This window comes from Callospermophilus lateralis, chromosome 3 (genome assembly GCF_048772815.1).
Source record: "Callospermophilus lateralis isolate mCalLat2 chromosome 3, mCalLat2.hap1, whole genome shotgun sequence".
NCBI lineage: Eukaryota > Metazoa > Chordata > Mammalia > Rodentia > Sciuridae > Callospermophilus > Callospermophilus lateralis.
The window spans coordinates 95112388-95256566 of record NC_135307.1 but is presented as its reverse complement, the minus strand read 5'-3'; the positions used below and the strand labels follow the sequence as shown (position 1 = coordinate 95256566).

The 144179-nt window shown below is 33.2% G+C and overlaps 2 protein-coding genes across 2 annotated transcripts in view; one reads left to right on the top strand and one right to left on the bottom strand.

The window, feature by feature from the left end:
* Positions 1–48846, top strand: part of Fam227b (family with sequence similarity 227 member B) — a 58642-nt gene extending 9796 nt beyond the window's left edge. The window contains exons 4-11 of the mRNA XM_076849399.2: positions 1170–1234; positions 4660–4695; positions 5171–5275; positions 6894–6992; positions 20853–20954; positions 24200–24326; positions 48135–48272; positions 48833–48846. Of these exons, the coding sequence (XP_076705514.2) occupies positions 1170–1234; positions 4660–4695; positions 5171–5275; positions 6894–6992; positions 20853–20954; positions 24200–24326; positions 48135–48272; positions 48833–48846 (686 nt within the window). The remainder of the gene's footprint in view (positions 1–1169; positions 1235–4659; positions 4696–5170; positions 5276–6893; positions 6993–20852; positions 20955–24199; positions 24327–48134; positions 48273–48832) is intronic.
* A 25872-nt stretch (positions 48847–74718) lies between these two features.
* Positions 74719–130034, bottom strand: Fgf7 (fibroblast growth factor 7). Its single transcript, XM_076848557.1, has 3 exons — positions 129749–130034; positions 76098–76201; positions 74719–75030 (listed from the first exon to the last, which is right to left on the bottom strand). The coding sequence occupies exons 1-3, from the start codon at positions 130032–130034 to the stop codon at positions 74836–74838; spliced, it is 585 nt and encodes a 194-aa protein (XP_076704672.1). The 3' UTR covers positions 74719–74835.
* Positions 130035–144179: the final 14145 nt, after the last annotated feature.

Below are 144179 nucleotides of genomic sequence, written 5' to 3'. Positions count from 1 at the left end.
TCTAAAGCTGAATAGTAAAAAAGGGTAAGAGTTGATTACATGGGCTAGGTGAGGTTTTATAGAAGTATTCAGAATATGGTGAGGAATAAATGAAGGAGTAAAAAGTATTCTGCAAGTAATGATAATGATAATTTTTCCTTTTCAGGATTTGTGTACTTTTCTTAATTAATTATGTTGATTAATACTTCCAGAATAATTTTAAGTATTAATGGTGGTTCTTATTCTTGATTTAATGAAACTTTGTCATATAGAAGTCTTGAAAACAATGATACTGGTTATCTTCTATTTTAATTAATAGTTATAATGTTTAGATATTTAGTATTCTTCTTTGACTAGGTTTTTCAAATTCTGAGAACATTTAAATATACTATTAAATTCACTATTTTAAGTTTTCATGTTGTTTTAAATTGTAAAATTTTATCATTTTTGAATTCATACAAATTATATATATATACACACCTTATATGTATATGGTATGCAGATTATGTGTGGGATATATATATACACACATATATGAATATACATATATACAATATCTATACACAGTATATATACAGACATATATATGAAGCTTATGTGTGTGTGTATATATATATATATATATATATATATATATATATATTCATAAATTCTTTTCTAAAATAAAATATCTACAAGTAAAAGAAAAATAGGAACATATCTCTCCAAATATTCCTCCTGGTTTAAAAATAATAATTATAAATATATACCTATATATTCATTGTTCTCAGTATGTAAATATCAGAGTTTATATTTAAGTCTAAGTATCTGACTTCAAAGCCATAACCTTTCTATCGGCCATACACCATTGTGCATAGTGCTTTATTTAAGGTAATCACGAAATAACCAAATCTAAGTCACTGAGCTGTTTGAAAAACATGGACTTGTTCAGTAGAGATTGATTGAGATAAAAATTTAGATAAAGAAGTAAGAGCCATAGACATGTTAGGTGGAATATGATATTTCAGAAAAACTAAAGAAAACAGAAGATATGTAATAGTTCTAGTTATTCACTAAGAGTATAACTAGTATTATGTTTATGAAAATCATTAGTTGATCTCAGTGAATAGTTTCACATAATTTCTTTAAACTATTGAAATTTTTCATTTCTAAAGGATATATTTACATATGTTTTGAATTCTGTTTTTAAGGTTATGAAAAATTGGAAAGATATAAGGCATTTCTAGAGAAGTACCATACACACAAAAAGATAATGGTAGGATATTTATGTTTTTATCATTTTTCAAAAATTGTATTTTCACAGAAAATATAAACATTGTAATTTCACAGATAAGCAGTAATAATATTTAAAAATTATTCTTTTTAGTCTTTGGTTATCTAACAATGATGTCTGTGTTTTAAGTAACTAGCTGGACTCTTCTTTTCACATTCAATTAATTAGTGTTGGCCTCTTCACATTACAAATTATTTGAAGATTCATTTAATGTATAAATATTCCATCCTTTGGTTATTTAGCAATTTGTAATATACTTACTAGTATATCAGCCCTCTTCCTTTAGAAAAAAATAAAAATTTTTATGACCATTATATTTGTCAAATTTAAAAGTCTCCTTGAGATTTTGATTAAAATTATAATATACTTTTGAATTACTTATAGATAGTCCATAGTCCTTTTCAAAACTATGGTTTAAAAGCTGGATGTGGTGACATGTGCATCGAATCCCAGCAACTCTGGAGGCTGAGGCAGGAGGATAGCAAATTCAAGGCCAGTCTCAGCAACTAAATGAGTCCCTAAGCAACTTAGTGAGACCTTGTCTGAAAATAGAACATAAAAAGGGCTGGGGATGTGGCTCTGTGGTTAAATGCCCCTGGGTTCAATCCCTGGTACAAAACAAAATAAAAGTTCTGAGATTACATAATGTTAAAGCAATAAAAAGACTTTGTCTCTCACAACCACACACCTCATTTCATGTTATTTTAAAAATTTCAAATAAGTTTTCATCTTACGCTTCATTATAAATTACTAAAGCAGTAACTTAAGAAAATTTATATTTTGACAATTGAATTTGTGATTGATACGTGACCCATTCCCTTTCTAATATTAAATATTTTTTTTTGTATTTGGTACCCAGGATTGAACTCAGGAGTGCTTAACCACTGAGTCACATACCCAGCCCTTTTTTCTTTTTATTTTGATCAGGGTCTCCGTAAATTGCTTTGGGCCTCACTACATTGCTGAAGCTGGCCTTGAATTTGCAATCCTCCTGCTTCAACTTCCTTAGTCAGCGGGATTATAGACATTTCCACTATGCTCAGTTAAATATTTTATTTTTTTAATGTTTATAAACCTGATAGGCAAAATTTTTGATCATTTATGTATATGCCATAAATTGCATGTCTTTTACTAATAGTTTTTATTAGCTTTGTGTTTCTATTATTGTGAATTGCCTGTTTATGAACTTTGATTTTTTTTGAGCTTATTTTTATTTCTAAGAGCTGTTTATGCTTTAAAAATATTAGCTCTTTTCAATAATATGTTACTTTTATCTTACCTTCTCTTAACCCAAAAGTGTTTTTTACTATATTAAATTTTATATTTTTAATTATATGTAATTTTTACAAAATTCCTTCAGGGTTATTATATTTTAGAAATCTTCCTTTATCACAGAGTCACAGACAAAGTCACATGTGTTCTTTTGTATTATTCTAGTAGTTTTTTAAGACTTTAATTCTTTAATCTATCTGTTATTTATTCTAGCAAGGGCATAAATTGTAATCATGTTATTTTAAGTCCATCAAGAAATTTGTGTGATTTTTCTCCATAACAGTTCTACGCATTCTTTGTTTTTATTTCCCTCCTAGGTATTTTCAATTTTCATCAATAATAGCAGTGTTTTTTAATCTGTTATTAACTGTGTTGTTCTATTGAAAATTATCATTGCTACATAGATATTATTCAATTGAAGGAGATATTACTCAGTTTACGTGTTTATCATGCTGTCTCTGACATTTGTGATAAGGGTATTTGTACTTTGCTATTAAGTATAACTTTTAATATTTAGATACTTAATTTTCACATTAATAACATTTATTTTTATTTCTAGTTTATTAAAGTATATATGTATGGGAGTAGATGTAGATTAAATGTAAATATCACTGGGCTCAAAAACTTGAAGAAATCTCAATGGTTTGAAATTAGAGGGAATGAGTCCACTGTAGTGAAAGCAGAAGTTATTTTCATCCTTTAATATGTGAATATAGCAGATTATATTGTCAACTTTTCAGAAGTTGAATCACCCTCACATTGTTAGGTTATACTTTTTAAATGCATTACTGGTTTTATTTTGTTTTATTTAGGTTTTTGCATGTATGCTTGATACATTATTATTTTTCCTGTTATCTGTAGTTAGTTTCAGTATCAAAATGATAATAACCTCAGAAAATAATGTTCTTAGTTTTAGCTCTCTTTCTAATTTAAAATAGTTTGTAGAATATAAAGATATTATTTTTCCCTTTGGATGTTTTATACATAATGCTGAGTGAAGATAGCCAACCCCAAAAACCCAAATGCCTAATGTTTTCTCTGATATAAGGAGATTGATTTGTAGTGGGGTTGGGAGGGGGAGCATAGGAAGATTAGAAAAACTCTAGTTACAGCAAATAGGTGGGAGAGGAAGGGAGGGAGCATGGGGGTAGAAATGAGGATGGAATGAGATGGACATTATTACCCTATACATGTATGAAGACACAAATGGTGTGAATATACTCTGTATACAACCAGAGATATGAAAAATTGTGCTTTATATGTATAATATGAATTATAATACATTCTGCTGTCATATACAACAAATTAGAATACAAAACATTTTTTAAAGTAGCTTGCAAAAGTTATTAGCTAATTTATAATTTATGTTGCTCAGTGGAGTTAGGTTGCTGGAAAACTTTGTGGAAATTAACTAATTATCTAAATAGCAACTCTAGTAAATTGTCCTAACTAATATTAAGTGGGAAAAAAGCAAGTTACCAAGTAATATGTGCAATTTATATCTTTTTAAAATTTCAAAACACAAAAGAAGTTTTGGGGCGTGTGTGGGGTATGGGTGTGTGTGTGTGTGTGTGTGCGCGTGCGTGTGTGTGTGTGTGTGTGTGTGTGTGTGAGAGAGAGAGAGAGAGAGAGAGAGAGAGAGAGAGAGAGAAAGAGAGAGAGAGAGGTAGAGAAAGTATTTTTAAGTGAATGGAAGGTATATAAGCCAAAAAGGAAAAAAAAAGGGGAGTGGATTTTAGTGACTATCTCAAAGAAATGGGAACAAAAGAGTAGGACTAGAAATCAAGGTCAAAGAGAATCTAAACTTTTATTATGTAAACTATTTTTAAATCTGTAGTCTTACAGCAAATTCTGAATGTCAATAATAACCTATTATAGGTTGTGGGAACATTGGAACACTGGTAGTTATATTATTCATTAAATTTTATGCAAGTTTTAAAAATTCTGACCCTTGAATTTTATTAGATGACTTTCAAAGTCTCTTGAAATTACTCTTAGATCAATTAAAATCAACAAAAGCATTAATAATCATTGTAATTAAATATACATGTTTTATTGGACTTCTTAATTGGAATTTTAACATGTAAAAATTCTTTTACTTAGAGTTTTAAGTTTTTATTTTAAATATTTTCCAGCTTGCAGATGAAATGGGGACACAGAAGAATATAGAGGTATTCAAAATTTCTGTTTTTCTAGATTGTATGTAGAAGTATTACATGGGGCTAAAAGAATGCTTACATTATAGATGTAACTATAAATACAGATAGAGGTACCAGAAAAGAGAATTGAGAGCAGGTATAGAATCTTTCTCTTTCTATCTATTTCATATTTATGTGTAGTGTAGTTAAAACTTTTGATCATTTTTATACAGGCCAAAGTTAGTTCTGAATTGTGGAGTATTTATTTATTGATTTATTTTTTGCTTTTGAATCTGTCATATGAATATGAAAGGGCTCTTAATTTTTCAGAAGCAAAAATATGAAAATTTTTCTTAGGAGGAATATATTTTATTCTTAATAGATTAACATGAAACAAAATAATTATGTTAGAATGAGTTAAACGTATCTGTCTTATATAGTCATATGAAACTACTATACTAAGAAGAGTGAAATAATTACTATTCTATAATATTTCCCATTTTTCTAGGGTTGCAACTTCTCAGGATTCAAAGCAAATGAGCTTACTCAATTACCCAGACATTTGGATGCTAAACGAATTTATCTTTTTATTTTAAAAGCCCATGACTTTGATGTATGTAAATATTATTTTTATTGTATAATAAACTTTAAGAATATGATTTAATGAATCACACCTTTACTTAAAGCTATGATAAATTAGGTGTTAAGCAAGATACATTTACCAAAAGAGAATGTATTAGACACCATATTAGTGCCTCAGGAGTCTGAAGATGCTAATGTACAGTGGATTGACATGTGACCATAACAGGTACTTTTTCCTCTGTTTCTGCTCCATCAGCTTAGGATAGTTTAGCCTGCTACTTTGACCTTGAAATAATTTAATAGAGCCCTTCTCCATAGGCCTTTTGTATGTTTAAGCCTAAAAATATTCTGGGGCATTTTTTGTAGTATCCCTACAGAGTAACCAACCAAATGATGAAAAGATACTGGTATAGAAAGGTAACTAGGTTGTCAACTAGTGATTATCAGGGATGGGTTGAGGTTGGGATGTTTACAGATAAAACTGATCATTTTTTCCACTGCATTTAAATTTTCTACTTTTTATGTCTCAATACATTACATGTATTATTTTTCATTAAAAAATACTAAATATAAGTTAAAACTCTACTGGTTACGTCCATACTATACTTAGTGGCCTATTTAAAAGAAGTGCTTCACAAAATACATGATAAATAATTTTCTTGCTACAAAAGTTTGCATGATGTCATTTTTGTTGACTTTTATTTGAGGAACATGAATTGATATTTGTGAATTTTATTAAAATAGATGTTGAATTCTACTGAATGTATTATTTATAACCTTTTGTGAAGAACAAAAATGATCTTTGAATCTACAATTTTAAACCAAAATTGGTACATAGATTTAACCTTGTGAACCAATTTTGATGAATTGTCTACTTAAAGGGAACACTATATTTAGACATATTGATGAAGACAGCTTATTGAAATAGATATTTTTGATTAATTGTTGACATTTGTCTTCAGTGAAAAATAGGAAAAATTATGGCATTTTTGCTATTCTTGGTCTATCCTAAATCATCTTTTTCATAGTTACTAGCCAAATATAGTTATTGAGCATATGAAATATAGATGATGTCACTGAGAACCTGAATTTTTAATATATTTCTTTTAATAAATTTATATACAAATCTGAAAAATAGCATATGACTCAATTATTTAATAATGCTCAATTGTGCAACAAAATTATAAATATGTATTTTATGAAGTCTACAGATTTAATATTTCTGATGAAAATAGTATTTAAATTGAGATATGCTATGAGTAAAAATATATATTATAATTCAAAGATCTAATACTAAAAAGAATGTAAAATTATTTACTAATAATTGTATATAAATTATTAATTATTAATCATTACGTTAATCATTATTATAATCAAATTATTAATCATTAATAATTGTATATGTTATATACAATTAGATATTATTTTAAATATATTCAGTTTAATAAATAAAATGTGCAATTAAAATTTTACCTTTTACTTTGTAAATAACTATTAGAAAGTTTAATATGTACATGGCTCATGTAAATATCTATTTGGCTGTGATAGTCTATGAACATTGAAAACATACTCTTTATAAGGCATATTTACACTAACATGTTTCTTTAATATATTTTAATTTGGTTTCTATGTGTCTTTTTTCCCCATAGGAAAGAATATTTAAAATCTGGAAGAGTCATTTTCTCTCAGAATCTTCCATTGCTCTTTTGCATGACTCCTTTTGGTGGTGGTTTCTCCATAAATTTAAGGCAAATAAGACTTTTAAAGTTTTTTAATAAGTTGATTTGTAGCATATAATTAATTTGTAGGTAGAGAGAACACTGGTAAAAATGTTTCTCTATCTTTTCATAGAAATTAGTTTTTGAACGTAATTATCATGTATGTAATATTTGTAGACTTTAAAAATCCTGTTTAAAGTCTCCTTTTTCAGAGGAGTAAGACTTTCATATGATTTCAAAGATCCTAAATCTTTTTTAATCAGGAAAAATTAGTGAAATCAAACACTGTAGTGAGCAATAAAATTGAGGATTTATTTAAAATTGTAATGTGCTGATAAACACTAAACAGAAAGTCCACTGTAAATCACTGATATTGAAGAAGTTCAGTTTGAAAATATAAGTATGCAGTTATAGAGAGTCTTTATTTGATTCAGAAGCATTAGAACTTCTGATTAGGATTAAAAGGATAAAGAGGGGATATTTGGGAAATAATAAGAATGGAAATAAGTAGCATATAGTGTTTGACTAGAAGTAAGTATATTCTAATATTCTTAATATTTTAAAAAATTGTCCATGGTACCTTGGTTCCCCCCAAAAGGTGCAAATGAGTGAAAGTATGTCACTTCCACACAACTCCATACATTAACAAAAAGCCATATGACCTACAAAAGTCACAATATTTTTTAATCTATCATACAAAGTAGATTCCAAAGCACTTAATATTACCAGGGATAGAGGGAATAAATACATAATGATAAAATGGTCAATTCATCAGTATGATATAAGAATACTAAATATTTATGCATCTAATAAAGTTCTTCAGAACACATTTAATAAAAACTTTTAACACTTCAAGGAGAAATAGACAAACTCATAAGTATAGTTCAAGATTTCATCATCTCACTCTCAGTAATTGGTAAAATATACAGAAAATCAGAAATTACGTAGAAGACTTGAGCAACACTGACAAACAACCTGACAATTATAAAACACTCTTCTAATCTTGCTCACTTTGTGTTGCTATAACAGAACACCACAGAATAGGTGATTTGTAATGACCAGAAGTTTATTGGCTAACAGCTGTGGAGGTGGGAAAGTCCAAAATATAGGGGTCTAGGAGCCAGTATTTGGCAAGGTTCTCCTTGCTATGTCATCCCATGGCAGAGAGCCATGAGGAGATATTATGGTTTGGAGGTGAGGTGTCCCAGAAAAGCTCACATGTGAGAAAATATAACAAGGTTCACAGGAGAAATGATTGGGTTGTGAGAGTCTTAACCCAATCAGTGAATTAATCCCTGGTAGGGATTAACTGAGTGGTAACTGAAATTCGAGGGTGTGGCTGAAGGAGGTGGGAATTGGGACATGGGTTTGGGATATATATTTATATCTGGCAAGTGGAGACCTCTCTCTGCTTCCTGATCACCATATAAGCTGATTTCCTCGGCCACCACACTTCTGCCATCATGTCTTGCCTCACCTCAAGCCCTGAGGAATGGAGCCAGCCTTCTATGAACTAAAACCTCTGAAACTGTGAGCCCTTATATAAACTTTTCCTACTGTACAGTAGTTCTGGTCAGATATTTTAGTCACAGCAGCAAAAAAACTGAGCAAAACAGAAATTGGTACCGAGAAGTGGGGTCCTTGTTGTAACTAACCTGACCCTGTGGTTCAAAAGCTTTTTGAGGTTTTTGGATTTGGTGGGAGAAATTTTGAAATGTGTAGCAGTGTAAGCTGGAAAAGCTTTAGTTTGTTGTAATCGGAGATTAATGGTCAATTCTGGTGGGAGTGCAGAAGACCAGAATGGTGATAGGACCATGGCCAATGAAGTCTGGGCTCAAGAGGGTTTAGAGGAAAAGGAGGAGACTATTGGTAATTGGAATAGAGTCCATTTGGGTTCTGTTCTGGCTGAGAAGTTGTCTGCATTTTGCCTATGTCCTGAGATTCTCTGTGAGGCCAATTTTAAAAGCAAAGGACTTCTTAATCTGGTGGAGGAAATTTCTAGACAGCATAGCATTCAGGTGGTGGCACAGATATTGCTGGCAACTTTTAGCCAAGTTTATTGTGATATTCAAGAGCAGAAAGAAAACAGGAGTGGGGATATTTGAAAAAACTTGGACTTGAAAAGTGAAAGTAAAATTAAGGCTAAGGAAATTGCAGTTGTTAAAGACATTACTGCCACTAAAGAAATGTTAAAGACTTTGCTCAGAGACAATAAGAAGATGGCTTGAGGGCATCTCAGGAGCTGGCAAGACCACACCCATCTCAGGCTCAAAGAAGTAAGGTGAAAATTCTTTTGAGAAGAGATCAGTGGGGCACCCTTCTTGCACAAAGGGACCTAGGAAGTTTTTTCAACATACTCAGCTACCCAGACACTCCAAGGCTGCTGCAGCCATGGTCCCTGGAGGCTCAAGATGATGGCAGACCTTGGTGTCAACCATGTGGTGCTGGTTCTGCAGGAATTCAGGATGCTGGAGTTAGGGGGTCATGGAAGTTTCCAACAAAATTCCTGGAAAGGCAGGCAGGTGCAGCAAGGTTGGAGTCCCTGAGGGCATCCCTTGAGAAGACAGAGTATGGAGATGTGAGGAGGAAGCTTAAGTAGCAATGGAGATCCCTAAGATTAAGAAATGCCAGTAACATGGGACATTGTCCTAGGAAAGCTGCAGGAATCAAGCAGGGACAAGCCAACAGAAAGGCCACTTGGGCTGCAACAAGACCACAGGGGCAGAGCTACACCAGCCCTTTAGAGAGGACATCATGCCATGTGCTCCAGATGCTGGACACAGACCTATGGGACCTGCTTGCCCAGCTGGATTTTGGTCTTGCTTTGGTCCTATCCCTTCTTTCTATGCTTCTCTTTTTGAGAATGGAAATGTTTGTTGTATACCCATTATATATTAGATACTTGTAGATTGCATTTAATTTTACAGGAGCTCACAATGTAAGATTGCCTTGACCCTCAGGGAAAACTTTGGACTTGAACTTTGAGCAATCTCAGAACTGTTGAGACTATGGGAACTCTTGGGAGTGGACTAAATGTATCTTGCATTGACAGATGAATGTGAGCTTTTGGGGACCAGGGGTAGAATGTTATGATTTGGATGTGAGATGTCCCCGCAAAGCTCCCGTGTGAGAAAATACGAGAAGGTTCAGAGGAGAAATTATTGGGTTGTGAGAGTCTTAATCTAATCAGCAAATTAATCCCCTGATAAGGATTGAGTGATAACTAAAGTGGTAAGGTATAGCTGGAAGAGATGGGAATTGGGGCATGGCTTTGGGATATATATGTATATCTGACAAGTGGAGACCTGCTTTCTGATAGCCATTTAAGCTGCTTCCCTCTGCCACGATGTCCTGCCTCATCTTGAGGTCCGAGGAATGGAATCAGCTGCCCATGGACTTAGACCTCTGAAAGTGAGCCCCCAAATAAATAAACCTTTCCTTCTCTATAGTTGTGCAGGCTAAAACAGGAGGAGCTGAACCACTTCCATAATAGCATGCTCCCATGACACAAATGCCTGCTATTAGGTCTCACCTCCAATGCCACAAAATCAGGGATCAGGTTTCTAACATATTTACTTGGGGAGACACATTAAAACCATAGTACCTATCAACAACAGAAGAGTACACATTTATCTTGAGTGCACACTAAATATTTACAAAGATATACAATCTTCTGAAATAAGAAAACATCCTAATAAATTTATAATAATTCAAACCATACAAAATGTTTTCATGCAAAATTGTATTATAAAATGAATAACAGTAAAGTATCTGGAAAAATCTCCAAATATTTGGAAACTAAAGAGCATACTTCTCAATAACCACAGGTCACACCAGGAATCAATATGAAAATCAGAAATTATTTTGAACAGATTAAAATTTGTAGAATATAGCTGAAGCTGTATTTAGGGAGAAACTACATTATAATGTATGTCTGTATTTGAAAAAAAAAGGAGAACATTCTCAAAAACTGTGATCTCAGCTTCTTTTTTTAGTTTTCAATGGACCTTTGTTTTATTCATTTATATGTGGTTCTAAGAATCAATCACACATGCTAGGCAAACAATCTGTCACTGAGCTACAACCCTAGCCCTCAGCTTCTATCTTAACAAGCTAAAAAAGGAAATATGAGTGAAACTTAAAGTAAGTGTAAGAAAAAAAAATAATGATCAGAGTGGAAGCCAACACAATTTAAAAAAAAGAAATTAAAGAAAAATCATCAACATTTAAAAAAGAATGAACATAAAACTTCAGACTCTTCCAAAAAATTGAATCTCATCCTAAAAGTTAGGAAGCATTACCAAGGTAGCAAATCCAGACAAGATACTACAAGAAAAACAAACCAAAAATTACAGATCAATATTTCTTATGATGAGTATGGATGCAAAAATCATCAAAATATACTAGCAAACCAAATCCAGTAGCATATTAAAAGGGTTATACACCATGACCAATAGGAATTATTCCTGAAATGCAAGGATAATTTAACATATGTTAAATAACTTGATCTAATGGATACTTTGGTAACCCAAATGTCCAACAGCTGCAAGATACATTTTCTTATCAAGCATACACGAAACATTTACAAAACAATGATTCTACCATTTTGCTATTTAGTTTCTTAAGATACACACACTAGGGAGAAGTGGTGAGGAAGAAGATGGCTGCGAAAGGAGTGCAGCACTCCCGTGTACTGCGTCACTGAGCAGGAAAAAGACAAGGTAGAATGGATAAAAGCTAGCTTGTTAGGAATTTCCAGCAAAATTGGAGTGCTCCGAAACCTAGAGGAAGGATTTCCATTGCATAAGGACCTGCTACTGGAGCTCAAACGCGAGAGATTTGTCCGCACGGAGGGTCACACTGCGTATGCAGCAAATCGCCCTGCGGCCAGAGTCTGCGGCGCTCGCTGGGAAACGACGGTAAGATAACAATGCAAAGATACAGTGCTACGGATTCTGCAGGCTCCCGCCAGCTGTGCAAATACTGTACTCAGAGCTGAATTCTGGGCTTGAGACGGGGAAGGAAGCCATCCAATTCGGTTCTCCACATCGGTCAGACCACAGAGGAAGCCAGCGGCCACCATCTTGGAGAGCTGACGTCATCATCTCTGTTTTTTTTTTTTTTTTTTTGACTGATCACAGCTCTTTCAGCTATAGATCAGCGGGGAAAACTTAAGGGCCCCTCCCAGCTCTCCTGTGAGCGCAATAGCCAGACCGAGGGCGGCACGGAGCCGGCGGGAGACGTGGCTTCGGCGAGGGAGCCGGCGGCTGCGGCGAGGGAGACAGCGGCAGCGGCGGCTGCGGCGAGGGAGCCGGCGGGAGCTGGGGCTGCGGCGAGGGAGCCGGCGGCAGCCGGGGCAGCGGCACGGGAGCCGGCCGGAACCGGCGGGAGCCGCAGCAGCGGCGCGGGAGCCGGTGGGAGCCACGGCGGTGCTGGCACAGGAGCCGGCGGGAACCGCGCAGCGCGGGACTCCCAGCTACCGCTCCCACCAGTGCTGACAACTGAGGTCTCTTGCACCGACTCGCCTTGGCATGGGACTCACGGCTACAGCTCCCACCGGTGCTGACAACTGAGGTCTCTTGCATCAGATACGGGGGCGTGGCTACCAGAAGGTAAGCAAGTTTGCTGGGGGTGCTCAGCCCCAAGCTCTACAAACTAAGGGCCTGAGGGAGGCAAACAAGGAGAGTGTGCCCAGGCACTAATGAAACAGCTGCTCCACGTGTGTGCAAGGTAGGCAGAACTGTGACCACCGACAAAACAGGTCCAGTGGACTGCCAGACACATCGCTCAGATTGGGGGAGGGGCAGAGCCGCCAGGCGCCTGCAAGTTACGCAGACCTGCGAATCACCAGCTGATCAGACCCAGCAACCGCGGAGCGGCAGAGCCACCCCGGGCCTGCAAGGTAGGGGCACTTGCCACCCACTGGCAGGTCAGGCCCAACAAATTGTGGAGGGGCACAGCTGCCCCACGAGCCTGCTAGGTAGGCAGAACCCTGACTACCAACAGAACAGGCCCAGAGGCCGGCCAGACACATCGCCCCGCCCCAGTTGGGGGAGGGGCAGAGCCGCCGGGCGCCTGCAAGTTACACAGACCTGCGACTCACCAACAGATCAGGCCCAGCAACCGCGGAGCGGCAGAGCCACCCCCGGGCCTGCAAGGAAGGCGCACTTGCCACACACCAGCAGGTCAGGCCCAACAAACTGCGGAGGGGCACAGCTGCCCCACGAGCCTGCTAGGTAGGCAGTACCCTGACCACCAACAGAACAGGCTCAGAGGACGGCCAGACACATCGCCCCGCCCCGGTTGGGGGAGGGGCAGAGCCGCCAGGCGCCTGCAAGGTAGGCAAACCTGCGTCTCACCAGCATATCAGGCCCAGCAACCCGCGGAGCGGCAGAGCTACCCCCGGGCCTGCAAGGTAGGTGCACTTGACACCCATTGGCAGGTTAGGCCCAGCAACTCTCGGAGGGACACAGCTGCTCCACGCACGTGCAAGGTAGGCGGAACCGTGACCACTGACAAAACAGGCCCAGTGGCCCGCCAGATACATCGCCCCAGTTGGGGGAGGGGCAGAGCCGCCACCAGCGCCTTTTAGGTAGACAGACCTGCAACCAACAGACAGAACGGGCCTAGTGGCCAGCGGAGGGGCAAAGCCACTGCTCACGCCTGCAAGGTAGACGGACCTGTGACCACCGAAAGAACAGGCCCATCGAAAGTACAGGCACAGCGGCCTCCCGGCGTGGTAGGCACATTGCCTCAATTGGAGGAGGGGAAGAACCACCGCCAAAGCCTGCGAGGGAGACTTTGCAGCTATACAAGAGCAATATAAATATATAGGGGGAAAAATCAATAACACAACAGTTTCACCAAGCAGAAAGAAACGCGATCAATATGAAAAGACAAGGAAAGAAAGGACCACAAGCAATGCAGGTCAACTCAACTTTAGAAGAGGTAATTTCTGCAGCAGATGGAATGTCAGATAAAGAATTCAGGATATACATGCTTCAGATGATCTGGAGTCTCAAGGAAGACATTAGACAGCAAAATCAGTCAATGAAAGACCACTTCGACCACTTTGACAATCAATTACATAAACAAATCCAAGAAGTAAAAGATCAATTATACAGGGAGATAGAGGTTATAAAAAACAAACAAACAGAAATCCTGGAAATGCAGGAAACAATAAACCAACTTAAAAACTCAATTGAGAATACTACCAGCAGAGTAGAACACTTAGAAGATAGAACATCAGACAATGAAGACAAAGTATTTCAACTGGAGAAGAACATAGACAGCTCAGCAAAGCTGTTAAGAAACCATGAGCAGAACATTCAAGAAATATGGGATAACATAAAGAGACCAAACTTAAGAGTCATTGGGATACAGGAAGGTACTGAGGTCCATACCAAAGGAATGAGCAATCTATTCAACGAAATAATACGAGAAAACTTCCCAGACTTGAAGAATGAGACAGAATCCCAAATCCTAGAAGCCTACAGGACGCCGAATGTGCAAAATCATAAGAGATCCACACCTAGACACATTATAATGAAGATGCCCAACATACAGAATAAGGAGAGAATTTTAAAAGCTACAAGAGAAAGGAAGCAGATTACATTTAGGGGTAAACCAATCAGGATAACAGCTGATCTTTCAACACAGACTCTCAAAGCTAGAAGATCCTGGAATAACATATTTCAAACACTGAAAGAAAAGGGGTTCCAACCAAGAATTGTGTATCCCGCGAAATTAAGCTTCAGGATGGAAGATGAAATTAAAACCTTCCATGATAAACAAAAGTTAAAAGAATTTGCAGCTAGAAAACCATCTCTTCAAAACATCCTTGGCAAAATATTACAGGAAGAGGAAATGGAAAATATCAATGAAAACCAACAGCGGGAGGTAGTACAGTAAAGGGGGGGGGAATAATCAAAGAGGAAAACAAACCATGTTTAGTAACATAAATAAACAAATATGGCTGGAAGAACAACCCATATCTCAATAATAACCCTAAATGTTAATGGCTTAAACTCACCAATTAAGAGACACAGGCTAGTAGAATGGATCACAAAACAAGACCCAACAATATGCTGCCTTCAGGAGACGCATTTGATAGGAAAAGACATACATAGACTGAAGGTGAAAGGTTGGGAAAAATCATATCACTCATATGGACTTCGGAAACAAGCAGGAGTGTCCATACTCATATCAAATAAAATAGATTTCAAGCCAAAGTTAATCAAAAGGGATGAAGAGGGACACTACATACTTCTTAAGGGAACCATACACCAACAAGACATAACAATCATAAATATATATGCCCCAAACAATGGTGCAGCTATGTTCATCAAACAAACTCTTCTCAAGTTCAAGAGTCTAATAGACCACCATACAATAATCATGGGAGACTTCAACACACCTCTCTCACCACTGGACAGATCTTCCAAACAAAAGTTGAATAAGGAAACTGTAGAGCTCAATAACACAATTAATAACCTAGACTTAATTGACATATATAGAATATACCACCCAACATCAAGCAGTTACACTTTTTTCTCAGCAGCACATGGATCCTTCTCAAAAATAGATCATATATTATGTCACAGGGCAACTCTTAGACAATATAAAGGAGTAGAGATAATACCATGCATCTTATCTGACCATAATGGAATGAAATTGAAAATTAACGATAAAAGAAGTAAGGAAAAATCATGCATCACCTGGAGAATGAACAATAGGTTACTGAATGATCAATGGGTTATAGAAGACATCAAGGAGGAAATTAAAAAATTCTTAGAGATAAATGAAAACACAGACACAACATATCGGAATCTATGGGACACATTGAAAGCAGTTCTAAGGGAAAAATTTATTGCTTGGAGTTCATTCCTTAGAAAAAGAAAAAACCAACAAATAAATGATCTAATACTTCAACTCAGAATCCTAGAAAAAGAAGAGCAAAACAACAGCAAAAGAAGTAGAAGACAAGAAATAATTAAAATCAGAGCTGAAATTAATGAAATCGAAACGAAAGAAACAATTGAAAAAATTGACAAAACTAAAAGTTGGTTCTTTGAAAAAATAAATAAAATTGACAGACCCTTAGCCACGCTAACGAAGAGAAGAAGAGAGAGAACTCAAATTACCAGCATACGGGATGAAAAAGGCAATATCACAACAGACACTTCAGAAATACAGAAGATTATCAGAAACTATTTTGAATACTTATACTCCAATAAAATAGAAGATAGTGAAGGCATCGATAAATTTCTTAAGTCATATGATTTGCCCAGATTGAGTCAGGAGGATATTGACAACCTAAACAGACCAATATCAATTGAGGAAATAGAAGATACCATCAAAAGACTACCAACTAAGAAAAGCCCAGGACCGGATGGGTATACAGCAGAGTTTTACAAAACCTTTAAAGAGGAACTAATACCAATACTTTTCAAGCTATTTCAGGAAATAGAAAAAGAGGGAGAACTACCAAATTCATTCTATGAGGCCAACATCACCCTGATTCCTAAACCAGACAAAGACACTACAAAGAAAGAAAACTACAGACCAATATCTCTAATGAACCTAGATGCAAAAATCCTCAATAAACTTCTGGCGAACCGGATACAAAAACATATCAAAAAAATTGTGCACCATGATCAGGTAGGATTTATCCCTGGGATGCAAGGCTGGTTCAATATACGGAAATCAATAAATGTTATTCACCACATCAATAGGCTTAAAAATAAGAACCATATGATCATCTCGATAGATGCGGAAAAAGCATTCGACAAAGTACAGCATCCCTTTATGTTCAAAACTCTAGAAAAAATAGGGATAACAGGAACATACCTCAATATTGTAAAAGCAATCTATGCCAAGCCTCAGGCTAGCATCATTCTGAATGGAGAAAAACTGAAGGCATTCCCTCTAAAATCTGGAACAAGACAGGGATGCCCTCTCTCACCACTTCTGTTCAACATAGTTCTCGAATCACTGGCCAGAGCAATTAGACAGACGAAAGAAATTAAAGGCATAAAAATAGGAAAAGAAGAACTCAAATTATCACTATTTGCAGATGACATGATTCTATACCTAGCAGACCCAAAAGGGTCTACAAAGAAACTATTAGAGCTAATAAATGAATTCAGCAAAGTGGCAGGCTATAAAATCAACACGCATAAATCAAAGGCATTCCTGTATATCAGCGACAAATCCTCTGAAATGGAAATGAGGACAACCACCCCATTCACAATATCCTCAAAAAAAATAAAATACTTGGGAATCAACCTAACAAAAGAGGTGAAAGACTTATACAATGAAAACTACAGAACCCTAAAGAGAGAAATAGAAGAAGATCTTAGAAGATGGAAAAATATACCCTGTTCATGGATAGGTAGAAGTAACATCATCAAAATGGCGATATTACCAAAAGTTCTCTATAGGTTTAATGCAATGCCAATCAAAATCCCAACGGCATTTCTTGTAGAAATAGAGAAAGCAATCATGAAATTCATATGGAAAAATAAAAGACCCAGAATAGCAAAAACAATGCTAAGCAGGAAGTGTGAATCAGGCGGTATAGCTATACCAGACTTCAAACTATACTACAGAGCAATAGTAACAAAAACAGCATGGTACTGGTACCAAAACAGGCGGGTGGACCAATGGTACAGAATAGAGGACACAGAAACCAATCCACAAAACTACAACTATCTTATATTTGATAAAGGGGCTAAAAGCATGCAATGGAAGAAGGATAGCATCTTCAACAAATGGTGTTGGGAAAACTGGAAATCCATATGCAACAAAATGAAACTGAATCCCTTTCTCTCGCCATGCACAAAAGTTAACTCAAAGTGGATCAAGGAACTTGATATCAAATCAGAGACATGGCGTCTGATAGAAGAAAAAGTTGGCTATGATCTACATACTGTGGGGTCGGGCTCCAAATTCCTCAATAGGACACCCATAGCACAACAGTTAATAACTAGAATCAACAAATGGGACTTACTCAAACTAAAAAGTTTTTTCTCAGCAAAAGAAACAATAAGAGAGGTAAATAGGGAGCCTACGTCCTGGGAACAAATCTTTACTCCTCACACTTCAGACAGAGCCCTAATATCCAGAATATACAAAGAACTAAAAAAATTAGACAATGAGATAACGAATAACCCAATCAACAAATGGGCCAAGGACCTGAACAGACATTTCTCAGAGGAGGACATACAATCAATCAACAAGTATATGAAAAAATGCTCACCATCTCTAGCAGTCAGAGAAATGCAAATCAAAACCACCCTAAGATACCATCTCACTCCAGTAAGATTGGCAGCCATTAGGAAGTCAAACAGCAACAAGTGCTGGCGAGGATGTGGGGAAAAGGGTACTCTTGTACATTGCTGGTGGGACTGCAAATTGGTGCGGCCAATTTGGAAAGCAGTATGGAGATTTCTTGGAAAGCTCGGAATGGAACCACCATTTGATCCAGCTATTCCCCTACTCGGTCTATTCCCTAAAGACCTAAAAAGAGCACACTATAGGGACACTGCTACATCCATGTTCATAGCAGCACAATTCACAATAGCAAGACTGTGGAACCAACCTAGATGCCCTTCAATAGACGAATGGATAAAAAAAATGTGGCATTTATACACAATGGAGTATTACTCTGCATTAAGAAATGACAAAATCATAGAATTTGGAGGGAAATGGATGGCATTAGAGCAGATTATGCTAAGTGAAGCCAGCCAATCCCTTAAAAACAAATGCCAAATGTCTTCTTTGATATAAGGAGAGTAGCTAAGAACAGAGTAGGGACAAAGAGCATGAGAAGAAGATTAACATTAAACAGGGATGAGAGGTGGGAGGGAAAGGGAGAGAGAAGGGAAATTGCATGTAAATGGAAGGAGACCCTCAGGGGTATACAAAATTACATACAAGAGGAAGTGAGGGGAAAGGAGGAAAAATATAAGGGGGAGAAATGAATTACAGTAGAGGGGGTAGAGAGAGAAGAGGGGAGGGGAGGGGGGAGGGGGGATAGTAGAGGATAGGAAAGGCAGCAGAATACAACAGACACCAGAATGGCAATATGTAAATCAATTGTTGTGCAAATGATGTGATTATGCAATCTGTATATGGGGTAAAAATGGGAGCGCATATCCCACTTGAATCAAAGTGTGAAATATGATATATCAAGAACTATGTAATGTTTTGAACAACCTACAATAAAAATTAATTTAAAAAAAAAAAAAAAAGATACACACACTAGGTTGAATTATATTAATCAAAAACATATCCTGGAAATTTCTGTCTTGTACAAATTTCTTTTCTCCTCTTCACAGGTGTTAACTATAGATTATGTAGTTGAAACATGCTATCTTGAGTAAATTATATTTGTATTGTATATATATATATATATATATATATATGTATATATCACTTCATTTAATTCTCAAATAACTGTGTATGTCAGAACCATTGACATAAGTAATGAAGAATTGCTATTAGTGTTATTATTGCTATGATAACAGCAAAGAAGTTAATAAACAAGTATGCAAATTATATTGGTAGTTAATAGACCTGGATTATAGTCCAATTCTTGAGTATTTAACTGGATAGCTTTATGTGTAGAAGCTAACTCATAATAAGGACGAAATGAAGGGAAGAATAGAAATGCAGTAGATAAGACAATGAGGAATAGAGGGAAGGGACGGGCTATAGACAAAGGAAAGACAGTAGAATGAATCTGGCATCTGACATAATTTTTCTGTGTACATATATGAAAATAATACAGTGAATCCCACCACCATGTACCTCCATAATAATGGGACTCCAACTAGAATAAGATATATCTGTGCTTGTATAATTATATTATAATGGATTCTGCTGTCATAGATGACTGAAAAGAACCAATAAATTTTTAAAAATAATAATTCCCCTTGACATTTCTGAGATCAGAGCAGGCACTGAAGTAGAAGGATTCAAGCTAGGTGATATGTAATTTCATTTTAGGTCTAAGATTTATTAATAAATCTATCTATAAATCCCAGGTTATTTTGTTTGATGATTTCATTACAAACTACCTTAAATTTGAAAATTTGGGGGATTTTGTTACCAAAAATCATTAATGCCAGCTTGCACTTCTACAGTCTATGTCATAAATGAGTTGGAACTGTTTAATTCACCTTTATTGTATAATGACTTTAGATGCTAATTCACCTCTTTGTTGCTTAGTAGTGCAAGAATCAGGGTACTACATTGGCACTTTAATATTGACATTATTTTTATATATAGATGTGTTTCTTCTTAAAATATATTTCTTTTGTTTCCAATTTAGCTCTCTTATCATAATTGTATTAGTTCGGTCTCATTCCTTATTGCTTTAATTTCACTCTGTATTACTGATAATGAATGAATTAGAATTGTAGGGAACTGAAGTTAACTAAGCCATTGATTGCCTTCTACATAATAAATACTGTGCAAGAACCTTCATTAACTCCTTATGTTTGTGTTTTCTGTATACCAGGTATCATGTTTTGTGTACAAAAACGTGTTCTTTGTCCCTATTTAATTTTACTACACTTCTTTAATGCATTGTATATCTGTCCTACACCTGTCAGATAAGAAAACTGGGGCATAATTATCTCACCAAAGGTAATGCAACTAATAAATAACAGAGCCAGTATTCAAATTCAGGTTTGCGTGATGCTAAAACCCATCCTCATTCCCTTATATCAATTGGCTTCCCTTTAAGAATAGAAAAACTACTGATATTATACAAATAAATTCCCAATTGCATTTTCCCCTTATATTTTTGTGCATTATAATTATACATAATAGTGGGATTAACTGTAATATTGATTTTAATTTCATACATATTTTAATTTTCAGCCTAACAAAAAAAATCAAGATTGCTTATTTGATAGAATTTCAGAAAGTTATGTGACACTTTTCATTAGCATACCTTTAAGACGGAAAGATGCATTTTTTCAGGTAATGGTAGAAATGAACAGTTATGTTAATTATTTTTAGAGTGAATTAAATAGAAAAAATAGTTATTTTGTTTAAACATATACAAGAACACATTTTGTTACTTTGAAAGCAAACTTGTCTGATATACAGTAAGTAATGGCAATATTTTAAAAGTTATGCTCTTACTGTCACTCCCCACAAGAATATAGTATTCTCATGCCTCAAAGTCTTACAGAATATTTAGTATAATATTTTGTATGATACTAATAATTTGAAAAATATTAACTTATCCTATATACATTCTTGATTTTGTTCAATTTACCTACAAATTGACTTATTTTTTTCTTTATGATGAATCATTTGATCTATTTAAAATAAATTTTCTATATTATACTTAAGAACCAATCATCTGTTACAATAAAATACAATGCATAAAATTATGACTCAAATGCTTGTTTTGATTTTTTTGCTGTTATACTAATATTGATTAAAATAATATTCTTGAGTAAAGTAAAACGAAGAATGTAGAAATGTTCTTGGAAATGTTTATATTTAATAGCTTGCATTTCAAAACACAAGCCATATTCAAATACTTTGTTGCTTTGGCAATCTGTAAATCAGAAATACATAATTATTTTAGAATTTGTCAATGTTTTCATTGCTAATGCAGATTTAAAATACAAAGTGTCCTTTATAATGAAAATATATATAAACCTATATTCACAAAGTTTTCAAACACTTATGTTCATCCTTTACCTATCTTACAAATGCATATGTAAAATGTGGTAGCGGACTTGGAATAAAGAAATTCAGCTTCATGTCTGTAATCTGATACAAATTACCTACATAATCTGCTCAACCTCTCAGGTTCATAAGTAGGTTTTTGGTTACATTAAATGTTAAATCATTGTCATGTGGAACAATATTGTTCTGAAAGATAAAGTAGGATTTCCTTTGCTAATATTGAAATTGTTTTTTCTTATTTTCAGGAAAAAAGTTAATGATTAAAACTTTGTTGTTAAATTAGCTGAAAATTTAAAAAAATGTTTTTTTCTAACCATATTCTTTCACTAATATGTCCTTTTGTGGATTTTATATTAATGTGCATTTACTAAGTGTGCCTAGCCTATCTACACGGCTTGATAAAATAAAGCAACTTCATCAAATGACTCTTTAATAAAGGATAAGGATGAAGTGGTCCCATTAGATATCCCCCATTCTCTAGTTCTTGGTCCTACTTTTATGATCTAAATGTTCTCCCCCAAGATGTGTGTGTTATTTAATAGAAGATATAATTGTAACATCTCTCAAATCATGACTTGACTTTTTCTGGGTTCCTACTTTAAGTATCTACTTCCAAAGCAAAATTAGAAGTTGTTTAATCAGGATTCAAAGCCATATTTGAGAACAAAATGTACATACCTTAGTAATTAGACTCCTTGACCTATTCTTTCAATAATTCCTCTCCCTGCTTGCATGTTTGAGAACCAGGCCACCTTCCTGTAGGTTGCATATCCCAGGAGGAATATTTAAGTATAGGTGGAGCTTCATCTCTTCTTGTCCATTTTCCATTATTTTACACTCATTCAACTAAGTGAGGGTTTAATTGCTCTTGGTTCATGTAATTTATCTTAAAAAGCCAGAGGAAACTTATTAATGTTTAAGAATGAAAATATTTTCTTCAGTTCCCACTATTAAGTACATTAATATGAACCCAAACACATTTAGTGTGATGTTTACTTCCCTTTCTTCCAGTGTCTCACAACAATATTCCTTCATTCCTTATTCACCTTATTCAATATTTTAACTGTTTACATAATCTTATACACCACAGATATAATATGTGATCATTTCTGGTTGTAAAGATATTTATGGTTCATTCAATAAAATTAAATGCAATACATTACAGAGGTTTTTTTTTTTTTTCTCATATATCCTCCCACCCCACAAAAAGATCTTGGAGGTCTTAAAAGATACACTATTTTACTAGCAAATCTGAGTATTATTGGATTAGGTAACCATATTGTTTCTTATTGCTGCTTTAATAAGTTATTATGAACTTATTAAACGTAGTTGTTTAATACAACAGAAATTCATTTTCTTAGCTATAGAGACCAGAAGCCCACAGTGAATCTTACAGGGTGAAAATCAAGATGTTGGCAAGATTGTTTTCTCTAGAAGCCTCCAGGAAGAATCCATTCTTTGCCTCTTCTAGCTTCTGGTGGTGGCCCATAATCTTTGGTTTATGGTTATATCACTCTAGTCTTTGCCTATACTATTATCACATTACTTTCTTCTTTCTTATCTCATTAAATTTTGCTCAACTTCACTTTTCTAATGACTTTTATGATTACATTTAAGAGCCCACAGGAGAATCCAAGATAAATTTTCAAGATCTTTAATTATACCTATAAAATCCTTTTGTCTTATAAAGTAATCTCTACAAGTTCTAGAGATTAGAACATATGTATCTTTTGCACCATTATTCAGTGTGCCTCAGGGACCTCTAAGGACCCTTCCATTTCTAAAATTTTACAGAATTAAGGGCTTACGTGTTGATTGTTTTATAAACACTTATCTAAATGAAAATACTAAAATAGTGATATAAATCTCTTTAATATAAAAACTTTAACTTTCTGGGTTTAGTCATATCCTGAGAGAAATTTTATGGTTTGGAGATTTGGAAGCTAATTGAATACTAACAGTTCTATATATTTGATGATATATGATCATGGTTTTAATATTTAAACAATACTGGGGCTGGGATTGTGGCTCAGTGGTAGAGTGCTTGCCTAGCATGTGTGAGGCACTGAGTTCAATTCTCAGTACTGCATATAAATAAACAAAGTCCTTGACAAAAAATTATTTTAAAAAATACTGATTATATTATGTTAACGCATTGAAATAAGCTCCAATTATTTAAACTTATACTTTTTATAATGATAACCTATATACATCATTTTCTAAATGTGGATAGCAATAATAAGTTTTATGGCTAATAATCAAACTGTCCTTATTATTAATTTCCTTCTTTATTTATTATTTTGTAAAATGTTAACACTTAAATTAACGTAATTTTTCAACTTTTTTTGGTTCATGCCCCTCAATTAGAGATACAAAGAAGTAATAAAATGGCTAAATACAAGCCATAAGAAAAATATATATATATCTCCCAAGCTAGTAATTTCTCTGATAGTTAAGATATGTTATATAAAACATGTTTGTATGTTATATAAAATTAACATAATATGACTCCATTTTGGTAGGTATATCCTGATTGTCTGGCACAAGCTATATATGCAACATTCCGGGAAGCATTTCCAGAATCTAGTAACCTCTTTAATGATGAATTTAAAGAAGACCTAGGGAATAACATTTTTCTTTGGATGTCAGGTATGAAAATATTATTTAAGTATTGGTTATTATTTTTGTTCCTTTGGGGACTGCAGTGTTTTATTTACTTTTCTCAAAAAAAAAAAAAAAAACAACCTGTTAGTTCTTTGTCTTAGAAGCATCCCATTTTGAAGCCTAGTTTTAAAAATTATTTTCTTCTGAAAATTTTATCAAATTAACTACTTTTTAACTTTAGAAGCCAAATATCTTTATAAATAGTGAAGTCATTATAAAAAACTGGATTGCCACGAAATAAAATAATTTAATGTGTATATAGAAGACAACTATTTTAAGCTGCTCTGAAGAATAGAAAATTTTTCTATAGATTTGTTATAGACTGAATTATGCTTCCTTCCAAATTTATACATTGAAATTCTGTAGTTTTAACCCACATTACACCTTGTAATGTGACTATATTTGGAAATATAAGGATTTGTTAAAGTGAGATCATATATGTGGGTCCTAGTCCAAAATGATGTGTGATCTTATGAGAAGAGGGAGAGAAGAGTGATGGGAGCAAGATGACAGAGTAGGAGATACCAGTCATCATTCTCCAACAACGAGAATAACAACAAAACTATTTATTTTATCCAAGAACAAGAATAGTTCCAAGGAGGGATCAGGAATCCAACTAAGAATCTGCAGCAGGGTACCCATTCTCATGTCAGAGAAAGTGGACTTTAAGCCAGAATTAATCAGAAGAAACAAAGAAGGTCACTTCACACTGGTCAAGGGAATCATCCAACAATAAGATATAATGACTATAACTATTTATGTCCCATACAACGGTGCATCTATGTACATAAAATAAACTATCTTTAATATTATGAATCAAATAGACCACAGATACAATAACACTGGGTGACTTCAACACACCTCTCTTTCCATTTGATAGAGCACCTACACATAAACTGAGTAAAGGCTCTTCAGATATATATATATATCATTAACCAAAGGGATCTAACAGACATCAATAGAATATTTCATCCATTCACAATGAATTCACCTTCTCAGCAGTGCATGGAACATTTTCTAAAATAGATCATATTTTAGGTCACAAAGCAAATCTCAGCAAACTAAAAAATAGAGATGATTCCTTGCATCCTATCATATCATAGTAGAGTGAAATTAGAAATCAATGCCAGTATAAAGGTCTGGAGTGGGGATGCTCAGTGAGTAGAGCACTTGCCCACCATGCTCAAGGCTGTGGTTTCAATCCCCAGCACCACCAAAAAGGAAAGGAAAGGAAGGAAGGAAGGAAGGCAGGGAAGGAGCAAAGGGAGGAAGGAAGGCAAGATGGAAGGAAGGAAGGCCAATATAAAAAACAAAAAACACTCTAACACCTGGATAATAAGTAAATTCACTTTTGAATGATTAATAGATTGCAGAAGAAATTAGAGGAGAAATAAAAAAAATTTACAAACAAATAAGAATACTGATACAACATATCAAAATCTCTGGGACAGTATAAAGGCAATGCTAAGAGAAAAATTTATAGCACTGAGTTCATACATTAAAAATAGATACCAAATAAATAATCTAACATTATACCTCAAAGCCCTAGAAAAATAAGAACAAACCAACATCATTTTAGAAGACAGGAAATAAGACCTGAAATCAGTGAAATAGAGAATTTAAAATAATATAATGGATCAATAAAACAAATAGTTGGTCTTTTGAAAGGATAAACAAGATTGATAATCCCTAGCCAAATTAACCAAAATAAAGAGGGAGAAGAGAAAAATAAATAAAATTAGAGGTGAAAAAAGAAATATCACATACTCCACTGAAATCCAGAGACTCATCAGAAACTATTTTGAAATTTTATACTTTATTAAGCTAGAAAATCTTGAAGATAATAACAAATTCCTAGAGACATGCCCTACCCAAATTGAACCATGAGGATATAGAAAACCTAAACATATCAATATCAAGAAATGAAATTGAAACAGATATCAAAAGCATTCCAACAAAGAAAATTCCAGGACTGAAAAGATTCTCAGCCAAGTTCCATAGGACCTTTAAAGAACCAATTCTCAAATTAAGTAATTAAATAGGAAAGGAGAAATCACTGCTAAATTCATTGTATGAAACCAGTATCACCCTAATACCAAAACCACACTTCCAATACCAAGACACATCAAAGAAAAAACTTCAGACCAATATCCTTGATGAACCTCAATACAAAAATTATTAATAAAATATTGTTAAACTGCATATAAAAACACATTAAAAAGATAGTGCACCATGATAAAGGGAGTTTACTTTCAGGGATCCAAATTTGATTCAACATATGAAAATCAATAAATATAATTCACTGTATAAATAGACTTAAAAACAAGAATTACATGATTATCTCAATGAGTATCGGAAAAGTATTTAACAAAGTGCAACACCAATTCATGTTTAAAACACTAAAGAAACTAGGATAGATAGGATAGAAGGAAATTTTCTTAATGTTGTAAAGGCTATATATGACAAACCCAAAGTCAACATCATATTGAATGGAGAAAAATTGAAAGTATTTCCTCTAAGAATAGGAACAAGACAAGGATGCCCACTCTTACCACTCCTATTCAACATAATCCTCGAAACTCTAGCCAGAGCAGTCAGACAAGAGAAGGAAATTAAAGGGATACAAATAGGAAAAGAAGAGCTCAAATTATCTCTCTTTGCTGATGATATGATCCTATATTTATAAGATCAAAAAAATAAAAACTTTACCAAAAGACCTCTACAACTGACAAACAAATGTAGTTAAACTTCAGGATATGAGATCAACATATATAAATCAATCATTTTCTTATACTTCAATAGTGAGCCTGCTGAAAGAGAAACTATGAAAACTATTCCATTCACAAAAACTTCAAAAAAATAAAATACTTGGAAACTCATCTAACAAATGATGTCAAGGGCTTCTACAGTGAAAACTATAGAACACTGAAGAAATTGAAAAATATTTTGGTATATGGAAAGACCTCTTATGTTCTTGAATAGGCAGAATCAATATTATTAAAGTGGTCATACTATCAAAAACATTACACAGGCTCAATGCAATTCCCATAAAAATACCAAGAACATTCCTCACAGAACTAGGAAAAGCAATTCTAAAATTCATTTGGAAAAATAAGAGACCCAGAATAGCCAAAGCAATCCTGAGCAAAATGAGTAATGCTGAAGGCAACACAATTCCAGACCTCAAAATATACTACAGAGCTATAGTAACAAAAACGACTTGGTACTGGCACCAAAACAGATACAAAGCAATGGAATAGAATAGAAGACACAGAAATAAACCTAAATAAATACAATTATCTGATAGTAAACAGAGGTTCCAAAAACATTTGCTGGAGCAAAGGAAGTCTTTTCAACAAATGGTGCTGGGAAAACTGGAAATCCATATGTAGAAGAATGAAAACTTGACTTCTATCTCTCACCCTGAATAAAAGTAAACTCAGAGTGAATCAAAGACTTCAAAAGCTGTGCAACTTCTAAAAGAAAATGTAGGCCCAATATTACAACATGTTGGCACAGGAACTGACTCCTTAACAATATTTCTAAATTGCAAGAAATAAAACAAAAAATCAATAAGTGGGATGGCATCAAATTAAAAAGCTGCACAATAAACGAAATGAGAGTGAAGAGATAGCTTAGAGAATGGAAGATATTCACCACCTGCTCCTCATATAGGGCATTAATATCCAGAATATATAAAGAACTCAAAAAATTGAGAAAAAGTAAATATATGCATATGTATATATAACCCAATTAATAAATGGACAAAAGAACTAAACAGAAACTTCTCAAAAGAAGAAACGCAAATTGCTGACAGATATATGGGAAAATGTTCAACATCTCTAGCAGTTACAGAAATGCAAATCAAAGCTACATTGAAATTTTATCTCACTCCAGTCAGAATGGCAGTTTTCAAGAATACAAATCATAGTGAGTGTTGGCAAGGATGTGGGGGAAAAGTTTCATTCATGCATTATATTCTGAAAGTAGTATGGAGATTCCACAAAAAAATAGGAATGGAGCCACCATATGTCTCAGCTATCCCACTCCTAGGTATGTACCCCAAAGGATTTAAAATCAGCATACTATATGGATACAGCCACATCAATGTCTATAGCACCATAATTTACAATAGCCAAACTACTGAATCAACCTAGGTGCCCTTCAAGAGAAGAATGGATATAGAAAATGTGGTATATGTACACAATGGAGAATTATTCAGCCATAAAAACAATGAAATTATGGCATTTGCTGGTAAATGCATGGAATTTGAGACCACTATGCTGAGTGAAATAAGCCAAACTCAAAGCCAAAGGTAAATGGTCAAGTGTTTTCACTGATATGTGGAAGCTAGTCCAAAATGAGGGGTGGCAAAAGGGAAAAGGGGATAAATTCCATAAAACTAGGGAAAAAAAGATGAATGGACTAGTTGAAGGGAACTAATAGGGCAGGAGAAGGGACAAGATAAGGAAAGAACAGCAGAATGAATCTGACCTAATTTCCTATGTTCATATGCGAATATATCATAGTGTATCTCAACATAATGTATATTCACAAGACATTAACTAAAAAGTAAAAATTTTAAAAATTGATTAGCACAAAGAGTAGAAGAAAGGGAACAAGGAAAGAGAGTAGGGAGAGAAAGGGGAAATACTGGGGACCAAATTGGAGCAAATTATATTCTATGCTTGTATAATTGTGTCAAAATGAATTCTAATGTTATGTATAACTAAAAGGAACCAATTTTAAAAGCCTACAGGGACACAGAGGAGGAAGAAATAGAATAAGCACCAGGAAATACCACTGAGGAGATCAGCATATGTGAAATGTCTAGAAATGGCTAAGAACAAAGAAGGGTATAGGTTATCAGAATTCAGCATGTGGTAGGTACCAGTGTATTCCCAGAGGTCTGCTCTGCAAAGTATTATGGCAGTCAAGGTCCTTGTTGCCATGGACCTCAAAATCCCCCACAGCAGGCACAGACTCCCTGAAGATTTCACATTGGCTATCCACTTGGTGTTTATCAATACAGATCTTAGTAGCCTGTCATAAAGAACACTGGTAACATTTACCATTGAAATAACCAATATCCATTGCTGTTGTGAACCTCCTGGAGCGGGAGGTGTTGCTGTGCTCTTACTTCAACAAAGACCCATTATAATGCTGCCCAAGACCACCACACCCTCAAATCTATGTATTCCCCAGATGTTGGAACTGCTGCCTCTCTGTGCATACTTGCACTCCAGGCCCAGACTCTATGGCAGCAGTGTGCATGCCCATACCCTGCATATCAAAACTACCACCTTATTGAACTACCATGCATCCTGGACCCCAGAGCCATAGTTACTCTACACATGCTTAAACTCAAAACTCTCACTTTACAGCAATTTCATAAATGTCTATCTTATGGACATCAGAGTCACTGCTATAGCAGGAGTATCTTCAAAGCAGACTCCAAAGCAACAGTAATCTGCCTGTTCCCATGCCCTTCACCCCAGATCTTAAGGCAGATAGCCATACACATTGGATACCAGAGCTAGTCCACAATGGGAGCATTTCAACCCTAGACCTCAGACATACTATAGTTCTACACACATGCACACTCCAGAATTTATATCCTCAGCACTCCAAAAGTGCCTGCACCATCACTAATGCTATAGAAGGGTCATCAGTACCACTATTTACCCTATACTCTGGTGCCATAGTTCCTCCATCTGTGCCCTTACTTCAGGTCCTGGCTCCATGACTGCCTCATTGGCACTGCATATTAAACACTGATGCCATTGCCACAGTAAGGATTCCCACAAGGTAGACCTGACCCCAAGTGAGATTTCCTAAAGCGTAACTTCTGCCATGGGAGAAAAATATTTAAGAATGCCCCAGCAGCCTTTACCACTGAAAACCTTAACAGCCCTCAGAACTGCTGTGAAGACCAATAGGCTTGGCCACTGAAAACCCCTGCAATCTTCACCAATGCTGACCTCAGTTAACATTGCTGCAGAGAAAGTAAGCTGTTGAACCTTCACCTGAACCACAGCCACAATACTTCACCTATCTGGCACTTTCTACTCACTCATAGTTTAAGTTCTTTCATCACTGAAACCAGCTTGTAAAGTCTGAAAGAGATGAATGTTCCATCAAATGCACAGACATCAGTGCAAGGAAACAAGAAATTAAAAAAATATATAATACAAGAGCACATTACACCATCAATGGAAGAAAATATTATCCAATAACCTACTCAAAAGAAACGGAGATATACAATTTGCCTGACAAAGAATTCACATAATTATCTTAAGGAAGCTAATTGATCTAAAAGAGAATATAGATAGATAACTAAGCAATATCAGAAATATAATACTTGAACAAAATTAATTGTTGAATAGATAGCCATTCCAGAGTCTGAGCTTTTAAGGCCCTCAATGTTGAGTCACAGCTAGTTTAGGCCCAAGCTGTTGAGGTACACTGCAGAAACATAGACCCTAGTTTTGTGGTTGAACGGAGGAAAAGATCAAAAGGAAATTTAAAAAAGAAAATTTAAAACAAATAAAAGTGAAAACACAGCATGCCAAAGCCTATGTGATACAACAACATAAAAAGTTCTTTTCTTTTTACTAATGTGTGTTAATTGGGCATATTAATGGGGATCATGTGATATTTCAGTACATTCATACAATGTGCACTGATAAAATTAAGCTTCCCTTTAGACACCTTCTGCTCTCCTTCCAGCATTGTTATTTTGATAGGAGTTGCATTGAATCTATGCAGTTTGAAAATTTTAACAATATAAATTGTTTGAATCCATAATTATGGAATATGTCAACCTATTAAGTCTCCTGTTTTCAATTTGCAAATATTTCAATGAAATTGACACAGGTACATTAGAATAATTGGAAATAATAATTTAGAGATTATATTTATTGTTATATTATACTAATTAGTGCATTATAATAAGTATAATATTATATTTTATATACTATAAGTTTTAATTGATGCTTAACATCTGAGATGCTGGGAAAAAACAGGTTAATCGCTATTACTTTAAAAATGCAGGAGAAATGAACTTTAAAAAGGAAAAGTTTTATTTGGGCTCACACGTTTATATATTTCAGTCTATGGTTGACTTGCCCCTTTGTTTTGGGCCTATGCAACATATGATGGCAGGGGGCACATGATGGAGTAAAGATATTCACCTCATGACTGGTATGCCAAAGAAACATAACAGAAGACATCAGGAGCCCACAGTCCCCTTAGGACGCCTAAGACCTCCCACTAGCCCTGTCTCTTAAATGTTTCCCCATATTCCAGTGGTGCCATGGGCTGGAGATTAAGCCTATAACATATGAGCCTTTAAAGGACATTTACGGGGGCTGGGGATGTGGCTCAAGCAGTAGCGCGCTAGCCTGGCATGCGTGCTGCCCGGGTTCGATCCTCAGCACCACATACAAACAAAGATGTTGTGTCCGCCGAAGACTAAAAAAAAAATGAATGTTGAAATTCTCTCTCCCTCTCTCACTCTCTCTTAAAAAAAAAATAAAATAAAGGACATTTACGATCCAAACTATAGAAGGAGGTCTTTAAAAAAACACCTTTTCAAATGAAGTATTAATAACAGAATTTTTCTTTCACCACTTTGAATATATCAAACACTCTCACTAGCCCTGTCCTACAAAGTTTCTAATGAAAACTTGCTGATGGCCTTATGAACATTTTCTTATATATGGGGAAACCTTTTTTTTTGCTTTCAAAATTTTCTTCATCTTTGACTTTTTCACAGGATAATTGTATTAATTATAGAGAAATCAAGCAAAAGAAAATTAAGAAAGGAAGCAGTCAAATTGTCCCAGCTTTCAGATGATATGATTTGATACTTAGAAGACTCTAAATACTCCACCAAAAAGCTATTAGAACTGATAAATTTAGCAAAGTAACAGTATACAAAATAAAAAGCAAAAACTATTAGCTTTTTCTATACACCAATAATGAAATAGCTGAGAAAGAAATTAGGAAAACAATTCAACTCACTATACCTTAAAAAGGAAAAACAAAGCTAGAAATAATCCTAACCAAGGAGGTAAAAGACCACTATAATAAAAATGATAAAACAGGAGAGAAATCAAAGATGATGCAAAAGTTAGAAAAAAAAATTGGACTCCCAGAACTGGAAGAATTAGCATTGTTAAAATGACCATACTTCCCAAATATATCCGTAGGTATAATGCAATCAACATCAAAATACCAATGTTATTTTTCACAGAACAGGGAAAAAATAAACCCTAAAATTTATTTGGAACCACAAAAAAACCACAAATAGCCCAAATAATTCTGAACAAAAGAACAATTCTGAAAGCACCACAATGCCTTATTCAAAATATACCACAGAGCCATAGTGACAAAAACAGCATGGTTTTAGAAAATAACAGACATGTAGACCCGTGAAATATAATAGAGGACCCAGAAATAAACCCACACATATACATGCATCTGATTCTAAACAAAGGTGCTAAAAGCATATGTTGGAGAAAAGATAGCCTGCTGAACAAAGGGTCCTGGGAAAACTGAATATTCACCTGTAGAAGATCAAAACCGATCTCCATTTCTTCACCTATACAAATATTGACTACAAATGGATCAAAGACCTGAAACTACTTCAAGATATAGGTACACACATCAAAGACCTAAAACTACTTCAATATATAGGTACACACATCAATTTCTGGATCAAAGACCTGAAACATTGAAACTACTTCAAGACATAGGTACACACAACAATTTCCTGAATAGAACCTCCAATATCTCAGAAAATAAAAGCAAGAATTAAAAATGGAATTATAGTTAAAAAGCTTCTGCATGACAAAGTAATCAATCAACATACAACCTACAGAGTGGGAGAAAAGCTTTGCTAGTTATTCATCTGCAAAAAAAATTGTTATCCAGAATATATAAAGAATTCAAAAATTATGCTGTGTACCTATATGTAAATCAAAGCTATCTTGAAATTTCATCTTATTCTAGTTAGAATGCCTGTTATCAGATAACCAAAGGATAACAAATGCTGGTGAAGAGAAAAAGTAACCTTCCTTATACATTATTAGAATAGAAATTAGTACATCCACTATGGAAAAACAGTAGAGTTTTTTCAAAATTTTCAAAAACTAACATGAGATCCAACTATATGCCATTCTTGGGTGTATACCTGAAAGAAAAGAGATACCTGCATACCTTGTCTTTATTGCAGCCCTACTTACAATAGCCAAATAGGGAATCAGTCTAGATACTTGTCAGTGGATGACCAAATGTGGTACCACATTTTCTTTATTTGGTCATCCACTGACAAGTATCTATAATAGAATATTATACATTAAATATAGAATTAAATAATCTCATTTGCCAGGAAATGGATGATGCTACAAGATCAGCATGTTAAGTAAAATAAGCCTGACACAAAGAGACAAATATTTTCTGTGTTCTTTCATATGTGGAAATTAGTACAAAACAAGGCAAAAACAATATCAGAAAGGAGAAGAGAAGGGGACTGTGGGTGGAGAGGATACAGAGACAGGGAGGATACAATTAAAACATGATATATGCATGCATGCAAATATCACAATGAATCTTATTAATTTGAATAATTAATATGAGATAATGTTTATAATAGAAAATAAAGGAAAACATGGAAGGAAGGAAACAATGTAATAACAAAAATAAAGCAATCAAAGCATTGCCAAAGGACTTAGAAATTTTTCCAAAGAGAAATGGTCATCATGTATATGAAAAAGTACTCAATATCAATAATTATCAAGAGAAATGCAAATCAAATGCTCATTGAAAAAGCACCTCAAAGGCAAAAAGACTATTAGCAAAAAGTCAAAATATAATAATAGTCGTTGGGGATATAGAGAAAAGGTAACCATTGTGCATTTTGTTATGCCAGACACTATGGAGGTTACTCAAAAAACTGACAATAGAATATGATCCAGCAGTCCTATTTCTGAGTATATATCCAAAGGCAATAAAAGCACTGCCTCAAAGAGATCTGCACTCCTGTGCTCACCACAGCATTATATATTCCTAAAGTGCAAGAAGTAAAATCAAGAATTTATGGGATGATATCAAGCTAAAAAGCTTCTTCAGAGCAAAGGAAATAATCAAGAACTTGGACAGAGTGCCTACAGAATGGGAGAAAAATCTTTGCCACCTGCAACTCAGATGGAGCATTAATCTCCAGGATATACAAAGAAAAAAAACTTAACACCAAAAACCAAAAATCCAATGAATAAATGGGCAAATAAACTGAACAGGCACTTCACAGAAGAAGAAATATGAATGCTCAATAAATATATGAAAATAATGTTGAACATCTCTAGCAATTACAGAAATGCAAATTAAAACTACACTGAGACTCCATCTCACTCCAGTCAGAACAAGCAACAATAAATATTGGTGATGATGTAGGGATATAGGTACATCCATACATTGCTGGTGGGACTGCAAATTGGTTCGACCACTACGAAAAGTAGTATGGAGATTCCAGAAAACTTGGAATGGAACGCCATTTGACCCATTTATCCCATTCCTCAATATATGCCCAAAGGCTTAAAATCATACTATAGTGATGCAGCCACATCAATGTTTATAGCAGCTCAATTCACAATAGCTAAGCTATGGAACCACCCTAGGTGCCCTTCAACAGATGAATGGATAAAGAAAATGTGGTATATATACACAATGGAAATTATTCAGCCGTAAGTAAGATTGAAATTATGGCATTTGCTGGTAAATGGATAGAACTGTAGAAAATGCTAAGTGAAATAAGCCAATCCCCAAAACCAAAGGCCAAATGTTTTCTCTGTGACATGTGGATGCTGACACACAATAAGGGTGATAGAAGGGAAAATGGGGCAGGGGGTGAAGAAGAAAAGTTCATTTGATAATACAAAGAAGAGTGAAGGGATGGAAGAGGAAGAGAAATAGGAAAGACAGTACAATGAATTGGACATAACTTTCCTATGTTCATATACGAATACATTACCAGTGAAATTCCACATCATATACAACCACAAGAATAGGAATCTTAATTAGAATAAGTTATATTCTGTGTATGTATAATGTCAAAATATACTCTACTGTCATGAATATCTAAAAAGATAAAAAAAATAATCAAACTGGGCAGGGTGACTCATGCCTATAATTCCAGCAGCTTGGGAGGCTGAGGTAGGAAGATCTCAAGTTCAAAGCCAGCTTCAGCAAAAGCAAGGCACTAAGCAACCTAGTGAGACCCTGTCTCTAAATAAAAAATACAAAATAGGACAGGAGATGTGGCTCAGTGGTCGAGCGCCCCTGAATTCAATCCCCATTACCACTTTTTCCTCCCCAAATAGTCAAATGTAGAAATGACAGTTTCTGTCATTGGATAATGGATAAAGAAATTGTCACACACACACATACACACACACACACACACACACACACACACACACACCAAATTTGCTACTTGATCATAGTGAATGATTCTTTTAATGTGCCATTAAATTCAGTTTGATGAAGATTTTTTCCTTCAATATTCTTCTTAAGAGATTCAGCCTGCAGCTAACTTGCTTTGATGTTTTTCTATATTGAGACACACACACACACACACACACACAGAACTATTTTATTCAACCTTCAAAACAAAGGAAGTTCTGCCATCTTCAACAACAACATAGATGGACCTAAAAACATTATTATGCCAAGTAAATTTAGCCTGATACAAAAATACAAATACTACATGAGATCACTAAAGTTGGAGTCAAACTCAATGAAATAGAGAATAGAAGAGTGCTTACCAAAGACCAAGGAATAAGGAGAATGGGGAATGCTTAGTTAAAGAGTTAATTTGCATTTATAAGATAAAAAAGTTCTGGAGACCTAATGTACATGACGACTATGGTTGATGATACCATGTCACATCCTTGAAAGTTTCTAAGAGAAGTATATCTTAAGTATTCTCACACCAAAATAGAAAGGTAATTAGGAGATGATAAATGTTAATTAATTTGATTGTAACAAATATTTCACACTGTATACATATATACAAACACATTGTACACCTTGAATATGGATAACTTTTATTTGTTAATTTTACCTCAATAAAGAAGGAAAGGCAGAATGTATGTATATATAGAAAGGGTCACATGAGGACACGTTAAGAAGGTAACCATCTGCAAGCTAAGGAGAGGCCTTGAGAGAAACCAAACCTGCTAACACTTTGATCTTGGATGCCAACTTCTATAAGTGTGAGGAAATAAATTTCTGTTGTTCAAGTCACCCAGCCCGTGGTATTTTATGCCAATCCTAAAAAACTAGTACAGATTTTTTAATTCAAAAGAAAAAATATTGCTGAAAACTGGTGAAATTTTAAATTAAACAACAAAAAAGGGAACAGAGTAGACAAAAATTATAACCCAAACTTCTAACATTGTTTTCTAAAAATAAAGAAACAATCATAAGTGTGATGGGGAATAGAGTTTGGAAATATAAGAACAATTCATGTATATGCTGTATATAAGAAACTCACTTTAAATATAATGATATGTGTAGTTTAAAAGTAAAAGCATGGTACACTGGTTCAAACCCATGTAATTTTAAATCACAGAGAATGAACGTTAAAATACATGAAAATTTTAAGGAATCAATGAAGAAGACAGGGTAATACTAGATGGAATGCAGAATGTAAGAAAATAATTTAATGCTGGGGCTGTGGCTCAGTGGTAGAGCATGTGTGAGGCACGGGGTTCAATCCTCAGCACCACATTAAAAAATAAATAAAATAAAGGTATTGTGTCCATCTCAACTTTAAAAAGAAATGAATTTAAATGTATAACAAATTTATAATATAACTTTACAAAAAGAATTAGGGTGTAAAGGGAGCTTACTATGTAACTGCAAAATGGTGTTTTGATTAGAAAAACTGAAGACAAAATAAATTATATATGAAAACTGTACTTTAGCTGGTAAATAAGGAAATATGAATTAACAATCTTAAACTGCTTCATACATAAACTAGGGCTCAACAAACAAGTAAATGATGGTGGAGCAGGTTCTTACAATTATAAAGCAAAGTTACAGCTAAGCAGGAAACAAAGGCCAGAATTAAATATGTAAGTACTGAATTAGAGTTGAAAACATCAGTATGATCTTATTTCAGCTTGTTATAAATATGAATAGATAGATTAAAAAGTAATTATGCATATTTATAAAAAAAATCACTGAAATAAAAGAGTATATCTTGAAAAAATGAACTATCTGGCTCCTTGAGTAATTCTTTCTTCATCTTTAATGTCCATTAACTTAACTAATATATTAAAAGATAATATATTTTTTCAATGTTTTGGTACTGAGGATTGAACCCAGGGGCACTTTATCACTGAATTACATCCCAGCACTTTTTATTTTTTTATTTTGAGACAGAGTCTTGCTTAGTTGCTTAGGATCTTACTAAGTTGCTAAGGCTGGCCTTGAACTTGCAATCCTCCTGCCTCAACCTCCTAAGTCCCTGGGATTACAGACATGCCTCACCATGCCTGTCATTAATTTCTGTCTCAGTCTTCTTTCATGTTCATTTGCTGTTCTTTTTTAACTTTTAGAACTGAAAACTTTGTACATTATTTTCATATTTCCCTGTTTACTAATAGAAGCTGATAACGCTATGAATTTACCTATGAATATTTCCTGAGATTTCACTATAAAGTTCTAACTACAGGTATCCTTCATAATCTGAAGCGAATTTATTTCTGAAAATGGACCAAAAATTTTTTTCAAAAATTGGGAGCTGACATTCCAGTTTAACTAAGAAGAATAGCAATGTGCTTCCAAACCACACAAAAATGCTGACCAACTTCCCCAAATATCATTAAAACACATATATCTATATAATAACCCACCAAGAAATTCTTCATAATATCAGTCACTTAATAAACTAAGTACCTGTTTAACCAATAATAAACTAAATACATTTGTGTGCAACATTCAACAATATAATATGGAATTGGCAATAGAGAAGTGATGAAATAAAAAATGAGTAATAAAGTAATATGGTAAAAAATACTGAAGATATTATCTAAATTAGGACAGGGTTGCTTATCTCTTCAGATGCTTGGCAGAAACACTGGGACACTTGGAGGACTAAATTTACAGGCTAAAAGAAGGAAATATGATAGTGATAATGCACACTTTCATACAACATAAGTATGAGACATGATCCTGTATAGAGAACAGCTGACGTACAACTGCAGCATTAACTATATACTCTCACCCAGAGTCCCAAGCAATTTAAAGATTTTCACAATGAATCAGTCATTTTTATGGCTTTTGAAGAAAGAGAATATGGATTTGTAAGTTGTTACAGAGAATATTCAAATAACAAAGAATATATGGGTAATATTTATTTGCTTACTCTTTAAAAATTGTTTTTCACTTTCCATTGTTACTTATTTAAAATTATTCTATTGAAGTCTAATATACATCAAATGCAGAACATAAGTCTCAAGTATTTAACATGATTTCATAATATGTACATATATAAGTGCAAATATATATATAAATGAAATCACCATATACATAAAGACATAGAAATTTTCCTGCATGTACCTGCAATTTTGATTTGTTTTCACCTGAGTTGTATAAAATAGTGTTTTTAATAGCAAAGTCTTTTGTATTTATACTTCAGTTATTAATGTCTACTTTTTGTATTATCTTAAACACCATGGTTTGGATCTTATTTGTATTTGGGGATTTATTGAGTTATTCTTCTTACAGAATAATACATAATAGAATATTATAAAAGATAGCTAGCGACTTGAAAACAAAGATATGCTCTCAATAGAAAATAGAATTTTTTAATGTATAGTATAGTTCTATATAGACTGCTGTATAGGTGTGTGCTTCTATACAATTTTCTTTATATTTCCATGTATATATGTTTCCAGTGTTTCAATATGTGTTTTATCTTTGCTAAATGAAAAATCCCTTTTAAGATGATTTATCATGAGCTTTGTAATGTTTTGAACAACCAATAAAAAAATTTAAAAAATTAAAAAAAATCATATGAGAGTCAGGCATGGTGGCACACATCTACAATCCCAGCTACTGGAGAAGTTGAAGCAAAAGAATCACAAATTCTAGAGTAGACTGGCAATTTAGCAAGACCCTGTCTCAAAATAAAAGTTTAAAAAGGAGTTTGAGACTAGTTCAGTGCTTGAGCCTTTACCAGGAATTCATGAGACCCTGGTTCAATCCCTAGTATTTCAATAGATAAGCAAGTCATGTGAGACAAAAGAGAAATTTTGTCTTTTTTGTCTAACATAAATCTTCATTTGATGCAATTTAGATACACTTTTTTAACAATAAAAAGTTTTAAGTATTTTAGCCACTTATAATTAATACTGGTTAGATTTTTTTTCTACCCTTTAATTATAGCTCTACTGCTGCAGAGACAAATTGATTTAACTTTACCCTTTGGGATGCCAAAGTTGATATTTTTCTTATAATCTTTTTTCCCTCTTGCCATGATAATTTTGGTTTCTTTGTATTACCTTTTCCAGTTGTAGTCTTATAAAACTTCCTGAAGCAAGAAAAGTTTTGTTTACTTTAGTTGAAACAGCTTTTTCTGTTATTTATGAAACATTAGTTTTGTACATTAGTGTTCTTGCTTTGCTCTTGGCAGTCTGCTGAGGAATGAGAAGTATAATTTGAAAACTTATAGGAATGACCTAAAGTAAACATTTCCAACTGTATTTACCAGAGGGTCTCAGAGTCTTTCCTTATGAAATTCCTGGCTACTTGCTTTTGTTTCATCTTAATCTTTTCTGTACCTTCTTCCCTAATTATATAATAGAAACCAATTAAAAGACGAATTGCACAAGAAGTATTAAAATATATTTGTGGATATAATGATATATAGATAGAAAATCCTATCTATATATTGGTGTAACAATTTTGAAATGACAGAAACTAAGAACAGATTAGTAGATATCAAGTGTTCCAGGTGGGGGATAACAGAAAAAAGGAAGGGAAGAGATTAAGAATGGCAATTCAAGGAATCCTTGTGATAGACCTATTCTGTTTTGCTTGTTTGTTTGTTTGTTTTGTCAAGTTTCTTAAGGCCTCACTAAGTTGCAGACGCTGGCTTTGAATTCTTTGCCCTCCTGCCTCAGGCTCGCAAGCATAAATGATAAAGCAAACTGAAACAAAAGGATTCAGTAAAATAGCAGTATTTAAAGTTTACATGAAAAGATCAGTAGTCTTTATATACACAAAGAATAACCAGTTAGCATAATTGTAAAGGAAACTCCACTTATAAGTAAAACACTTGAGAAGATTAAATTCTTGGCAATAAACTTAACACTATTTATGCAAAATCTATATGAACAAAACATTAAAACACTACCGAAGGACACTAAAATAGACATAAGGGTAGGTGATTAAAAAAAAAACGGGTACATCAATACCATGGAATATATACTACTAAGAAATTTTTTTAAAAAATGGACTTTTGACAAATGCAAGAACTTGAGTGAATCTACAGAGAATTATGCTGAGTGAATAAAGTCAATCTTAAAAGGTTACATATCATTTGATTTTATTGATATAACAATTTTGAAGTGACAGAAACTACGAACAGATTAGAAATTAAGAACAGATTAGTAGCTATCAAGTTTTCCAAGTAGGGGATAACAGGAAAAGGAAGGGAAGAGGTTAAGGATGGTAATTGAAGGGATCCTTGTTATATTTATTTATTTGTTTTTATTTATTTATTTATCTTGAAACAAGGTCCCACTAAGTTTCTTAGGGCCTCACTAAGTTGTAGACGTTGGCTTTGAATTCTCTGCTCTCCTGCCTCAGGATCCCAAGTCTCTGGGATTACAGGTGTATGCCACCATGCTCAGTTGTTTTGTATTTTTAGTTTATCAATATCTATTTCCTGGTTGTGATATTACACTATAGTTATGCAAAGTGTTACCATTCTAGGAAGCTACAAAGAATACAGAGCTCTCTCTGTAGTATTTCTTTCAGCTATGTGTTAATCTATAATTATCTCAAATAACTCGTAAAATTTTAAAAAATTTCAAAACAACATTTTCTTAAGAGGCAATGATACCTGTGGGAGCATAAGTCAATACAATGATTTTGATCAACTGCCAGTATCTACTAAAGCTAAATTTATGCATATGTTTGACCCAGCACATTTATGACTTCCAGGTACATGCCCCACAGAAATGTGCGTATGTCTATTCACCAAAGAAAAGTAAAAAATGATCATAGCATACCTATCTATAATAATAATGATAGAAACTATCCAAATTCTCATCAATAATATGAAGTTTAAATGAATTGTGAAATATTTATATAGTGAAATATTATAAACAATAAGAATTAACAAACTATAACTATATGCAACACTGAGTAAATTACACAAACACAGTCTGTGCAAGTCAGACACAATATAGTAAATCCTGTATGACTTTATTTACATAAAGTTTAAAACTTGATAGAACTCATCTATTGTGTAAGAATAACGGATATCCTTGAGAATTGATAACAACTAGAAAGGAGGAATTTTAGGAGCTTGGTTACATAGGCTCCATGCATTAAATTTGTAAAATTTCATTGAGCTGTACATTGTTAATTTGATTTTAATATTCATATGGATCAATAAAAAGATAAATAGCAACTACATTATAGCCTCTATGATTTATTTACTCATGAATATATTTATGTATATTTTTTCTTACATTGCTTTCTCTCACAGTGCAAATCCATCAAGCATTACATGTTTTTTGAGTCTGTTTTCATACATAATCTTTTTAACTTTTACTGTTTTTATCCCTCATTTGTGACTAATTATTTTGGATTGGTTGGAACACTTGTTGGAAAAAAAAATCTATAAACATGTTTTTCTTATTTTTTTATTGAGGAAATGTTTACATTATTGCTCTAAAATACTAAATTCAATGTTCTCCTCTTTAATATATCACACTTCCTTTTTCAGAATGAAGTAATCACTTTCTAAGCCTTTTTACATTATACTGAGTTACATTACTTGCATTATCAATTGACTCTATTTTTTGGATAATTTTTTCACAAGCAAACTTTTCATTACCAAAGTTATTTGTACATAATAAGGAAAAGAAGAGCATCAAAGATTGTATTAGTTTTCTTTTTTTTTTTTTGAAGGATTTTTTTAAATTTTTATTTTTATTTTTTTTAGTCATACATGACAGCAGAATATATTTTGACACATAATACATACATGGAATGTACATACATCAATCATATTGTCTGTTCTATTAAAGATTGTATCAGTTTTCTATTGCTGCTATAGCAAATTACTGTTTAGGGATTTCTTACTTACCCTTGTGGAGTAAGAAGTCCAAAATGAGTCTCAGCAAACTAAAATCAAAATGTTGATAAGATTGTGTTTCTTTTAGAAGTTTTAGGGAAGGGTCTGCTTCTTTGAGGCTTCTTAAAGCTGTCTGCATTCTTTGCCTCATAGCTCTCATCCATCTCAAAGCTAGCAGTCTGATTAAATCTTTTTTTATTTCACATCACTCTGACACTGACTGCTCTGCTTCCCTCTTCTACATGTAAGAGCCCTTCTGACTACACTCTTCCCTTCCACCAAAACAAGAACCAAAACAAAACAAAAAAATCACCCAAAGTTCTCTATAGGTTTAATGCAATGCCAATCAAAATCCCAACGGCATTTCTTGTAGAAATAGATAAAGCAATCATGAAATTCATATGGAAAAACAAAAGACCCAGAATAGCAAAAGCAATTCTAAGCAGGAAGTGTGAATCAGACGGTAAAGCAATACCAGATTTCAAACTATATTACAGAGCAATAGTAACAAAAACAGCATGGTACTGGTACCAAAACAGGTGGGTGAACCAATGGTACAGAATAGAGGACACAGAGACCAATCCACAAAACTACAACTTTCTTATATTTGATAAAGGGGCTAAAAGCATGCAATGGAGGAAGGATAGCATCTTCAACAAATGGTGCTGGGAAAACTGGAAATCCATATGCAACAAAATGAAACTGAATCCCTTTCTCTCACCATGCACAAAAGTTAACTCAAAATGGATCAAAGAGCTTGATATCAAATCAGAGACTCTGCACCTGATACAAGAAAAAGTTGACTCTGATCTACATATTGTGGGGTCGGGCTCCAAATTCCTTAATAGAATGCCAATAGCACAAGAGTTAATAACTAGAATCAACAAATGGGACTTACTCAAACTAAAAAGTTTTTTCTCAGCAAGAGAAACAATAAGAGAGGTAAATAGGGAGCCTACATCCTGGGAACAAATTTTTACTCCTCACATTTCAGATAGAGCCCTAATATCCAGAGTATACAAAGAACTCAAAAAATTAAACAATAAGATAACAAATAACCCAATCAACAAATGGGCCAAGGACCTGAACAGACACTTCTCAGAGGAGGACATACAATCAATCAACAAGTACATGAAACAATGCTCACCATCTCTAGCAGTCAGAGAAATGCAAATCAAAACCACCCTAAGATACCATCTCACTCCAGTAAGATTGGCAGCCATTATGAAGTCAAACAACAACAAGTGCTGGCGAGGATGTGGGGAAAAGGGTACACTTGTACATTGCTGGTGGGACTGCAAATTGGTGAGGCCAATTTGGAAAGCAGTATGGAGAGTCCTGGGAAAGCTGAGAATGGAACCACCATTTGACCCAGCTATTGCCCTTCTCGGACTATTCCCTGAAGACCTTAAAAGAGCGTACTACAGGGATACTGCCACATCGATGTTCACAGAAGCACAATTCACAATAGCTAGACTATGGAACCAACCCAGATGCCCTCAATAGATGAATGGATAAAAAAAATGTGGTATTTATACACAATGGAGTATTATGCATCACTAAAAAATGACAAAATCATGGAATTTGCAGGGAAATGGATGGCATTAGAGCCGATTATACTAAGTGAAGCTAGCCAATCCCTAAAAAACAAATGCCAAATGTCTTCTTTGATATAATGAGAGCAACTAAGAACAGAGCAGGGAGGAAGAGCAAGAGGAAAAGATCAACATTAAACAGAGACATGAGGTGGGAGGGAAAGGGAGAGATAAGGGAAATTGCATGGAAATGGAAGGAGACCCTCATTGTTATACAAAATTACATATAAGAGGTTGTGAGGGGAAAGGGGAAAAAATAAAAAAAAAAAAACAAGGGAGAGAATTAAATTACAGCAAATGGGGTAGAGAGAGAAGATGGGAGGGGAGGGGAGGGGGGATAGTAGAGGATAGGAAAGGTAGCAGAATACAACAGTTACTAATATGGCATTATGTAAAAATGTGTAATCGATGTGATTCTGCAATCTGTATACGGGGTAAAAATGGGAGTTCATAACCCACTTGAATCTAAAGTATGAAATATGTCAAGAGCTTTGTAATGTTTTGAACAACCAATAAAAAAAAGAAATAAAAAAGATCACCACCCTAATCTGCAAATACAAAACTATTCTTAAACCCATCAGGATTTCAGGGCAACCAACCCAAAATCTAAGGATACAAACACAGGTTCCTTTAAGTAGATATGAGATTTAAGTCTTGCTTACCTGAGGGAGATGAAAAAAGACATTTGTAAAAATATGCCTTTAATGCATATTCTTAAAAAATAATAAGGTCTGAAGATCGGTGATCTAAACATCAATCTCAGATGAGAGAAACGGATCCTTCAGCTTTTCCATTTTTAGATCTCAGTTTTCTATATTATTTCCAAAAAATCAGTCAAAGAATTAATCAAAGAAGTATTTAATTATGGTATTTTCTGGTAAATGGATAGAACTGAAGACTATCATGCTAAGTGAAATAAGCCAATTTCCAAAAACCAAAGGCCAAATGTTCTCTCTGATGTATGGATGCTAACACACAATAATGGAGCCGGGGAGTGAAGAAGAGAAGTTCATTGGATTAGACAAAGGGGAATGAAGGGAAGGGAAGAGGTATGGAAATAGGGAAGACAGTAGAATGAATTGTATATAACTTTCCTATGTTCATTTTGAATACACCATCAGTGAAATTCCACATCTTGTTCAACCACAAAAATGGGCTCCAGATTAGAATAAATTATGCTCTGTGTATGTATGTCAAAATACACTCTACTGTTATATATATCTATAAAGAACAAATAATTTTTAAAAATTTCCAAAATTTTTTCATACTGGAAAACACATGAGTTTCAAGTTTGAAAAAGATTAAGAGAATGAATAAAATAGCTGATATCACAGTGTGTAATAGTGAATTCTTACAACCCTGAGCACAAAAAAAGAATAAAGTCAAAAACTTCCAAACAACAGAAAAATTAGGAGACAGATGATATAAACCCTCTCATTAGCACCTCTGAAAACTTAGATGACAATGGAACAATGTCTTAATAATTCTAAGTGAAAATTATTAATAAGTTAGAATCCACCTAACTAAATCTTCAGGATGACCTGAAGACATTTTCAGATGTACATGTCCTTAAATAGTTTCCTTGCATACATCTTTTCTTATGAAGCTTTTGGAGAGACATTCACAATCATACAGAATGAACAAAGAAGGAGAAAAAATGGGATTCAAGAAATGGAGGTCAATGGAGCACAAAATAATGATGATTTGAGTTCCCAATATGGGAGTTGTGTAACAGTCTTTATGAAAAAATTTTTCAGATTGGAATCAACAGAAGGCTTTAGGAGTGTTATGGTTTGGATGTGATGTGTCCCCCAAAATCTCATGGGTGAGACAATGCAAGAAGGTTTAGAGGTAAAATGATTGGGGTATGGGAGCCTTACCCCAATAGGTGAATTAATCTCCTGATAGTAATTAATCCCCTATGGTAACTGAAGGCACATAGCGTGTGGCTGGAGGAGGTAGAAAAGAGTGAGAGAAGTCAATTGATATTAAGAACTTATTGTGTACCAGGCAATGCGTTATATAATTTCACATCTGCCTTGATAGAAAAATGGGGATTAAATAGAATAGAATTTTATATCTCATGTCAAGCACATAGAAAACCTTCAAAAATATTTGAATCAATATGTTATCTCCCTTTTTATATCAGTTCCCAGTAGGCTTTAGCCCAGAAAGGAAAGTGTTGTTCAACATTATATCATATTAACCATGTCTTTTATTTTCTGTATATTGGCATTTTTCATATTATGGAATTTTCTGACCCTTGGTTTTTGCCCTTCTGGGGTTAACCAGTTTCTAGAAATAGTGTCATAGTTTAGATGTGATGTATCCCCCCCAAAAGCTTACATGAGACAATGCAAGAAAGTTTTGAGGAGAAATGATTGGGTTTTAGCCTTAATGAATTAATCCCTGATGGGATTAACTGAATGGGAACTAGAGGTAGCTGGGGTGTGGCTGGAGGAAATGGTTCATTGGGGCGTGGCTATGAGATATATATTTTGGGTTTTTTTTCGCTATTTATTTTATTTTACATTTTAATCAGATGGGGTATAATTTCTCATTTTTCTGAGTGTACAGGTTGCAGAATCACATTGGTCATGCAGTCACGTATATACATACAGCAATAATAATGTCTATTTTATTCTCGCTGGAGGAAGTGGTTCATTGAGGCGTGGCTATGAGGTATATATTTTGTAACTGGAGAGATCATCCTGTGAGCTGGTTTCCTCTGCCACACTCTTCTGCCATGAATGGAGCCAGTCTTCTATGGATTGAGACCTCTAAAACCATGAGCCCTCATATAAACTTTTCCTCCTCTACAATTTTTCTGGTTGGGTCCTTTAGTCACAGTGGCAAAAAGCTGACTAAAACAAATAGTAAACAATTTCCTATGAACATATTTCTCAGATACAAACCAATCAATCCAAAGGCCACCCTACAACCACCTCTTATTGGCTCTCATATCCCAAGCACTATCTGCCCTAATCATCCTAGGACCAGGTACCAGACAATTAGATAACACCAGTCCCTATCCCTAGAGCCTGTTGAAATAATTCAAACTAGCTATCATAACTATCATAAGCCTGGTTACTTGACCTTGCCCATTCCTTCCTAAGGAAAATGATTCTGGCCCATAGTTTCCTTCTCTTCCTCTGTTTCCTAACTGGTCCCAGTGCTTCCCCTGTGGTATACCCCTCTCCTCCTGGGAGTTACATATAATAAACCATCCTTTCAACGGCATCTGTTGACTTTATTATACATCAAAGTTTCTATTAATACCCAATATTTTAAACACAGGAATTCTATCACAAAGCACTCAAGTGAATCAAACTGAAGGCTTTTGTATATTTTATCTAGTAGCAAAATGCTGCTAATAATGCTAAAAATGTGATAACTGTAGCTGAAAACTCTTAGAAAATTCTAAATTGATATTGAATCTGGTAAATAATCCTAAATGAAAAACCACTACTGAGAAAATATTGGCTGTATTTACGAGCATGGTATGGTAATAGTAATAGTGATAATAATAATATTACATCATGTTTGTAGAGTGTTTGTAGAGTGTGTTTCTATTTACTGCACACTTTATTACCATTCAATTAATCCTGAAGTGCCCAAAGGGATTTTATTATTTTCAATTTTAAATACAGATGTTTAGAGTAGTTAAATGGCTTACATAATTCTCCACAGCTTAAAAGTAACAAAAGCAGAAATTTTTGTTGTGAGGATGAAATATGTAAGTCAAAATTCTTTGACAAATTAAGAGGTATTTTTCAAAATCCTAATTTCTTTGGCTAAATATACACTCCATATTAACAGGACTAAAACCACGAAAAGGCTTTTGGGTTCACTGGAAACTAAAAGACCTCTCCACAACAACCATACATGGTAGCAAGAGAGCAACTGAAAAATCAATAAAGGAAAGAACTGCAAGTAGTCAAGAACACATTATATCTAGTAAGTAAAATTTTGGTAACTGCAGAATGGAAGCCAAAATCAAGCATATTAGATTATGTATCAGTCTAGTTTTTCTAATAAGTTATTTTTATGAAGGTCTTTAAATATTTGATGCATAGATTATTTTTATAATAGTAATATATTTCAGTCTTTTTTCTGTTTACCTGTTATGATATTTTTATATTGGTTTTTAGGAACTTTTTTATCTGTAGCTCTATAATTTATCTTGAAGTCAGGCAGTGTACTCCAACTTTACTTTATTTTTACAAAATCATTCTGGATATTATTATTCATTTAATTTTTATAAAAAAATTTTCATCTTTTTGTCAGTTTCTGAAATATATACTATGGAATTTTGATTGCAAACACATTGAATCTATAGATCAATTTGGGGAGACTTGATATCTTAACAAATTTATTTTCTATCCCATGAACATAGAATATATCTACATTTATATAGAATTTCTTTAATTTCTCTCAGCAGTTTTTCTAGTTTTTACTCTAACAACACACCTTTTTCAATAATATTAAACATTATATTTTTAAATTTTTAATTTCAGGTTTTCACTGCTAGCATATAGAAATTATCATTTTTATATTAATCTTATATCCTATAATTTTACTAAACTTGATTATTAGTTCTAATAGTCATTTCATGTTTCTTAGCATTTCCTGCAAGATATGGGCAAGTATGCTCTCTGAGTATAAAGATCATTTTACCTCCTCGTTTGTTATCTCTGTTTTCTTTCCTGTCTCTGTTCTTTAGTAGCCGTATAACACTAAGCATCTTTTTAAATTTTTAAAAATTGACACATAATACTTATACATATATATGGTATTATGTTATGTCTATTTTTCTTGCCAGTGTCTAGAACTTCCAAAAAAAATGCTGACTTAAAAATGGTATCCCTAAGTAATTCTTGATCTTACAGGGAAAATGTTACATCATTTATCTTTAAGTTTGTTTTAGGCTATATAGGTTTCTCTAGATGCCCTTCATAAGATTGTGGTAGTTCTATTCCTAGTTTGCTATATTTTTTAAAAATCATGAATAGATTAGGATTTTTATCAATCCTTTTTTATCACATATTATGATGAACATACGTTTTTATTTTGTAGTCTTTTAACATAATGAATTATGTTGATTTTTAATGTTTAGCCTAACCTTGCAATCCCATTTGTCATGATATATTAACATGATGTATTTTAACAGTATAGTGTATAGTGTATTATTTATATTCAATTTGCTAAAATTTTATTTTCTTTTCCTGTAATATTCTGTTTCATTTAGTAATTTGTGTAATGTCCCCAAACTTCTCATTTCAAAAAGAGTTAGTGTAAAATTGGTGTTATTTCCTCTTTACTATTTTGTAGAATTTACCAGTGAAGCTTCTGGGCCTGGAATTTTCTTTGTGGGAAGGTTTATTACTACAACATCAATTTTTACAATAGATATAAAGTACTCAGGTTATTGATTTCTTTTTGAGCAAACTTTGTAATTTTGGGTGAATATTTTATTCCTTTAAATATGTTTGATTTTTTTTCTGAGAAGTAGTAACTCAGAAACCTAAAAATATTTGTAATCCATTGAGACTTTCTTTTAAGCTTTATTAGGTGAGCTAGAAGTTATTCATCTATGCCTAATTTGCTTCCCCTACTAATGATATCCTTAAGTACTTCAAATTCTATGTATAGGTTTCCCATTCTGGCTCTGGAGCAACAGATTTCTGTGAACCCAAAGTATTGTTTTGCCACTCTTGTCATGTGGCTGTCTGTCAGCTTCAGACAAATGTTTAAGGATAATCTTCTTCTGGTATCCAGAATATCTTTCTTCTCTATAGAATGTTAACCTGTGACCTTAACTTTCCCTGACCTTTCTGAATGTTAAACTTTATTTTCTTAACTCGGTGAGACCACTAGGTTCTATCTGAATTTCCACCCCTTGTACTATACACTGAAAAGTCATTTTAGATACATTGAGTCTACAGATCAATTTGGGGACACTTGATATCAAATTTATTTTCCATCCTGTGAGCTTAGAATATATCTACATTTATTTACAATTTCTTTAATTTCTCACATCAATGTTTTCAAGTTTTTACTCTAACAACACACCTTTGTCAAATAATAATATTAAACAACTATAACAACTGAAGGTTCCCTTACTTGTTTCTCTTTTCTTGAGAGTCGCTGTTGTTGTCTAACACATGGTAACCACTGTGTCATATTTTGTCCAATTTTTTCAGTTAAGATAAAACAGAAAATTCAGTCCTGTTACTCTGTCATAGCTAGATGTGGAAGTGACGATATGTGTTCTTAAAAAAAAAGAAGAGAAATTTTTTTTCAATAATCTACATTTATTCACATATTTATCATTCCTGGCTTTCCATTCCTAACCATAAATCTGAGTTTCCATCTAGTGTCATTTTTCTTAAAACTGAATAGATTGCCTTTTGACAGTTCTTATAGTTCAGGTCTGCTAGAAATGAGTATTCTCAAGTCTATTTATCTAAAAATATCTACATTTCCCCTTGTTTTTGAAGGTTATTTTCACTGGATGTAGAACTCTAGATTTCCTTTTTATTTTATTTTCTTTGTTTAATTTCCAGTAAATTATTGGTCCATTATCTTTTGTATTATTTCTAATGAGAAGTCAAGACATTATTTGTATCATTGTTTCCACTATGCTTGGGGTCAGCAAACTTTACATGTAAAAAGTCAGATTGGTTTCTGTCACAGAATATTATTTTCAACTCTCAAAAAATATGAAAACTATTCTTAGCTTGCAAACTACATGAAAAATAAAGACTGGATTGGACCTGCAAGCTATAATTTGCTGATCCCCTATTCTATGTAATATATCTTTTTATCCCTGTCGTTACTATTAAGATTTTTTTCTTTATCTTGGTCTTACTTGAGTTTATTGATTTTCTTAAATCTGTGATTTGATGGTTTTCATTAGTCGTGAAAAAAATCTCCTATTATTCTGTTCTATTTCTCTTCTCTGGGAATCCAATTTAACCTGCATTATATTGCTTAATATTGTCACAACTTACTAGGTCTTTTTTTCACTCTTTTTTTCCCTCTGTTTCACAGATTTGATACTATATTTCTTGTTAAGTGATCGTTTTCATTTAAAAACAATAAATTCAATATGCTTCAAACTACCTGAATTTCATATTAGTGAGAAATCCTGTAAATGTATTGTACATTTTATTTACCCCTAAATATACAGAAAAATACTTTATACATTTGACCCTAAACCATGACAAGATTTTTGTGTTTCTGGATGAGATCATCTAAATCTGTGGGAATGGGAAATGAGCAGAGAGGGGAAAGGGATTAGAGGTTTGAGGGGTGCTTCTTTTTATATTGCTCAAAATTAAAATATAATAGTTTATGTTCAACCTGGAAAAATCTTTCACTTGAGGTATGTACTTGATAATGTGTATTAATTTAGTAGAGACTTATTAATAATCTTATTTGGCAGGTGGCTTTTATTATCATCCTTGTAAATGAGAAAACTTAAACATAAGGAGATTAAACAACTTGCTCAAGGTCACATAACTGATAAATGCTAGAATGTGAATTTCAACCCAAGAAATTTTGGCCTTTGGAGTTTGAATCAATGACTTCACATACTGCCTCTTAGTCATTTATATTATATTAAGATTTAAAATCATCATCATAAGAGATAACTTTTGATTTACTATATAGACTTAATCTCTCATTTGTGAAAAATGTGAATGAGGTTTTAGATCCCTTCCTGGATTAAATTTTAATAGGTGAGAAGGAAGAAGAACATATGTTGATAGAAGGACCAGAAAAGGGGCAGAAGAGTGGATGTAGGGGAGAAAGGTACTTGTTTCCTAATTATATTTGCAGATTCCTTTAGAAATAGTAAGTAATAGTTTGGTGTCAATGTGGTGCAGAGGCTAAATTATGACAGCTAAATTATGATCTCAAAGTTCTAAACCTCTAAAAAGAATAGCACTTTCATTTGCAAAGCACATAACTGCTACATAACCACTGTTTTTGATAGGGGAACTAAAAGCAAAACTGTACCAACTTAAAAACATAAGGATTAAAGAGATTTTTAAAATTTTTTTGCTGTTGTTTTCTGCAAACTTCTGCTTAGGTTGTGACTTCTAGGAAATCTGTTTAAGGAAGAAGTATGTTAAAATCTGTGTGTTTCATGATATGAACTTTGATGATTTCTTCAGAGTTCTATCTGATTTTAATTCTGCTTTCTGAGTTTTTATATTAGTTAGTGTAGGTGAATACCCCTTCTCACACAATGATTTAGGATTCTAGGTTAATTTTGTCTTCTGGATTCACCATACTATTGAATTCAGTAGTTATTGTAATTTATCTGTGTCAGAAAGTAAAAAGGAGTAGGTTAAAATTCTTGGTTCAGAAGTGGCCCACATCACTTTCAATCCATGCCATTAGTGCCAACAAGTTATGGTTATACATAGATGTAAGGTTGTCTAGAAATAGAAACCCTGGCTGGTAAACTGTTACATAGAGATTATACTATGGAAAGGTGAGAATAATTTTGGAGGACAGCTGATTGTCTCTGCCACAAGCATTCAGTTAAAAGAATAGTGAATAATCCTTACTTAATACCATGCTTTTGCTATGGCCAGTAATAAAATTTTAACTAACTATAATGCAAAAATTTTGAGAAGTTGTATCCACCACCATGGGGTCTTAATAATTTCCAATATTAAAAGATTTTTTATGGGTATAGGCTGATATTAATGAATGTGAATCTTTGATGTTATATAAAGAAATGAATAACGTTAAACTAGTATTTTCTAAAAGACCAATACATGAGTTTTAAACAAAATCACACATGGATTTCTTTTAAAGTGCTAGACCAACAGGCTTGTAACAGAGTTCACATAGCATGGAATTAAGGTTTCAGAGTACACACTGCAACTCACAATTAAGAAGCTACATCTTCTTGGGCTGGGGTTGTGGCTCAGTGGTAGAGCACTTGCCTAGCAGTGTAAGGCACTGGGTTTGATTCTCAGTACCACATATAAATAAATTAACAAATAACAAATAATAAAATAAAGGTCCATCAACAATTTTTAAAATATATTTTTTTAAAGAAGAAGCTACACCTTCTTAAGTTTTGGTGTAGAATAAAAGAATCAGTAATAAAGAAAAGGTCTTAAAATATTTCTATTTCTAAATAATTCTGGTGTTCTATGACACAGCCAAGTGAATATAATTAACAATAATGCATTACTGTATCTCAAAATAATTTTTGGGGGGGAACTTGTTGTTTTGTTTCTCTTTTTCTTTTTGGGGGGGATTGAATTCAGGGGTACTCAGCCCTATTTTGTATTTTATTTAGAAAGAAAGGTCTCACTGAGTTGGACAGTACCTCACTGTTATTGAGGCTGGCTTTGATCTCATGTCCCTCCTGCCTCAGCCTCCTGGACCACTGGGATTACAAGTGTGGGCCACTGCACCTGGTTTGTTTCATTTTTTGGTATCAGGAATTGAACCCAGGTGTGCTAAAACACTGAACCACATCTCCAGTCCTTTTTATGTTGTGTTTTTGTTTTTGTTTGTTTGTTGCTTACTCTTGAGACAGGGTATAGCTAAATTGCTTAGCCTCATTAAATTGCTGAGGCTAGATTTGAACTTAAAATCCTCCTGCCTCAGCCACCTAAACCTGTATGATTACAGGTGTGCGCTCCTGTATCTGGCCCTTACAATAATTTGAAGAGAGAAATTTGAATATAGTCACCATAAAGAAATGATAAAATTTTAAAGGGACACATGTGCTAATGAGTTGATCACTATCCAATGTATATGTACATAAATCAAAATATCACACCACATAAATATGTACAAATGTGTCAATTATATTTTTTATTTTTAAAATAAAAAATTCCTTCTTCTAACTTATCTATATAAAGCTATATTTCTGTTATATACTTTAATGTGTCAATTATATTTTTTATTTTTAAAATAAAAAATTCCTTCTTCTAACTTATCTATATAAAGCTATATTTCTGTTATATACTTTAATACATAAATATCTATTTCATAAAAATCACAACAGACGAGATCCAACATGGCGGCAGGCGCGGAGAGATCAAGTCTCTGACCTCTTCAGCTGCACGGGCATAGGGAGTCGTAAACCGTCTAAATGCTGTTTGCTCAGGATCACTAGGCAATGCTGAGCTGACGTGGATCTGGGGCGAACAGTCTGGGCCTCTCAGAACACACACCGAGCCTGGATCGGCTGAATTCAAGCTCCCGTTCGCTTGCGTCTCGCAGGCAAACCGCTATGACTCAGCACAAAAACAACTGGTCGGAGGTTAATGCCAACCAAGCCTTCTTAGGCACTGGCCACAGGATTGAAACGGGGCTTGGGAGAGCCAGTCAGGACCCACCCGTTGCATTGGTCACCTGGCAAAGAGAACGAACTGTCGCCATTTGCATGGGATACCACCATGGCAGAGATCTGACGTCACCAGAATGCGGCGGAGGAGATAACTTCATTGAAACCAGCAGCCACATGTGTGTAACCCCCTAGACCTCCCTTTCCACACAGCGGGAAACCTTAAGGGCCCCTCCCAGCTCTCCCATGAGCGCGATAGCCAGACCAAGGGAATCAGGAGTGGTGCAGGACCTGAGGCACGGAACTCCTGGCTACCGCTCCCACCAGTGCTGACAACTGAGGTCTCTTGCACCAGCTGCCAGGGGCATGGCTACCGGAGGGCAAGCAAAATTTGCTGAGGGTTCTCAGCCCCAAGCTCCACAAACTTAGGGTCTGAAGGAATGGCAAACAGAGAGAGTGTGCCCAGTCATTCATGAAAATAGGGTTACCGGGAGCAGCAGACCTGGCGTGTACCCAGTATTGTGGTGAGTGGGGCCTGGCTTGAGGAAAAGTGGGGAATTGACTAAACACAAGAGAAGGCCCTAGGCACTCAGGATTGGAGACCCGCCCAGTCTGGGAGGAGGAGCTGCTGCACAGTGATTGGTTCCCGCCTATTAAGAGGAGAAGCTTGGCCCGGTAGGCACAGCTCCACCTACTGGAAGAGAAGTTAATCAAACTCTAAGACTGCATTTATTATTTTTTTTGGGGGGGGGGGTCATTTTCATTTGTTTGGTTGTTTTTTAATTTTTTTTAAATTTTTTAAATTATTTTTTAATTAATTTTAATTTTAATTTTTTTATAATTTTTTAAATTTTTTTCTTTTTTTCTTTTTCATTCTTTTTCTTTTGTCTTTTCATTTCTTTTCAATTTCCTTATTCCCCCTTCCTTGAATTCTAACTGCTTACTCTCATTCTCTTTAGTGACTTCTTCCCTACTCTTCTAATACCTTTCCTCCCAAGCATCAAATAAATTTATAGGAGTAAACAGTAACTCAGCAGTCAAACAGAACAAGAAGTAACATGAGCAACATGAAAAAGCAAGGAAGAAAAGGAATACAAACAATGCAGGACAGCCTAAATATTCAGGAGGACCTAGAGGCATCAGAAAAATGGTCAAATAAAGAACTCAAGAAATACCTTAGACAGATGGAATGGAACATTCAAGAGGATATGAGACAGCAAATTCAAACAGTGAAAGAACACATTGAAAGTGAATTACATAAACAGATAAAAGAAGCAAATAAGCATCTTTATCAGGAGATAGAGATTATTAAAAAAATCAATCAATAATTCTAAAAATGAAGGAAACTATAAACCAAATTAAAAACTCAAATGAGAGTATCACTAACAGAGTGGAGCAACTAGAAGCCAGAACGTCAGATAATGAAGACAAATATAGCATCTTGAAAAGAGTCTAGCCAACTCAGAAAGGCTGGTAAAAAATCACGAGAAAAACATCCAAGAGATATGGGATAACATAAAAAAACCAAACCTAAGAGTCATCGGGATAGAGGAAGGTATAGAGGTTCAAACCAAGGGAATGAGCAACCTGCTGAATGAAATAATTATAGAAAACTTTCCAGAAATAAAAAAGGAAATGGGTATACAAATTGTAGATGCATACAGGACACTGAGCATACAAAATCACAGTAGACCAACGCCAAGACACATTGTTAAGAAGATATCCAATATACAGAACAAAGACAAAATATTAAAAGCTGCAAGAGAAAGGAGGCAGATTACATTCAGGGGTAAACCAATAAGGTTAACAACGGATTTTTTATCACGGACACTGAAAGCGAGAAGATCCTGGAACAACGTATTTCAAACACTGAAGGACAATGGATGCCAACCAAGAATTTTGTATCCAGCAAAATTAAGCTTCAGGTACGACAACGAAATAAAAATCTGTCATGATAAACAAAAGTTAAAAGAATATGCAGCCAGAAAACCAGCATTGCAAAGCATCTTGAGCAAAACACTACACGAGGAAGAAATGAAAAACAATAACCAAAACCATCAGTGGGAAGTGCCTCAGTAAAGACAGAGGGTGGGGAGAAATCAAATCATGGAGAAACAAACTAAATTAAAAAAAAAGATAAATAATTAAACATGGCTGGAAGTACAAACCATATATCAATAGTAACTCTAAATGTTAATGGCTTAAACTCTCCAATAAAGTGACATAGGCTGGTAACATGGATTAAAGAAACAAATCTAACAATATGCTGCCTCCAGGAGACATATGATTGGAAAAGACATACACAGGCTGAAGGTGATAGGTTGGGAAAAAATATACCATGCACACAGTCCTCATAAGCAAGCAGGGGTGGCCATCCTCATATCGAATAAAATCGACTTCAAGACTATGTTAATCAAAAGGGATGAGGAAGGCCATTATATACTGTTAAAAGGAACCATTCACAAACAAGACATAACAATTATCAATATTTACGCACCAAATAATGGTGCTGCGACGTTCATAAAACAAATTCTCCTCAAGTGCAAGAATCAAATAGACCACAACACAATAATTATGGGTGACTTCAACACACCTCTCTCACCATTGAACAGATCCTCCAAACAAAATTGAATAAAGAAACTATAGAACTCAATATCACAATCAATAACCTAGACTTAACTGACATATATAGAATATATCAACCATCATCAAGTGGATATACTTTTTTCTCAGCAGCACATGGATCCTTCTCAAAAATAGACCATATATTATGCCTTGGGGCAACCCTCAGTAAATATAAAGGGGTGGAGATAATACCATGCATTTTATCTGATCATAATGCTATAAAATTGGAAATCAATGATAAAAGAAGGAAGGAAAAATCCTACACCACATGGAAAATGAACAATATGTTACTGAATGATCAATGGGTTACAGAAGACATAAAGGAAGAAATCAAAAAATTCTTAGAGATAAATGAAAACACAGACACAACATATCGGAATCTATGGGACACAATGAAAGCAGTTTTAAGAGGGAAATTCATCGCCTGGAAGTCATTCCTCAAAAAAGGAAAAACCAACAAATAAATGAGCTCACACTTCATCTCAAAGCCTTAGAAAAGGAAGAGCAAAACAACAGCAAATGTAGCAGAAGGCAAGAAATAATTAAAATCAGAGCAGAAATCAACGAAATTTGAAACAAAAGAAACTATTGAAAAAATTGACAAAACTAAAAGTTGGTTCTTTGAAAAAATAAATAAGATCAACAGACCCTTAGCCATGCTAATGAAGAGAAGAAGAGAGAGAACTCAAATTACTAACATACGGGATGAAAAAGGCAACATCACAACAGATACTACAGAAATACAGAAGATAATTAGGAATTATTTTGAAAACCTATATTCCAATAAAATAGAAGATAGTGAAGAGATTGATAAATTTCTTAAGTCATATGATTTGCCCAGACTGAATCAGGAGGATACACACAATTTGAACAGACCAATATCAATGGATGAAATAGAAGAAGCAATCAAAAGACTACCAACCAAGAAAAGCCCAGGACTGGATGGGTATACAGCAGAGTTTTACAAAACCTTTAAAGAAGAATTAATACCAATACTTTTCAAGTTATTTCAGGAAATAGAAAAAGAGGGAGCTCTTCCAAATTCATTCTATGAGGCCAACATCACCCTGATTCTGAAACCAGACAAAGACACCTCAAAGAAAGAAAACTACAGACCAATATCTCTAATGAACCTAGATGCAAAAATCCTCAATAAAATTCTGGCAAATCGGATACAAAAACACATCAAAAAAATTGTGCACCATGATCAAGTAGGAATGATCCCTGGGATGCAAGGATGGTTCAATATACGGAAATCAATAAATGCTATTCACCACATCAATAGACTTAAAGATAAGAACCATATGATCATCTCGATAGATGCAGAAAAAGCATTTGACAAAGTACAGCATTCCTTTATGTTCAAAACTCTAGAAAAACTAGGGATAACAGGAACTTACCTCAACTTTGTAAAAGCTATCTATGATAAGCCTCAGGCTAGCATCATTCTGAATGGAGAAAAATTGAAGGCATTCCCTCTAAAATCTGGAACAAGACAGGGATGCCCTCTATCACCACTTCTATTCAATATAGTTCTCGAAACACTGGCCAGAGCAATTAGACAGACGAAAGAAATTAAAGGCATAAAAATAGAAAAGGAAGAACTTAAATTATCACTATTTGCAGATGACATGATTCTATACCTAGAAGACCCAAAAGGGTCTACAAAAAAACTACTAGAACTAATAAATGAATTCAGCAAAGTGGTAGGATATAAAATCAACACCCATAAATCAAAGGCATTTCTGTATATCAGCAACAAAACTTCTGAAACGGAAATGAGGAAAAACACCCCATTCACAATATCCTCAAAAAAATAAAATACTTGGGAATCAACCTAACAAAAGAGGTGAAAAATTTATACAATGAAAACTACAAAACCCTAAAGAGAGAAATAGAAGAAGATCTTAGAAGATGGAAAAATATACCCTGTTCATGGATAGGCAGAACTAACATTATCAAAATGGCGATATTACCAAAAGTTCTCTATAGGTTTAATGCAATGCCAATCAAAATCCCAACGGCATTTCTTATAGAAATAGAGAAAGCAATCATGAAATTCATATGGAAAAATAAAAGACCCAGAATAGCAAAAGAAACTCTAAGCAGGAAGTGTGAATCAGGCGGTATAGCGATACCAGATTTCAAACTATATTACAGAGCAATAGTAACAAAAACAGCATGGTACTGGTACCAAAACAGGCAGGTGGACCAATGGTACAGAATAGAGGACACAGAGACTAATCTACAAAGTTACAACTATCTTATATTTGATAAAGGGGCTAAAAGCATGCAATGGAGGAAGGATAGCATCTTCAACAAATGGTGCTGGGAAAACTAGAAATCCATATGCAATAAAACGAAACTGAATCCCCTCCTCTTGCCATGCACAAAGGTTAACTCAAAATGGATCAAGGAGCTTGATATCAAATCAGAGACTCTGCACCTAATAGAAGAAAGAGTTGGTTCCAATCTACATATTGTGGGGTCGGGCTCCAAATTCCTTAATAGGACACCCATAGAACAAGAGTTAATAACAAGAACCAACAAATATGACTTATTCAAACTAAAAAGTTTTTTCTCAGCAAGAAAAACAATAAGAGAGGTAAATAGGGAGCCTACATCCTGGGAACAAATCTTTACTCCTCACACTTCAGATAGAGCCCTAATATCCAGAATATACAAAGAACTCAAAAAATTAAACAATAAGATAACAAATAACCCAATCAACAAATGGGCCAAGGACCTGAACAGACACTTCTCAGAGGAGAATCAATCAACAAGTACATGAAAAAAATGCTCACCATCTCTAGCAGTCAGAGAAATGCAAATCAAAACCACCCTAAGATACCATCTCACTCCAGTAAGATTGGCAGCCATTATGCAGTCAAACAACAACAAGTGCTGGCGAGGATGTGGGGAAAAGGGTACACTTGTACATTGCTGGTGGGACTGCAAATTGGTGAGGCCAATTTGGAAAGCAGTATGGAGATTCCTGGGAAAGCTGGGAATGGAACCACCATTTGACCCAGCTATTGCCCTTCTCGGACTATTCCCTGAAGACCTTAAAAGAGCGTACTACAGGGATACTGCCACATCGATGTTCATAGCAGCACAATTCACAATAGCTAGACTGTGGAACCAACCTAGATGCCCTTCAATAAATGAATGGATAAAAAAATGTGGCATTTATACACAATGGAGTATTATGCATCACTAAAAAATGACAAAATCATGGAATTTGCAGGGAAATGGATGGCATTAGAGCCGATTATGCTAAGTGAAGCTAGCCAATCCCTAAAAAACAAATGCCAAATGTCTTCTTTGATATAATGAGAGCAACTAAGAACAGAGCAGGGAGGAAGAGCAGGAGGAAAAGATTAACATTAAACAGAGATATGAGGTGGGAGGGAAAGGGAGAGAAAAGGGAAATTGCATGGAAATGGAAGGAGGCCCTCATTGTTATACAAAATTACATATAAGAGGTTGTGAGGGGAATGGGAAAAAAACAAGAAGAGAAATGAATTACAGTAGATGGGATAGAGAGAGAAGATGGGAGGAGAGGGGAGGGGGGATAGTAGAGGATAGGAAAGGTAGCAGAATACAACAGTTACTAATATGGCATTATGTAAAAATGTGGATGTGTAACCAATGTGATTCTGCAATCTGTATTTGGGGTAAAAATGGGAGTTCATAACCCACGTGAATCTAATGTATGAAATATGATATGTCAAGAGCTTTGTAATGTTTTGAACAACCAATAAAAAAAATTTAAAAAAGAAAAATAAAATAAAAAATTTTAAAAAAAGAAAAAATATATAAAAATATCCTGGTGAAACCAGACTTAATGGTGAAATTTTGAATGCTTCCTCCTAAAATTGAGCACAAATAGATATCTACTTTCAGCACTCTTTTTCAAGATAGTACTGGAACTTCTTGCCAGTGCAAAAAGCCAGTAAAAGCAAATTGACGGCATAAAATTGGAAAGAAATAAAACTTCCCTATGTGCAGATGGCACGATTGTCTACATAAAAGAAAAAAAAATCACAACAGAATCAATTGTGACATAAATACGTGTTTTAGTCAGCTTCTTTGCTACTGTGATCAAAAGACCTGAGAAAGACATATTTAGAGGAGGGAAGTTTGTGTTTTCAGAGGTTTCAGTCTATAGAGAACTCCATTGCTCTGGACCCAAAGTGAAGCAGGACATCATGGCAGAAGGGTGTGGAGGAGGAAAGCAGCTCAATGCAATCAGGAAGCAGAGAGGGTTTGGCTCACCAGAAACAAAATATAAACACCAAAGGTATATCAGTGATCTACTTCCTCCAGCCACAGCCTATCTGCCTACAGTTACCTCCCAGTTAATCTATATCAGTGGATTAATTCACTAATTAAATTAATGCTGTCATAACCCAATCATTTCAACTCTAAACTTTCTTCTGTTATCTCACACATGAGTTTTTGGGAGACTCTCATATTCAAGCCATAATAATATGAGAATCTAGCTGTATTCTTTCAAGCCAGGTTTTAAAGAATGTGAAACAATCTTACTATTCCCAAAATTTTTCTTGAAAGTATAATTTTTCATAGAAGAATTTTTTATATTAACATGAAATGAATTTATTGCTATGCTTAGTGAATTAAACAATTTTAACATTTTGTGATTTTTAATTTTTAATATAGCAAATATTAGTACAGTGAAAAACCCACATAAACAAAAGTTCCAGTTCTTCTCAAGAATACATAGGACTCTAAGGCAAAAAACTGAAGGCTACTATCCTATTGGCTCATGGCACATCCAGCTTGTATTTTAATAGCATCTATGTTACATATCTTCAAGCTGGACTTAGTTATCTCCTATAAAGAATCCCTGAAAATAATGATCAGATAACTTATTTATTGGTGCCATAAATATGATTTTTTACTTGGAGACTTTCCTATAGTCTCTAATGTTTCTTTGGCTTTACTATATTTAGTTTGTACATTGAAGATTTAAGTGTATTTGATCAAGTCATATAGCTCCCTGAGTCTTACGTTTCTAATTGAAAAATTAATTAATTAGAATAGATTATTTCTGTTTTCTGTTATTCCATGACTTCTAGCCATAGGTGCTAAATAATCTTCCAAAGTAGCTGCTGACTGTTGAGGTGGGGTTAGCAATAGAGATGGTGATATAGGATTCATGATTGTAGAGCCCCTTTCCCCTTCATAGTGTATGGTAGTGGGTGGAGGAGTTGTGTATATTAAAACTTAATATTTGTGCTGGAGAAAGGCAGGTCAAAAGTGAATCAGGGTAAAACATGAGTACACATATAGATGCATGCTTAAGTATGACTTTCAAGGAAGAGAGTAATCTGTGCTCCATGCTGTTTCAAAATTTCTTTTCCTAATCCAAAACACATTTAAAACATTTTTTTCTTGACCCTTGAGATGCTTATTGTCATGTGGACTTATTTCCAGAATTTTAATGAAAAGAATTTTCTGTTTTAGTTCTTCATGAAATAAACAGACAGTGAATAGTTAAACTTTGCCTTCCAAACAAACTGGCATAATATCTCCATTTTTAGGACTGTAATGTAAGCAATTATAGAATTTCAGTATCTGGAATGACTAGATTTACAAGCCAGCTCCCCTTAAACAGTGTATTTGTCAGATTATTTATAATCCTAAAGTTTGAATGTTTATTTCTTTTATTGTGGTGCAATACCATTTAAGCTTTTAAACTCAAATATTATTTTTAAAAAATGTTTTTATGCTTCTCCCCAGTATTTTGGGGTGGGGGTACCAGGGATTGAACTCAGAGGCACTTGACTACTGGAGTCATATCCCCAGGGTCTCACTGAGTTGCTTAGTGCTCAGGCTGGCTTTGAACTCTCTATTCTCCTGCCTCAGCCTACTGAGCTGCTGGGATTACAGGCATGCACCACCACACCTGGCTTCTCTCCAATTTTAAACCCAAGTTTTCCTCTTTATCTGAACTTCGGGGTTAAAACATGAATGAGCCTCATGATTCTTATAAACTATAGTTTAAACTAAAGCTATAAGAAAAATCCTTATGTTCAATTAGTATATAACTTTAAAGTAACTAGTACACATAGCTCTACTTGGTGCTATGCAGAAATAAAGCATAGTAGTTATTTATATCCAAGTATCATTTGATATTTAGCAAGAAACATGTTGCAGAAATACTTTAAGTAATAGCCAAATGGGTTACGACTCCATGTAATAACGAACTACTTGAATTTTAATTTGTACCTCTCTTTTTGCTACCTTTTAATTGCTAGCATTGCTCAGGGACAATAAAAAAAAAGAATCCTTAAACTAGGATATAAGGTAGTACTTTGAGATTTAAGCCTGTAAAATCTCCACATTGTGATTTTCATCACATATCATTGAAATAAAACCAGGAAGTGTATGCAGCATACAAGTGAGGAAATCCCCAAACTTCCAGTGTGATAGCAGTCTAATTAAGTTGTATTGTATTATTATTAGTTAAATTTTATACTGTTTGAAGAAAGACTTGTGAACAGAGGTGTTGTATAAAACATAAGGCATAAAATAGAGGTAAACTAAAAAAAAGAAACAATAGAAATTGGCAGTGTTTTATAGAACTATCCAGATTTGATCATTATGATCAAAAAACGTTTTCATAATAATTTAGATAATATATGCTTATATATATAAAATCATTTTTACCTCTCTTTTCTTTGAGTTTGTACTCACCAAAAATCTTTTAATTACTAATTTAGCTTCAAAGATCAAAACCCATGCTACTTTAAGAAACAGAAGCTTCTGGGCTCCACAGATATTTCCCCATACTTGCACAAAGGTTGAAACATTACAAAGCTGAATAAATCCAGATGCTCAATTGTGACCCCAGCACCCAAAACCACACAGATCTCTTCACTAAAGGTCATTTAGTACAGCAGGGGGTGCCACCAGAGAATCAGTGTGCTTCCCCTCTGGGACTTGGGGCACACCCACCACCCACTCACAGTGCAGCTTCCAAATCTTCTTGCCACCAGAAGCATCCACCCAAGCAGAGCCTAGAAACATGTATGCCATGGCCCACAGCCACTTTCATTTCTGGAAGCCTCTGCTACCAGTAGAACTTGCACCTACAGGTCCTAGCAACATGTTCCCCAAGCTGTACTCTCCTAGTGCTGCTGCTGCCATTTCAGGAGGCCTCCACAATATCAGAGGTTCCCGAACAGGACCATCATTCCCTTTGCTACAATGGCCACACGGTAGGTACCTTACCTCCACTGCCTTGCACACCATATATGCCTGAGCTACTAGAGTGTCCCCATCCCTAAATGACCCTTGGAGACAGATGGAATCTCTGAACCTGGATACACACACGCCACCCAAAGCTGATGATGACAAAGCTCTATGGAGACTACACCACAGTGATAGAACAAAAGCCAATGTGACACCCTAAGACATCCTTGGGAGAAAGTATTTTATTACAAAAGCCACCCTTTGCTGGGCATGGTGACTCATACCCAGAGGTTCCAGAGGCTGAGGCAAGAGGATCACGAGTTTGAAACCTTCCTCAGCAACTTAGTGAGCTGTAAGAAACCTAGTGAGAACCTGTCTCAAAATTTTTAAAAAAAAAATTAAAAGTGGGTGGGGATGTGGCTCAGTGGTTAAGAACCCTTGAATTCAATCCCTGGCACCAAAAAAAAAAAAAAAAAAAAAAAAGCCACCCTTTGAAATTTCTAGCAATAACCAATCTTCCAGATGCACAAATATCAACAAAGGGACATAAGAAGTATGAGAAATCAAGATAATATGATGACTCTAAAGAAACACAGTGACTCTCCAGCAACAGACTCAAAGTAAAGAAACTAATGAAATGACTGATAAAGAATTTAAAAGAATAATTAAGGAAATACAATGAGATATAAAAGAATACAGACACACAATTCAGTTCAATTAGGAAAAAACTTATGAATGAGAACTTTAGCAGAGACAGAAATCATACAAAAGAGCCTGAGACTTTGGAACTAAGGAACTCAATAACTTAAAATATACAGTAGAGAGCCCCAACACAGTTGAAATCAAGCAGAAAAAAAGTATCTCTGAGTGTGATGACTTGTCTTTTGAAATATCCTAGCCAGACAAAAGAAAAATAAAATAGAAAAAAAGAATGAAGAAAGTCTCTGAAACGTGGAACATCATTTAAACAAACAAATATTTTAATTATGGAAGTCCTAGAAGGTAAAGATAAGGAGAAAGACATAGAAAGTATATTCATTGAAATAGTAGCTAAAAATTTCCCTATTCTTGGAAAAGCTGTGGACATTCAGGTCCAGAAAGCCCAAAGGACCCCAAATAGATTTGACCAGAAGAGGTCTTCTGACGCAGTCTTGCTGGGCACAAATCATGAGCCACTCAAGCAGGAACAAACTATTTCCAAACTCCCCCGGATGCCACCGACTTGGCCCTCTCAGGAACCACACCCACCAGAACTGCCTCCACCTGAACTTCACCAACCAAAGCGAACTCCCCAGGAATCCCCAAACTAGCAGGCGCCCTAAGCAGACAGCAGGGGTCTATATACAACTGAATATACAGCTTAACATAACCATCATCATCTCAATGGTTCCCTGGCATCACCTCTCAACCACTCCCTTCTGGCAAATTACCATGCGTCATTCCAACTCTGTAGTTCTCAGCAGTCTTCTCTGCAGCATATTATCATCAAACAGTCAAAAAGTCCAAGACAAAGAAAGAATTCTAAAAAGATCAATAGAAAAGCACCAAGTCACATTTAAGGTTATCACCACTAGAGTGTCAGCAGTTTTCTCATCAGAAACCTCACAGACCAGGGGAGAATGAGATAACAGTGTCAAATTTCTGAACAGAAAAAAATAAAACAAAAAACTACAAAGAACATTGTACCCAGCAAAGCTGTCCTTCAGAAATGAAGAAATACTTTTCTAGAGAGGCAAAACCTGAGGGATCTTATCATTACTATTCTGCTCCTACAAAAAAGCAAGGCCGACAGGAGTCCTGCATCTAAAATTGACAAGATGATAACTACCGTCATAAAAGAATGAAAGAATAAAATTTAATGATAAGCAGATACACAAATGAAAAAGAGAAAGGAATCAAACTTTATCACTTAAGAAAAACCACAAAACAACAAAAATAAGAAGATGATCCAATGGACTAAAATATATAGAGCAATTAGAAAATAAAATGGAAGTTTTAAATTCTGACTCATCAATGATAACCTTGAATGCATAAACAAATTAAATTTCCTAGTCAAGAATATAGAGTGGCTGAATGGGTTAAAAAAAAAAACAAGAGCCAAATATATGCTGCCTATAAGAAACTCACTTCACCAATAATACATACATAATTAAAAGTGAGAGGCTGGACAAAAGATATTCCACACAAGTGAAAACCAAAAGGGAGCTGGAGTAGCTACATTTATATAAGATAAAATGGACTTGAAACCAACACTATAAAAAGAGATAAACAAGGCAATGATAAAGGGATCAATTCTATAAGAGTAAATAAGAACTAAAATATATATGCACTCAATACTGGGATATCCAATTATATAAAGCAAATATTATTAAATCTAAAAAATAAAGAGACAGACTTACATACAATAATAGCTGAGGACTTCAGCACCCCACTTCCATCAATGAACAGATCATCCAGATAAAAATAATCAACAGAGAAATGTTAAAGTCAACCTAATAGACATTTGCAAACCATTTTATCCAACAGCTGCAGAATTTACATTATTCTCATTAGCACATGGAACATTTTCCAGGATAGATAATATACTAGCCCACAAAACAAGTCTCAATTACTTCAAAAAATTAAAATCATAGCATGTATCTTCTCTGATTACAATGGAATAATGATAAGTCAACAAGAGGAGCTTTAGAAGTTATACAAATACATGAAAACTAACATGCTGTTGAAGTATCAATGGATCAATGAAGAAATCAAAAAATAAACTGAAGTTTCTTTAAAAAAAAATGAAAGTGAATATAAAACCTACCATAGCCTGTGGATTACAGCAAAGCAATATTAAGAGGAAAGTTTATAGTAATAAGCACCGAAAGCAAAGAGAGAGAGAGAGATTTCAAATAAACAAACTAAACATGCAAATCAAGGAACTAGAAAAGCAAGGAAAAACCAAATCCAAAATTAGTAGAAGGAAAGAAATTATAAAGATAGGAGGGGAAATAAATAGAGACTGAAAAAAAAATACTCAAGAGTTGGGTTTTTGAGAGGGTAAACAAAATCAACAAACCTTTAGCCAGAATAGCTAAGAATAAAACAAAGAATACCAAATAAATACAATCAGAGATTCAAAGGGAGAGGTTACAACTGATACCACAGAAATATAAAGGACTATTAAGACTATTATGAACAACTATATGCCAACATTTTGGAAAACATAGAAGAAATAAATGAATTTTTGGACACATATAACCTACCAAAATTGTACCATGAAGACATAGGAAATCTGAACATAAAAGTAACAAGCTACTGGATTAAACCAACCATTTAAAGTAAACCAACAAAGAAAAGCCCAGGAGCTGATGGCTTCAGTGCTGAATTCTCCAAACTATTTTTTAAAAAGCTAATGCTAATTATTCTCAATTATTCTAAAAAAAATGAAAAGCGGGGAACTCTACCAATCACGTTCTATGATGTCAGCATTACACTGTTCATAAAACCATACAAAGATAAAAAAAAAAAAACTACAGATCAATATCCATGATAAATACAGCAAAAATCCTCCACAAGATATTAGCAAGCCAAATCCAACAGCATACCAAAAACATTATACATCATGATGAAAGTGGGATTATTCCAGGGATGGAAGGATGGCTCAGCATATGCATATCAATAAATGATTGAATATTCAAATTTTCATTCTCATACTTTAGTTAGCTTTTATTCTCTTATTAATCTTATTTTTAAATTGATATAAAATATTTGTACTTATTTTGAAGTCCATTATTATAATTTGATGTATATATAAAATATGTAATTATCAAATAAGGATAATTAAGCATTTTCATCTCCTCCAATATTATCATTTCTATGTGTTGGAACATTCAAACTCATCATTTATAATTATTTGGAAAGGAATAATTAGTTATTATAGACTATAGTTACCCTACTGTGTAATAGGACATTAGAACTATTTTCCTCTCCAACTATATCCCTTCCAACTTGATCTCTACCCTTTCTATATCTCCCCTTCCTAGTCTCCAGTGACCTCTGTGCTACCCTCTAGTTCTATGTGATCAACATTTTTAGCTTCTATTGAGTAAGATCATGCAGAGTTTGTCATTCTGTGCCTTTCTTATTTTATGTAAGATAATAGTTTCTAGCAGTGTTGATTGGAATATATTTTGGAAAAAAAAGCTTTCTGAAAATCAATTTTTCAATTCTATTTCTTGTTAATATCCTAAGAAAAAAACTAGAAGTATAAAGAAGTTTAGACAAAAATATTCATATGTATATTAGTGAAAATTTGGAAACAACCAAAATAACAACAATATCAAATGAGTTATATAAAAAATAGTAAAATAAAAGCCCTCTTATTTAGCCTAGTCAAATCCATTAATTGATTGATTAATAGAAAAAATTTTGAGTATGGAATAATTTTATATATAATATAAATAGGTAGAGATATACAGATATAGATGTATGCCTTAAATATTTTATGTTTACTGAAAATATAAAAAAGTGTATTCATTTGTCAAATTTTGATGAAGAACTATGGCCTTTTTTCTGAGCATGATTCTAATAATTTTCATATCCATTAAATATGGTCTATAATGTCCATTTTCAATTTCTCTAAAATGAACTGAAGATTCTATAATATCTGCCAAGCAATCTGAATTCTATATTTTTATTATTTTTTCCTGTGGCCTTTCCCATGCCTTATTCAACATAAAAGTTTTTAATCCCTTTCTTTGTATGCTACTCGATAGACTTCTAAAAGGACTTGATATTCTATTCTGTAATGTGGAAAATGATTGCGGTTTTGAACAGAAAAATTTTATATGATCTGAAATATATTTTAATAGAATCACTCTAGCTGCTGTCTTTGAAAATGGATTATAGTGGGGAGGAAACTTTTGTGCACTTTGTATTCTGTAATTATTTTAATGCAAAAACAAATGTAGTTCTCCTTCTGGTGTTTGCATTTTATTTTAACTCCAATAATGTTAGTAAAACATGAAGGGATCTAGGAAAACCAAGAGAAATTTTTAAATAATAGTTCTTCAAACTGTTTAAGAAAGAAAAGACAAAGATAGAAAACCAGGTATAATTCCTAAGGAAGTTTTTTACACCCCTGCCCCCATTGTTCCAATTAGACCTCAATTGCAGAGGCACATCAGGACCCCTAAGACTTATAAAAATAACATTACCTGTGCCCCATCCTAGATATACTAATGTGATTTGCCTGAAAATGGATTTTCTCTTCATTATTTAAAATAAAACAACAACAACAAAAAGCAAGCAAACAAACAAAACACCAGGTACTTCTGATATGTACCTAGCATTGAAATCAATGGTTTTCATGTCGTCTTAGGACTCCCTATGCTCACATAGTCTTAGACAACTTGTGACTGATTTCCTCTGCCATCTAGGATAAAACTCTATCTGGCTGAAAGGAAATTCAACATCTATAATCTTACTCTCCCAAGGAAAGCAGTGAAGGGTGGGATTATTATCAGACTGAGTCTGAAGGCAGGTTATTTCTTTCATGTGGAGGTAAAAGTGATATTATTAGTTTTCCAGCTATCTTAAGATTTCTAAGGAGCTGTAACTTGGGCAGAAGTCCTGACTGTGGTTCAAACCTTTTCTTAAAAATTTTCCATATAATAAAGGACTATATACAGTATCCCTCAGTATTCCTCAGGAATGGATCAAAACTGTCTCCAAAGAGAATATGCTTATGTCATCTGTTTTTCTGCTAAATGGCTCACCACTGAAAATCATAACCCAAATTTATGATGGTGGTCTTTTTATTATTATTATTAGTTGTTCAAAACATTACAAAGCTCTTGACATATCATATTTCATACATTTGATTCAAGCGGATTATGATGGTGGTCTTAAAAGCATCTAGTTTATAACTTGTTTTTGGCAGTCTGTATGATGGCCCTCAGTGATCCTCTTATGTTTGTACCCTTATGCCCTTGGGCAATACCGTCCCATAGGTGTAAACAAAGTAACATTGTATTTGAAAATTTTTTTTAACTGTAACTTCTATTTGGGGCACTCTCACTCTCTGGTTCCTTGCTCTTCAGAATACTATTATAGGCAGTGCTATTGGAGGCCCATACAGTGAAGAAATTATGTCTAGCCAATCATCAGTAAGGACCTGAGCTGGACCCCTCTTTGAATTAAGTGTTAAGATAGATGACTGCAGTCCTGGTTAAAAACTTGATTGCAATTTTATAAGGGATTACAATCAGACATATTTAGCTGACCCATACCCAAGTTCCTGGACCACAAAATGACTAAATGAAGTTTTAATTGTTATACAGCAATAAATAACTAATACAAGGCTGGATTCATCAAGAAAAGGGTTTGTCATCTTCAAGCTGAATATTATTATTTATCTGACATTTCAATTATTAGGATGTAGGTATTGATACTGTAAAATAAAAAAATTGTGTAGGCTCTCATATATTTAATGATGACGATTTGGAAAAGAGAACATAATAATCAGAAAATAAAAGGAAGTATAAGAGGTATCTTCTCAGGTAAAAGTAAATACCTGGTTGCCTGGAGAAAACATTTGAAAAAGGAAGAAATTGAAAATTGTTGGGAAGACTAGGATTTTATTATTTCTTTCTTCCTGTCAAGTCTCCTGAATTCAAGAGAATAAATTTTCTTGACAAACCAAAGTTGGAGGACAGGTGGGAGCATATGTGGAAACATGTCACTTTCATTGAAGGGAGCAGCCCTTGTATTAAATAAATATAGTAGAATATAATGGAATAAAAATGGTTTAATAAAGAGAAGCCTGACAACAATGCTGAAACAGAAATAAAGTTTTAATTAACTATTTGATATGAAGATACACGTTAAAGACACAAACAAGAGAGATCAATTTATAGATATTTTCCCAAAACTGTTTTAGATGATCACAGAAATGGTCAGAGTTGATAATCACCTGGTATCCATAGTTAGTCATAGTGGCCTTCATCCATTCTGATGATCAATGGTATATTCGAATTGAACAGGAACCACCCACACTGACTATTAAATGTTTTTAATATCACTTCTGGACATAGTGAAGTTAGACTAAGTTTTGCATTCCTTGGGTACTGTGTTACTTAATTGTAAAGCTAGACTATATAAGATCTCTTGTATCTGATTTATCCCCAAGTATTGGAGTAGAGTTGATAGACATGATAAACCTTGTATGTCCTGAGTCTTTAATTTTGCTTACTGGTGTTAGTAGAAGACATTTTTATTTTAAAATAAATATGAACATATTTTGAAGTAATATGCAAAAATCACAGGCATTTTAAGAGAAAAGATTTTCAGGAAACTTTCTGTCTTTGGTGAACTGTCTATATTATTTCCTAGATTATCACCCTATAATTCTTCTATTTATAGGTATTTTAATAGAAAATCTGAGGGTACAGCTTCAGGGTTTTGTATTTACAGAATTGCTTTTATCACAGCTAGACTGCATAGGCAGCCTTTATGTTCTTTGGCGCTCTAAAAAATCAGCATCCTTTCTCTCTTGTCATTAAATCGCCAAACTTTATAACCAACTCAAAGGCTACCAACTTTTATTATGACTTAAAATGTTTTAGTTCACTTAGTGTATTGAAAGTAACTTTTATTATTTATTTTATTAACATTTCATATTCTTTTAATTTTTTATTTCTTCTTTCTGGAAACCCATGTGTTTACCTAATTTTCTCTTTTAAAGAGCTTTGTAGAAAGGATTATGTTGCTTATAAGGATACTTTTCACAATGCTTTCCATTTATAAAAGAGATGTACATGAAAGTTGAATAGGAGTCAGAATTAAGAATTGCATCATTTGTTTTCTCCTTTTGGGTGAAATTATCACAATATAGATGAATATTGTATATGAAATAAATTACCAAATGGATCATAATTGTTTGCAAATGTAAAGATCATTTCTCAATAGAAATAAAAACTAAACAAAAACAGGAGGCCATGAGCTAATAATCATAATAATCTATGAGTAAGAAGCATATGCTAAGTAACCTAGACTCTTGTGACAGTTCTGCATCTATCTGGGTATAAAAAAAAAACAAAACTCATTTTCCTGATCTACAAATGACTAAGAAGGATAAGGTTCTCATGAACTTTTTAAGATTCTATAACTCTAAGTATATGTAACTAAAACAGATTTTATTTCCTAAAACTTGCATGATAAATGTGACAATTAGAGCAAAAAAATCCCAAGAATTAAAAGTAAGAGGTTTTAGAAAGATTATTTTAGATAACCTATACTACTAGAAATGGATTTACAACTATAGGTTTTGCCTAACTACATTGTGTATGTGTTTATATACTATTTCCATATAAGTCTCTGCATAATGATGTTTCACTTCAATTTTAAGTGAAGTATTCATTACAACTTTTCTTTGTTATTCAAACATTGACTTAATTCATACCAGAAAATCAATTATGGATAAACACTCTACTAAGCACTAAGGAAACAAATATAAAAAATGTTAGTTCTCCTCTCCCCTCAATATGCTCACAAGATTTCAGTCACAGAAGCCTGATCTAAGGACCTAGACTAGTAAGGTCTTTAAATTATGTAGTAATAATTATGTAGCATCTTCCCAGAGTTTATCTGAGGAAGGGCAATTCTTCCTAGCTTCCTGAAGCCTGATCATGTAGGTAAAACATAAGAAAATCAAATGACTACTATTTTTCTTGACAAAACTTTTTCATATAACTCTCTTATTGATGTGTTACCAAATAATATTTTATATAATGTAAAGGGATTGAATGACAAACATTTTGAAATTAAAAGCACAACATAAAAAGTACTGCCAACATCCGCCAAAGGAAGAATTTGGAAATAGTTACTTGTCTTTCTGATAAGCCTGATATCTGTGGCCCCACCTCAAGCCCTCATGGTATTCAGGGGCTCATATCCCTAACTATATTCTGTATTTGAAGCATTGTGCTCTTGCCATCTAACAGGAAAATAGCTTTCATATTTTGGATGGTGGATATTTCTAGAGGTTAGAAAATTAACTTTTAATAGACACAGTTTTTTAATGATACAGTTCTACTCATGCACTCAAATATATTCTAACTTTAAAATTCTGTAACTGCTTTCATCTGTAATGATTTTACTTATATGATCCAATTTAATTGGCGAGAGTGTTGTGGCAAAACATTTTTCACATATTTGTATTATTCCTTGTGAGACTTCTATTGTAAGAATTGCTGCAGGCTGTCATTTTTGTCTGCCATCCAGAATTTGCTGGCCCCAGTGTTGTGTACTAGTCTTGGTGTTGGTCACAAGGGGGAGGGGAAATTTGCAGTTCAGCCAGACGCTTTTGTTATTCCTTTAAAATTAAAAGCATATGAAACAGATACAGCTTATTAAGGTTGTCTTTTATAAATAACATAAACTTAAATAACAAAACAATAAAGTTCAAATACATCTTAAAATAGAGTTTAATGCTGTAACCACAGAAAAAAAGCATGATTATTTATGGGGAGAACATTATTAAAAGTCATATTCCCAAATATGAATTGTACAAAAGATAGATTATGTTACTCGAAAAAATTTAAACATTTCTGAATTTTACTTCTAGGGATTATAAAATGTTATTTTGTGGCAAGTGAGATGAAATACAGTATTATCATCATTATTGCTATTTTATATACAAAATTTTTAAAAACATCCTTGTAGCAATAGTCTTTCAATTTGAGCAGCATTAAGAATTTTGTTCTTGTTAATAAGTACAAGCATGTTCTAAGCCAATAATTTTGTAATTATTCATTTCCATAATAGATTTTTTCTGATTAGAGCTTAAGTGGATTATAATTTTTCATTGGAAAGCATTTCAAATTACTGCTCATCTTCCTTAGTGTTGGCTTGATTATCTGACAAATCATTCCAGCAGCCTTTAGGGTCTGACATATCTTATATAACATCATCTGCATTATTATTATTATAGCAGCCATTTTATAAGCAGAGAGGAATATTTAAATAATCATTATCAGATAATCAAATCTACCATACTCTTAAGGGTCAATTAATTTAAGAAGAACATTACTATTACTAACACCATGATTGTACAACCAGTTTTACAATTTTTTACAACTTTTATTACTAAATCTGATTTTTGTGTATATTTTTCAACTCTTTCTTTAATGCAGTCTCTTAAAATAAACATAAATGCGCAAGTCCAGCTTGATCAGTTTTTCAGTAGTTTTCCAGCCTTTCTTGGTTACTTCAAAAATAAAAAGGAAAGAAAGAAAAGAAAGAAAGAAAACAGTCCACTTAAAGAAATCTCCCTGCTGGAACTGGTTTCTTATATACCATATATGATTAGGTTATTGCCATAGGAAGAAAGTGGGCTGTTTTTTGTTCTTTCTTTGTCTTTTTCCCTCTTACAGGAACTCCCTTTTGATTCAAGGCAACAAACATTTCTCCTCCACTGTGTGTCCATTTAGCTGATGCATATGTGTTGTAGTGGTTTTCCAGAATTAATTCTTTGAAATTGCAGTCGTCATTGCATTCTTTCTGTTAGAATAACAAACAACATATTTACATGAGTTTTTAACGTGTTCAATTAAACAATAAGTAAATAGATAACATTTGGTAGGACTGAAGTATATATAACTTTTTTAACCTCAGATTGAGTAGGCCTAATATCATTTATTAAATATATCTATATAGTATATTGACCCTCCAAAATCTTAAATCTAAAACAAAATGAAACAAAAAAGATAATAATACATATTTATTTATGCAACATGGTCTCAATAATGTCACTTTTTGGCAGTCACTTTCTACTGTTCTTTAATAACTATTTTATAATTATTATAACTATATTTAATAACTATTTCTCCTTAATTAATATCTCTCATTTTCCTCCAACCACTGGAAATTTTGTGTAGTTAGTAGAGCCTCTGTCTCTCTTAGATGTAGGACCCTTTTCATATTCTTTCCTTGTTTGCCACTACATTGTCTTCAATGGTGATAGGAAATAAAAAGTTAATTTGTTTGTTCATCTATGCAATCGTTCATTTAATCAATTAAACCTATATTACGTTTTTTGCTTGTGCCAGGCAGGCTATGGAAACACAAAGGAAAGTCAATTATACTTTATTACAGTGGCATGAACTGTTACATATTTTACATTGTAATAAAGTGGGAACAATGTGAATACTTATAGTTCAAATCCCATGATTGTGAGATTGATGTTGATAAATGAACTGAACACTTCAGGATTTTTCTCCCAAGAATTTTCATGTCAGCAATGTGCAAATGGGTGAACTTTAACAAAAAGAGCTTTAACACTGAGAGATGGAAATTTTCAGTTGCATGTGGAAGTATAGAACTGGAAGTATCCTTAGAGGTCAATTATTTCAACTCATTTTGCAGATGAAGAAACCAAAGTTCAGATAACTTAAGCAAAGTCCAAGGTCACATAAATATGTTTTTGTCATGCTTGGGCTTATAGAATTTTAAATTATTAAATTATACCATTAGAGAGAAATTAATTCTCTTTTACTTTTCAGAAAGGCAAGATGTTTTGATTAAAAACAAGTTTGAAAAATTAAGTCTAAACTATAAATTATAAATACCTTTGCATAAAGTTTTCCTTCCTTGTTCATTGCAAGATAGTATTCACTTTCCACCCCTTTGATTGCCACAATTCCAACTGCTACTGTCCTGATTTCCATGATATCTGCAAAAAGTCACAGAAAGATATATCAATTATTCACTCAACTTTGCAGATTATCCAAGAACAGCCATTATTTATGTTTTACCTGAAAGTTGTTTCCTCAACTCACATCCCCCTACCCGTTACACATACACACAAACACTAGTCACTTAATATGGGAAGTGTAAACTGATACTTTTTATTTTTTAGATATCTGTGTTTGAAGAAATAGTTACATATTCAGACTTATTCTCTAGAACTACATTTCTAACTTAGTATAGGAAGAAAAAAAACTATTGTTTTTTTTTTAACTCCTATCACATGCCAAGGATTATTCTAGGGTCTTTAATATCAACTCATGGAATCATCACAATAGATGACAAAGCAGGTACTCTTGTTAACCCCATTTCACAGATCAGGAAACAAAGAGGCAGAACTAGACTTTGAACTCAGACAGTCTGGCTCTTAATCATAATGCAATACTATAAAAGTATATAATAAGCTAACATACATTTTTGTTCTTCTGTTTGGTTAAAATTCATCTTTTAATGATGGCAGAATAATTCTTGAATATAGAGAAAATGGATAAAATTCCAAGGGAAGCAATTATAAATGATAACAAACAAAGCCCATTGCTTTTTAAAAAGTGTTTAAAATGTTTTTGACATATGAAAAGACTAATTATAACAATTATTTATTCTGTGCATATAAACTTTTATAACTTTATTAATTAATTTTTAGATCTTTTTGAGATTCTTTTCATACAATAAGCACTTACATAAGAATATTAACCTAGTTTCTTATATGTCTTCCTTAACATTATTTTTGATGACATAATTAACATAGTAAAATATTATAATGATGTAAATTAAAAGTTTAGTGAATCTTTTACATAACCTGTACTTTTTGCATAGGAATTCAGTCCTGACACTTTCTCTTCACTGTGCCTAACAGAATGGAAAGAATATTCTAAATGAAAATTATTTGTGTAAATTCTCCACAAAAGCTTTTTTCTGAAATATTCATGTAATTAACAGAAAGTGTTTTTCAGTACTAACTGTACTTCATCCTCTTACTTATTATTTTTGCTTCAGTTTTTTAATCTGAATAATAAAATTGCTATTTATCACACAGAAGTTAATGTGGCTAACTATTTGTCATCTGTTTCATATATATGCTGCAAACAGAAGCCCTTTTCCCAATATTTTAGTCAAAGCTCATCCAGTTGTGAGTTTCACAGCTGCTCATCTAGAAACTGGGGTCTGTGAAGAAAAATGCAAAATAATGGGTATTGACTTTATATATTTACAAACCATCATCAAATGCACAGAATCTAACATAATTTTAGGATACAAATTAAGAAAACAGCTCTGGTTTTTGAACTCCAGAAGGTAACACCTAATATAAACAGAAAACACATATATTAATATAATTAAAAGAGAAGAAAGGTTTTTAGAACACAGGCTTGAAGAGGCTGTAGAAATTTTAGTAGTCACAAGAACATTACAGAATGTGATGCTGATGTAGTCACACAACATTCAACAAAGCTTCACTGAGAGCCAATTCTATGTCAGGCTCAATTCAAAGATAAGAACTACCTTCTTAGAGACCTTTATCTGAAAACTCTAAATCTTCTTCATTTTCAATAAATTAAAATAAAGGGAAATAATATATCATACTTCAGAATCCCAGGAGGCTAAATTTGTACTTACACAATGAGGAATACTCAGAAAATTCTTTGATTCAACATATGCCTTCAAAATTGAGTACATCTACTTAAGAACACAATACACAGTTTATAAAGATCTTCCCATGTAAAATTTTATGAAGTCAATGTTTTCCTTTACTTCAAGTCCCTTTACTCCTGCCATTCCTCTTTTTACTCAATATTATGTTTTATTCAGATAAAAAGGAGAATACTGATACAAAGCCTTAGAATACCTTTTATGATTGACCATAGTTAGAAAATGCAATCTGTAATGTGTTTTTTATTGGTTGTTCAAAATATTACAAAGATCTTGACATATCATATTTCATATATTAGATTCAAGTGGGTTATGAACTCCCATTTTTACCCCAAATACAGGCAATCTGTAATGTTTGCTGGCTTTTTTGTTTTTACAGAACAAATATTCACCAAATGTAACTATTGATGATAAAGTGTTGTCATCTGTTTCATGTATATGCTGCAAACATAATTTGTGGACTCCTTCCCTTTTAGCTCAGCTCATGATAATATGCTTGTGTTGCTCTACCCTCAAAAGCTTTTGCTCTATACCTTGCCTGTCCATTGCCCACTACTTCTACATTGCACTGACCATAAGTGATAAACTTTGCTAATCTTGCCCCCCTCCATATATTAGGGTTAAAGATACAAAAACAATAAACCTTTATGAAGATTTTCCCTTTAATTGGGATAAAAATAAACTTTTAAAAGGCTTGGTTCCTATACTCTTAATTACCTGATATATTTTTTAAAAAATTCTTTCATATTGGGAAATCAACATATCTAATTATCAAGAGTAAAGCATTAAGGCAGTATTGGCAGAATCAATACACTATCAACCCTGGTTTTCTAGTCTGTTTTGTCCCATGTACTATGTTCCTCTTTTACTCCAGAAAACTCAAAAATGAAAAAATTAACATAATCATTTTTGTTTAGGTAGAGTGGAAGTGATGTTCTCTTTAATATCCACAAATATCTGTTTTAGTAAAAACTATGCAAAATTATGGAATTCTACATACACACCCCCCAATCCAGGAGTCAGTAAATTGCTCAGAAAATACAATATAAGAATATATAATGGCAGACAGTAAATTAGCTACCAACATAAATAAATTATTACTTGGTTTGGGGGGATTTTTTTTTTTTTTTTGGTCCCAGGGATTTAACTCGGGAGCACTTAGCCACTGAGCCACATCCCCAGCCCTATTTTGTATTTTACTTAGAGACAGCATCTCACTGAGTTGTTTAGCTCCTTGAAGTTTCTAAGGCTGAGTACATGTATTTAAGAACACAATATACAGTTTATAAAGATCTTGTGATCCACTGTCTCAGCCTCTGTAGCTGCTGGGATTACAGGCATGTACCACTATGCCTGGTTGGTCTTTTAATCTATAATATATCTGTTGTTTTATGTAAGATGGAAATGAGAGTTTGTCTTGTGGATCTCTATTTTTTATTCAAGAGAAGATTGTTTATATAAAGAGCATTCATAGTACATTTATTCTCAATGAGGTAAGGAATATTACATAGTGAATCAAATTGTTAATATAATGACTATAATAACAATAGTAGAGTTCAGAAGAGGGAGAGATCAACTCATACAATAAAAAAATGAAAACTGAGACAATATATGAAGCACATTGATCATTTAAGTCTTCTCAACAATATGAATAGTATAAATTCATTATTTAGGATATCATTCTTAAAAATTAGTGAATATGCCCTAAATGTTTCCCGATTTACCCCCCTGTGGCTCAATCATTCATGAATTAATTTAAACCCTTTGCCCATGTAATACTTAAACCTTTATCACACTTGCAATAAAATTGAGGAGCATTGAGGTAAGTTGTTATTACTTAAAAAATATTCTCCAAAATCTATTTCCAGAATTTCAAGTATTCCCCTAATCTTGTATTTTGGAAATTGATGCTAATTCTTTGTCTTTATTACAAATAGCATTATGATTTTAATATTCTTTAATGTTCCTGTTTGAAAAGTTATTTTAATGCCTCATCACACATAAATCCACCCCCTATTGCAGCATATTAATTATATGTTTTTACTGAACCTTTTAAGCTTTATATAAATGGTCTCAAGGGAGCATTATTAATATGGCTATGGTAACATAACTAAACATTACTTTAAAGCTGTAAAAAGTTGAGTTAATTAGAAGATTAAGCTAATTAGAACTTTTAATTTTGTCCTTGACCAAATTTACCTTCTTTGGGCACATTAAGAGTAGGAGCTGGTATCAACAACATCACCAAAAAAATCAAACAAACAAAACAATATTTCTTTCAAGCCTAGATTGTTGAGTGGAAAATCTTAATCATCATATATTTATATTATATTTAAGGCTAAATATTTAATTCATTTTATATCATAAAATACATTTACATATATTCATGTATATAAAATGCATCCAATATCTTTAAAGTATTAAAAAAACTCATAAATTACAACAATTAAAAAAAAAAAAAAACAGTTGACAAGTGGGTGAAGCATCTGAATAGACATCTTTACCAAAGATGGTAAATAAGCATATGAAAAGATGCTCAATGTTATAAGCTAGTAGAAATTATAAATTAAAATGACAATGAAATATCACTATAAGACTGCTATAATAAGCCTGGTGTGGCAGCACAAACGAGTAGTCCCAGCAACTGAGGAGGCTGAGGCAGGAGAATTGTGAGTTCAAAGCTAGCCTCAGCAACAGTAAGTCTCTAAGCAACTCAGTGAAACCTTGTCTCTAAAGAAAATACAAAAAAAGGGGCTGGGAGTGTGGCTCAGTGGTCTCTAGCAATTAGAGAAATGCAAATCAAAACTATTCTAAGATCTCATCTCACTCCAGTCAGAATGGCAGCTACTATGAGTACAAACAACAATAAGTGTTGGCGAGGGTGTGAGGAAAAAAAGTACACTCATACACTGCTGGTGGGACTGCAAATTGGTGCAGCCAATATGGAAAGCAGTATGGAGATTTCTTGGAAAATTGGGAATGAAACCACCATTTGACCCAGTTATCCCTCTCCTCGGTCTATGCCCAAAGGACTTAAAAACAGCATACTATAGGGACACAGCCACATCAATGTTTATAGCAGGACAATTCACAATAGCTAAACTGTGGAACCAACCTAGATGCCCTTCAATAGATGAATGGACAAAAAAATGTGGCATACCTACACAATGGAATATTACTCAGCAATAAAAGGGAATAAAATCATAGCATTCACAGGTAAATGGATGAAGTTAGAGAAGATAATGCTAGGTGAAGTTAGCCAATCCCAAAAGACCAAATGCAGAATGATTTCTCTGATATAAGGAGGCTGATTCATAGTGGGATAGGAAGGGGGAGCATGGGAGGAATAGACAAACTCTAGATAGAGCAGAGGGGTTGGAGGGGAGAAGAAGAGGTATGGGTTAGAAATGATGGTGGAATGTGATGGTCATTATTATGCAATGTACATGTATGAAGATACTAATTTGTATACTTTGTATACAACCAGAGATATGAAAAATTATGAGCTATATGTGTAATAATAATTGTAATGCATTCCACTCTCATATATAAATTTTAGAAATCTAAAAAAACAGAGATAAAGGAAGCTATAAGCAATATCAAACAGAACAATGAGTTCTATTTTGAAATAATTATGAATCTTCAGGATAGAATACATAATAATAGTTGAAATAAAGAGCATTAATACATGGTACTATGGCACAGGTAGACCGAGCTTGAGAATCAGTAAGTGATGCTCACAATTTGGTTAACCAAGATAAGTGTTTCATTCATTTACTAACTTTAGAAAGAATACAATGATTCCTATTTTATATATATATATATAAAATATTATATTCCTATTATTATATGTGGCCACATTGTTTATTTTAATAAGCATTTTGAACTCATGGATTTAAAGGTATTAATGCTTTCTAATCCATCACAATTATCATCCATATTAAAGTTCAAATTTTCTCATCTTTAAAAAAAAAAAAAGTGGGGGAGTATGGCTCAGTGGTCAAGTGCCCCTGAGTTCAATTCCCAATACAAATAAATACATAAATAAATAGATAAATAAATCTGCTATGATAACTAAAATCCAAAAATCTGCCAGTACTATATGCTTGCAAGGATGCGAAGTAACTCAAACCGTCTTTTATTGCTAGTGGGAATGGAACATGCAGCCACATTGGAAGACACTTTGGCAGTTTCTTACAAAATAAACATAAATTTATTATACAACCCAGCAATCATCCCATAGATATTTACATTATTGACTACAAAACTGATGTCCACACAAAAATCTGAACATGAATGTTTATAGCATCTTCCTTTACAATTGCAACCAAGGTGTCCAATAGATGAATGGATAAACAAACTGTCTTTGATTATAGGAAACCTCTTTTTATTTTTTCCCCATAATAAGAGTTGTTTTAAGATTTTCATGAACCCCAGATATTGTTACCACCTGAGCACCCTACACAGATTAATCATATTAAAATATACCCATTTTGCTCAATCCATACATTATAATTACAGTTTTATGTAATTTTTTGGAAAATATTTAGCCTAAAATAAACCAATGAACTTACTTTTAGCTATAAATTTTCTATAGCTATTATGCGTTCTCAAGAATTCTTGCAAAGTAAAACAGTACTATCAAATTGTTTTCAAATGTTAGGACAAATTTTAATTGTAATAAATAATGAAGATGTTTTATATGTTAAATATTTTGAATATTTATTTTTATTTTATTTTCAAATTTTAATGCCAACATCTTAAGTTTAAATGTATCTTTAAGCCTTTAGAATTTTCATAAGCTTTATGTTCTAAGCATGTAAGCCAAAAAATAAAATGTTCCTGCCCTTAATTCTGAAATCTTTTCAAGAAGACTACTACTCTGGTTCCTTTTTGTGTGTGCCTCCTTTCCCCACTTTTTTTTTTCAATGTATTCTAACTTCTAATTGCTTGATTGGTTTTCTCTTGTCAAGGTCATAAGGTATCTCTTAACTTCCAAATCCAAGAGTTTTCCCAAAATTACAACTTTCTTCTATGCATCCTTTTTCAGGCTTGATATACTTATTCTATTCCGAATCCTCACTGTTTCACTGATTCTACATGACCCTGGTATATTAATTTGCTCAAAATGAGTAATTTTTGTGTAAACATATCTATGTATTTTTGATTATTTATTATATTGTTTTTGTGCTTAAGCCTTTTCATATTCCATTGTCAAAAAATATATTTTGTTCCAGATTTTTTAGTTTAAATTTCAAAAATTTTCTTAATTTCATCTGGAATTTATTTGAGGTATAGTGTAAGATGAGACCCTAGATTGATATTTTAATCAAAGAAATAGAAATCTTATTTTTTCAACATTATTTATTACAATGTCCATCCATCTTTTTTTTACTGATGTCTCTCTTTTATCTTTTACCAATTGTTCTGTCTCATTGATTTATTTATCACAACAATTTATTATAGGTTATCAATTCTTATTACACTTAAGGTAGCTCTGATTCTAAGTATAACCAATTGTTCATGGCTCTATCTCTAAATTTATATAGAATAAATCAATACCATTTCCACATAGCCCTTCAGAAATGGGAAAACATTATTTATACTCACCATCATTCATAGTTTGTTTGGCCATTATTTATACGGTCTGAATTTCAGACTCTTCACCAGCTATATTATTTGCTCAAAATTAGTATCTCAGCAATCACTGAACTAAGAAAGCCTGAGACATAATGTTCTTCATGATTTTCCTTTATATAGACTACAGACTTAGTTTATAGTAATATGATCTCATATTTTTCCTTATGAGTATTTTTATACTCATTATTTTAGAGTTTATATATACTAAAATGCATGCCTGTTAAAAATAATTTTGTTTTGGATTAGGGTATTTTTCAAGATTGTATTATAAAGTTTGTTTAAATGTGGTAAACTATATTTTTATACATAAATGTAAGTGTTAACTGCTCCTCTTTAACAAATGAAAGCTTTTTATTTCTTTTAAATTAATGATATACAAAACCCATGATTCATAAACAAATAAATTCAAACTACTTTATGTGCATATATAGAATCAAAAGTATATCAAATGTACATACACTGAAATGTAAATATCATAGCATCAAAGGTAACAGATCATGCTTTTCTAAAAGGATTATTAGAATCCTCCCATTTTATGCATAAAACAGCTCACTTATTTATACAATTTTTTTAGTTTCTGAATAATGAAATAAGAAAATGGCTTAATTCTGTAATTTGTAAATAATGCTGCACAAATAAAATACTGCAGGTGTAGAGAGTTTCCACAGATATTTATTGAATGCATATTGCCAAACCCCATTCTAAGCACTTTACTGATTGAAGAAGTTTACCTAAAAATGAATTGTGAATTGCCAAATAAACCTCAATAAAAATAAAATAAATAAAAAGTCAACTTAGATATTTGTGTTTCTTATAAGCTTATATTTAACTCAATGTCTTTTGTACATTCTATTGTTAGCCTGCTAAGCAGAACTTAACAGGATATGAACATGAATCAACCTATTTATATAATAGTGAAAGTCATCATGACTTGATGAAATGATGAAAGGGTGAGTTAACTAAGTCATGAACAAATTTATCTCTCCAGTTACCAGGCATCCATATTTAATGTTTGTGGAGGCACACACACCATTCTTTTCTAAAGTAGAAAAATATAGAATTGATTTTTTTAAAAATGCAAGCTGAAAAAAGATTCTATTTTGACTTAATTCAAATTAATCCCCCAAGTATCCTGGAAACCTGTAATTCTTCCATATACAACTGTTTATGAAATGGTAAGCTGAAAATCTTAATTTACCTAAAATTATGTTAACTATTTAGAAGCAGTAACTCATTGATGGCTTATATTGAGGTTGCAAAATGCCCAGGACTTAATTTATGCGGATTAATCACATCATTTACAACTTTTCATCATGCAATTCATTTTTCCACCAAACTTCAGGTTTTTATAATATTCAGTATTCCTGTCTGTCACAATTTTTTAGCTTTTAATTTAGCTACCTCAATCTTGTTTGTAAATTGGCAAGAAAATCATAAGGAAATAATACATGCTATCCAACAAACTATTCCTTTCTTTTTCTGTCATTGACAAATTTGAAACATGTCTTTAACTCTCATCACATAGCTCTCTTCTATCTACTATTTATCATTATATCTGTCTTTTTAATACCCATTTAAAGTTACACATTTTGAAATTGGTCCTCTTATTATGAGCTTTCTGTTCTCACATTGTCATATCTTTGGTTTGTAAGTCTTCAAGTTTATGAGAGCACAGTGTCATTCATTGTATTATTCATTTAATCAATCATATGCAAGCATTTTTCTCCCCAAATTTCTGAGCAAAGTATATTAATCATTGTTTCCCAATTTCCATTTACCTCTTCTTCTACAGTGATAGATATTTTAACTAGCTGTGGAAAATAAACACTAAATTTCCTAGTCTCCCTCTCAGCTTATCTCCTATCCATCCCAAGTTCTACAGGATGGATAGGAGATAACTGAATTGTCCTTTGGCATCTTTCAGAAATCTTCCATAACAAGTTCTTTATATCTATTTAGCTTTTTACAGGAGTTCTTCATACCTACTTCTTCCTCCTTTATTCTATCCTCTTGCTAGAATTTGGATTCTGTCTTGGATTGTGAGAATGAAGTGACTGTGCAAAGATAATTTGAATAAGCCTTAAAACTCCCAAACGTTGTGGGGTTTTTTTTTTGAGCAGAGTTTCCATATTTCAGATGTTTATTTGATGGAGAAATACTATTTTGTTTAAGCCAAATCAAATTTTAGCTAATTCACCTCAATTTCATTTTCCTGTAAGGCTCATTCTTCCTAAAAGTCACATAAAAATCCAATAGCCCATTTTTCCCAGTTATCTGAAGCTACCAAACAAAAAGGCAACACTATTGTTAATAACGAGGTATTTATTTTCATGGGTTCTTTTTTAAAAATTTCTAAAGTCATAAGATTAAATTAGAAGATAAATGAAAACAACACCTGTGTTTTCATGTCTTTCATTTTCCAATTCAGAATTTTAGTGTCACTAGAGACCCAAGGTTTCTTCCAGTGCTGTCATTCATTTCTACATGTGTCAGCATTTGATTAGGCTGATAAATCTTCACCGATTCTTCTTTACATCTTGAGGCACATATGTGGAAGCTCCAAGCCCGCCTAGTAAACTATATCAAATCTATGTTCACTTGCTTCCTAACCAGGAAATGACCTAATTTCAGCTAATTTTTCTGAACGCTCTTTTTTGTTACAAAAAAAGCATGAGATGCTGTTGCTATTGTGATTCTTTCAAAAAGATTAGATTGACCATTTTGCTTAGAATATAACTGTTCATTTGTGAATAAAACAATTTATTGAGAACTTAACTATGTTCAGTACTCTGTTTGTTCTCTTTCTCCTCAATCAATTTATTCCATTTGCCATAATCTTAACAGTGGTTAGGATTCTCTAACCTCTTTAATTTTTTTCTTCTTGGCTTCCCCCACTGAAAATACTTATTTTCTTAAACAAGTTATAATATAGGGAAAATATCTCAAGTCTTTTTACTTTCACATCTAGCCAAGAAAAACAGTCTATGTTTACATTGCACATGAACATAGACCATCTCAGACACAAGAATGAACACAACTAATACATTCCAAGTCAATCACAATAGTTTCCTTGATGTCCTCACATCCAGGAGAGCAGCTAGCTATCCCAGCATTGGGTCTGGAAGTTGAGGGAATGGGCATAGCAAGAGGAATATGTAAGAGGAATGTTGAATTCCCAGAAGCATTTCTTTCAATTCTTTCTGGCTGATTCTCCACATTACTACTTCTATACTTTGTTAGTCTTCTACAAAGTGGTACATAATACTGGAATGTACCACTTTGATATCAAATCTAGCTTCCTTAGTAAGTGTGAGAGAACACAAATATTCAACATAAACTTGACAGCAATGAATCAAATTATTTCTACCATATTTATACATTCCTCTTGCTATGCCCATTCCCTCAACTTCCAGACCCAATAGATGTTCAGGAGTTGAGGAAGCCAGGATCATTTCAAATCCCAGTCATTTTGAGAGTGAACAGATAAGAAAAGTTAGGGGGGGGTACTATTTTCACTAGAGTGGGAATGATTATGTATGGAGTTTTTATGACGATACTAAGCTTGAAGTGATGGTGGTTTTATGTATTCTGTTCATTAAATTTAGCATGAGCAAATCACTTTGTGATCTAAATACACAATGAAATTTTAACTGTACAAGGTAATACAGGATTCAGAGAATTTTTATCAATAAATAAGAAGTTTGTATAGCATCAAAAAATTTTCAGAAATTAATCTGATTTCTTAAATACAGTAATAATATGCATTTTTAAATTTTTTTAATGTTTGGTATTTTCTCAGCATTCCCATTGTTGAAGAATTATCTGTAGATATTACTTGAAGTGTCTTCACATATGATCCCCTCCCTCTTTCATCAATAATCTGTAGTCACATTCTAGAATTTCATCATTGTATATGCCTTGAGAACAATACTGAAGTCTTCAAAATATGGAACAAAATCAAAATTTCCCCACTTGGTTGTATTCAGAGATTAAATTTTAGTAGCAAGAATTACACTAAGAAATGTAGTAAAGTATAATTACCATTTCTGCATAATGCCTTCATCTGTGGATAAGAAGGAATTACCCAACTCCTAATTATACCGTGGAAGTAAAACTTCTTTGGTTTGATGTGGATATGCAGTTTCTCAGTTCTATCTTTATCATTATTTCTCATTTGAATTTATTGTTATTGTCACTCTCTTAAAAGATTGAAAGATAATTGCAATATATTTCATTCCATAGCTTCTGAATCACATTATATTAATATCAATTATATTACCAGTTACTTTTAAAGGCATATGTGTTGTGGCCACTATCTTGGTGATAAGAATATTTTATTCACTGATGCCAGTCATTATTGCAAATGAGGTCCTCAACTACTTTTCATGTGCCTCTTCATATAAACAGGGCATTTAAATATGTAATGACACCTAATACGTTAATCTATAAGTCACTATTTTGTCCTTAACTATAGAAATAAAACTGGTTTTTATTCCTTTATTAAAAATATTTTTCATTGTAGATGGACACAATACCTTTATTTTATTTATTTATTTTTATGTGGTGTTGGGGATCGAATCCTGTGCCTCACACATGCTAGGCAAGCACTCTACCATTGAGCCAAAACCCCAGCCCCCATTTTTCTTATTCTGAAGGAAATAAAAATTGTGCTTTAAAAAGCCAAACAAATGATTTGCTGGTTTGAAATTTAAGAATGAAATAATTCTAATACTAGTATCATTTATTAAAATTGAATATAAAATATTCTGATGATTAAACTAATTTTAATGTTCCATACCCTTTAAATAGAAATAGAATTAAATTTAATCTTAAGAAGTATCCCTGGAAGAAGTAGCAGTTTTGTGTATAGAAAATACTTAGGGATATTTGTCTATAATCAAAAAATGATTCATTAAAGCAAATATATTTGAAAGCAAAATAGCACCATCTCACCTTATCCATTGAAAGAAATTGCTTATGAGGAAATAAATGACTCAAATACCATTTTATGTTTATTTCAGTCTTACATTTTTAAGAAGGTTTATAAGTCATTTTTTATAAACAACTTACATAAAAGACTTCTGTCAAGAAGTGAGTTTTATCAAAATGTCATATAGGATAATTTATATAGGATATATTAATTTAAGAACATGTAGCTATCAGTGTTTTGTTTCAACCCAAAATATTAGCAAGTTATCTGTAATAACGTGTGCATATGATTGAAACCGACTTTCTCAGAAGTTACACTGAAACAGGTAGACAAACCCTAAATTATGATCACTTAGATTGGAATAAATTTGTTCTAGCAATTAAACAGAAGAACTGCTTAACATATAAGACAAATCTCTTCTGCCAGGCTAAGTCAGGTTAGGACCATTAGATGGATATTCACATATTAATCTAAATACCCAATGAAATTTTAGCTGTACAAGGTAATACAGGATTCACAGAATTTTTTATCAATAAATAAGAAGTTTGTATGGCACCAAAAAACTTTCAGAAATTAATCTGATTTCTTAAATACAGTAATAATATGTGTTTTTAAATTTTTAAAAATGTTTGGTATTTTCTCAGCATTCCCATTGTTAAAGAGGGAGTGATTCAGAGTTCAAAATGGGAAAGGAGTTCACCTTCCTTACATTTTTTTCTTGTTTTTCCCTTAGAGAGGGTAACACAAAAGATTTTATGAAGGCAGTAACCTCTAGCAGGCTGGATACAAAAACTACTTTTAGATTCTCTTTCTTTTCCCATGAATCCTAGAATGCACTTTTTAAGATAACAAAATTGATACATATGGCTGATAATGTTAATCTGGAATTTGGATCATTTTGCTCTAAAAAAGCATGCCCTGTAACTGTTAAGTAACTGATCTAAGACAGACCCTTGGAATACACTGAAAGAAGTTAGAAAACTAATCAAATCAAAGCCAACAATAAAGAAATATAAGTAGATAAATTATTACTGAAACCCAAAGAATTTAATTCCCATCAAATCAGCATGAAATTCAAAAAACAGTTCCACATGATTGCATAATTACTGATATCAAGTAAAACTGAAATGTTCTGCAACAAGAGAATTGATTCTACATCATCATCACCATTGTGGAATAAATCGATTATAGTTCTTATCAATCCTGTATCTATTTTATAATTATATTTTAAAACATTTGTAATGCTTGTCTGATTAAGTAAAGAGAACCATGTCATTCATTCAGAGATTTATTAAGAATATATATGAAAAATCTTTAGAAAGTATATCAGTATAGGGTACAGTAATGGAACTGCTTTCTTTTAGGGGGGCACAGATTTGAACCCAAGAGCACTTTACCACAGAGCTACATCCCAAGCCCTTTTATTTCCTTTATTTTGAGACAGGGTCTCATTAAGTTGCTTAGGGCCTCATTAAGTTGCTGAGTCTGGCTCTTACCTCAGCCTCCCAATTCACTGTGATTACAGGCATGCACCACCATGCCTGACTTGGAACTGTTCTCTTTTAAAGAATTTAACTTGAAGCAGCTTCTTTCAGCAATATTAGAATTATGCTAAAATTAGAAGCAAACTATTTGTGCAATAAATAAAGTGATATTTATTCAGCAATAGAGTGTCTTGGGCACATAGCTGAATAGTATTGCAGAGAATTATATTTCTATACCAATTTACTAGCAGAATTATATTTCTATACAGAATTATATTTCTATACCAATTTATTAGCCTTATTATTTATGGACTCTCTGGAACTCAAAGGGTTCAATTTTCTCCTTTGGGTCAAGGAAAGCATGTTCCCTGACTCATACAGGAGAAAATACACTTTATTCACAATACTAGAAATTCCAAATTTTATTTGGAAACAACTATTCATCTAATCATTAGACTATTTACATTTCCTAAATACAATATATTACTATGTGGTAAATGTCTCCAAAACAGTCATAATAGATGTAGATATCATAATCCCAGAATATATGGGAAAATATCATATTTTTATGTGAAATAGAAATAACTGAAGCAATCTCTTCCCACCACATAGACAATCTCTCCCACTTTCTGGCTTTTCCTAAAGTCTAAGGTATCTTCAATAAGAAACCAAGTTTTTATTACATAGGATTAGAAAAAAAAATTCAAACTACAGATATTCCAGAGAGAGATTAATACATTAATACATTTTCTGGTATAGATGATTGTATCTTTTCTGAGTGTAGAATTTGCTTTGACTTAAAAAAGAAGTGAGCATGGGGCACCAAGAGTACAACTAAGAGGAAAAAAATAATCATAAAAGGAAGACATGAAAATTTACATTAAACATTTTGGATATTGCTACCAGTAGGAATCAAGGCATCTTGCTGCACTTCCTCTAATTCATAGACACACCAGCTTAGAAAATCATCTCATATCTACCTCCTTATTCATTTTAACTATTGCTGTTCCCTGTGAAATGGTGCTATCTGGTAGATACATAATGTAATCTTCCTTCTTTCCTTCTTAACTGGAAGGAAATTCTGCCACCCACAAAATAATATCATTCTAAACACTTTGGTTTCAGGCCATCCTGGTCGTAAGCACTAGAAATCAAAGCATGATTTAAAGCCATTTTGACCATTAGCTCTCAGGAGTTTTTAAGTAGATGTTCTTTGCTAGCAGTCTTAATAATGAAATCTGATATGGAGTAGTTACATTTTTCACAGAAATGAAAGTGAAAGAAAAGAGGAAGAAATAAAAACATCTGAGTTTGTTCTGGAAGATATTAAAAGGGGACTCAAGACACCTCAAGTTCTTACAAGGAATTATTACATTTCCTCTATTTCTGTATTACAAATATTTATCTAGTACTTATCTCCTGTTTCCATTTTTATCAACATTAGTCAAGGCCTTCATTATCTTATACCTCAACAATTATTATGGTTTCTTAACAAGAACACATCTTCAGCCTCTCTAGCTTATATTTACTCTGTATGTATTCATAAAGGGTATGTTCTAAAGTTTACTCTTATGCTCCAGAATTTTCAATGTGCACTCTATTAAAAAGCAAAGCAAAACAAAATCTTTTCTACTTAGAATTCAAAGCCCTCCAAACTCTGACTGCAGCCTACTTTTATAACTGTCTTCCATTGTTCCTTTACAACTTTTCCTTTGCTTCAAACAAACTGATTCACCCATTGTCTTCCTCTCCCAAGAAAAATGCCAAACACTTTCCCTGTTTTTCCCACCAGTTCCCATAATGACATACAATTCTCTGCTTTATATTTCCCAAACATTGCCTCAGGGACAGGACTATAGTTTATGGTTCTGCAAATCCCTAGTACTTGGGACAGGGATTTGTATTTGGCAGGCTTTCATTAAATCCTAAAGTAGATAGAATGATATATAAACCCCATACTAATTAGTGTCTCAGATTATAAATCAGCAAATGAAAGTTATTAATTATTCTTGGATTAAAGAATTAATGACTATCTTAATAGCATTGAGAGTCAGAAGACTAAAGTTAAAAGATTGGTTCACCAGAAGTATTTGCTGAATGTAATTTTTATTACATCTTTGGAGTTTGTCTAATTAATGCACAAAATTTCATTGTTAATTTAAACAATAGTTTATCTCAGTTTGATTTTCATGATGCCAACTCAAAAAGATTGAGAGAACTCCAAAGATCTCTAGTTTTTCCATCAATTATAGGTTTTTCTTTTTTAGTTTTGGCTAAATCTCCTAGATCTATTTGTATTTTTAGTATGCAACTCTTACATAGGGAACAGCTCCCATATGTTTTCTGTTTTCAATAAATATAGCACATCTACTTATCTGTCTTGCTTCTTGTACAGTAAGATATTATGAAGTGCACACTAGTTCTAATATTTCATGAATTTACTAACAACTCTCTGTTCTCCTTATCCATATTGTTATGATTCTACAAACATTGAATATAGTCTATCTTAACATTCATCTTAAATATTTCTTACTCTAGATGAGCCCAAATTCTTTTTAGCCTATGTCTACAGTATATGTCCTACATCATTCATTCTAATTAAAGGATGCTTTCATTTAAATATATAGTCTCCATTAGTGCTTAAGCAATAATGAAAATGGGGAGAGAGGAGGAAAGGAAAAGGGGAAGTACTGAGGACTGGATTAGAACAAATTATATATTGTGCTTTTATAATTATGCCAAAATGAATCCTAATGTTATATATAACTAAAATAGATCAATAAAAAGAAAAAATCTGTATTCCTGATGTATATATACCATGTTGTTTACTCAAAGGTATTATAATGTGTTCTGTTTTGTGTCTCAACATTTTCCCTGACAATGCTCATTACTTTGCTAGTTTTTTGACTACAAGTGCACATTAAGATAATATCTTTAAGGAAATATCCAAAGTGATTTCTTTTATGAGAAAATCATTATTCAGTGCCTTTTATCTTATAATTTCAATTTTATTGCAAAATTTATTACATTAAAATTCATCTGCTAGTTTTCTGTCTACCTGTATATAAATGTTCTATCTTCCAACATTTTATCATTATTAGTTTAGTTCAATAATTTAAAGTTGTTGGTGTAATCTGTAAACTTGGAATTTTTACTACATACTCTCACTTTTAGATCATTACTAAAAATTAGGTCAACTGATTTAGATCATTTCACTGATTTCTGAGGAATCTCACTGTTATACATTTTCACTCAAAATATTAATTCAAATTCTTTATTTGTTCCTTAAAAATTGATACTTCTCAATGATAGACTGAGAGTATGGGGCAATGGGAAGGGTATTGTCAGGAAAAGAACATCCTTCTAGAAAAAAGTGTCAGAATCACAGGAACTTTTTCAAGCTATCCATATTCTGTGGAGATTCTGACCTACCCTCCCCAACCCTCCATCCTAAGAAAGCCATCCTCTGCCTAACCTATTCCTCATTAGACTCATCAAAGTGATCTGATAATGATACTAATTAAATTGTCCTCAACAGGTATTCAGGTGTAAAGAATATTCACACTTTATTCAAGGCAAAAATTTTAAAATTATCTCACCTCCCCAATAAAAAGAATCAGCTTTGTCTGTCGAGTAATTTTGAAAGTCTAAAAAATCGTCCACATGTTTATTTACTCAGACACCTTTAGTAAATAGATATAATTTTCCCTTTATAGAAACTATCTTCAGCTTCCTCAACTTCTATTTCACAAACATTCTATTTTGTTACAGTGTAGTAGTGAAACAGGGAAAACCAGACAGAAGAAAATGTAAGAAAGAGGAGAAAAGCATTAAAACTGTGGCATTGGTGGAATAGTTCACTGTGCTTGGAGCACATACAAGATGGACTGCCAGGAAAGAAGAAACAGAAACATAGGCAGGAGGACATTGTGAAAAACCTTATGTGGTTATTTGAGTTTGAATTCTCAACCTATAAGAAATGGGGAGCCACTGAAAGGTTTAGAAAGATACCTCTAGTAGCAATGTGACAGATGGCTTGGAAAGAGGCAAAAACAGTGAAGAAATAGAGATGTGTGTGGGGGGGTGGGGGTGGAGAGATGGGAGGGTGAGAGTACTTGTTTCCTCAAATAGGTTATATTTGCATAAATGGTTCATACAAAACTAAATCCTATTTTGAGTGATTTAAGACACAAGATCTTCAAATATCTCAATTTAGAGAATCTTATAAAGCTATATTATCCATCATGACACAGTTCCAGCATAATAAAATAAAATATATATATAATGCCTAAGTTAGGACCTGGAGAAGAAAAATTGTATTTTAGCTTAACTTAAAGAAAAATAAATTTATCAGGAGAGAAGAAAAGCAGCAGTAATATCATCATTGAGCAAAGGAAGGTTAGCTTTCCTCCTCCTGCTGAAGTCGTGACCTGCCCTACACTTTCCAATTCTGTGCAATGGAAAGTGGATCATGTACGATGAATCAAGATATACAAAGTTAAAGTAGAATCATGGGAGACTTTTAAACTATTTACATGTGTTGAAAAACTGAATTGTGTGTCTGAACTAAAGATATTTTTTTTTAAGCCTGGATCTCTAGCCAGTGTGAGGAAAGAAGAAGATTATGAAACCCCCCTATTTTAAAAATCTTACCTGAGAACATGTAAATTTAGTAAACGTATCTTAGGAGTTTACTATTCATCTTGTAAAATACTATTTTTGGAAAAGGTTTTTTAAAAGAAATATTAAATAATGGGATTCTTCTTAGTGCATTCATATGTGAATAAGGCACAAAGAAAAGTAATAATCTTTCAGAGTTATAACTATTATATAAATCAGGAAATTAGTAACCATATGCACATAGTAAGCTTTCAGCTATGTAGTTCAAAATTAAGTCAATACAATAGTTAGCATAAGAAAATTAAACTTGGGCTGGGGTTGTGGCTCAAGCGGTAGCGCGCTGGCCTGCCATGTGTGCGTCCCGGGTTCGATCCTCAGCACCACATACAAACAAAGATGTTGTGTCCGCCGAAAACTAAAAAATAAATATTAAAAATTCTCTCTCTCTCTCTCTCTCTCTCTCTCTTAAAAAAAAATTAAGTACATTAAAAAAAAAGAAACTGCTATTTTAAAAAAAAAAGAAAAAAAGAAAATTAAACTTTAATTTTTCATAATTTCTCTTTAATATTTCAATCAAATATACAAGTTTTTCCTAGAAAAAAATCAGGATTGCCTTTATTACTTTTTTGATGCCTTGAGAATATACATACTATACCCACACTATCTGAATGCATGGTGTACGAACTATTCTATTCAATATCTGCAGGGATAAATTTCACATGTCCAAATTAGGCAAGAGTGCATGTTTCTTCCACAGAGATAGAATCAGTACTAGCAGTAAATGTGGAGAAGTAACAGCATAACATAGGCAGTTTCTCAGCTCAGAAAAAGTCTTCATTGACAGACATGATGTCAAATAAGCAACTGCTCTCTTTATGGCTCTAATAATGACCATGGAGTATGTCATTTAATCATTTCAAATCTACATAAAATGAACCAGTCTGTGTGCTTATTCATTGTCTAACAAACATTATGTGACAACACAAAAAATAAGTTGCAAGCTCTCTATATTTGAGAAACTAACTTGTCCTTTGAATAAGAAACCAAATAAGTTAACCAAAATGACAAGGAAGACTAAATGGTAAAGTAGTAAGGAAGAAAAGGATTGACCAAGTTCTATCAAGGAAGACTTCTGAAGATAGGAAGCCCTTGAGAAGTCCATCAGAAAGGGCAATGTTTGAATCAGGGAGAAATAGACTAGAGGGAAAAGGACTAAGACCAGGAAAGAGGTGGGGTGAAGGACATTATGTTCAGTGGAAGACTTAACTCACTGGATATTTATCACCCCTTCTTTGTGGTCCATATGGATGCCAACTATCACTGAATTTTTAAATAGTAGAATTCAGGTTGAGTGACATTCTTTGGAGAATAAAGAAAGAAAAACTAACAGGAAAACAAAAAATATCTGAAAAACATAAACAAACAAGTAAACAAAACCTCTTCTTTGATATTTTCCTCATAAAGACCACACAGCTGTGGCCACTCATATGTCTCTCTGCTCAGAGCAGAAAATCACATTACTAAAACAGAGAAGCTGCAGTTTTTACAAGTGCCAGAGGGGTTTCATATTGTTTAATCATTATATACATGACTGGTATCAAGAGTCCTATTTTTTTCAGATCATAATGAATACAATATGTGTGGGTTAAAATATTTGTTTTATGACTTGGCTGCTGCTAGAACATTTTTGGAATTCACTAATACTCCTACCTCAAATATTTAGTAATGATCACTTGGACTGAGAAGAAATGTCAAAATATAATTAGGAGGGAAAGAATCCTTGTGCTACAGATTTAGACAGAATTTGAGTTAATTTCAGTATATTCCTTCCAGACTTTGCATGAAGTTGTAGATTATATGTGGACAACTAATACACCTGAAACAATTATATTTCTTTCCACTAAAATCAAACCTCATCTTCCATAAGAATTACCATAAGTGCATCTCAACATTTCATTGTGTGTAGATCAGTCATGTATTATGTAATTAAGTGTGTAATTTATCTATTTGGAGGCACTGAGTTTTAGTGCCTTTTTTAAGGCAGCAGGAGTACCATCTGTGTGTACCAAGGGAAGGATATACTCTCCTTTCTCTCTTCAGAGTCCAAAGCTTGCCTGTTTGATGATGCTTTATGCTCTGGATTTACCTCCTTTTCATAAGGTGTCACAGCATTAACAAAAACTTGAAGTCTTAAATCTGTTCTTGGTAAAGACAAATAAGGTAGTTGTGAGGTATAGCATCAAGGGAGGAAGGTTTTGACTGAAAAATTCATTAATAGGCTGGGGATGCATCTCAATGGAGAATGCTTGTGTAGCAAGCATGAGGTCCTGGGTTCAATTCCCAGTACTTTCCCCAGAATTTTAAATCCATAAGCAGTGGATGGACTAGGAAATAGTTGACAGTGTGTTCTCCAGAAGAAAAGAAAAGGTCTAACTTTTAGCATGTGTCAATCTCACCAATTTCCAAAGTATAAATATTTCTACCATGGTCAATTTCATGCCCATATCAAGCTACCAACATTGTGTTGGGGAGAGATGAAAATGAAATTGGAAAGATGCACACTATTGGTTCTCAGGAGCCAAGGTAAGCCAGCTCCAGTGCATTACTACCTACAAGTCTCAAACAGGATTCATGCAATGAAGCATAGCCTGGTCTTGGCTCCTGAAACTATATAAGATCATTTTAAAGAGCATAAAATATTAATATATGGTACTATACAAATAATAGTTATAATTATCCCTAAAATTCTACAAATTTTACATAAAAGCAAAATTTGCAAAATAGTAAAAATAGATAAACAAGAAAATAAGAGTAGTTTAAGATACATTAATTAAGATAAAGAAGACAGTAATTCATTTATCAGATGGGAAAGAAAAAGCACTTAATACAATGCTGAATGCAGGTTCATTTTTTCAAAAGAAAGTAAAGAAAAAATCACTTTTTACTCTTCTATCTCTAAGTAAGGATATAAAACAGAACTCTAAGAATATTCAGTACATGTACCAAGAGGTTCAGAAAATGCACTGATTAAATTTACTAATTACAGTTGTTTTTATTCTAAGAGAGTTTTTGCATTTGCTGCAGGCATCAAGTGATTATGCTCTTTGTCATGAGAGTGCCTAATAGAGAGAACCTTTTGGGAGCCTTATCCTCCATGGTTGGAAATGTCCAAACATGTATAAACCCCTTCTCCTCTATCTAGGAAAGCTTTCATCTACACACCAACTGCAGTCTGGTAGGAGAAACAGTCATATATATACACACACAGTCTCTCCTGGACAAAGATTTTGGAGGAAATTGAAACTTTCTGGGAATCTCATAAGATGTTCTATAATGTTTGTATTCATTTCACTAAAGTAGGAAGAGATTCTGTTGAGTATTAATTATATGACAATAGGTTGTTTTAAAAAATATATATGTATAAATTAAGGACAAAGTAATTGTCTTATTGGCCTTTATAAGAGATCAACACTTTTACAGTCAGTGGTATTTTTTACTAAATAGCCTAATAAAAATAAGCCAATTATAATTAAAGAGTAGATTTTGGGCAACATAGAAAAACAGACAAAATACAGGTACAGAGAAAAACATACTTTGAAATATTTGCAAGGCTTATTTTTTCTATAAATTGAATTTATAAAATACATTTTAAAAGACAAAATCTGAGGAACTTTGAAACTATCTACAACTCTAATCTTATTGCTTTTATGAATTTATTATCGTAAAGTTGCTTTTGAATTTTGTTTTTTAATGTATTACAATTTCATTTGTATGAAAGTCAAAAATATGAGAACATAAAGTTCATTCAGATTTCTATAAAGACAAGAGCTTGGCAATGTTAAAAAGCAATACTTAGTCATTCTGTTCTTAAAGAGTTTCTTCTAATGAGTATTATCTTAAAATGCATGAAGTGTGTTGAATCTTAAATTGGGAAAAAGGGAACAGGAAAATCTTGGATGAAAAATAACCCAAATAAAATTGAAACCTTTAAATGATAATTAATTAGAAACACAAGTTTACTATGCTGGAAGTGAATGTTTATGAGTTTAAATGACCTTTAAGGATGATTCAAAGCCAAGTAATAACTTATTTGTGGATTATGACTATTGAAATGTTCTCTTTCTATTATTGTTGTTCTTTTTCCCAGAGAATCAATTGTTTATGTTGGTAAATATAAACATCTTGACTTATCCATCTTACCAAGCTAAAATTTTACCTTAGTACCTTTCACTAAGTTTTCAGAGAAATTTTACATATTGTATTTCATTTGATCTCCCCAATAACACTTGCTATAAAATGAGTAGAATTAGAGTTTAAGTGTATTACAACTCAAACTAACTTAATTTTTTAAAGGATACCATATTATAAATAAGTATAATTAGAGAAGTAGAACTTCATGAAAGAAAACAGTATCAATCAAGAAAGTACCACCTAAGCAAAGATAAATAACACCAGTAAAGGTTTAAAACATTGGCTTCTGACATCAGCACTACAATTAGATTATTTTAATTGGTAGGTTTTTATATTATTATTAGTCTTTTCCAATATACACCATTTAATTGATGACTACTACAAAACTCCTTTTTTCTCTGATATAGTGCTTCCATAATTCTCTTAATTTAAAAATAATACAATAAAACTTGAAGGCTTACCATCTATTTTCTAAATACTGAATTAATATTGGAAACCTACTGTTGTTGGTACCTTGGGAATCAAAGGTTCTGCTCAAAGACCTCATTCATTTTATAGATTCATTTTCCAAGACTGCATTGTATGGTTTCTCTCTTGAGAAATGGAAATGGAAAAGTTTCTGATCATTGATAAATTTGATACTATACTCACTCTTATAAAATTATTACTATATATTTTAAGAATAGAAGAACTCAAGTAGTTACAATTTACCAAAAAAGTTTACTTCTCTTGATTTTTCTGTTTTAGTTAATGGCAACACCATTTTCCAAACCATTCAGCTTTGAAATTTAAATGCATTTTTAAAAATTCTTATTTCTCATTTCCCACATCCAATTGCCACTTTCCATAAATTCCATCTACATTGTAGTATACACATTGGTCTCATTTATTTTTCCATTTCAATTACCAACACCATTTTTATCACATTTGGAATATTATAGTATATTTGAACTCACTCTTTTACCATACTCTCACCCTACTCTCATCTGTCTATTAAGCTGCTCCTGTTTTAAAAAAATTTTAAAAGAAAGAAAATTTACTTTATGACATTTACCACTAAATGAATGGATCTAGAGACTATTATGCTAACTGAAATAAGCCAATCCTAAGAAAACAAAGGTCAAATGTTTTCCCTGATACGTGGGAGCTAAACCACAATAAATGGAGAGAAGGGAAGAAGAAAAGTTCTTCTTAGACAAAGGGGAACAAAAGGAAGGGAGAGGGATAGGAATAAAAAAAATATAGTTGGATGTGTCTAACACAACTTTATGTCAGATTCCTATGTACACTTATGAAAATACCTAAGCGAACCCCACCATAGTGTCCATCCACAAGAATGGGGTTCTAATTAGAATAAGATATATCCTATACTTGAAATTTTTATCAAAATGGATTCTACTGAAATATATAACTAAGAAAAACAAATAAAATAAAATTTATAAAGAAAAAAATGTTTTAAAGTTTTTAATAGTTCTCCACTGTCCATGAAACAAAATCCAAAGTTCTTGCTTTAAATTATGAAGACTTTCTATTTTGGCACCATAATGAAGTGTCAACTGACTTTGAGACCTGACTATAAATCTAGATTCACTCACTACCTAGCATTGTGATCTTGAGCAAGGTAACTAACTTTGGCTATCCTGAGTTTTCCTCTTTATAATATGGTAGTAAAGGTATCATTTTAAAAATTAAGTTAGTTTGAGTTGTAATACACTTAACATAGTGCCAAACAAATAGTAGAAATAGTTACCTATCTTTCTCTAGTCTTTTTTCTTATCAGCAAACTTGACTACTGGTGATTCTCACAACTATACAGATTTTGGTCATTCAATCTGGAAAATGACCTCCCACCCTATGTTCAACTGTCGACATGATGTTATCTTTCAAAGCTAGGTTCAAATACTTTCATTCTTCCTCTCAATTTTGCCTTTTACTGAAATCCCCAAATCTCCCACTCTTTAAAAAAAAAGAACACTTAACATTTTGTACTTATTTGTGAGTTACATTATCTCCCTGTTAGAGCATTTACTTCTTGAGGAGGGAGAAGTCAAAAACATTCTCCTTCTGTGTATGTGTGTGTAGATAGATAGATAGATAGATAGATAGATAGATAGTTGAATGCTTTCCCATAGTAAAAATGCTGTATCTATTAAATAAATGGAGGTATAATATTTGAGAAAATTTACTTAAAGTATGTTAACACATAGCATTACATTTTACATTAACCTTTCTTAACCCTGTCAAGAAATTTTATTTTATTTTTTTATGTTAGTCATCACATAATTTTATTTTATTTTATTTTGACTGTATTTTATTTTATTTTTTTCAGTATGGATGTGATTTTTTTTACATTTGAATCAGATGGGATATAATTTCTCATTTTTCTGAGTATACAGGTTGCAGAATCACATTGGTCATGTAGTCACATATATACACACAGTAATAATAATGTCTGTTTAATTCTACTATCCTTCCTATCTCCCCAACCCCTCCCCTCCCCACCCTCCACTTCTCTCTACTTAATCTAGGGTAACGCTATTCTTTTTTTTTTCTCACATCTTCATACATGCATTTTGTATAACAATGAAGGTCTCCTTCCACCATCCATGCAATTTTAAATGACAGAAAAAAGCTGTCATGTAAGATATTGTCCAGTTGCTTTCCCTTTCCATTATTTCTTTCAACTTCTAAATATAACTCTCTGCTTCTTACTTCTTTCGAATAGGGTTCTATTATGATTATCAAACACATTATGAGAATTGGGGTTATAATTCAAGTCTCAAAGGGAACTGGAATAAAAAATGAATTCTGAAGAAATAATCTTGAAATGCATCTTATCTGGAATAAGAACTGGAAAAAAATCTCAGTAAAATGTGTTTTATAAAAATAGAATTCTTTAATGCATAGACTAGGCTTACTTTAAATTTTTAGAATGCTTCATAAGGGTAGTTATAAAAGGCATAAATGGCATGAATATGTGGTCCCATTAAGTCAGCTTCCATTCTGGAGCAGCTTTCAACATATTTTGAACTGTAGAGTGAAAACCAAAAGAAACATATTTCTGAATACCAATTGGGAAAAAAAGAATAAAGCTATGGTTCAAAAATTCCCAACAGTTACAGCATACTTGAAATGAACTGAAAATTTCCTTCTATTAACTGCTTCCAAAGTAGAACCTATTTTCTTTTTTTCAGTTATAGGTGGGCACAATATCTTTATTTTATTATTATGTGGTGCTTAGGATCGAACCCAGTACCCCACACATGCTAGACGAGTGCTCTACCATTGAGCCATGGCCCCAGCCCAGTAGAGCCTATTTGCCTATTTTCTATTGCTTCCTACTTTAAGCAATAAAATATAATGAATATGTATTTAAAACATAAAAATATACTTAAGTGCTACCATTTTAAAATATCTGCTGAGAAGTAAAAGATATTTGATAAGAAAAATATTTCTTTTATGTTTTATTAGTGTATTATACGTAATAGTGGAATTCATTTTTGACATAATCATAGATGAATATAACATAATTTTTTTTCACTTCATCCCCCTGTGCTTCTACTTTTAATTCTCTCCCTCCTTCCCCAGTCTCTTCTCCTCTATTCTATGGTCTTCCTTCCATTCATTTATAGTTTTTTTTTTTATTGGTGCTTTATAGTTACATAAATGAAATTTATTTTTATATATTCAGTCATATACATAACATAATTTGGTCAATTTCATTTCACAGTTCCTCCTGTTCCCATCCCTCCTCTTTCATCCTCAGTCCCTTTATTCTACTCCACTGTCCACCCTTCTATTTTCATGAGCTCCCTCCTTTCTTTAACTACTTAGAATAAATCTAACAAAGGAGGTAAAAGACTTCTATAATTAAAATTATAGAACACTTACGAAAGAAATTGAGGAAGTTCTTAGAAAATGGAAATACCTCCCAAGTTTTTGGAAAAGCATAATTAATGTTGCCAAAATGGCCATATTACCAAGAGTAATCTACAATTCAACTAGAAAAAACAGTCCTGAAATTGACATGGAAGGATAAAATATATTTCTTTTTTTTTTAGCTGGCAATAAATTTATTCACATTTGTAAGACAATTTTTTGGGTTTTTTCTTTGTTTTTTATATATATTTTTTAATTCTTGATTTTCTTTTTTTATTTGTTTTAATTAGTTACACATGACAGTAAAATGACCTTGACATATCATACATTTGAATCAGATGGGATATAATATTGCAGAATCACATTGGTCATGCATTCACATATCTACACACAGTAATAATAATGTCTGCTTCATTATAACATTTTCTCTAAATTCTTTTTCATAACTGATGATGAACCTAACCACAATTCAGTAAAAAAAATTGATCTTTTTCAGAGTGCTACATTTGAACATCTATGTATAATAAATAGCACTTACAATTTTTAATTAATTTATTTTTATGCTTTATATATAAAGGTAGAATTCAGGTGGTGTATTTATACATGCATATAGTGTAATTTTGTTAAAATCATCCTTAATTTCCTTCCCTTTACCATCCCTTCCCCCTCCCCTTCAATCTTCTTCTATTCTACTTCCCTCCCCTACCCTCACTTTTTTTTCTTTACTTTGTTTTAGCAACATATGAGATAGAGAACATTTGACCCTTGATTTTTTTGAGCCTGACTTATTTCCTTTAGCATGATTGGTTCCATTCATTTACTGGCAAAATGCCATAACTTCATTTTTCTTTATGGCTCAGTAAAACTCCACTGTGTGTGTGTGTGTGTGTGTGTGTGTGTGTGTTTCTTAATACATTCATCTATAGACAGGTACCTGGGCTTATTCAATATCTTGGCTATTGTGAGTTATGCTGCTGTAAACATTGATGTGGCTATATCACTATAGTATGCTGATTTTAGATCTTTTGGAAAAATACCAAGGAATATGTTAACTGTGTCAAATGGTGGTTACATTCCTAGTTTTTTGAGGAACCTATACTGTTTTCTGGAGTACTTGTTCTAATTTGTGGTCCCACCAAAGATATATAAATGTACTTTTCTCCCCACATCCTCACCAGCATTTATTATTATTTGTATTGATAATTGCCATTATGACTTGAGTGAGATGAAATCTCAGTTTAGTTTTGATTTGCATTTCCTTGATTAACACTTACTATTTTTAAGATGACCTTATTACATTGGTCATTATCCACTTGAAGAGGATACATAAAGTTATTTTGAAAAAAATGATGGCTTTTGATGCAATTTTTGCACATGGTATTCATCAATAGGCATTTAAAATGAAAAACAACGTACAAATACAGGTCAACCTTGCTTTTCACGCTAGATAAATTCATAACACATATGAACACTCTACATTAGAGATGCCTTGTCCATTCTTTTACTCCTTATATTTAACACCAAGCACAGTACCTGAGCCACAGGTGAAAAGGAATGCCACTTAAACCTGAGATACCTAATCTGTACTATACATACAAATCACCTGAAAAGACCATTAACAACATAAATTTTGAATCAGTAGATAGGGGTTTAGGCTTAGAGAGTATGCTTTATAACAAGTAAAATGTTGTCCCATCTAGCTTTATATTATCCCTATCACTGGAATTGGCTGATGGAGTGTAGTAAGACTAAAGGGCTGCATAGAGTGCTTTGGAAGAACAGTTTTGGGGAATCTCAATCTTAAAGGCTTTATGTATACTAAAAATTCAAATGAGTTAGATATAACAAACTCTCTCTTCCTAATAGGAAACTCCACAAAAAAACTGAATTTATGTGAGGATATGTTGATAGATAAATATTTTCTAAATACAGAGCAATCACTAGGCAAATATTGGCTATTATTATTATTATTATGAAAATATTTACTCAGGGTAATATCACTGTTTCTTCCCCTATTTTATCTGTATATGCCATGATTCTGGAAATGGGGAAAAGAAGAGCAAATACATGGGAAAGACGAGATAGGTGCTCTTAAAAGTGAATCTCTGAGTGATCGTGATATATTTCAGGGATTCCAAGCCAATTTATTTAGTCCTTACTTCTGAGGATAACATATCAACTCTATAATCCCTAATATGGAAATCACTACATTTTTAAAAAGTATGCACTATGGTTGCTCAACAAAGAAAGGGAGAGAGATTAGCCAATGGAAATGAAATACACAGATGTGTCAAAACCTGTTGTATTTAAGGCACAGATAGTCAAAAGGTATAGAATAAAATCTAGAATGTTAAAATAAAAGGAAGAGGAGATAGCAAGAGATATTGGAACTAGGTATTTGAATTTTATCCTCTAGATTCTGGAAAACCATTAAATGATGAGCATTATAACTAGGAATGTAATAATCAGATTTTGGTTTTAGAAAAATACATAATGACAGTCTGGAGGACCAATTGGAAGCTGATAAAATGGAGAAACATAGATCATTTAAAAGATTATTGCAATGACTCAGGTTGGAGGGTATAAGTGCCTTAACTAAGGCAGTGTCAATGGGAAATATTGATAGTGGAAAAGGAAAGAAAAGGGAAAGGAATTAATTAGCCCATACTAATAGCTGCCTATATATTCATTACATAATTTAAATATTCTGGGCTCATTTTACAAGTGAAGAAATTAAAGCTCATGAGCATTACATTTATTGCTGTAAATTATATTTACTAGTGATGAAATCACTTAAAACATGCTTGTTAACACATCTTCTATCATACCACACTACCTCCCCAGCAACTTCCTAGGAAATTTGATGATCCAGTTTGAAAAATACTTAATGATAAAACAGTAGAACTTCATGACCAAAATCAGAGCTTAAAGGTGATGTAGGAATGCAGGACTTTCAGTGTGGTCAACTGAGTGGATAATGACACAATTCATGTTAAGAATACAAGAGTAAGTCTGTGAAGAAAGATATGAGTTTATTTAAGGATATGCTGAATTTTAGTTTCCTGGAGATGATCAGAAGTATCTAGTAGCTAAATTTCAGAATAATCAATATATGGGTCATAATTAAAGTCATGGTATAATATTCAATTACCTAGAAATGTGTGAGAAGAAAAACATTTATTATAATGGATATTATAAATGGGGACCAAACATGCTATAACATTTCATTAACTTCATTATCATATTTTAGGAATATTATTCAAGATGGCTTATAAAAACCACATTTCCACAATTCTAAGAGGAAACAGAAAAGCCATTATTGTATTAGCAGCACAATTATTAATCAGAGTAATGTTTCATGAGTTGGAGCCCTAGGGTAGGAATATTATTTAAATACAATACTGACTTAGGAAGATCTAAAATATTGAAAGAAATTTAATTTTATCATCATTTTGTTCTTACCATAGTAAAGCATATAATAGTTAACATTAATATGTTATATTATATCCTGTGATGTACTTCACACATATGCATTATCTTAATAATATTGTACCCTATAAATTATATATTATCCCTGTCACTATAGTAAAGAAACTAAGGTTCACAGTGATTAATTTTCCAGGGTTAATAGCATTTGTGTCGAATCTTGGATTTGAATCCAAACTAAGATCGCTTTATTACACTTTCAAAAAGGTAATACCAGGAAAGCTTTCCTTAAGGTAACTGCTTAAAAATAATAACAACTGGTAAACATAGTTATTTTACATAAAACATTTTCTTAAAGTGCCAGAAAACATTTCAGTTTCTCTAATAGCTTTACACTTTACCAAACATACTTTTTACAAAAAATTATAAAGATCAATACCATCAAGGGTTTGTTTTAATTTTCACAGATTAATTTCATAATGTGAATGAACTAGGTAGCTAATGTTTCAAAATCTGGTTGATCTTATTAAGCAATTTTTGAATCTATGTCAAGTAGTGAAGTAGGATATCATATGGAGAGAAGGTTTTCCCGATTACCTATATTTTTCTCTAGTTCTAGAACCCAACTTCTTCAATTTCTGAAAGGATCTTAAATCCTGGGCTCTCATTTCATGAATTTCAGTTGGAAGATCCACATGTAAAAAAAGCCATTGCCTAAGAGAGTACAAAACATGTTCTGTTTTTTTCTTCTAAGCAAAGGATTTGCTTAACCTATATTTATTGCTATGTAAATATTGCTTTAAAAACTTAGCAAATTATTCTAAATAAAATTTAGGTGTACCAAAACTTAGCAAAGCTTTGAAAGTAATGATTTGGACAAACTTAGATTAGGTCTATGATTTTGTTTTATTTCATCTTCACACCAAAGATCAATGTAAATGAATGTATTACATAGTCAGCATAGATAAAAGAAGAATCATAACTGAGTTTGGAAATGTGTGTGTGTGTGTGTGTATAGATAGACTACAATTTTGGTAAAGTTAAGGTTTCAGTATTTAATTTCTTCTTGATATTATTTTTTAATTATTTTTTTAAAGAGAGAGTGAGAGAGGAGAGAGAGAGAGAATTTTTAATATTTATTTTTTAGTTATCGGCGGATACAACATCTTTGTATGTGGTGCTGAGGATCGAACCCGGGCCACACGCATGCCAGGCGAGCGCGCTACCACTTGAGCCACATCCCCAGCCCTCTTCTTGATATTATAATCCAATACATACATGTATATATTTCAGCAAATATACATATTTGTTTGAACAGGCTTTTGGTGGAGTATTTAGAGTCTTCTAAGTATAGAACCATATCCTCTGCTAACAGCAACAATTTGACTTTTTCCTTTCCTATTAATATCCCTTCCTCCCTCCCTTCAGCCCCTCCCTCCTTCCCTTGCCTGATTTCTCTAAAATTTTGAGTACTATATGGAATAAAAATGGTGAGAGTGGAAACACTTGTTTTATTTCTGATTTTAGAAGAAATGCTTTCCATTTTACCCCATTCTATATGATGTTGACTATAGGATTGTCATATATAACCTTTTGTGATACTTCTATACCTAGTGTCTTCCAGACTTCTATCATGAAGAGATGTTGAATTTTATCACAGGTTCTTTCTGCATCTGTTGAGATGAGTGTATGATTTTTTTCCTTGATTCTATTTATGTAATGTATTACATTTATTGATTTACACATGTTGAATTAAACTTGAATTTCTGGTATGAAACCAACTTGATCTTTGTGTATGATCTTTTTTTTTTTAATTTGTAAGACACAAGATCTTGAGGAAGTAATATAAAGTCTCTCAACAAAGAAAAGTCTGATGGATTCACTACTGGATTTTACTAGACTTTTGAAGAAGAACACCAACACATCTTAAATCAGGTAGCCTTCCAAACTCATTCTACAAAGCCAGTTTTACACTGCTGCCCCAAACTGGCAAGGACACATGTACATGTGCACACATGCACACACACACACACACACACAAATTATAGACAGAATCCTTGGTGAACATAAATGCAAAATTCTTAATAAAATGCCTTCAAACCAAATTCAAGTATTTTGTTAAGGATTTTTTCATTTATTTCTGCTTCAATGTCATGGCTTATTACTGATCTATTTATGTTTTTAATATCCTCTTGGTTCAATTTTGGTAGGCTATATGAGCCACAGTGCCCCTTAATATATTGGGAGCAAATACATAGAAATCCTAAGAAAATTGTTTTTAATATACTTTTTCTAGTTCATCAGATTCAAAATTGACTTAAAAATTTGGCTGAATTAAACTGTATTTTAACAATTTGGGTGAGAAATTGAATATTTCCCCCTCCACATATGCAGATAGCACTGACTAAAGCAATACATTTGAGGGTGGGAGAATCCCTTCAAAGTGACTTTCAATTAGCTATAGATATGTTACTGCACCTTTTGTTTGGCTGTATGTTCCAAACAGGTTTAGCCCACTTGTGAAAAAGAATAACTAGGATGGTTCACAGAATATAAGGTCTGCAATTGCCTGTTAACAGGTTTTATAGGAAATTTAGATGTTTATTAACATAGCAAGTTCAATTTTACTAATTTTTATTGAATTGGATTTGAAAATTGAGAAATTAATTGAAAGCCTATGGTGTGAAAATCAAGAGACATGAGGAAATTTTTCTTCTCCAAAATATCTCTTTTGTATCAATACTCCTACCTGCTGTAGCCCCTGAAATTGTGCCTTTGGAAATTAATTGTTCTACATTTAGCATCATATTTCCAGGGGACACAACTAAAGGTCACTACTTCTAAGAAATTTTGCATATTGAGCTAATAGTCATTATAATATTAACTTATAAAATTGATTTCTAGTACCATGGCTAGCTAAGAGTAGAGCTCTGGGGTGAGAAAAAGGTCAGAGTAAGGGAAGGAAACTGGTCATTTTTAGTTATTGTTTCCTGTTAGCGTAGTCTTGACGTATACAATAAATTCTCTTTCTCTCACTCTAATTCTATTATGATGTTTCTTTACAGTTAATTTCCCTCTAAGAAGGTACATTTCTTCTACAACTTTATGTTTTAAATGTGTTTCAGTGCAATGGACTTACACAACTTGGACACATGCAGAGCTGATCTCCTCTTTATGGGTCCATGCAACTGTATTTGTATGATGGCAATGTCAGTCTAGTTTGTGATTGAGCATGATAAACTCCTACTTATGTCTATGGATTGTTCGTTCCATGCATTCCTAAAGTTTATTAACTAACTCAAAAATTATGGCATTAGAAATTCACAGGATGACAATATCTCTAAAGTTAATTAATATCTATGAATAGCTGACTTTTCACATGTAACTTTTTAAATAATTGGCTGCAATATTGGGAAGAAGCCAACAAAATAAAACTTAAGAAAGAGAATACAGGTTCAAAATAGCAATTGCATGAGTACAGAAGCAGAGAAGAGATCTGCTTGGCACTAATTCATTTGAAAAAGGTCTAGAACTTTTAATAGACAAGATTAAAATGAGCTAACATCTGCTCCAAACTATATTAATGACAAACTTGAATATAAGTATAGTGTTACCAACAAAGCAGTAATCTTTCTGTTTCTGGACCTATGCTGCTGTTTGGAGCATTGTGTTCTGGGTACTCTATTTTAGATTATAACCATAGAGGATTGTGGGTAAGAAGTTAAGAACTCATACTTAAGTGTAATCATTGAGCAGATTTACATTACTTAGTCTAGCAAAGATAAAATTAAATGGAAACATAACTGCCTATACATATTAAAATCACTGCCTGATAGAGGATAATTTGTAAGTACAGAGTAAAAAATATTTACCTAATCATGCTCTTATTTTAGATTATGTATAGACTGATTTCATGATAGTTATATTTTATACAAAAATAAGTAATAGTGCTTCAAGCCCAATATGAGCCAGTAGATGGAAATTACTTGAAGTGGCAAAGAAACCTAGACTTGGTAATAGTCTAAGGTAGTTCTAGAAAGAATAAGTAATTTTATACTGACTGGAGACTCAAGTCTCTACTCTAGTCCTTATCTATTAGTCAGGCCAACATTTTAAATAATAGATAGAAAGATAGATAGATAGATAGATAGATAGATAGACAAAAATCAATTAAAAGCATTTTGGTAATTCTTAAGATATTAGAGCCAAAAACGTTCCTAGAAATCAGTTGATTTATTATTCTGATGAAGAATTGAGGCTGAGAAAAATTAAATTAATTGTAAAGTTCACAATACAAATCACAGAACTCTGGCTTACTGATTCTCAATTCAAGGTAAAATTTATTCATTGCACTAGCTAAGTCATTATTTAAATGATACTAGGGGTATCTAGTTTTTTCCTCATTGTATAAAACATTAATTATAGAAATTCCTCATTCATTTTTAAAGTCACTTACTCAACCACCTCAATTATAGGGAATACCACCACAAACTAAACATAAAGACCTCTAAAACCTGAAAACAAAAGTCCTAAAAGTTTATTTTCTAAACTTCATACAGGAAGTCTCACTCAAATCATTTATTCAGACACTAGGTCTATTCAAAGTTATATAATCCTTGTGAGCCTTTACTTTCTCATTTGTTAAAGAAAAACAACAATGCTTACATTACTGGATTATTTACAAATTAAATTAGGTATCATATATGAATTGCTTATCTTTGTGTCTCACACAAAGAAGAGTTCCATAAATGTCAGCCATTATTTCTATTTATTGTTTATTAATCATATGCTGAAGATGTGACACAGTGCTGCTGGCTTCTTTAGGACTATGGAATCAGGTCAGAATGAATGTCTCAAACCAGTTCATAACCAGCTATCACCCATTCCAAACAGTGGACAGTGATCCTTGCTCCCATAAACCAGAAATGGGAATACCTTCCAGCCTCAGCAGTACTCATCCTAGTACACCACAAAACAAAGATCTGTTCAAACAAGAAGGGAAAGAAAAGGTCTCCTTACACTAGTTCCTGAAGGAGCTTTTGAATATTTACCAACTATAAAGGAAATTATATTGGCCATGGTTCAATGAGTTAAGTCATAAAACAACATTAAACTTGTGAGAAGTTAGCAATAATATTTTGTGAAATTATAGCTGTGTTTTATATTTTCTAAGTTACCCTCCCAAGCATATCTTTTGAATTATTCCCAAAGCTTTTGTTCCACGTGGCTTTTTCAAAATGTGTTGTTCTCTGAATGGTAATAGTAAATGGGCACTTATTGGGAATGCCAGAGCTATGGATACATTCAGCCAGGCTATGCTATGAATTAAATCTATGGCTTCAATCAAGACACATAATATTCCATCCACTGCAACAGAACTAAACTACACCTCTGACTCCACTTATGACTCAGACTTTTCAATTGTTTGAATTCTTATCGTTCTTATTGCTGAGTATATAACAGGGAATAAAACAGACAAAAATCCCTGACTTATTTTTTCAGTTGGGGAAACAGTTTCCATATAAGATAAATAAAGGCAACAACTGTAATAAAGTGATGAATGCTAAGAAGAGAAATAGGAAAGACAATAGAAGTAAATGTGTTGGGTGAGAGGACAGAGAAGATCTCAGTGAAAAAAAAAGGAACATTTTGGTAATAATTAGGAAGAAGTAAGGCATTAGTCACAATAACTAAGATATTAAATCAACTGAGGTATCTATCAATGAATGAATAAAGAAAATGTGATTTATATACTTAATGGAATACTATTCAGACATAAGAAAGGATGAAATACTTCCAATTTGCTACAACATGGATGGAATAAGTAGGGCACAGAATGAAAATACTGTATGTTCTCATTCATATGTTGAACCTAGAAAAATTGATTTCATAGAAGTAGAGTAAAATAGTGACCACTATACGTTAGGAAGGGTAAGGAAGAGGAGAACAGAGGGAGGTCTGATAATAGGAAAGAAATAGATAGAAGGGATAAATTCTAGTGTTCTACAACACAATACAAAGGCTATAGTTTACAATAATTTATTATATATCATATAAAGAACTAGAGAAAATATTTCAAAGTTCACTACACAAAGAAATGTTCATCTTGGAAATTCTAATTACTCTGATTTGATCATAACATTCATTGATATTTATCACATTGTATCACGTAAATATGTACAATTATTACATGTCAATTTACAAATAGAAAAATAAATAACAATACATTGCAAGATCATTTACAATGGGCTGTTGTATTATATAATAGAACTTTGTCTACATAAATTGTTATTTATAATAAGAATCAGTTTTTGAAAGCCTTACATCAGTGTAGGAAAACACAGGCTTACATATCTCACTTTTAGCATGATTTAGTTCAGTGCTTAAGAGTAACCTTAGTAGGGTAATAGTCCACTTATTCAGGATGAAATCCTACCTCCTTGCCCTAGTGGTATTCTGGTTATATCTGTCAAAATCTCTGGACTTTAGAACTTTCTGAACATCCTTCTTGCCATTTATCTCTCCTGTTTCATTGATATATCTGTGTATTTTTTCCTTCTCCTTAGCATTAATCATTCCTTACCTACTTCTCCCCCTACTTGCATGTTTCTGTATTTATTTCCTAATATCCTTCAATTGTCTCTCCCCTTTACCCTCTTTTTGCCCTCTTGTCTTCTCTTTTCATAAATTGAAGTTAAAATGTGTTTTTGAGTATTTTACATATTTACTAATTTTGTTTTACCACCACTTTCCTTTCACCATATTCCCCTGCTATACAGGACAGAGTACCCATTCCTCTTACCCTACTATATCAAGCCTTTTTCATACTTTGTTTTCTAATTAAAAAGCAAAAAAAAAAAGAAAAATACTTCTGCTCTCTATCAAAATCCTTCATCCAAACCCATCCCCCATTTTGGACAAACACACCTTTTCCAGGAAATTTTACTTTCCTAATTCTTCTACTCTGTCCCCTCCATCTCCTTTGTTGCACTTGAAAGTGTTTTCTTTCACTCTTGTGACCTCTCCTTTGTTTAAATAAAACTTATTAGTAACTTTCAGAATTTACCAAGTTATTTCCTATGGAAACACATTAAAGGTAAAAATAAAAAATCATATATTTATCTTTGTACCCTTTATTACCTCTACATTAGATGTGCTCCATAAGCACTAAATTGATTTGCATTCTTAATTTAAACCCTAATGAACTAAACTGAATTGCCTCTTGATTCCATGTGACATTCAATTAAGATTTCCTATTAGTGGTTCCGAATTAAAAAAAAAAAAAATGTTCCCACTTTTATCAATGAGTGACACCTTCTCCAGTGAAATTGTTGTCAACCTATGCCCAACTGTCATATGCTAATTATCTCGATTTTAAAAGTAGTAAATAAGATCATTTATTTAAACATTGGCATTTAAAAAATACCATAATTTTATTATACATAAAAAATGGAAAATAGCGTATCTATTCTAGTAAGGAGAAAATTCATAATTTATGTAAAATTATGTGGATTGAGAAACCTAATACTTTAATACTAATTCAGTTTATCTTATTTTTACTCATCTGACTGCATACCAAAAAGTACATTTTAGTGATTTTTATATAACTAGTGAGGGAACTGAAATATTATATGGTTGCAATTTCAATTAAGTATCTGAACTTAAATCGTGAATAACCAACTACACTCTATTTTTCTGATTTTTTCCTATATATAAACACTGGGTTTTAACACTGTAAACACTATTATGCAATCTTCACCCCTCTCTAAAGATGCCTTCACAGTAATATATCATTTAACAATGGGAATACTGAGAAATGTATAAGTAGGAAATTTTATTTTTCTATGAACAAACCTAAATGGTACAGGGCAGTCACTCAATGTGGCTTCTTAATGCCATCAAGAAATTCAGTAAACACAAGGTATCTGAGGCCAATGCTGGCATAACAGCATACTGAATCACAGTAAACTTTTTTCTGTAAGTGTAAAGAGTACACTTTAAAATAACAATAAAAAGTATGATACAGTATTATAAATACATAAAACAGTAATATAGTTGTTTATTATCATTGTCAAGTTATTTTGAACTACACATAATTATATGTGCTATACTTTTATAGGACAGTTTGTACAGTAGACTTATTCACACAAGTACCACCACAAAACATGAGCAACGTGTTGCACTACAACCTTGGTAGCCATGGTATCACTTTGCAGTTGGAATTTTTGAGTTCCATTGTAATCTTTAGAATCACCATGGTATACATGGTCTGCCATTAACCAGAGCATTGCTATGTGATGCATGACTGGACTTATATAAGATATATCCACTTTTTAACATTTTGGGGGACCAAAAGGGAAATAATCTGCATAGCAGTAGTATATATGAACAGAAGAAAATCAGTTAGGCTTTTGGTGTTATAAACCATACTAACACTGCATTCTGCTAAGCTGAAAAGCAGAAGGTTTCAGTTATTGTCCAAACCACTACTGCTATTAATTCATGGTGTGATTTTTGAAAAGTTATTTTCTTTGTGACTCAGTTTCTTTACCAATTAAACAAGCATGATGGACTATATTAGTGCTTTTAAGAGTTTTTGCACAACTACAGATACTTTTCAGATTCTGGTGAAAGCTCTAAATTCCTTCCCCAATATTTTATGTATAGTTTTTTTTTTTTTTTTTTTTAACCAGTTTCACTAAGGACCATTGGCAAATTTCATGTCAAAATCTCTGGTCTAGATGATCTCAGGGGTTCTTTCTAGCTCTACAATTCCAGAATGAAGTTGTTTGTTTCGCACAACCAACTTAGTGGGCTTCTGTGTGACCAATAAAATAAGGCAGAAATGATGGTGTCCCATATTTCAGCTTCCATTGTGAAGTCTCTCTCTGTATCTTGTCTCTCTCTTTGCTCAGTGTGGGGAAGGCCAGTTGCCATATCACAAGGACACTCAGTAAGCCTGTGGAGAGGTCCACATACATATGGCCAAGTAGAAGGCTGTGGCCAGCAATCTGCTAGGAACTAAGACCCACCGACAACCACAGGAGTGCTCATAGAAGCAGATCTTTCATCCCTAGTCTGTTCTTTGGAAGACTTCAGCCCTGGCTGATAACTTGACTGCAAGCTCATGAAATACCTAAGCCAGATTACTCTAAACTACTCCCAGATTCTGATCCTCTGAAACTGTGAGATAATAAATATTGTTTTAAGTTGCTAAATTTTAGGTAATTTGTTATGCAAAAATAGATAACTAAAACACACTTTCTCTATCCTCCCCTTCTCTGCCTCAGAGAACTTTAGAATCACTGGCAACATTTTACAAGTGAAATTAATTCAAACAATGTGATCTAATCCCCTTAATTTTATACTAATAAAACCTGGCCAGGCACGGTGGCACACGCCTTTAATCCCAGCGGCTTGGGAGGCTTAGAGGAGAATTGGGAGTTCAAAGCCAGCCTCAGCAACTGCAAGGCACTAAGCAACTCAGTGAGATCCTGTCTCAAAATAAAATACAAAAAAGGGCTAGGGATGTGCCCCAGCGATTAAGCGCACCTGAGATCAATCCTCAGTACCAAAAAAACCCTGAGAACCAAGATGATTAAGTACTTGCCACAGTCATTCAGTTAATTAATGGAAGAGGTCAACACAAGAACTATAATATCTAGTATTATTTTTATACTCTCATGTTCCTATCTGTTCAATCCACTATTAGGGGATAGAAATATATATTAAAGTCTTATACTAAAATAGTACTATTGGTGTAATAAATTAAGACTGAGGCTAATTGTTCTGTCTTTTTTTTTCTCCAGTTAACCACCTAGTCCATTCATAAACTCTGTATCTGAATGAAGGAAGAAAATTAATGGATATTCATTAATATTGTTGATTTTGCTACTTGCGGATAGGTCTGCTAAGAAGCTTTGATATGAAACGAGACCATACTTTTATCACAAAATAAATTGTGGGATTATTAACATATATTAACTATACAAGTCATTTTTGTGAATAATGTAAATAACTGTTTGATTAGTTACTACTTTCACTATTCCTCAATAGCTCCTTATTACCTATGAGTAAAATCCATGTTCCCTAAAGTGTAATACAACTTTCCAAGATAGGAGACTTCATTGCAGTCTCATCCCTCCCTACTTCCTACCTTGAACTTGATGCTCCAGAAACACTAATTCCCATAAATACCTATCAGTACATCACTCAGCTTCCCCTAATGTACTATTTACCAGGAAGGGATGCCATTTCTTCTGAATTCCTTCACCATTCGTACCCCTGCCTCTAGCTGATTTATTTCTGCCAGCTTTTTGAGATGTGCTTTAAATGCCACGTTCTTTAAGAATCTTGCCCTGTCTGTCACAGATTCTCTTAACTGCCTTCCACTATGGTCTCCTAACATATTAACTTATCTTATCCCAGTACTTACTACATTCTACTAAAAATTGACTCATAGGTGTTGGTATCCCCAAGTGAGCTGAAATTTTTCCAATAGTGGATATTTACCATATTATATCTCCAAAACAGCACAGCATATACTCACTAAATATTTTAATAAATATTATTCTAATCACTGGAAAGAGCCACTGCAAATTTCAGAATAAGAACTTTCTAAGGTTATTTTTAAGAAACTGGAATAACATAATATCAAGCACATCTCAAATAATACATATATCTAGTATTCAGAAACATTAAGCAATATCTATCATATGATTTATCTAGAACTACATTTGAAAATTCTCAAAGTAGAAATCTAGATAGATTGTCTGTGCCTTAACTCATCATTTTTATTCTATTTCTTTTCCCTCTTTATTTTTATTGGGCATGGTCCTAAAAGGATTAGAAATAAATAGAGAAAATAATAATAATGGACAAGAGAAATAACCAATTGCCAGTAAACTATTCAACCTATCCTTCAGAAGTGCTGGTTGGAACAAACACACTGCTATTTGTTTTATTGTTTTGTGTTTGTTCCATTTGAAGTTCATGACCTTGAGAAAGAAACTATCTGGATGTACTCTTAAAATTCACTGATTTATTCTCTGAAATTAAATTGCATCTATGTATGCATTCTATAATAATTATACAGACAATTACTAATGGGTAGAAGTACAAATATTTTCATAAATGTCATAAATGTGCCTAAAACACAACCAAAATAACTTCTGCAGCATCTTTAGCAATTTGTAAGCAAAATAAACTGAAGGTTGCTACACCAACTCAGGGGGAGACAGATGGAGATGTTTTATACAAGGAAAATTGGAGCGAAGCATTTATTTAATACAAGAAGATAGTGCCAAGTACTTATTGGATCATAATATGAAAACCTTTTATCTGTTTATACTTATTCAGCTGCAAATTATCCCAATGCATGGTACAGATTATTATGTGATGTTTTAATAGCACCAGTGACAGTGTAGTGATACATGTGATGATAACTAAAAGTATGCTTTGGAATTAAATCTTCTTGGGTTGACATCCAACTCTGACAACTACTACCTATGTAACCTAGAGCAAGTTACTTAAATCCATGAACCAATGTTTCCTCATCTGCAAAATGAGCATAAATCTGCCAACTTTACATGCACTCTATGAAGATTAAATTAGATAGTGTATATGAAGTGTTTTGCACAATTACAGGTACACAGAAAATCCACTTGTACTAGTAATTTTTGTTGCTATTTTAAAATAATATTCATGACTATGTTTTCATTGAAGAAAGATATTGCTTTAAAATGCCTCACTTTTCCCCTTCAAAGTGTCTTAGTAACACTTCTCAAAAGAATAAATAGAAAAGGCCAACAAATATATAAAAAATGTTCAGCATCATTAACAATTAGGGAAATAAATGCAAAACTACACTGGCATTTCATCTCACACCAGTCAGAGTGGTAGTCATCAGGAATACAAATAATAATAAGTGCTGGACAGGATGTGAAGAAAAGGAATACTTTTACACTGTTGATGAGATTGCAAATGAGTACAACCACTGTGGAAATAAGTACTGAGGTTCCTCAAAAGATTTTCATACTGGTGGAAGCACTATATGACCATGCTACACCACTCCTCAGTATTTATCCTAAAGAATTAGTCATCATACTATGATGATACTGCGTATTCATGTTTATAGCACAATTCACAATAGCCAAGCTATGGAACCAGACTAGGTGTCCATCAATGGATGACTGGATAAAGAAAATGTGGTATATATGTACAATAGAGTTTTATTCAACCTAAGTAAAAATGAAATTGTGTCATTTACAGGAAAATGCATAGAACTGGAGACTACTGTGTTAAGTGAAATAAACCAAACTCAGAAAATCAGGGTCATATGCTTTCTCTCATATGTGGAAGCTAGAGAGGAAAAAGAAAAAGAAAGGTGTGGATGGGGGAGCTCATGGAAACCAAAGGGCGATCAATAGAGACAAAGGACCAGGGGATGAGAGAGGGGAGGGATGGGGGAAGTGCTGGAAAGTGACATTGGCCAAATCATATTGTTATACTGTGTGCATGTACAAATATGTAACAACAAATCCCACCATTATGTACAATAATGCACCAATAAAAACTTGGGGGGAGATAAAGAAAAAAAAGTGTGGCTTAGTTATAAATATTGAAAGGTTTAAATCAGTATTCTGTATATATACTTCTTGTTTTTAATGTATGATATTAATCACCCAGTGAATTCATCAAACCTATATTCAACATCTATGCTGTAAATTAATAACCCATACAAATACTTCTGGAAAACAATCATTGCACTCAAAAGATTTTTATTTGATCAACTGAATCATCACCAAGTTTTAAGCACCACTCTTTCTTAATTAAAATAAATAACACCTAAACAGGAGGCAAAACAGTCTAATTTTTAAACTAGAGTTGATATACTAGTGAATTTATTAAACTGGTGAATTTCCTGAAAGCCTGTTTTTCTTCCAAGAAATAAATTATTAATGTGATTATAAGCTTATAGCAGGAGGTATTTTGAGAAATAATTATTATGGAATATAATATTCCATACCAGTTTTACTACTGGCAAGTATTTTCAAAGGATTAACCATTATTTAGCCATATACTTATATTCAGGCACTCAATAAAAATGTTCCCAATTGTATGTTATACAATTTTGCATGGACTAAATTGGAAAATTTATGTCAAGAGTAACAAACAAAATTTATTTCTACACAGTTCACTAATTTTAAATGCTAATATTAATGTGAGTGCCTGATGAACTATTAAATAGTACTTTAAAACATCATAAATATTAAAGTTTACTTAATAGTCATGATACAGATTATGCTCATTTCCTTTGGGATGTATAATTTTTTCAATATCTGATCAATTTCAAGGCAGTTAAGAGAAAATTTGAAGATCAAATTTGGCCAGAATCTTTCCAAATTCCAATTAAACAACCAACATAATTTTATAGTGCATTATTTGTACAAGAGAGTGAGCCTACTTTCTCAGAAACAGTTCAGTAGTCTTATCTACGTGGAAAAGCACCTCATTTCTTTGCCAGCATCATGAATTAGAGGGAGTAAAACTCTGTGCAGCTGTTTGGCTACTGATAGAGTTATGTAGTCAAGATAGGTGGTCTAACACTTTTGGTAGTAAAAATTTGCCTTATCTTAAAGAATGCAACAGATAACCTCCATAATTTTGTCCTTTCAGACCATAAGTCTGAAAACCATTATTTCTTTCACTTCTTGGCAACTGTTATGGGGTAAAAAAATTCCCTATAATGATAATGCAGTTTTGAAAGTGATTATTTGTGAACAGTTACCAAAGGTTGGTTATCAAAGATTGAAAAGGCCCTAAAAAGAAAAATATGCAGTTATTCAAGAAAAAAATAAAGCTGTCTATATTATCCCAATTAGCAGAACTTGAATTATGCCTTCAAAAGTAGTTACTCTTTAAAGAAAAGACATCATATAAAACTTTGAAAGATTAATGACCGCTTTTTCAATTCTTTCATTAATTCAACAAAAAGTCATTGATCCTCCTTTTGCCACACTGAAGAAATCGTGCATCTGTTTTTTTAGAGAAGTAGCAGTTTAGTTGGGGTATATATGAGGATATATGAGCTGCTGGCATTAAAACAAATTGAGAGTGGGTTCACCAACTTTCTATTTTTCCCCAGTTTTCTGTCCCCACATATATGCCCTTTTTCCTTTCAGTGCTGATCATAAAGTCCAGGATCAATTTTGTTAGGAGGCAGATTCTATTCCTATGACCAATACCAATTATGAATTTTTTCCACATATATATGTACACATGTTTGTGTGGTTTTGTTGTTTGCTTATTTATTCATTTGTTTTGGTACCAGGGATTGATCATCCCAAGGGTATTTAACCACTGAATCTCATCTCCAGCCCTTTTTATTTGTTATTTATTTATTTTTTGAGACAGAGTCTTACTAAATTGCTGAGGATGGCCTTGAACTTGAAATCCTCCTTCCTTAGCCTTCCAAAGTACTGGGATTACAGGTGTGGGCCATCACACTCAGCTCTGCATTTATGTTTTGATATGCAAAGATTAGTTGACAATCAGGTAGGAATAAGAATGGATATTGAGGAGGGCCACAATTCTTCCAGGATTTGTCTTCACCTTGCCCTCCTGCCAATCATCCTTCCAGTGTCAACAACTTCTTCTAAAATAAAACAATTTTTCTACTTGTCCCTTGAAATTACCTAGAAATACATTAAATCAAATTGGTACTGGAGGCCTTTTTTTAATGATAGAGAATAAGAGGAAAGTGAGATATGTTTTTCTTTTACTTCAGTAAGACTTTTAATTCTTATCCACATTAAATTTTCTTGATAATTTAGAAATGTATTTCCTATTTTTAACTAATTTTAAATGTATAATAAACTAAAGGAGAAATATATTGAGTGACTATGAATCTTTCTGCCTTCTTCCACCTCTGCTCTTGGGCTAATTGCTGCATGTTCTATCATGGAGAGATAGAAGAAAGAATAAACTATGGTGCTTATCTTTCCAGAAGTGACATCCTAGTGGTGGTGCCAAATGCAAACAGAAAGAACCACAGACAAGGCAAATGTATTCTATATGGAAAGTAAAGCAACAAAGGCACAGAAGATGATAAGAACAGTACTGGTTTTGTCTCTATTTAAAATATCAAATGAGTGTCCTTCTCAAAGAATGTTGAAATGAAAATTAACAATCGTTCCATCAGGTTATATTAAATATTAAATTTCTAAGTAGATTTTGAGCAGTAAATGAAATTTGTTCTTTACTGTTGAAATAACTACAACTTTTGTTCAAACTGTTTTTTTGAAAAGTAAAACAAAATTTATGGTTGATATGATAAGAATTTTTCAACGATATTAGAATCCTGAGACATTTTTAGGTTTTTGACAGTTTACAGGTTGCCCAAATAATAGTTATTGGGCATCATTTTAGGAGAATGGTACTATGAAGCTGTTCTGAACAGACTAAGAAAAGACTTTGAACCAGGCTTAACTCCCACTATAAATCTCTGGTTTTCAACTAGCATCCATGCCCAAAATATCACTTTGATAGTCCAAACTCAAAATTCCTGATTTTGGCATAACTCTTTAGTTATGCTTAGTTAAGCTTAAAATATTGGTTCAGGTAAATTTTTAGCATTTTTATTTGGATCAAACAATGGAGTGGCAGCTTGATTTAGTTATTGACTACACCAAAGATAGACCCCCAAGACTATAGTTCTCAAATTGTAATTTAATGAAATTTAAATGTTCTACCCGCACCAGGGGTTGGCAGCTGGGGAGTAAGAGGAGTGTTCTGATATCAAATGTGTTTGGAAAACCATGTTTACACTTTTCCTAGAATTTTGCAATTCACATTAGTGTAGTTGTAGTTTAGGGTCACAGATGTTCTGCTAAAAGACCTGTTCAACATTATTTAACTTAATATTTACCAGTCAGCGAGGCATGACTGAAGCACAGTTTCCATGCCACTGTGCTTCAAGAAAACACCATTAACATCTCAAGGGACATTAGAGTTCTAAGAAATATAGTTTGGAAATACTGCCTTAAGAAAAAATATTCAGGCTCAGTTGATTCTGAATTTGGCTGCATATAATTTTCTCAAAATTATCCGAAATTACATTTAAAATTAAAATAGATAAAATGGGAAATATTATAATAGAACATGAAATATATTGTGTTGAAATATTTCTCACTGCTCTTGTATTACATTAATCATAAAAATAAATTCAGTTTCAGAATAGTTCAGATAAAGAAGCAAAGATTATTACAGTTTTATGCACAAAATTAACAGATTCAAACCTCTTATTTCAGTGCTATGATAACCTACTAACATTTCAATCCCTTTGTACACTATTACTAAAATTTCTAGTTAAGTTTCTTTTATCTTGATTTATTTTATCTGCCTCTACTATCTTATCAATCCAATGCATTCCATTGTCCTCATTCCTTCAGTGAATCAAAAAAAAAAAAAGTAAAGCTCTAGCTAATGAGAATCCTTTATACTTCACATTAAGTTTATAGAGGATTCCAATCCATTAGTTTTTTTTAAAGAGAGAGAGAGAGAATTTTTTAATTTTTTTTTTTTTTTTTTTTTAGTTTTTGGCGGACACAACATCTTTGTTTGTATGTGGTACTGAGGATCGAACCTGGGCCGGACGCATGCCAGGCGAGCGTGCTACCGCTTGAGCCACATCCCCAGCCCTCCAATCCATTAATTTTTATATAAAGTCTTTTTTCCTTTCCCATTTTTCTCTTTTCCCTCCTATTCACAAATTTTTTTTTTATTTATTCTTAGATAGACACTACCTATCAAGTATTCCCAACCACTCCAATGAAAAAATTTACTAGAGCAACTGGAGAATCTCTAGATCCAACCCTCCCCAATATATATTAAGCTTTCTCCCTTTAAGAATGATGTTGCCGGGGCTGGGGATGTGGCTCAAGCGGTAGCGCGCTCGCCTGGCATGCGTGCAGCCCGGGTTCGATCCTCAGCACCACATACAAAGAAAGATGTTGTGTCTGCCGATAACTAAAAAATAAATATTAAAAGTTCTCTCTCTCACTCTCTCACTCTCTCACTCTCTCTTAAAAAAAAAAAAAAAAAAAAAAAAGAATGATGTTGCCTACCTAAAATTAGTCCTGGATAATTTCCCTCTCTTCATTTTCACTGTAACAAACACATTCATAGACATAACTAAGGAACTTAAATGGCATTTTCTTTGTTAGTGAATTTGATATGGCTTTTCTACTTAAGTCCTTATTTAACCTCAAAAGCATATATGAAACTTGGTCAAGAAAGAGTTAAATATTTAGTGACTCTTCAACATGGCATTTCAAATCTTGTGGGAGGCAGGGGATTTTTCTTTTTCAACCTCTTTTGGGTGTAGGAAGTTTGGATATGGTTTGGAGAAGAGAGTAGATCATATCGAAGACTAATTTCATCTAACAAAAGTTCTTTCATCTTCTGTGTTACTTAAGTATACACATATCCTGCCTTTTCTTCTATATGCCATATGTGAAATTTAAATAGAGAAAACTGTCATATTCCAATAGTGATGTTATGGGAGTGCTTCCAAAAATTGATAGAAAAGAAAACTTTGCTTCGTGTTATGCATCCCAATCGTACAAAAAGAGCAAGGTTCTATAATAATATCCTTTTCACTAATATGGATTGTGGTTCTCTCCCCCATAGGTTTTCTAGGTTAGAAATTGTTTCTTTAAACCTCTGCCATTGAACTAAGGGGGGTGGCTATGAGAGATAGAAGCCTAACTTGGAGGTATCTGGGTTCATAGGCAGAAGTGGCTTACTTATGTGCCAAGAAAGCTGGCATTGATGCCTGTATTCCAGGTACCTTGAAAAATGTCAGAAGAGAGTCATATCATGAGACTGTAGCACAGGACCTATTCTTCCTTGCTGCTAAAGCAACCTTCTTATATAGTAGCTACAGAGCTGTCATCACATGCATTTCTAAGCAAGTTTACCAAATGTTGAAGCCACTAAGATTTGTCAGAGTGGTCAAAAGAGCCCAGAAGAACTCCCTCAGTGCACAATTCAGAGATTCCAAGATTAAGCCTATTCCAAAATCCTCTAAAGTGCAAGTTAATTCTGAAGCCCTCTAAGGTTTCTAAAATATTCCCAGGACCCCTGAGAGAGTTCCGGCTGAATTAGAATTATTGGTCCCTATATGAGTGATTTGCAAGCTTAGCTGCACATTAAAATCACTGGAGAACAAAGTCTGATTCATGGGTCCTCCCTGCCTTCATGAGATCCTGATTTAATTGAGCTATGGTTTCCCCAGTAATTAATGTGATCCTCTTAGTTCAGTAGTTTTCAGCCTTGGCTGCATGTCAAAGTTATCTAGGGAGTTTAAGATTCCTGATACTCGGACTGTATCTGTATCAATTTAATGAGAATCTTTGTGGGTGGAATCTCACATCAAAACTGTTTTAAAGCTCCCCAGCCGATTATATTTAGCCAAGTTTGAGAATTAGAAAAATCTACAAAAGGCAGCTCCTCCCATATATCTAACAACCAGCTTCTTCTATTCTCTCCAATTCAGTTGGGCCTCTGAATGCACAAAAACTATAGCTAAAGAGTTGTTACACAGCTGAGTCACAGAGATCAGATGCTCTGGTTTGATATAGAAACAAGAGTGATATAGAAATGGTCAGTTCAGATGAAGGTTTAAGAGATGATAAGAGACGTGCCTATGGCAATAAATGAAGTTATTATTATTTAGGAAATGCCAGGCACTTATCACAGCCAAAAAAGGAAGATTATAAAACAAAATATAAGATGTCATAGTACAGTTTCAAAGAACAGCTAATATTTCCAATCTTCTTCCCAGCAATTTATCCATCTTCCATAATTGAGAGCCTTGACAAGTTATATATGGGAATTCAGGTCATCAGTACTATAGGATTCCATCTTGTCAATAATTTCTAGGATTGTCTTTCATAGATATGTTCCATAGAGCTCCACAGATTCATTTATTATCATTTTTAAAAATATTTTTCAGTTGTAGATGAACACAATACCTTAATTTTATTTATGTATTTTTATGTGGTGCTAAGAATCAAACTCAGTGCCTCACACATGCTAGGCAAGTGCTCTACCACTGAGCCAAAATCCCAGCCCATTTATTATCATTTTATAGAGGCAGAAATTATCTTTATATTGTTTTTTATTTTGACGATGTAAGTTATTATTCTTTAAACAACTTGCTAAATTCTGTTTGAAACACAAGCAAATTTATCTTTTCCATATTTAGAGTGATAGGTATATATTTGATAGCTACTAGCAGCAATTATTGTTGAGTAGGAGCCTATCCAAAGAATTGTTGACAACTAAAGTTGCTGAAGCTTTTGTGGCCAAAGTCAAATCCAATAATACTGTGTTTATTTGCTTTTCGCCAATTGTTAGGCCATATCCCATCACAGTCTAACAATCCAAAAGAGAATATTGCCAAATCATTGGCCAGTTTTCAGAATGGCTAACCCTTTTCTTGCGATGGAGCTAACAATGCTCAATGATATCGATGGAAGACATGATTTCTCTTGGGTTAGTGGTTTATGACAATTAAGGATTTTTTCTATTTACTATTGTGAAAGGAACAAAATATTTTACTAATTAGATATCAAAAGCAAGAAGATTATCTTGAAGGATTGGGTTCTCTGTTCCACATCTGTCTTTCAGGGCAGTTGATGGGCACCCAGCACACTGCTGCCATCTCTCATACAGCACTTCAATTCCCAACTAAAACAGCAGTGTTATTTTTGTCAGGTGTGGATTGATTGATTCTGTCTGCTGATGGTCCAATAATTATCTAGATTCACCCTCTATATCTGTCTCAACAGAAGTGGAAGCATTGACTATTCTTTCCAGTTCCTTTCCAGTTATCAGTTTTGTCCTCTGTAGAGAACACAAATGTACTTTTTGAAGGGACATTTTATGCTTTTAGTATACTTACTATTTGCTCAAGTTAGGTTCCAATTTTATCACTGAGAAATCTACCCAAAGGCTAAATGTGGAAGCACCGAAAAGAACAAGTAGAGAGAAAAGGGTTTTGCCTCCTGGTTAGGAGCAGTATGCAATTCCTTAGGACCAGTTCTTTGGTAACAGATGTTCTCCCTCAATAGTCAGAAACAAGGTCCAACTTTTCTTAGCCTTTCATGAGTTCCCCCATCTACACAATTAATTCTTGCTCATATGTCTATAAATATAGGTCTTATTTCTGGTCAGTTCCTTGGTACATGCTTTCTGCAGTGTGTTCATTGCAAACTAAAGTTGAATTATTTGATAAGATGACACTATAACTAAGGTAAGACTGAAGTAAGTGAGATCTTCACAATCCAGGGTAGCTTTAGTAAATTTTCAAGGTCCTTAAAGATATGAGACATAGTAATCACATCTACCTCTCCAAACACTTCCCTCTTCACCTCCCCACCCTTCCTCCACCTATCCCAGTCTAACTTCTTCTAGAAGCAAGAACATACAACCAGATCTTTCCCCTCTCCTGCTAATGCCAATCCATATATACCAATATCACATTCCTAAGGACTGATGATATGGCTGAGTGGTAAAGCACTTGCCTAGCACGCACAAGTCCCCGGATTCAATTCTCAGAACTCCACCAAAATAGTTTTATGTGGGAGCTGTGCTTCTGTTTGTAGAACTAAGCATCCCTCTAAGTGCTATTAACATCCCAAGTCATTTCCCTTTCATTCAAAGAAATCTTTTGAGAATGGATTGGGACTTTCTTATGGTAACAAAGAACAATTAATATTTTATATATTTGGCATCTTACTTTTCATATAAAAGGGTATTTTTATGTACGATATTAAAATCTATATCACGGACCCCTAAAGAAGTTCAACACCTGTTAAAAATTTTAAGGCATAAAAATATGAAGAATGATATTTAAAATTTAATTCTGATATTCACTAGTTACACAAGTCTGCTACATCAGAATCTAGTAGACAGTCCAATTATCTTTAACTCTCATTTCAACAAAAACAAGAAAGGAAAATCTTTTGTTCATTTATTCATTCATTCGTTAATTATTGAAGGTTGTAAACAATCCAAATTTTGGAATTTCAAGTTTCTCATCCTCTTGAGTTATTTTAAACAAATTCTCCTAGGTATTTCCTTTGTATCTATCTTTCCTAATAGAATAGCTTCAATTGCACCTTGTGAACTTGCATGTTCATGTATAGACATTCACTCTTAAAATGAGTAAGGCTGCCTCTTAGGTAATAGGAAATAGCTATCAGAATTATCTTCTGTAAATTATTCTCCACAGATTCTTCATTGAATTATCTCATTCTGTATCTTAGTATTTCCTATAGACAAAATTATCTTAGCCTACTTAATTTTGAAGAAACCTTATTGACTCCTTTTCCAATTAGATAGCAGGGCAATTTGACAATGATTTAGGATTTGCTTAAAGAATTCTGATGAAGATTTCTCTTTCCAGGAGAATTTACCATCTCAAAAAGGTATACCACATATATAGACTTGTAAAAAGCTTGAAGGTGAATATTATTTACATAATGTAAGTCATGTCTTTTTAATACATTGATATTATGACATTCTAATTTATAATGACATAGGATGAATTTTTTCCTTTCTTTTTACTGTTGACCTAGTGTTAGAGGAGAAATGACTTACCAAAATAGCATTATGATACTCAAAGTTACCAAATTGTATTTCAAACTATAGAATACTTCTAGTATTTTGTGTATGTATGTATGTACACATATATATGTACATATATATATGTATTTTAAGAAATTTTAACACAAAATAAAATTTACATGTATGAATACATTCTAATTGAAAATATTTTTGATGCCAAATAATCATACATATTATTCATTTTTCACTAAATTTTACATCCAACTGTTCACTTTTTCATTATTTGGTAAAACATTCAAAAGGAATTAGAGTATAGAAGAATTCTACAGTTTATTACTACCATTTGAAATTAGATCTGGCAACAAATCTTGTCATTGAGATAATATTCACTTTCATCTCATTCATTGTGGGTGATAGTTATACAATGGCTACTTACATTTCTTTACATTCATGCAAAATGCTCTGTTGTTGAGGACAGACTAGGCTATAAGAACTAGAAGGTATGTTGGAGAACATATCCCATGTTTTACAGATGAAATTAGAAAAACTGAAAAGTCATTCACAGAAGGGCACAGGAACCATGTGTTATAACTTCCATCTGAGCTCTGGCTTTCTACCAGATTCCATTATCTATCATAAATCTCAATATTTTTTAAGTAAGCTGATGATAAGCCAAATTTTATTGCTCACATAGAAATGAATATCCATAAAACTTCCTCTGAATAGTCATTTCCTTAACTAAACTTCAGTATAATCAGAACAATCTTTTAGAATTAACATGATACCTTTGTTAATAGCAGTAATAATAACAAAACCATAATTGTTCACAGCCCATCAAAATGGCCTTAACATTCTGTATCAATTATAGTTAAAGATCCTTTTGTTTTCATATTGTAAGCATAATTCTCCCAAATGCTCATTTATTTATTGATTAGTTTAGAAGTCTAAAAGACATTTAGTAAACAGGAAACAAAAGTTTTAAGTAATTACTATGAGTCTGGCACTGTGCTAGGCACATGATCACACCACCATCCTCATGCATTATTTTTTTCAACTGACTTTAACACACCTAACATGTATAATATTAACATTTTCCAAGTCCTAATAATACTACCAAAGCTAATTTTCAGTGAGGAATTTTAAATCCATAAGGTAAATGTTGAAGTATGTTTTACAATATTTTCAATATTTTATTGAAATTGGTTATTAATCATAAAAATTCAATCCTGAAAAAAAATTCAATCCTGATATTTTAATATGAAAATAACAACTGATTCTTAGGGAAAATGTAAGGCTTTTCAATTATAAATGATGAAAATAACATCTCTTTCAACTTTTATTTACTGACATTTCTGTTTCTCTTAAAACAACATAGAGCTTATATGACACAGTAGATTTACATAAAGAAAATGTTAGAAAGAAACTATTTTTATGCCTAGGTGGATATGTAAGCAATCTAACACTAACTCATTGTGACATGAATGCATGAGGATGGCACAGATTCCCTTCAGTTTTGCAATTATACACAATTGAACAAAAAATGCATTTTTGAACACAGATTAAGTATTTTGCATCATGGAAATATTCTTTCAAAGGAAACTATAAAAATAAATAAATTCTTCCTCAAACTGGTGATTCGGACTTTGGTAAGCATTTACATAGAATTATGTGAAAACTCTTAAAAAGCTTTGCTAGGGAAAAAAAATCACATTTCAATGTGAATAATACTATTTACATCTTGCTTAACTTAAGAGCATTTTAAGCTCAGGACATGTATGTGTTTTACAGTTGACTTATTTATAAGTTTCAACTATAGTATTAGTAAACTTGCCCTGTTCCAAGATATATTTTTAGGAACATGGTTCACACAATCCCAATTTACAGAAATTAGAAAGCAATATTTCATTTAATTATTATTTCACAAGTAAGGGAAACTGAGAAAGCTTATCACCTGAAAATTTATCCTTTAACACATTGTCAAGGGCTATAAACAGTGCTTTAAATAAAGGACATTACTTACTGTAATTGTTCTTCATCTCTTGGGTCCCTTTTACTTTGCCTCGTTTATCAATCCTCAGATACCACTGTGTTCGACAGAAAAGTCTTCTCACTCTTATATCCCCTCCTTCCATGTAATCATAACTTCTGGTATGTCGCTCGGGACTGGAGCAGTTCACATTTGTAGCCATTTGCTCTGGAGTCATGTCATTGCAAGCTAAAGATAGAGTGCCCACTAGACAGATAATGTGAAAGCATGATGTGTAGAGCAAGGTTGGCAGGATCCATGTCAGTATCCATTTGTGCATTATAGTGTAGTGCTCCGGGTGTTCATGAATAACATAATGAAAAGTAAAATCCTGAGTTGATTGTTACTCCTAGGTCATTGACCTCTTCCTATCTGTTAATTATATAGACTTATTTAAGAAAGAGTAGTTGCTCTTTCCAAATTGTTACCCTTATCCTTTTAGTTTCTGATAACAATACAGGATCCTCCTTAAATAACTCTGTGTTGATAAATCCTTATAAAAACAGGTTGTAATAAGCCCAGTTGCTGCGGTGCTGTTTGCTACTTGACTTCTGTTTGCAATGAGAGATTAAGAATGGGGAGGGAAGGAGGGAGGAAGATAAAAAAAAATCGTGTTATAAATTTCAGAGAGTAAATAGGATTACAGCATGCAGTGTAGTTTATACTTTGAAGATACATTTAAGACAGATTTAACAGAGTGTCAACTGCTTTACCACTCTATATGCAGATTTATAAAAGTATATATGAATAGAAACAAATCAGAACATGACTAGACCATTCATTTCAGTCACTATTTTATAAGAAACACTCTGCAACCAGAGTTATTGATTTAAATCAAGTTCTGCGATTACTATTAACAAAGTATAAAGGCTTTCCCTGCATTTCTTTATTATATGCTTTTACATTTATGATTAATCAATAATTTTCTCCTGAACTGCCCACATTTTTCAAGTTAAATGTCAGGATTGCTCTGGAGAGCTTCAACTTTATGTAAGTTCTACAGCATAATAACTACAGATATTTTTTTACATGGTTCAAAAATCTGGTAACTTTTACCTTCCCCCTCAATACCGTAACCAGAGAAAGAGATAAAGTTCTAAAAAACATTCAGAATTGTTTTTAAAGACAAATAACAGTAACTTACTTGTTCTGTTTATAACAGCTGGATACACAAGAATTCCATGTCTGTTGTCTGCCTTGTGCAACTTGAGCCTCTCTACTGTAGCTACAAACTATTTCTCAGCTGAGAAATCCTCCAGCAGAATCATAATTGTTTCCATAAATCAACAGGCAAGAGGATTTTCTCTGTGTGTGTGAGCGCGTGTGTGCTTGTGTGTGTGTGGAGCCTTTTATTCAGGGCTTTTCGATAAATACCTTTGCTGACCTCATTGGAAGCAATTAAAACTTAACCAGTGAGCTGTTAGTTGAATGCAACAGCGAGAATAGAAGGAGGCTTGTATAATATTCAATGGTCATGAGAGGGAGCTATGAACATGCTTAAATCTACAAGTGGGTATCTACTTTGTAGAAACAGATCTCTGATTCTGAAGCAGTTAGGAGGGGAAAGGAAAATGTAGACCTTCTTTACAGCACAGCACTTACATAGATTTTGGAAAATATTTCCTTGAACATATATGAAAGGGGTTTTGACTAGTTAGAAAATCTTTTCTACAGCTTTATGATGTATTTCTTCAATTACTCTTTTGTGCTCAAATGTCAGAACAAAACTAATGTGGTGTGTTAACTCCAATCTTAATCTCTTAAAACATTCTGATGTTGAGCTAAGGGTTTATCTTTGCACACAGAGATCATTCAATATTGCATATGAGTATAATTTTTATGTTCCTAGCCTGAAAACAAGAAGCCCTAGTTTCTTATTTGACTTAGGCTACTTAAAATAAGTATGACCTTGGGCAAGTCACTTGACATTCCTGAGTCTCAAATGCTGCTACATTTGTAAAATTAAAGTATTAATCTAAATGATCCAGTGGTGCTTTGTACTCTTAAAATTCTGTATCCTGTGATTTATACCAATGGCTAATATAAGGAAGAAGAATTTAAAAATTATTATTATTAAAATTAAAAGTAAAGAAAATGGTTTTACCTTGGTATCAGTGTTTGACTTTTGCCTCAATGAGAACATTAACCTAATAAAAATATCATTTGGAGGATGGAATTATAAAACCTATAGCTAACATAAATAACAGAAATCTATTATACTTTTCAAAATGAGTTGTTCTCTTTATTTCCTGTTCTGGAGTATATATGGCAGAGTCCAAATATTTTATTAGATATTTGGTTAGAATAATTGCATCGTCAGTCTAACTCAGTGTTTAGGAATGTATATTAAAATTCTTCCTATGTTATACACACACACACACACACACACACACACACTTCTGTACTTAAAATGCACAACTTTACCACCAGGTGGTGCATGTAGACCAAATAGGGGGGGAAAAAGAAATCAAGTTTATTCAATTGGATTATGGTTTCTGTTTTCCTACATGTCTATGCTTTTAGAGAATAGAATCAATAGCACAAAATATTTTAAATAACCCCAGTTACCATTTATTTATGAAATACTGAAAGTGCTAAATTTTTAAGCAGAGCAGGAGGGCTCTTCTATAATTAGGTCTGTTGATAACAAGAGGGCTCAAAACATTCTGCCATCCCTCTGAGAGCAGAAGAGGAATGAAAGTATGAGGCTATTGTGTTCTGAATTACATCCCACTAATTTTGGAGCCAACAGTAATGAACAGGGTCAGAATTCCTAGGACTTGGATATTTCTTCCAAAGAAATGAAAAGTTATTAATGGTCAGTACCCAATTTAAATATATTCAAGAACTACTAAGTTCATCTGTTCTACACTAATCCTACAGACTTTAAACCGAAAAAATTAATGTATTAGAAGTCAATATTTGCTAACTAAATGCTTAAGATTTAAATAAAAGAAGTGGATAGTTTGCTCCTAAAGAGTGCTTAGTGCCACTTAAAAATCTGCTGTACAGAATTGACTATAGAACCAGAAACAAAGAATAAAATTGTAAGTGAAACATTAGATATTATTATATTCCAATTTGGAAATAGGATCTAAGTAATAATAAATGGATCAATTTCAACAAGGAAATCATATGAGAAATTTGAGTTCCTTGACTATTAGTTTCTTAGTTGGAGAATAATTACCTCAAGATAGGTGCAATACCTGTTTCCCTGGTATCATAGCTATAATTCAGAGCCTTTCTTGAACTCCACTTATGCCCAGATTATACCTATATTCAAGAGGGCTTCTCCAAGAACTAATAACTTTAGTTATCTCCAGGTGGAGTAACCCTCTTGGGTTTTATTTCCATTTTGATTTTAGGAAAGAATATATGAAAATACAGAGAATTTATTTCTGTAAATATCATGAAAATAGACAGTTGTCTATTTAAGCAACTGCCTTTATATCTTTTATTCCATGAAGAAATAAATGATACCTTGGTTTCATGTATTTTGAGATTCAGTAATTAATTGTAAAATGGTGCATCTTTCATAATTATTCATAATATAATCAATAGAAAGGAAAATAATTAAACATTTTCATTTCTTTGCATTCTTACATCCTATCTTGTTGCCCATCCTCCTAATTTCCATCTTTTCTCCAAAATACAGATAGCCATTATTAGTTTTTTTTAACTTTACCTTTATACAGAAGGTAGCATGCCATACATATTGTTCTGCATGTCACTTTTTCATTAAAATAGAGAGTTTTCCCATTTCAGTATTCAAGAAGATCCCTTGATTTTTTTACAGCTGCCTAGTATTCTCTTAAGTGGGTTTATCCCAGTGTATTTAACCAGCCTCCATTGATGAACATGTACTAATCTCTTACCAAAAAAATGCTATAATGAACAAATATGTCACTTTATAGTGTACAAATACATCTTCAAAATCAATTTTCAGCATTGGACCATCTGAGCCAAAAGAGGGGTGTGTGTGTGTGTGTGTGTGTGTGTGTGTGTGTGTGTGTGAGAGAGAGAGAGAGAGAGAGAGAGAGAATTTTGATATTACCAACTTATAGTCCATGAAGTGTTTGCTAGTTTTTTAATCCCACTAACAATACCTAAAAATAAACACCCATTTGCTCAACAGTATATTGCCAAAATACGGGATTTTGCTAAACCAATAAGTGAGAATGGCATTTCATTCTTATGAGACAAAGTGACCATGATGTATGAGCACCATAAAGACAAGATAAATGGTGCTGTAAATGTCTGCAATAAGTGGCACAAGAGGTTTCCCTGGAAAATGTCAGCAGAGCTACAATTCAAAGCATGAGTGGGAATGAACACGGTGAAGAGGTATTCGTGAATGTAGAAAAATCGTGTGTCACATAAATGACAGCATACTCTTTTCAACAATAGGAAACCAGCATGCCCCCAGTAGAGAGAAGAAGGCCCATGGTACATGAAGAGAATGGAGAGGCAGGTGGGATCTCTGTGGGCCATATTAAGGAGATTGACTTATAGTCTAGGAGCAAAGGGAAGTTATTATGGTATGTTAAGTTTAAGTGTGGCCTGATGAGAATTTCACTCTGTCTCTGTTCTGGTCAAAACTTAATTCTTACTGGCAGAATAAGCTTATGACATATTAAATTCTATTCATTCATCCTGTTTTTTCTGTTCTTCATATTATGGAAAAGATAGCCAGATTTTGTAATTGGAAGGGCAAGGTTGTGGGGAAAAGTCATGTTTCCTCACTTGAATAAAATTGAAACCATTTTAAAAATTCATACTAAATGCCCTAAAAATAAGGGAAGCATAAGAATATTTTTGAGAAGCAGCACAATAAAATTAGAGTCCCATGAACTGGGGAGCACAGAGAAAAGTCTAAGGACTCCCTACTTGGGAAGCCATGTTCCTGTATTTCTAGTAGCATCATACACCAGAGAAAGCAAAACTCCAGATAACAAAGACCGTCTCCTGTGTCTAAAGAGAGAGGCCCATAATCATCCCTGGAAATATTTCTCATGTTTAAATAAAAAATCAGGAAACATCATAGAACCCAGTCCTGAAGGAACTGTGTAAATGGTCATTAAACACCCCAGAAATAACCAAGGTAAGCCAAATGACTCAATGATCAAAGCCCTTGCCTTGGCCTTGCATAAAATCCTTGAGACCCATGAGTAACAGAGGTTGAGTTTTCCATCAATCTGGGGTGGGGGTGGAATTCTCAAAATTGAAGCTAGGTTGATTTATATTTATAAATATAAATTTATGTTCTTCCTTACATATCTAAAGGATATGTCCAAGATTTATTTCTGCTACATTCCTACAGCTGTCCTCAGACTATTAATTTATCTTTATCTTCTCTTGTCCTTTCCATTCTATAAATTCAGCCTCAACTCTGGATCATACCATATAACCAATTCTACTTATCTCCTTGATTCATCTATTTAACAAATATTTATCAAACAGCTACTTACTACCAGATGTTGTGTGAGCCATCTGAGATACAATAGTGATCTTTCCAAAAGTGACCTCTGCCCTTACAGAGTCTGCCATCCAGTGAGAGAACAAACATGAACAAATGGGTCTGGGCATGGTGGGGATAATTTGGGTAGTTGAAGATCTTGTGTTTGAAGAATGGAAAGGAGGTCAACAGGAATGAAGTACATGAACAGTGGGGAAAGAGGTAGGCATGGACTTGATCATTAAGAACTTAACATGATAGGAACTTGGGTTTATTCTAAGAAATAGGAAACTTGAGTACAGGTATGTCTTTTCAAACCTGATTTACCTAGTCAAAGACAATAATTTAAACTCAGGACTAAAATCCCCAAAAGAATTAAGCAAAGCTGAGGTCCCTATAAATCCTTAATTATGTAAACTTTGTGCTTACCCATGGCACAATGCCGTAACATTTAAAAACTAACTGTATATAAGATGTGCAGTCTGACTCACATGCTCAAAATTGTGGTGTGCCTGTGACTCAACTATGTAAATATCTCAGTTTACAAATGTTATTTGATTCTTTGAATTTCTGAGTTTATAAAACATTTTGTTTTATTTAATTTATACTTATAAAAGTTCTGTGAAATACTAATCTAAATTTAAAGCTCTTCAAATTACATTTTTTAATTTACTGAATTACGGTCCAAGTTTATAGCTGGAGCAAGTTCTCTCATTACCAAGCTCCTAGGTTTTGAAAAGGATTATTATTTAATTTCTATTCTTTGCAAGTTTCTATAAAGTGAATGTGAGATAAAAATGTAAGAATATAGAGAAAAGAACTGAGAAATATCCCTGTTGGAATGTAGAATTGCTGGCTTTTGGACAAATTGTGAGCCATGAGCCTAAGAGCCTGGTTAATAGAAATAGACTATTGATACTTGATTGGACCGACAACCTTCTGGCCCAATCAACCACCCAATCAACCGCCTGAATCTCAGAGACCTTGATGTGAGCTGGAAGATGCATGTCAGATCAGAACCCCTACTGGGGAAACACAATTTTGCTCAATATTTCCCAATCCCAAGCAAAGTCCAATCCTTTTGCATTATACATATTCTTCCTAATTATGTACCCTAATAAAAACTCAGACCTTAAGCCCTAGCAATACATCTCACTCTTGAGATAGCCCACATTCTGCCCTGAGAATGTGTAGCCTCACCTTTTGCGTCCCAATAAAGCTCTTATCCTTTATTTGATAAAACTTGACACACCTTTAATTTCTCTTCAGTCATCTCACTTTTCTTGTTGACTCATATTTTGTAGGACTCCTGAGCATATGTATGTAATTAAAATGGTCTATCCTCCTGTTAATCTGTTTTATGTCAATTTCATTTGCCCAAGCCAAAGAATCTAGAAGGATAGAAGAAAGCCATTTTTCATTCCTCAAAAAAATACAGTCACAAAAAGCTAGGTACCTAGTAAAAGGTATATTTGTGTAAAACTAGTGGCTAACACAATAACTTATGCTAAGAAAAGGGCAGTCTATACTTAAGCTTTTCTCCAAGCTAAATAAACATCCATGCTATCTTCAAATATTACTCAGTTTTTTCTTTAATGGTATTTACTATTAACTCAGACATAGTAAGTTCTTATTCCTATAATCAATTCCAAAAATTATTGCTGATGTTAACTCTGTTCCTAACCCATCTATTTTCATCTCCAATCTCCAATTCATTTTAAATGCTGCTATCAGATTAATTTTTCTAAAACACAGTTACATTACTTCTCTGCTCAAATGTTTTCAATAACACCCCAATTTTTTCTGAATAAAACCCTCTTCGTCTTTTTGTGATGTGCAGACTACCATTCCCAATGTCTTCTGTGACTCTCAGCATGCCCTAAGCACTAGCCTCTCTCACTTGGTTTGGGATAACAGATTCACACCACCACCACCCACTTCTCTTAGTAGAGAAAGGAACTACAGAGAGGATATCCTCACAAATTCTCTCTCTCTGCCTTCTCTCCCTAGTTCTTCCCCTCTTTCTTTCTTCCTTTTTATATATTCAGTCTGAGTGAGGAACCCACGAATAATGAATGCAGTTATCTGATATTTCCTTTGAAATTTTATATATTGAGTTTTTAATGATGCAATAAATCCTTGGTCCTATTTATTCTGTTACTAATTACTTCGTATCAACACTTACTATGTATTCAGACAATGTACAATAATAGAGATATACTGTTCGGTAGAATAAGCAAAGTCCCTGACTAAATGGAACTAATTTAAGGCAGAATAATATTTTAGGAAAGATAAGTAGGTTACTACAGTAGCAAATGATAGAAAGGAAAGGGGTACTTAGAATCTGATCATATAAACTCTTACTAGGGAGATAAAGCTGAGATCTGAAGGACAAGAAGAAATCAGAAGTAGAGTTAGAGCATAAAGTTAAAGATAAAGGTAAGAAGGAGAACAAAAGTTCTGAGGTCAAAATTAGCTTATTACTAGAAACTAAAAGATGGCATAACTGGAGCATTAGTGAAAAAAGAGAAAGGTAAGATGATGAGAAAATGTACATAGCACCTTGGTATCAATAGGGACTTGATCCTAAATGTAATAATTTAGGATTATAATTTAGTTAATATGTGACTATTCTGAAAAACTTTGTGGAGAATGGTTTGGAAGATGGTAAAGATTGAAGTAAGGAGAACTGTGAGGGGCCTATGGTTGAAATCCATATCAGAGATGATTATATCTCAGACTAGGATTATGGCATGGGAGTTGGAAATGAGTGGGCAGAAATATATTAGAGACAAAACTTGATGACAGATTTTATGTGAGACAAAGAGCAATCAAGTTTAAATTCCAAAGGGCTGACATATGTAGCTGTATGAATAATGGTGTCATTTGCTGAACCAAGGAAGACTGGGAGAAGACCAGCACTGGAAGGGAAATCAAGAAGTTAGAAAATCTAGGGATGGCAGGAAGGAATGCCCAAAACCCAGCTCACTCTAGAGCAGAGGGATCTGAACCTCTACTTCCTTGAAATGAGAACCAGGAAACATCTTGAAAATCAATTACCACAAAAATGTAGAAGTACAAACAAACTTTTTAGGCCAGGCACTGTGGCACAACCTGTAATCCCAGCAACTCAGAAGGCTGAGGCAGGAAGATTGCAAGTTGGAGACCAAGCTTGGCAACTTAGAGAGACTTTGTCTCAAAATAAATTTAAAAGAGCTGAACATGTATCTCAGTGATAGAGTGCTTGTATGGCATGCCTGAGACCACAGTGTTCAACCCAACCTTACCGATAAATAAATAAAATCTCTTTTTAAGGATATCTATTACAGGGGGCTGGGGCTGTAGCTCAGTGGTAGAGGGCTTGCCTCACATGCATGAGTGAAGCACTGGGTTGGATCCTCAGCACCACATAAAAATAAACAAAATAAAGGCATTCTGTCCATCTACAACTACAAAAAAAATTTTTTAAATGATATCTATCACAAAAAGGAAAGCTCTTCTTGTGCATTATATATTTTGATGAAAAAAGGACAATTCTCAATATTTTTTCTAGTTAAGAATGTCTTTGATGACCATATTATGATAGACCCCAGCATTAAAACACAAGAAATATATCAAAAGTTGTACTTTATCATAAAAGCCTAAAGAGTTTTATTCTTAGCCACAAATGGGTTTCAGAGTTGTCAGATATAAATTAGTGTGTAATGTTCATGTTAATTCTTGGGACACTGAAAAAAATTTCTTAAATACAACAATGTTAGCATTTTTTAAAAAAGAAATCAAAACTTAGTATCCTTTCTGGTTATTTCACCTAAAAGAAATTTGCTTTCATATTTTATATTTCCTTACAAAGAAGAAAATATGTTAGTAGAGAAACATAATATTAGAGTAACTCATGTAACACTATAGTGGATTGCACAATAAAAGCAAATATGATAAAAACTAAAATCTATTCATTGCCAAGAAAAATTGATTAATTTGGAAAAACAATGGGGTGGGAGTCAGGGAGAAGATCATTTTAGTCACTGACAGTGGCCAAAAGAACAGCAAAATAAAACTCACTGATTTCTTCTTTTCTAATAGAATTTTTTGACTGCATATGATTATAGCTTTGATTTTCATAGACTAAAAATCTTGGGAATTGGAAACATTGTATTGAGTTTAGAAAGTTGCTGAATAGCAAAAAGCAAATTGTAACATATTTTAAGAGAAATTATGTTTATTAATGTCAAGTGTTATATTTGTAATAAGCCTGGCTTAATTGAATTTTAAGAAGACTATGGAAATAGATTTTTAGCTTATCTGCAATTATAAATGTGGAAATACTAAAATATGTTAGAAAATTGCTTATCTCTTAAATATGTTGAAATTCCCTGTGACAACTGATATATCCTATTATTTTGCACAATCTTGGAAGAATCTTCAAAGCAAAAAGATAAGTTTTAATCCAAACTCAATTTTAATGATAACAAATTCTGAATTAAGAAACTTCAGATGTATGATGCTTTACTAATATTTTACATTATTCTAAGAATGGATGGCATATTTGGATATTATTGATTATATTATTTTGCCTTAGTTAAATAAAATTAAAGAAGATAATTCTAGTTCTTACTACAATGAAAGGTATGATTTAAAGACTAATTCAAAAATGGTAATGAAATCACTTATGATTTCTTCTCCCTTCCTTTGTTTGATTTCTCCATGCCTTCTATTCCATTTTATTCTACTCTGTATACTGACATATTACAGTAATAAATGTACTCTATTTCTGAAATAACCAAAGATAAATAACCAAATATATCAAAAATATCAAAAACATTATTATTTTTATCCCTCAAAAAAAGTGAACAAGAATGGATTAAATACAGAAAATTTTTTAACCAATTTTCCATTCTAAAACATAGCATATTTTATATTTAAAAGATTTTCATTTCTTTCAACAATAGTCCTCATTCCATTAGTACTTAATTTATTTCTTCTAGACTGAGATACCATCTTTTCTCTGCTTTTCACTTCCTTAATTTACCAGTTAAAATCAAATTAGGCTACTTCCTTGATGATACTAAATATTTACAAAGATTGGGGATTTTTGTTGTTGTTGAGTCCTTAACACCTCCTTCCTTTTCTGTACTTTTCAACTTTGCATTTTTTGTGCTGCTCATGTGCAATCCCTCCCTTCCTTTACTCTCTCTTTTTTCCTTTCATATGTACACACACACACACACACACACACACACACACATACAAACACACACACACATTCATATGCTTTTTTATATCATGGTCCATGGTAAACATTTTTGGAAACCTCTTTATGTCATTTTTATATTAATTTTCTGCTTGTTTATCTTTTTTTCTTTTGTCTAGTTGAAAACACATCTGGTTTCTATTCTAATCAGTATTCCTCTGAGTATAACTTCATATTATAGAAAGCAAACCCATAATGATGCAACTTCTGGCAATTTAAACTTTTATCCACTAATTTTAAAAGAGCTATTCCTGCAGTCTAACTTAGCAGACTTTTTTTAAAAAAGATAAAAGTTTATGGAGAAGAATATTGTATGGATAACCACCTGAAGTCATTAATCCCTGGAAACTATTTTTCAAAATGAGAAATCATGGAAACTAAATGTGGAAAAGGATTCACTCTTCTCATTAGTATTCACTTCCAAGAGTTCACAAGTTAAATACACATTCAAAGTGTTATGGGAATGGAGGAAAACCAAAGGAATGAGGAGAGAGCAAAGCCTATGCACTGAAAATAGGAAAACAAAAAAAAAATGGAACTACTAAAAAACAGCAAATAAACATTAAGTGAGAAATTATTGAAAACTACCTACAAAACATGAAAACTATGTAACCAATTTTCTCATAATGAAAGAATGTAGTGTTTAGAGGTTGTATGAGAAAATCTGGTCAATGAGGAGTTTTCAGGATTCAGATAATTTGCATTCAGATCTAAGTTAGAATTACTGTCCTTAGTAACCACATGACAGAGGCAAGTTACTTAGCTTCTAAGTAGATCATATGTAAAAAGAGCAATAAAGACTAATTTCCTTTCAACCCTAAGTGGCTGGGGACTAGATTTTAAAAAGTAAATACTTTAGAGATTCTCAAGTGGGAGTACAGTTTTGAAAGAGGAATGTTTAGGTAATTCTAGCGGTAGCAGTCTAGGTGATATGGAGCAGGAACTTTTGGAGGGAAAGTAAGTTTAAAAGGAATTGTGACCAGAGAAATGATAAGAGCCCAAAGGAGTCTAAAGGATAGTAAAAACAAAGATGAATATGGTACGAATTGGAAAGAGACTAATTTGCTAGCATATATGTCTAGTTTATGTATCACATGCTTACATAGCACTTACTGGCAATTTTCTAAGCATTTTATAAAATTAAGTAATGCAGTCCTTCTAAATTGGTACTATTTTTATCTTCATTCTGCAAATGTTGAAACTAGTCTTGATAGGGATAGAGATAAAATAGAAAGTATAGCTATTCTTACATCCTCATTTTGTCAATGAGGAAAAAGGCACTAGAGAATTTAAATAACTTTCACAAGGTAATGAAGATAGAAATAAATTGAGAAATTTATACAGATGAATAATGGAGAAACCTGAGCTACTAATCACATTTGTATTCAATATAGAATTTGTTCTCACAAAGGGTATAGATGGTAGCCCTAATCTTCCTGCTGCTTCAAGTATACAGCACTTTAGTATGGATTATGCCAGTTGACATAGTCAGTTCACATGTAAAGCACTCAACTAAGAAGCCCTTCATTTAGGGGAAGAAATTGGTTGATAAAAAAGCTTTAAATCTCAAGAGAAGTTCATACCAATCACCTACAATACTAAACTTAATCCTTAATTCAGACATATGAACCAAAGTGATGGACATTCAGGGAAAACATGAAAGGGAAGGATCGAGTTGAGGGCATCAGAAAACTGATCCTTAGAAAAAAAAATGATCCAAGAAATATGAAATATTTATTTCAAATTCTCAGTAGAATTTCTACACAATTAAATTCTATAGAATTTTTAAAAGTCTTCACCGAACAGCTCCTAAAATGTTTCAGACTCTCAAAATTTTTAGCACTAACTGCCATGGACCCCCATGAAAAAAATCATAGTACCTGCTCCCATGAAGCTTATTTGAAATCATATTGCATCATTTAAGAAACATAAGTTAACAAGAAAATGAAGAAGAAAAAAGTGGTTCTTTGGAATTAATAAGACGATGATTGAGTATATAAATTAGCAAAATGGCTAAGTAGTGTAGAATTGTTATGGCTAAAGAACAAACAAATGATTTGGAATATCACAACATTTAAAAGTAGAACAATAGAGGTATAAATGTTAAAGAAGAGAAGTAGAAACTACAGACACAAATGTTAAAGAATATGGAAGGTCAATTCAGAGAGTCTATCTTTACTCCAGGAAGAGAACACGAAGGAAAACAGAGAAAAGAGAACATTTTAAAACTGAAGTAGTCAAATTTAAATGACCAACCAAGAGCCAAGCAGAGTAAGTAATGACCTAAACTCTAAAAGTAGAAAAAATTCTGAAATTTTCAAAAATTAAAGTTACAGAAATTGCTTACGAGGAACTAAACAGATTGGCATCAGTTTATACAACTCAACAACACGTGATGCTAGAAAAGAGTACAGAAATACCTTCAAAAGCTCAAAGATATTTTTAAAAATACACCAAATACAATTTCTTCCCCTAAATGAAGGGCTTCTTAGTTGAGTTCTTTACATGTGAACGGACTATGTCAACTAGCATAATCCATACTAAAGTGCTGTATACTTGAAGCAGCAGGAAGAGTAGGGCTACCATCTACACCCTTTGTGAGAATAAATTCTATATTGAATACAAATGTGAGCTATAAATTAGTAGCTCAGGTTCCTCCACTATTCATCTCTATAAATTTCTCAATTTATTTCTCTCTTCATTACCTTGTGAAAGTTATTCAAACTCTCTTGTGCCTTGTTTCCTCATTGACAAAATGAGGATGTAAGAGTAGCTATACTTTCTATTTTATCTTTATCTCTATGAAGACTAGTTTCAATATTTGCAAAAATATCATTCAGATCACACAAATAAGAACTTCAAAGGTTTACCAACTATAAACCCACCCTGAAAGAATTACTGTAGCAAAATAAAGTTTCCAAGTGAGATTTTTTTAAATGAAATAATACTACTAAACAAGAAAAACAAACTAATTTCTGGTTTGTATAACATATGCATCAATCTCAAATGCGTTATACTAAGTGAAAGAAGCCATTCTCGACCACTGCATATTTCCATATAAGACATAGAAAAGCAAAACCTATAAGTATAGAAAGTGGAATCCCAGGGGTTGACTACTATGGAACACAGAGAATTATATTCATGGTGAAACAGTTTTATATTTATTTTTGGTGGTGATTATACAGCATATACTTTTTACAAAACTCTTAGAAAACTACACAAAAGAGGAAATTAAACAGAATATATAAATTATACTTAATAAATATATGTATACATACATGTATTAATACTAATGAGGAGCCAACCCCAATGAATAAATAAACTATCTCAATATTAAAACTTCTAAAATAATCTTGACAACAAGTACATGAAAAAATGCTCACCATCTCTAGTAGTCAGAGAAATGCAAATCAAAACCACCCTAAGATACCATCTCACTCCAGTAAGATTGGCAGCCATTATGAAGTCAAACAACAAGTGCTGGCGAGGATGTGGGGGAAAGGGTACACTTGTACATTGCTGGTGGGACTGCAAATTGGTGCAGCCAATTTGGAAAGCAGTATGGAGATTTCTTGGAAAGCTGGGAATGGAACCACTATTTGACCCAGCTATTCCCTTTCTCGGTCTATTCCCTAAAGACCTAAAAAGAGCATGCTACAGGGACACTGCTACATCGATGTTCATAGCAGCACAATTCACAATAGCAAGACTGTGGAACC

What these genes read in the sequence shown, in the direction of transcription:
- Fgf7 (XM_076848557.1), bottom strand. Translation starts at nt 130,034, where the DNA reads ATGCACAAATGGATACTGACATGGATCCTGCCAACCTTGCTCTACACA. An exon ending in AGAGATGAAGAACAATTACA is followed by an intron (nt 76,202 to 129,748) that starts GTAAGTAATGTC and finishes GACTTTTTGCAG; the next exon opens with ATATCATGGAAATCAGGACA. An exon ending in AAGGAAAACTTTATGCAAAG is followed by an intron (nt 75,031 to 76,097) that starts GTATTTATAATT and finishes TTATTCTAACAG; the next exon opens with AAAGAATGCAATGACGACTG.